The 121,896-nt window shown below is 41.5% G+C and overlaps 3 protein-coding genes, 3 long non-coding RNA genes, 42 other non-coding genes and 1 pseudogene across 62 annotated transcripts in view; 46 read left to right on the top strand and 3 right to left on the bottom strand.

The window, feature by feature from the left end:
* Window positions 1-1,766: 1,766 nt before the first annotated feature.
* sycp3 (synaptonemal complex protein 3) lies at window positions 1,767-13,091 on the bottom strand. 6 transcript variants are annotated; one of them, XM_072703761.1, is made up of 10 exons: window positions 12,928-13,008; window positions 11,783-11,853; window positions 10,129-10,294; window positions 9,968-10,040; window positions 9,142-9,176; window positions 8,883-9,000; window positions 6,108-6,207; window positions 5,890-5,988; window positions 2,237-2,341; window positions 1,767-2,033 (listed from the first exon to the last, which is right to left on the bottom strand). In XM_072703761.1, exons 1-10 carry the CDS (start codon window positions 12,986-12,988, stop codon window positions 1,980-1,982), a joined length of 882 nt encoding a protein of 293 aa, XP_072559862.1. In that variant the 5' UTR covers window positions 12,989-13,008; the 3' UTR covers window positions 1,767-1,979. The 6 variants fall into 6 exon arrangements, with proteins under 6 accessions (XP_072559862.1, XP_072559864.1, XP_023680670.2 ...); XM_072703763.1 differs by lacking the exon at window positions 11,783-11,853 and having other exon boundaries at window positions 12,995-13,091; XM_023824902.2 differs by lacking the exon at window positions 11,783-11,853 and having other exon boundaries at window positions 12,928-13,066.
* Window positions 13,092-25,908: 12,817 nt separating this feature from the next.
* Window positions 25,909-26,125, top strand: LOC111850841 (small nucleolar RNA U3). Its single transcript, XR_002839892.2, has one exon. It is a non-coding gene; the product is annotated as a small nucleolar RNA U3 (small nucleolar RNA).
* Window positions 26,126-27,130: 1,005 nt separating this feature from the next.
* LOC140581377 (small nucleolar RNA U3) lies at window positions 27,131-27,347 on the top strand. Its single transcript, XR_011984460.1, has one exon. It is a non-coding gene; the product is annotated as a small nucleolar RNA U3 (small nucleolar RNA).
* A 1,005-nt stretch (window positions 27,348-28,352) lies between these two features.
* On the top strand, window positions 28,353-28,569 carry LOC140581422 (small nucleolar RNA U3). The gene has a single exon (XR_011984503.1). It is a non-coding gene; the product is annotated as a small nucleolar RNA U3 (small nucleolar RNA).
* A 729-nt stretch (window positions 28,570-29,298) lies between these two features.
* Window positions 29,299-29,515, top strand: LOC140581421 (small nucleolar RNA U3). The gene has a single exon (XR_011984502.1). It is a non-coding gene; the product is annotated as a small nucleolar RNA U3 (small nucleolar RNA).
* A 729-nt stretch (window positions 29,516-30,244) lies between these two features.
* LOC140581420 (small nucleolar RNA U3) lies at window positions 30,245-30,461 on the top strand. Its single transcript, XR_011984501.1, has one exon. It is a non-coding gene; the product is annotated as a small nucleolar RNA U3 (small nucleolar RNA).
* Window positions 30,462-31,190: 729 nt separating this feature from the next.
* LOC140581419 (small nucleolar RNA U3) lies at window positions 31,191-31,407 on the top strand. The gene has a single exon (XR_011984500.1). It is a non-coding gene; the product is annotated as a small nucleolar RNA U3 (small nucleolar RNA).
* A 729-nt stretch (window positions 31,408-32,136) lies between these two features.
* Window positions 32,137-32,353, top strand: LOC140581394 (small nucleolar RNA U3). The gene has a single exon (XR_011984475.1). It is a non-coding gene; the product is annotated as a small nucleolar RNA U3 (small nucleolar RNA).
* A 719-nt stretch (window positions 32,354-33,072) lies between these two features.
* On the top strand, window positions 33,073-33,289 carry LOC140581418 (small nucleolar RNA U3). Its single transcript, XR_011984499.1, has one exon. It is a non-coding gene; the product is annotated as a small nucleolar RNA U3 (small nucleolar RNA).
* Window positions 33,290-34,018: 729 nt separating this feature from the next.
* On the top strand, window positions 34,019-34,235 carry LOC140581417 (small nucleolar RNA U3). Its single transcript, XR_011984498.1, has one exon. It is a non-coding gene; the product is annotated as a small nucleolar RNA U3 (small nucleolar RNA).
* A 729-nt stretch (window positions 34,236-34,964) lies between these two features.
* LOC140581393 (small nucleolar RNA U3) lies at window positions 34,965-35,181 on the top strand. The gene has a single exon (XR_011984474.1). It is a non-coding gene; the product is annotated as a small nucleolar RNA U3 (small nucleolar RNA).
* A 719-nt stretch (window positions 35,182-35,900) lies between these two features.
* On the top strand, window positions 35,901-36,117 carry LOC140581399 (small nucleolar RNA U3). Its single transcript, XR_011984480.1, has one exon. It is a non-coding gene; the product is annotated as a small nucleolar RNA U3 (small nucleolar RNA).
* A 729-nt stretch (window positions 36,118-36,846) lies between these two features.
* On the top strand, window positions 36,847-37,063 carry LOC140581395 (small nucleolar RNA U3). The gene has a single exon (XR_011984476.1). It is a non-coding gene; the product is annotated as a small nucleolar RNA U3 (small nucleolar RNA).
* A 730-nt stretch (window positions 37,064-37,793) lies between these two features.
* On the top strand, window positions 37,794-38,010 carry LOC140581416 (small nucleolar RNA U3). The gene has a single exon (XR_011984497.1). It is a non-coding gene; the product is annotated as a small nucleolar RNA U3 (small nucleolar RNA).
* Window positions 38,011-38,739: 729 nt separating this feature from the next.
* On the top strand, window positions 38,740-38,956 carry LOC140581400 (small nucleolar RNA U3). Its single transcript, XR_011984481.1, has one exon. It is a non-coding gene; the product is annotated as a small nucleolar RNA U3 (small nucleolar RNA).
* A 730-nt stretch (window positions 38,957-39,686) lies between these two features.
* Window positions 39,687-39,903, top strand: LOC140581415 (small nucleolar RNA U3). Its single transcript, XR_011984496.1, has one exon. It is a non-coding gene; the product is annotated as a small nucleolar RNA U3 (small nucleolar RNA).
* A 729-nt stretch (window positions 39,904-40,632) lies between these two features.
* Window positions 40,633-40,849, top strand: LOC140581396 (small nucleolar RNA U3). The gene has a single exon (XR_011984477.1). It is a non-coding gene; the product is annotated as a small nucleolar RNA U3 (small nucleolar RNA).
* A 728-nt stretch (window positions 40,850-41,577) lies between these two features.
* LOC140581414 (small nucleolar RNA U3) lies at window positions 41,578-41,794 on the top strand. The gene has a single exon (XR_011984495.1). It is a non-coding gene; the product is annotated as a small nucleolar RNA U3 (small nucleolar RNA).
* A 729-nt stretch (window positions 41,795-42,523) lies between these two features.
* LOC140581402 (small nucleolar RNA U3) lies at window positions 42,524-42,740 on the top strand. The gene has a single exon (XR_011984483.1). It is a non-coding gene; the product is annotated as a small nucleolar RNA U3 (small nucleolar RNA).
* Window positions 42,741-43,469: 729 nt separating this feature from the next.
* LOC140581423 (small nucleolar RNA U3) lies at window positions 43,470-43,686 on the top strand. Its single transcript, XR_011984504.1, has one exon. It is a non-coding gene; the product is annotated as a small nucleolar RNA U3 (small nucleolar RNA).
* A 729-nt stretch (window positions 43,687-44,415) lies between these two features.
* On the top strand, window positions 44,416-44,632 carry LOC140581413 (small nucleolar RNA U3). Its single transcript, XR_011984494.1, has one exon. It is a non-coding gene; the product is annotated as a small nucleolar RNA U3 (small nucleolar RNA).
* Window positions 44,633-45,358: 726 nt separating this feature from the next.
* Window positions 45,359-45,575, top strand: LOC140581398 (small nucleolar RNA U3). Its single transcript, XR_011984479.1, has one exon. It is a non-coding gene; the product is annotated as a small nucleolar RNA U3 (small nucleolar RNA).
* A 729-nt stretch (window positions 45,576-46,304) lies between these two features.
* LOC140581412 (small nucleolar RNA U3) lies at window positions 46,305-46,521 on the top strand. The gene has a single exon (XR_011984493.1). It is a non-coding gene; the product is annotated as a small nucleolar RNA U3 (small nucleolar RNA).
* A 729-nt stretch (window positions 46,522-47,250) lies between these two features.
* LOC140581411 (small nucleolar RNA U3) lies at window positions 47,251-47,467 on the top strand. The gene has a single exon (XR_011984492.1). It is a non-coding gene; the product is annotated as a small nucleolar RNA U3 (small nucleolar RNA).
* Window positions 47,468-48,197: 730 nt separating this feature from the next.
* LOC140581410 (small nucleolar RNA U3) lies at window positions 48,198-48,414 on the top strand. The gene has a single exon (XR_011984491.1). It is a non-coding gene; the product is annotated as a small nucleolar RNA U3 (small nucleolar RNA).
* A 729-nt stretch (window positions 48,415-49,143) lies between these two features.
* LOC140581392 (small nucleolar RNA U3) lies at window positions 49,144-49,360 on the top strand. The gene has a single exon (XR_011984473.1). It is a non-coding gene; the product is annotated as a small nucleolar RNA U3 (small nucleolar RNA).
* A 728-nt stretch (window positions 49,361-50,088) lies between these two features.
* Window positions 50,089-50,305, top strand: LOC140581379 (small nucleolar RNA U3). The gene has a single exon (XR_011984462.1). It is a non-coding gene; the product is annotated as a small nucleolar RNA U3 (small nucleolar RNA).
* A 730-nt stretch (window positions 50,306-51,035) lies between these two features.
* On the top strand, window positions 51,036-51,252 carry LOC140581409 (small nucleolar RNA U3). The gene has a single exon (XR_011984490.1). It is a non-coding gene; the product is annotated as a small nucleolar RNA U3 (small nucleolar RNA).
* Window positions 51,253-51,595: 343 nt separating this feature from the next.
* On the top strand, window positions 51,596-51,812 carry LOC140581408 (small nucleolar RNA U3). The gene has a single exon (XR_011984489.1). It is a non-coding gene; the product is annotated as a small nucleolar RNA U3 (small nucleolar RNA).
* Window positions 51,813-52,542: 730 nt separating this feature from the next.
* Window positions 52,543-52,759, top strand: LOC140581391 (small nucleolar RNA U3). The gene has a single exon (XR_011984472.1). It is a non-coding gene; the product is annotated as a small nucleolar RNA U3 (small nucleolar RNA).
* Window positions 52,760-53,487: 728 nt separating this feature from the next.
* On the top strand, window positions 53,488-53,704 carry LOC140581378 (small nucleolar RNA U3). The gene has a single exon (XR_011984461.1). It is a non-coding gene; the product is annotated as a small nucleolar RNA U3 (small nucleolar RNA).
* Window positions 53,705-54,434: 730 nt separating this feature from the next.
* Window positions 54,435-54,651, top strand: LOC140581407 (small nucleolar RNA U3). The gene has a single exon (XR_011984488.1). It is a non-coding gene; the product is annotated as a small nucleolar RNA U3 (small nucleolar RNA).
* Window positions 54,652-54,994: 343 nt separating this feature from the next.
* Window positions 54,995-55,211, top strand: LOC140581406 (small nucleolar RNA U3). Its single transcript, XR_011984487.1, has one exon. It is a non-coding gene; the product is annotated as a small nucleolar RNA U3 (small nucleolar RNA).
* A 908-nt stretch (window positions 55,212-56,119) lies between these two features.
* Window positions 56,120-56,336, top strand: LOC140581390 (small nucleolar RNA U3). The gene has a single exon (XR_011984471.1). It is a non-coding gene; the product is annotated as a small nucleolar RNA U3 (small nucleolar RNA).
* A 728-nt stretch (window positions 56,337-57,064) lies between these two features.
* LOC140581405 (small nucleolar RNA U3) lies at window positions 57,065-57,281 on the top strand. The gene has a single exon (XR_011984486.1). It is a non-coding gene; the product is annotated as a small nucleolar RNA U3 (small nucleolar RNA).
* Window positions 57,282-58,010: 729 nt separating this feature from the next.
* On the top strand, window positions 58,011-58,227 carry LOC140581401 (small nucleolar RNA U3). The gene has a single exon (XR_011984482.1). It is a non-coding gene; the product is annotated as a small nucleolar RNA U3 (small nucleolar RNA).
* Window positions 58,228-58,956: 729 nt separating this feature from the next.
* On the top strand, window positions 58,957-59,173 carry LOC140581397 (small nucleolar RNA U3). The gene has a single exon (XR_011984478.1). It is a non-coding gene; the product is annotated as a small nucleolar RNA U3 (small nucleolar RNA).
* Window positions 59,174-59,902: 729 nt separating this feature from the next.
* LOC140581404 (small nucleolar RNA U3) lies at window positions 59,903-60,119 on the top strand. Its single transcript, XR_011984485.1, has one exon. It is a non-coding gene; the product is annotated as a small nucleolar RNA U3 (small nucleolar RNA).
* A 729-nt stretch (window positions 60,120-60,848) lies between these two features.
* On the top strand, window positions 60,849-61,065 carry LOC140581389 (small nucleolar RNA U3). The gene has a single exon (XR_011984470.1). It is a non-coding gene; the product is annotated as a small nucleolar RNA U3 (small nucleolar RNA).
* A 996-nt stretch (window positions 61,066-62,061) lies between these two features.
* On the top strand, window positions 62,062-62,278 carry LOC140581425 (small nucleolar RNA U3). The gene has a single exon (XR_011984506.1). It is a non-coding gene; the product is annotated as a small nucleolar RNA U3 (small nucleolar RNA).
* A 1,952-nt stretch (window positions 62,279-64,230) lies between these two features.
* LOC140581380 (small nucleolar RNA U3) lies at window positions 64,231-64,447 on the top strand. The gene has a single exon (XR_011984463.1). It is a non-coding gene; the product is annotated as a small nucleolar RNA U3 (small nucleolar RNA).
* Window positions 64,448-65,443: 996 nt separating this feature from the next.
* LOC140581424 (small nucleolar RNA U3) lies at window positions 65,444-65,660 on the top strand. Its single transcript, XR_011984505.1, has one exon. It is a non-coding gene; the product is annotated as a small nucleolar RNA U3 (small nucleolar RNA).
* Window positions 65,661-66,389: 729 nt separating this feature from the next.
* LOC140581403 (small nucleolar RNA U3) lies at window positions 66,390-66,606 on the top strand. Its single transcript, XR_011984484.1, has one exon. It is a non-coding gene; the product is annotated as a small nucleolar RNA U3 (small nucleolar RNA).
* Window positions 66,607-67,335: 729 nt separating this feature from the next.
* LOC140581381 (small nucleolar RNA U3) lies at window positions 67,336-67,431 on the top strand (annotated as a pseudogene).
* Window positions 67,432-73,998: 6,567 nt separating this feature from the next.
* On the bottom strand, window positions 73,999-75,209 carry LOC140581246 (uncharacterized). The gene is made up of 4 exons (XR_011984306.1): window positions 75,072-75,209; window positions 74,674-74,731; window positions 74,268-74,395; window positions 73,999-74,121 (listed from the first exon to the last, which is right to left on the bottom strand). It is a non-coding gene; the product is annotated as an uncharacterized lncRNA (long non-coding RNA).
* A 6,688-nt stretch (window positions 75,210-81,897) lies between these two features.
* Window positions 81,898-85,879, top strand: LOC140581323 (speedy protein A-like). 3 transcript variants are annotated; one of them, XM_072703717.1, is made up of 11 exons: window positions 81,898-82,065; window positions 82,712-82,882; window positions 83,081-83,139; window positions 83,226-83,311; window positions 83,467-83,638; window positions 83,912-84,113; window positions 84,490-84,547; window positions 84,826-84,950; window positions 85,097-85,228; window positions 85,419-85,532; window positions 85,657-85,879. In XM_072703717.1, exons 2-9 carry the CDS (start codon window positions 82,714-82,716, stop codon window positions 85,204-85,206), a joined length of 981 nt encoding a protein of 326 aa, XP_072559818.1. In that variant the 5' UTR covers window positions 81,898-82,065; window positions 82,712-82,713; the 3' UTR covers window positions 85,207-85,228; window positions 85,419-85,532; window positions 85,657-85,879. The 3 variants fall into 3 exon arrangements, with proteins under 3 accessions (XP_072559818.1, XP_072559816.1, XP_072559817.1); XM_072703715.1 differs by having other exon boundaries at window positions 84,823-84,950; XM_072703716.1 differs by lacking the exon at window positions 81,898-82,065 and adding an exon at window positions 82,116-82,391 and having other exon boundaries at window positions 84,823-84,950.
* A 7,602-nt stretch (window positions 85,880-93,481) lies between these two features.
* Window positions 93,482-101,865, bottom strand: LOC140581341 (uncharacterized). Of its 3 annotated transcripts, XR_011984421.1 has the most exons (4): window positions 97,298-101,865; window positions 96,969-97,059; window positions 96,756-96,854; window positions 93,482-96,313 (listed from the first exon to the last, which is right to left on the bottom strand). It is a non-coding gene; the product is annotated as an uncharacterized lncRNA (long non-coding RNA). The 3 variants fall into 3 exon arrangements; XR_011984420.1 differs by having other exon boundaries at window positions 93,482-96,316; window positions 96,969-101,865; XR_011984419.1 differs by having other exon boundaries at window positions 96,969-101,865.
* A 2,763-nt stretch (window positions 101,866-104,628) lies between these two features.
* Window positions 104,629-108,334, top strand: LOC140581316 (speedy protein A-like). 4 transcript variants are annotated; one of them, XM_072703654.1, is made up of 10 exons: window positions 104,629-104,809; window positions 105,456-105,626; window positions 105,825-105,883; window positions 105,970-106,055; window positions 106,211-106,382; window positions 106,656-106,851; window positions 107,228-107,285; window positions 107,564-107,688; window positions 107,862-107,923; window positions 108,114-108,334. In XM_072703654.1, exons 2-10 carry the CDS (start codon window positions 105,458-105,460, stop codon window positions 108,165-108,167), a joined length of 981 nt encoding a protein of 326 aa, XP_072559755.1. In that variant the 5' UTR covers window positions 104,629-104,809; window positions 105,456-105,457; the 3' UTR covers window positions 108,168-108,334. The 4 variants fall into 4 exon arrangements, with proteins under 4 accessions (XP_072559755.1, XP_072559752.1, XP_072559754.1 ...); XM_072703651.1 differs by having other exon boundaries at window positions 107,561-107,688; window positions 108,114-108,333; XM_072703653.1 differs by lacking the exon at window positions 104,629-104,809 and adding an exon at window positions 104,821-105,135 and having other exon boundaries at window positions 107,561-107,688.
* Window positions 108,335-116,205: 7,871 nt separating this feature from the next.
* The window catches only part of LOC140581338 (uncharacterized), a 17,611-nt gene continuing 11,920 nt past the window's right edge, over window positions 116,206-121,896 (top strand). For all 3 annotated transcript variants that reach the window (XR_011984416.1, XR_011984415.1, XR_011984414.1), the window contains exons 1-4: window positions 116,206-118,392; window positions 119,231-119,321; window positions 119,436-119,534; window positions 119,799-119,872. This is a non-coding gene — a long non-coding RNA (uncharacterized lncRNA). The remainder of the gene's footprint in view (window positions 118,393-119,230; window positions 119,322-119,435; window positions 119,535-119,798; window positions 119,873-121,896) is intronic.

The following is a 121,896-nucleotide window of genomic DNA, read 5'->3' as shown; positions in this document are numbered from 1 at the left end:
GATTTAGAAACTGAGGAGTCGGAGTCGGAGCATTTATCTACCGACTCCACAGCCCTGGTTTTTCCCCATAGAAATTAATGGCGCGTCCCCACAAAGATATAATTACAAACCTGTGTCTGTGTTCCCAACATTTTTTTTTCTAAAATGAATGCTGTTTGATACTGGGTACTGTATATTTTTTTCTTTGCAATATGGACATTATGCCAAGCAAAGTCCACATCCAATTAATGCACTCTCTAGTCCTTAAGCGTTGTAGCATACTTATGCTGTGGAAAAGAAACAAAAGGAAAAGTTTGAAATGAAAAAGTCACTACATCTACATTTGAAGGATTCATGTTTTAAAATATATAGAATTTGTGGTGTGTGTGTGTGTGTGTATCTATGTGTGTGAAGCATACGGTCTTCTGAAAAAGAAGATACACCTGATTTCAGTTCTATGTTTTACATATCAGGACATAATAAAAAACGATTTTTTTATTGTCAAACCTTCAGTGAGCCTTCTAATAGAGATTCAGAATTATGCTGATCACCTTTACATCTCTTTGATTACATATGTGGGTGTTGTTCATTTTCTTTAAAATTTTAAAGAAATCATCACACTCTTGTTCTACTGTGATCCTTCATGCACAACTTTACATTCCCTTCATTCATCTTCCAACCAACTGTCCAGTAAAAGGACTGAGGTGTTAGTCTGTGCCAGGAAGCAGGATTCCAAATGAGCATTACATGCCATAATCTTGTATTTTTAAGTAGGACTGTATGTTTGAAATATACCTGCATGTCAAGCATTATTTGTACCAATTCTGCTCATTTGTTCCCTCTGCTGGTTGTTTTATGACATAAAAGTGCAATTTTATAAAAGTAATGCATTACAGCGTGCAATAAGATAGCTGCTGTGGTAGCGGAGTGGTATTTTCACTAAATGAAGGCTGCCAAACAGTCCTGCATCTTTCTCTTGCGCTACTCCAGTTCATGAAATGGCAAATATGGTTACTCATATGGAAAATAGCAATTATGGCACAATTCAGTGTAAACTGCAGTTTTGACTAGTATTGAGTAGTAAATGTATCCAAATTTAGCCTGTAATGAACAGATCAAATAAAATGAGCAAAGTGCAACATCCCAAAATAAAATATAACTTATATGTCTCTTTCTGAAAGCCTAATCCAGGATATTTGCAGGTTTTGATTTTAAGTAAAATTTATGTTTTTAGATCCATGGAGGTACTCATCCATGGAGTGGGGGAGTTCTCCTTGATTATACTGTAGTCCTAAACATTTTCCATTGGTTGCTAATTTCAAGCAAATTAATCCCTATTTAGCCTGTTTCCTGAGCTGTAAATTGTGTAACTATTTTCATAAAATTATGAAATCTGAAGTAAAAATGGATGATAGCCAAGTGAAAATGAGAACAGGAAAAACAAAGTAAGAAGTTTCACACATATGTGGGTAAAAAGTCACGTCCAGCCTGTTTCCCTTTAATCCCACAGTGATGCTACTACATATGAGTAATTCTAATAATGTTACTCGATTATATTCAGATTGCATTACTGATATTAACATTAAAATGTTGCTCATTGACCCTGCTATGTTATTTACACCCTTTTTCAGTTGTTTTCAATTCAATGGTATTTATATGTAATCAATGTGCATGTACCATAACTGCTATAATTAGCAGCCTGAAGTCACTGGGTGGAGTTATATGAATTTTGAATAAAACAAAGGCAAGAAATTGAGTGTGCTGAGCACAGATTAGCACAGACATGATTGTTGTGTTATTTACTTTTGAAATTTATTCAACAAATCTTAACTGCACACAAAACATTTTGTGCACCAATTTCTTTGACACAATCAACTATCAAATCTAAGAATCAAACTTTGTAAAATTTAATATATTTTCTCTGAAATTACAAGAGGCCTGAAAGACTACTGCCGATGAAAAGGCAAAATGACCCAGGTCACCTGCACAGCTGTGATTCTTCAGAATATCATTGACTGGAGAGATTTTCGTACAGTTGCCATCTCTTGTTTTTGCTTGAACGGGAGGGAGGAAAAAGAAAATTGAGATGTGAGTCTAGTAAAACTAATAATGTAACACTTCTGTCTCATTTAAATTCAAATCCCCAGACTATGTGCAACATTAAATACATATTACATGGGTTGAATGGCAGAACTGTCTTTTTTACTTTTATGTAGTTCCATATAATGTAAAGTAATTGAATTTGTTAACTGCTTACTGTGTCCATCAAAATCTTCTTCTGCAGCATACGCATTTCATTCTTCAGCTCTGCCTGCGCATCCATCAGGAAGGTTTGATGGCTCTTCTCCATGTCCTCCATGTGCTATACACACAAAGAGATACTATATTACAGAGATGTTCATGAGTCACCAAATTAGACTCCAAGTCAAGTCTGAAGTCTCCATCATGGTTCCAATTTGACATTACTATTTATCAAAAATATAACCGCTCATTTGTTTTTTTTTTTCTGTTAGTAACTGATGCGATTAAATGGGAACCACCACTTGCATAGTACAAAAACTGCTTTTCTCATAGTTCCATGTATACATTTTCAAAGTAATCACTATTTCAAATGGCTTTGAAGCAATAAAGTTTTTGTAAGAACAAAAGTACTTTTCTAATGTAGATTTAAAAACTAATACTTTCTCAAAAATAACATTATGATGAATACATCTGATGAGCAGAACAGGTAAACTTTAATTAGTGTGAAGACTTAAGAACATACTCCAAAGATGGTCCAAACTTGGCAACAACTATGTACACACGCACACATACACATACAAACCTGTACTCATATCTTTGTGAGGCCCACTAATTCATTTCTATGGGCAAAATCCTAATCTGAAAAATAACAACCTTATCCCCTAACCAGCATTAACCTTAACCACAATTAACCAAACAAAATCCAAGTCTTTTGGCCTTTTTAGTTTTTTGATTGCACTCACAGATTTGTATAAAATTTAATTTCTCCTTGTGGTGAACGAAAAAAATAGTCCCCACAACGTTAAAGTAACAGGTTTTATGACATTGTGGGGACATTTAGTCAATGTAATATATACCTGGACTTCCCCCCCCCCACACACACACACACACACACACACACACACCCATGTTGCCATATATATCTAAATGGGGACCTTCCATTCATTTTTATGGGAAAAATCTTAATATTAATCACAACAGCCTGAACCCTTACCCAGCCCTAACATTAACCAATGTAACCAAACAATACAAGACTTTACTTTTGGCATTTTTACTCTTTTGATTGTATTTTGTTTGATTTTTAAATTAGGATATCCAAAATGTCCCCAAATATGAGGACGTTTCAGGTTTGATCACACTCTTGGTTCCCAAATGTGATGTATGCCGCGATCCCCCCGCAACATACATGCAGGTAAATAAATGATTATGCAAGTAACACCGCAAAACTCCATGTTAGAAGGTTAATGTGTGCAGTTGTACTGCTCTTTTAATCACGGGAGAGCAGTCAGTGATATTACTGTTCAATCAAATTATTTGCTGGCGTTATGTTTTTCTTTATTAAAACCATTAAATATGAATGTGTGATGGAAATCCGAATAATGTAAGACATAACACTATACGGCGTAGGCAGGGCACAATGAAAAGGTATGGGCACTTTATAAGTTGTAAGAAAAAACAGCTTCACTTGGAAGGGTATGTCAGAAAAGTTTTTGGGCCATACCTGCTAAATTATGTTTTTGGAACATACCTGCTAAATTGTCAGATTTATGGCAATCTATGCCTACCTGTGTCATTGTATAACAACACAATGTAGGTATATATAATTTATGACACAGGTTAAACAACCCGAAGCAATCTCAAAGCGGTGCCATCTAATGTAAAATAACACTTGGAATATCCTGTGCTTTGTTAGATCAGTGACAAATAGAAAAAGCGTGTTAGAGATTGTTGATACCGCCTGGTGTCACGCTTCTCTAGCTCCAGTTCCTATGCTCGATACACAGCCACACATTATTAAGTGTTTAATGCCTTTTCAGTTTGGGTCAAGGCTCAAGGCTGACTCGCAAACTCGACTCCCCATCTCTGCTATATTACTGTGTGATTGCATCATGCCAACAGATGGCAGTACTAGGCACCACCACATGGTACCCCATGGCCCCCGGCCTATACTCAAAAGTGAGAGCATTAGTAGTGGACGAAAATGAAGGAAAAGGAACTGCTAACTGGATTTATTATTGATCCAAGCCGGCTGTCTTGTTCTGAGCACTTCCTGGCGTTGTCTTTTAAAATGTCTTACAACTGAGCCAACAGCCTCCTCTGACCAGTCTCCCAATCAACTAAACAGGGTTTGTGCCTACAATGGGTGTTCATCTTGTTGGTAAGTAATGCCTGATGTTATCACATCATTATTAGCAGTCAATCCCCACAGTCTGGACCAGAATAAGGACCTGGAAGATGGATGGATACTAAGAGGCAATTTTCAATTATGCTATTGGAAACAAGTCAATATTTTAGGCCAATAAGATGAGTCCTCAGTTATTAAAAACTATAGAAAGATCCCCCTTCCCTTCTTGTACATAATAAAGTACAGTGGTACCTCAGTTCTCGAACTTATTAGAACTGAAATTTCTTAAAAGTCGAACCAACCAGTTCGAAAAAAATGACCTAGAACTCGATCTGAATCTCAGAAGTTAAACCGTGAACACCGACCTACGATAACTTGTACGCGCAGGAAAACGTCTCTCAGCGGAAACAAAGGGTAAAGCTTCAGTCTCAGCCTGGCATTCACTGTGATAGCATCGTGCATGTTTACACTAACTGAATACATATATTTAGACAGTAAAAATACATTTAGACAACGATAGACAGTAACAGTAATTATTATATAGTAAAATACATTTTAAAATAAAGAATATTAATTATTTTAATATTAATAATAAACCATTAATACATTTAATTATAATAATATTGTCGTGCAGAGCGGGGATGGAGCGGAGACCAAGGCGCAGACGTCAGGGTATCGGGGAATACGGGGTTTAATTACAGGTAAATCAGGCAAAACACAGACGGACAATACAGTGACCAAACTGGGGAAACAAACTGAAATGCGGACTAAATACAGAGGACTAATGACAACAACCAGAAGCAGCTGATCACACGGGAATTCCACACGGGGTTAACGAGGGGGCGTGGCACACGGAAGAAGCGGACAATCGGGGCAGGACACATTGTTTGGATACATTTATTTTCTTACTTTAAAATTACTGTTTTGATAAATGTACTTAGATGTGTTTAGTACAGTATATGCTTTTCTTGTTTTGTCTGGTTCATTTTGTGTTTAAATGCTAAAAAAAAACATATTTCGGTGTAATTTTTTGGGGGCGGGAACCAATTAATTGGTTTTCCATTTCTTATGGGGAAAATTTGATCCGGAGTTCTGAACGGATTAAGTTCGAGTTCTGAGGTACCACTGTAATAAGTAAATATGACTCCATCCATCCATTTTCTGTACCCAATTGTTTTATTCAGGGTTGCTGGGCTCTGGAAAATGGATGGATAGATCAATGGTAAATATGACTGCCACTTGGCATCAAAATAAGGATGCAAATAATCAGCTGTAACCTGGAAGTAGTTTCGCTAACAACAGTATGTTCCAAATTATACAAAAGTAAAACATTCCCATGTACCAAGTGATGCCAAACAAAAAAAAATGTATATTGTATATGTGGCATGTGGAAGTGTGGCAGGGAAACATGGTTCAGTCCATAATGTGTCATCAAAACTGAGAGTGGATAGTATAGAATAATAATATACAACATTTATTAATAGGAAGGGCCTTATATTACTTCATATTGCTTGTCCTACTCAAGCTATCAAATTATCCCCCACCTGCAAAAACTGTTCATACAGATGTTTGATGCTCTTAAGCTTCTGACTCTGAATGACCCTGGCCTGCTGAATTATCTTTTGCTGCTGTCTGAACAAATTCTGCCAAGAATATAAAGAGAATGAAACTCTGTTATATCACATTTAGTGCTTGTATTCAGCCCTGTGATCGTATACTGGTTAAGCGGTTGCAGGATGGATACATAGATTGATGGACTCACATCCAGCTTGTCTTCCTGTTCTTTAGATCTATGTGAATCATTCTCCCACTGTTGCAGCAGAGAAGCCACCTGCTGGCAGTGGTCCTGGGTCAGCTTCTGCCTGCAGGATTAAAAGGTAACACAATTATATATGCATGCTAATGTATCACATGTACTGTTTTGGCCTGAATATTAGACAGCCCTATCTTTATAAAGAAAAATACGTTTATTTGACACAAACATACAGTATAAGAAGTTAACCATCTAATCACAGATAATAGTATTACTATAAGTGTATTAAATTTGAAACTAAACATTCCAATAAACTAACTATTTTTTGCGGGGGGGAGAGAGAGAGATAGTCAATATTACAAACCCTACAACCTTAGAGGGCACAGAATGTTTTCAATGCAGCAGACCCGCATACAGAGGTAAGGAGCTCACACTGATATAGCACCACACAACGAATCATTTCAGGGGTGAGAACCTGAGTGCAGCCATGGGGCTGGTGATACCTCAGCACCACACTAGTTGTGATGGAATGGAACAGTGTGAAGCTTTTTCCGGTTGCAGGAGAGCCAAATCAGCCACCAACGCCCAAATTTTCCCTGGAAGTTGGAGGATCTGCTTGCAGGGCCAGATGTAGATTAACGTCATACCCAGGATGAAGCAATTGCAGGTTAAGGGACAAAGTAGAATCAGCCCAGGAATTCACCGGCTTAAAAACCTAGTCTCTAGGCACACATCCCTGCCCTCAGAGCCACCATTCCGCCCACATACAGTGTGGAAAAAAATGGATTGTTGCGAGTGTGTGTCATTTTAATAATGGGCATGAAGGCTCTTTAAAATGAAAGCTGCTCTCATTATTAACACCCACTATTTGTTAATACTGGTAAGAAGACAGATGGGGGAAATTTACATGACACAAACGGTTACACACTAGTGAAACACACACATTCCACAACAAACATTACATAGACATTCACGATTAACATATATACACAAACACACATATCAATTTACACTATCTAAAGATGCGGCCAGTACTGTGCAAATCATATCAATAACTGTATAATTAGTCCAGTAGACCAATCCTGTGACTTCAAATTACGTCACCCAATCACAGATTGTGGGTGGGATTAGAACAAGAGTTCACCTCAGGGACACTAGACAACGTAGCCTTCTTCCACCAGCACAGTGTTGGTTCTGGTAATGAGCTGATGCCTAATTTTATACTGGTTCCATGCTTTTCCACTGTCGATTACCTGGTGCCGTGTCCGAAAAACTGCCTGCAGCACATCACTACAGAATTGGTGTTCTGAAACTGTAAACCCATGACATCGCCATGTGGAAAGGGGCTACGATGCACTGTAAACCAGTGTTTGTTTTGTTTGAATTTAGCATTTGCTGGAAATCATTGGAAAGCTGGAGGAAGTAGGCTACTAGTATGGCGCTAAGTATTAACACATATTAAAAACTAAAAAAAAAAAACTACTGAAACTACAAAAAAGAACTCAAAAAGTTAAAAAGTGTGTGTGTATGCAAATATATATTTTTATTTGTGTTTGTGTGTCTCTGTATATACAGGCAGTTCCATGGTCACGAACACTGTAAGAATGTCGGAACAGCTACTTACGGTTCTTATTTCATGTCAGTTAGTGAAACATTTGTCTTACTGTATAGCACATATTTACTGGACTGTACAGAACCTCTAGCCAACATTATAGCAATGCATTATATTTAACTCAAATATTTTCTCCAAACTGGTTTCATGGAAGTCCATTCATAATACGAGTTGTCCATAAGTCGGATGATCTTAAACTGGGGACTGCCGATGCACATACCTATAAGCTAAAACATTACGATCACCCCCACATGACAACTAATGTTGACTATCATAAAAACAGAGCATGTGAAGGTCTGAGATATATTAGGAGGTAAGCAAACATTTGGTGCTTGTAGCTGACGTGAATTCAGAAAAAATGGGCAGGGGTAACAACCTAAGTAACTCTAATTTCGGCTAAATACTTATGGTCGGGCGACTGAGTCAGAGTGTCTCTTAAACAGAAAGGGGAATGCTCTTGGTAAGCTGTGGTGAATACCTACCAAGAATGGTCTGAGGAGGGAAAAACCACAAACCACCAACAGTATGTTGGGCAGCCAAGACTAATCATCGGAGATGTGAATGAAGGATATCCCGTGTGGTACAAACCAACAGAAGGACTACTGCAGCACAAAGGGCAGATTATTTGGATGATCATCACGGGAGTAATGAGTCACAACACACGGTTGTCACAATACACCTGCTGAGTATGAGGCTGCATAGACACAGTCAGGGTGCCCATGCTAACCGGTATCTGCAATTGAAAGCACCTACAATGGGCACATCAAAACAGGATAATATAGGTGTTAAAGAATAAATCAAATGATCATATAAAACTGTGCATTGTGTTTACTCAAGTTGTCTTTTGTATTATACTAAATTTGTTTGAAGATCAGAAAAACATTTAGTGTCATAAGTAAAAATAGAGGAAATTAGGATCAAATACTTCTTCACAGCAATGTAGGCATACAAACATGTACGTACATACTAACTGATAACCGCTGCCAGGGATAGAATAATAATTTCATACCAGTCCACTCCCTTGCTCCAAACTCCCACAGCTTCAGGGAACTTACCAATCACAGTACAGGCACTGCAGTAAACGTGTGGCCATGCAACCCCTGTACAGACACTGCTTGTACTGTAATTTAGTGGCAGTGTACCGCTTGCATTTGTTGTCTTCCCCTGCTCACCTCTGTTCCTGCTGAGCTTTCCAAAGCTGCTCCAGTTTCTGGGTGCTGCCTTTCAGAGATGTTCTGGTGAAAGCCTCCAGACGCTTCTTCTTAGCCTGAATGGCCTTGCTGATGTCCTCTGTAGGAGACATTTCCAGTGATGCGCTTAGAGCATGTTGTTTTAAATGCACACTAATAACCAGCCGCCAGTACTGTTTAAACCAGAAACAGTAAAGAATAAAACAAGCGGAGATCTAGAAACAGAAAGAATCCTACTTGCCTCCAAACCGCTCCAGCATAGTCTGGACTTCATTCCTAAATGTGCAAAGGATACAGAAGTTTATTTATGTGGCACATTTCATACACAGGGGCAATTAACTAAACAAGAGGAACAATACATTGTAACAGGCAAGTAAATATAATAAAATACCATAAAAATAAAAAGACATAATAACAGGTATACTGTAAACAAGAAAAAGACAACTTAAAATTTCAGGGCACTGCACTATACTGCACTAGATTTTTGAGTTTTGAGGACTCAAACTTTTAAGTTTTGAATAAAACCACCTATTGTTATACCAACTAATTATATTTTTAATATGTATAAAAACTTCACATTTTTAGTAGAATTGCTAACAAATGTGCCAACTGTCAGACTCAAAGTTTTTACACATATGAAAGACAAATCATCTGAAAGACAATAAGTTGGCAAATTTGTTAGGTATTCTTAGCATGTAAAACAAAACAAAAAAAAGTTTTTATACACATTAAAGATAAATTATCTGAACTGAAAATAATCAGTTGGCATAACAATAGGTGGTTTTCTTCAAAACTTAAAAGTCTGAGTTGCCCTAAAAACTCAAAAATCTAGTGCAGTAAGTTACCTTGAAATTTCAAGTTGTCTTTTTCTTTTTTACAGTGTAATTATGGTTAAAATACTGTACAATAAAAAGAATCTAAAAAAGTACATAACTTACAAGAATTTCTACATCTGGGATCAATAGCGTGTATGTTATCTTAATCATGAAAGGGATTGTGCCGTTACATCTGTTCAGCACTGGCTGCTACAGAAAATAGGGTAAGATTGCAGTGATAACGGTGCCGACCCCACAGCCATCTGCATGTCGTCCTCCGCCGATGCGCATCTTTTCTTTCCTTTCTCCACTATCGGGGTCTCCTCTGCAGGATGGGATAAAGGAAAAGGCATCCGTATAAATGCGGCAGGCACAGCCCCAGGTTCGCACGCAGGTGGAGGCTGGCCATGCACCTTCCTTAAGGTCCTCCTCCGAGCCACTCAGGTCACTCTTCACCTCCTCCACGGCGAAATCGAACACCTGGAGTGGGTCAGTCGCTTTCCCGGCGATTTTGCCTGTCTTTTTCTTCCTCGCTGCGGATGCCATGGTGTCTAATTGGGATGAACCACTTGTAATGCACTGTAAAAAAGAAAAAGTTAAGACAACTTAAAATTTCAAGGCGACGTACTGAACTAGATTTTTGAGTTTTGAGGGCAGTCAGTATCTTTCGTATTTATAAAAACTTAAGATTTTTAGTTTTATATACTAAGACTTCCTAACAAAAGTTGTTCCAACCTATTGTCTTTTCTTAAGATTTATTTTTCATATCTGTAAAGACTTCATATCTGTAATTTGAGTTTACCATACTAAGGCTTCACTCAGTGCTCAGGGGTACAAAAACAGGACTGGGCTGGTCTTAAACTGGCAATCTTTGGGTCAGAGGCATGGAGGTTTAACCCACTGAGCTACATGCTGCCTCCTAGGATTAGGATGCTCTGTGAGCTAAGCATCAGCACATGTGGGGGCCCTTGAGCAAGGCCTGTGACCCCCAGCTCCCTAGGCACCGCAACAGGTAGCTGCCCTTCACAGTCAAGTTTGCTGTCATTTCCCACAGGGATCCTCAAAATGTGTCTGCTATTATTTATTACTATCATGTTTAAAATAAACATGCTAACTGAACTGTTTTGTTATCTTCATTTATAATTAGTTGGCACATATTTTGCGGATTTAAATTCTTAGCATGTTTAACTCAAATTTGTAACTTTTTACGCATATGAAAGATAAATCATCTGAACAAAAGAGAATAAGTTGGCACAACTTTAGATGTTTGCAATCCTTAGTATGTAAAACTAAAAATCGTTAGTTTTATAGATATGAAAGATTACCTGAATAAAAAATAATTAGTTGTGACAACTAATTATTTTTTATTCAGGTAATCTTTCATATCTATAAAACTAACGATTTTTAGTTTTACATACTAAGGATTGCAAACATCTAAAGTTGTGCCAACTTATTCTCAATAGTTGGTTTTCTTCAAAACTTTAAAGTTCGAGTCCTCAAAAATCTAGTGAAATTTTAGGTTGGCTTAACTTTGTTTTTTTTTACCGTTTGGGGGTCGAAATTAAGGCTCCGACGTGACATATACTGGCACAACTTTGTTCATGTTATAGTTCTATTATTATTATTATAGTAATAATGATATATGTAATAATACCAAAATTATAATAATAAGCATTATTATTACTATTACTAGCCATAATTATGATTATCGCCTGCTTGAGGGATAGACAGTGGGCAGGCGTTAACTACTTGGCTTATTAAGCAGCGAGTTATATTCCCTCTGACATTTTAACTAACATTTTCCTCTGTTTTAATGTCGCATTTTAACGAGTATTAAAACTTTAAATTATGAAGGTAAATTTTTACTACGCATGTGATACTGTCTGCTTATTCACTTTGGCTAGCAAGTTAAAATGCGTTTCCCTGTTTTCTTACCTCACTGAATACGTGCTTTGTCACTTAAAACTGTTCACATGGGTGATTGTTTCTGAAATACTACGGACTATACTAATAAATAAGTTCACAGGGAGTCAGAGTAAATGGCAAAGCCGATTAACACGTACCGACCTGCTCTTCACTGACCGCGCCGAAACCGTCAGGGCGCGCGCTCACGAGGCTGAAGGCTCCTTCTGGTCCACCTTAAATACCGAATGCAATTACGCGATCGCGCCTGCAGGGGGACGCATTTCACCGAGGATTACCTTCAGAACTTCATTTGATTTTCAATCCGTGTTAACAATTAGCACGCTTCGGCTGAGTTCTTATCACTTTGAGGACACGGCAGTTTCAGTAATAGTACAGTATGTGTGTACTTTATTAGAAAAAGAGACAAATTTAATTGTTTTTCCTGAGTTTTTCCACTCCCAATTCAGCGGCAATTGAGTTTGAGCGTGCTAAGTTAACAGGAATTGAAAGTGAGCAAATCCTATTAAATAGTATATAACTCTATACAGTTAAAATAGACAATATTTTTTGGTTTGCCCAGTGCCTCATTCCTCTTCAAATCAAACACTGTTTGCATCTTTAAGTGAAGCTGATAGTGAGTAATACAATTTACACTATTTAATTAAAAAGGACACTATTACAGTTAGGTCCATATATATTTGGTCACTGACGCAAATTTTATTTTACCTGTTTACTGAAACATATTCAAATAATGAGGCCATTATGAATATCATTCTTTTATTTTTTTGTTTAAATCAACTTTAAACATACTTGGATGCATTCCTAGCTTACAGATGTATATCACCCTCAAGGACAAAATCCCAGTGCAGAGAGCTTACTCCACTGTCCCTAAACCACTGTTTAAAGACATGAAAGGCTGAATTGTCCAATCACATGTCCTCTTATGCTGTCCCAGTGGCTTGCATCCATGAGAAAGACGGCACCCTTTGACTATGCATAGATTATCATCTATTGAATCAAAAGACCATCACTGATCTACTACCTAGAATACAAGACCTGATGGACACACTTAGTGGTAAACAAGAGATGCCGAGACGGCAAAGGCAGACAGGAGCATTGTTAAAATAAGACACGTAATTACAAACAGACAAGACAAAAACAGATGAGTTATGACAGCAACAGCAGCAGCAGCAACGCCAGACACAGGCGCCATCTTGCCAACCAAGATGCCAAGAAAACTTTTACTTTATAACGTTCCCACTCCTAATAGTATAAACCCAACCCTAGTGAGGGAACAGATACTTCACCTTGTCCCAGGACATCCCAGTTTTCCCACTTCAGACAGTATAATCTGTAAAACACAGGCATCCTTACTGGGATAACATCGTTGTCACAGACACCTTTACTGGGCAGATCTTCAGGGATCCAGCATTAATACCACCTTCTATTAAACATGGACTGAAAAATGGAAACAGGGTCCCAGTGAACGTGTCTTTAAAGGTGTAGATGAGTGACATGTCAGCAGGGTTGAAGAAGGACACCTCCCCCTTGTCATAGTCCAGCTGCACTCTGATCCTCTGCGGTTTCCGCTCCAGTCTCAGCCAGGTCCGAGGTGAGGTACCTCCTTTATACTCATCACCATTCCTCAGAAGTACAACCCAGATTCCATCCTCCGGTTTGCATATAATCCCCCCCTTCCTGTTAACAGATCCTTTTGCTACTCCTAGATCCCACTCAGTTTTGTCCTCCACCTCCACCTCCCAGCTGTGTTTTCCTGAGTTAAACCCCTCAGAGCCCAGCACACAAACACAGGGGAAGAATCTCTCTGGACTGTCAGGAAGCTGCTGTTTCACTCCAGTGTTTCTCACGCTGGTAAGATCATCAGACACAGAGAGCCAGGGGGCTGCAGTGTTTGGGTCCAGAGTCACAGGAGCTGCGGGTTGAAGAGGAAGCTGCAATTAATAACCTTTCTCAATACAGTAAAAACCATCAGTATTTTAAGGACATCACTGTGAATAAGACAGCCCTGGAGCGCGGCCACTGCTGGCAGACTTGTTTTTACTTTTATATTCTTGGTCTTGTCATTATTTTCTCAATCACTTTTCTTTTTAATTACATACAACAGCCAAAATCCTTGTAAACTGAGGCAAAAAAATCTACAAGGTGAGAAAAGAGAGGCAGCTGTATTCTTCCTCACTAACAGCTCATTTCCCAGCAAGAAACCAGTATTTCTCTCCTCCCCCCTGGAAAGTGGCTCAGAGCCACCAGCACATGCACTGCAGGATTTAATGACAGTTTTAATCCTAAGGTTGTAAGACTGTTTAGCAGTTATTAATAGCAGTATTAATGCAGTTAATGTCTGTGTTATTTTTGTACTGTAACTCAACCACTATAGTGACAAATATACAGTGTTGGGGAAGCTACTTTTAAATGGTAGCTTTTCCAGCTATAAGCTACTTATGATTAAAAGTAGCTAAGCTAGCCACTGTTTTAATATATTAGCTACACTACAGAGAAAAAGTTGCTAACTACATATAAGCTACAGTTATTATTTGTGCTGTATGATACTCTTAAAGCAAACTAATAAAAAAATGTGACATAAAATGTGACAAATGGATACGAATGTATACTGTACTGTGATCACCGCGAACAGTAGCCTGAGCATGAAATGAATGAATGGGAAAGGTACCCCTGCTCTGCTTTTATTTTTTAATTTTGCATCACAACTTTGCTCCTTCCGTTTGTGAATTGACAGAGAACACATAAGTTGCACCACAATCCATACTATTTTAAGCTATTTTACAAGAAATTTTGAGAAACATAAGTTAAATAAAATGATTGCTGTGTAGTCTTATACTTGCAAATAAGTCTCATAAAGGTAGTGGGGAAATGCTAAAGGAACAACCTAGTTACCAACAGTTTGCATGCATATTTTTCCGTTTTAGTTAAAGACATAAGTTTTTACAGTAGTGATCAAAATTTGAGAACCAGTGACATTTTGTAATTTACAAAGTTACTGTTTATTTGAATTCGCAGTTATCCATAAATTGACGAGATTTGACAGAATACAGCACCTGGCCCAGACAATATTAGTGGCCGTGTTCTACATCATTGCGCAGAGCAGCTGGGGGGCGTGTTTCAGCTCCTGTTTCAAAGATCAGTAGAGAGCTGCACAGTTCCCCAGCTATGGAAGCATTCCACAGTGGCCCCCATCCCCAAGAAGTGCTCAGTCAGGGCTCTGAACGACCTTAGGCCTGTGGCTCTGCACATCGTCAAGGTGACTAAAGCTCTGATGGACCCTCTCCAGTTTGCATATCAGGCAGGTGGAGGGGTTGATGTTGCAAAACTATTCATCATGGACACCATACACAGGCACCTTGAACGTCCTAACACCTCAGCTAGACTTTTTTAGACTGTTTGCTGACTTTTCAACAGCATTCAATACTATGGAGCCACATATCCTTGAAACTATCCTCCCGCTTCCACCTTGATGACCAGCTAGTTCTGTGGATCCTAGATTTTTTAAACAACAGAACATAGGGAGTGCTGGTTAGCAACATCTTCTCCGACCTCTCCTTCTCCTCCACTGGCTCTCCTCAAGGCTGTGTCCTCTCACCCCTACTCTTCATCCTCTACACAGATGACTGCAGGTCTTCCCACCCTGACTGTTATCTGATGAAGTATGCGGATGACACTGTTCTTCTGTCTCTGCTCTGTGGCCCTTCTCACCACCACAACGCAATGCTCCACAAGTTTGTGGAGTGGTGTGACCACGCCTCACTGGAGCTGAACGTGGAGAAGACAAAAGAGATGTTGGTGACCTTTTCCAACAAGCAGAGGGAACTGGCAGCTGGAGACACCAGCACAATCCATGGGAAGACTGTGGAGCTTGTGGAGGAGTACAGATACCTCTTTGATAGTATGCTCAGGTTTGCCTCCAACACTGAGGAGATTCTAAGGAGATGCCAGCAACGGCAGTATCTCCTGAGGAAACTCAGCAGCTTTGGAGTCAGCAAGAACATATTGAGGACATTCTACTACTCCCTATGGGGCGCCATTTGTAAAGTTACGAAACATTTTTGTACTTGCCACTTTTTCAACATTTAGTGCAATTTTCTGACATTTAGCTAGAAGTCAATGGTGTTGTGGATCATCATATTTTTTGCTGTGTAGATTATTTGCACAGTTGTTCATCATATGTAAATATAAATGGTATGTCTATATATAAATATTAAATGTAAATGTCAAATATAAATGTTAAATGTAAATGTAAATATAAAAGTTAAATGTAAATATTAAAGTTAAATGTAAATAGAAATGTTAAATATAAATGTTAAATGTTAACTTATATCTAAATGTTAAATGTAAAAGTTAAATGTAAATATAAATCTAAATGTTAAATGTAAATGTTAAATATAAATATAAATGTTAAATATAAATATAAATGTTAAATATAAATGTTAACTTATATCTAAATGTTAAATGTAAATGTAAATCTAAATGTTAAATGTAAATGTTAAATATAAATGTTAGAGTGTAGACTCTAAATGTTGAGAACATATGCAAATTCGCCACGCCCATCTGCATAGAAATGGGCGGTAACGACCCATCACAGGGAACACTTGCAAGGTCTTCAGCATATAACCAGAACTCAGCTAGCAAGAGCTAAAAATCACTGAGCAGCTCAGCAGAATGTGCCAAACCAGCCCCGTTATAGCTTGTTGGGTTATTAACTGAACGGGTAGAACAAAAAACAGTATATTTTTGCCACAGAAGTGGCAAGTACAAAAATGTTTCGTAACTTTACAAATGGCGCCCCATATACTCCTAAATTGAGAGTGTCATAACATTCTCAATAACCTGCTGGTTCCATGCCGCCACTCTGCATGACAGAGCCCTTCTGCAGAGGACAGTCAAGGTGTGCTCTAAAATAATTGGATCCCCAGTCAGAACTCTGTCCTCCTGTGAGCTGCAAACACTGAGAACAGCACACAGAATCCTACAGGACTCTTCACATGTGCTGTTCCCAGCATTTGAGTGGCTTCCTTCTGGGCGCCGAATCCGCTACCCGGATTGCAGGACTCAAAGGAGAAGAGCCACTTTTGGTCCAAAGGCTATTCAACTTTTGAACTCGAAGCCAGTATTGCCCTCTGCCTCTATGCACTAAACCCCATAAAGGCATAACACATTTCATTCCCCACTACCTATTGACCTCCCCATTTTTGCACCTTATGTTAGTCTGTTAACTTAATTACTTTCAATTGCAATTTTGCACCTTATGTATATATTGAGAACCATTTTATTACTTATTTCTTTATTTTTATTATTATTATTACTTTATTCTGATTTTTTATTTTTATTTATTTGTTCTATTTCTTTAAGTCTGCTTCTGTGTCTGTGCAACACTGCTCTACGTGCCTCAAATTGCCTCTCGGGGACAAATAAAGTTTTTTGATTTGATTTGATTTGATTTGATTTGACTTACGTAAGCTAATACACACAGGGATCGGACAGGGTACACGCAAGACATGGGCAGACACATGCGTGACAATAAGGAAATATAACCATTAACATTAACATTAACAACAACAATACAAGGGCTATTTACAGCTGCACGTATGTGGGACATGCTGGGACATGTGCCCCGCCGGTGCTACAACATGAAAAGCGCTATTTGCAAATGAGTAGGTGATCAGGACTGCTTCTTAACTGAAACACTGGAGTCAATGACTCTTGTTTTTTATTGTCCTTACACAGGAGAATAATATATTTAGTTTTAGTATTTAGTTTCTACCTATATATATTTGAAAAGTACACTGTTCAAGGTTTCCGGGGGTGTTTTTACAGTATGTGTCTACGAGAAATACTTGCAAAGTTTTTAGACGGCTTGGCTACATTTCTGTTTTATCTCTCGGCCAGTATGGCAGAGGGTTATTTTATGACAAAAATAAAATAGTGTGTTAAGGTTTCACAGATTAGTCGCAATATGTCAACACGTACTGACTTGTGTGTCTGTGTGTGTGTGTGTGTGTGTAAACAAGCAGCGTGGTGGTGCAGTGGTTGTCACTGTCACGTCACACCTCTGGGACCTGTGTTTGAGTCTCTGTCAGGGTTCCAAGTGTTGTGTCATGTGTGTGGAGTTTGCATGTTCTTCTTGTATGTCGTCATGGGGTTTCCTCCAGGTACTCTGGTCTCCCCCCACAGTCCAACAACATGCTGAGGCTGATGGGAGTTGCTAAATTGCCCATAGGCGTGAGTGTGCCGTGTGATGGGTTGGCACCCCATCCTGGGTTGTTCCCTGCCTTGCACCAATAGCCTCCAGAATAGGCTTCAGACCCCCTGTGACCCTGAATGGAACAAGCAGTTTCAGAAAATGGATGGATATACTGTATAAATCAAATTTCAACTGAATTGAACTGAATAAGGCACTGCACAGGACTGCCAATAGAGGGAGCTCATTGGGGCCTTGCTGTAGTAGTCTCAATAAAGTCATTGCAAACAGAAGAAATATCGCTGGGTGATATTAGGAGGCTAATTTGGATTAACATGTTAATTAAGAGCAAATATTTGAGCCGTGTAAATTAATTTGTTTGTGAAGAAAAGCAAAACGTTTTGAAGCAGAAAACATTTTAAGTGCCCACATTTTTAAAAAGAATGTCAATAAATTGATGACCATTCTTAAAAAAGTAATAAAGACTAATCGTAGGGTTTCTTTAAACGCCCCGTCCCTTCGCTCTCCAGTACATTTACATTTATTTTTTTAGCAGATGCTTTTGTCCAAAGCAACATACCAGTAAGGAGGATAACACTTCACAGGGATACAGCTGACTGGGAGGTACAGTAGCTAAGATACCAGTGCTGCTAGGCTGAGCTCCCAGTGAGTGACAGTGTAATCCACTCAGAAACTGCTCTCTGCTTTATACAGCTATTTCCGCAGTACCTACTGTACCAGTGCTGCTAGGCTGAGCTCCCAGTGAGTGACAGAATAATCCACTCAGATACTGCTCTCTGCTTTATACAGCCATTTCTCTCAGTACTCACTGTACCCATGCTGCTAGGCTGAGCTCCTAGTGAGTGACAGTATAATCCACTCAGACACTGCTCTCTGCTTTATACAGCCATTTCCCCCAGTACTCACTGTACCAGTGCTGCTAGGCTGAGCTCCCAGTGAGTGACAGTGTAATCCATCCAGACACTGCTCTCTGCTTTATACAGCCATTTCCCCAAGTACTCACTGTACTGCACAATCCCCAGCATCTTCTCCCAGACTCTTAACTTCAGAGACCCCAGGTGTTTGGCCACATCAATCAGTGCCCCTGAATCCAGCTCTGGGTCCTGCAGTGAGCACTGGGCTCTGCAAAGACAGGCAGGAGTGAGTGATGCTGTGGGGTCTGAAGGGAGTCAGACACACAAGAGGAAGGTGACTGAGAGTCTGCAGCATCATTAACTCCACTCAGTCCAGAGGTTCTGCTGACTCCCTGGCTTTGCATGTGTGTGTGTGACACTAAAAATATCCACTTAATTCTTGGGATCATCTAGTCCAGATTTCAGTAGTAATTGAAAATATATAGTTGATAATTATTACATACATTTCTTTGGTGTCCTTGTAGGCCTGAAAAAGAGGAAAATAATATGAAAGTGTATTATGAAAAATATTACATAGATTTCCATGGCAAACCAACAAACAACATAAAGAACAAAATTCCTGGGCAGAAATGCTCAGTGTCACTGAGATGTTTTAACTCCTTATATCTGCTTCAGACACACATTAGGACTGTTTGTCTCAACTAGCAAACACACAGAACAATGCAGGAAAATCATCTCCTACCTTCAAGAAGGAGATGTCCTCAGCTTCCATGGCCTTCTCAATATCCCTGATCTTCTCTGACAGGGTGGAGACCTGTTTGGAGATGTTTTCTATCTTCTCCTTCATCCTCTGGCTCTTCTGCACATTTTCCTTTCTCAGTACAGCCAGTCTGGCCTCCTCTTCCTCTCTCAGGAATTGATGGAGTTTCTCAAATTCCTCCTTTATCCTCTTCTCAGTGTGCTGGGACTGATTCTGACAGTGAGAAATGCTGTTTAAACCTGAAGGTAAATCTCACGCTAGCCAACTGACCAAAGTTGGCAGCCTTGGAAATTTGAAGTTAATTTTCACAGTGAAGTTTTAGTTTCTCAGAATAAATCTCCATACCTTTATATGTTTGGCTGTTTTCTCAGCCTCTTGTTTAACTTTTGTAAACTTCTCTAGCTTTTCCTTTAATGGAGTCAGTGAAGATTTGAGTTCCACCTGAGAAAAAATATACAGACGTGTAATGAGAGATAAATTGTTTACATATTGTTTACAGGTAATTATTCTGAATTAAAACAAAATCTCAGATTTCATATCTTCCTGGAGCCGAGCCCATGAAGTACAGAGTACTGGACGTTGGGTACCGAGGAAGTACAGGGCACTGGGCAAGGGACATCCAAGAAGTAGAAGGCACTGGGTAGGGGTCACCCAGGAAGGGATGTTAGTTCATTAAGAGGCACACACACAGACACGCACACACGCACACATGTTATTGTTCATATCTTTGTGGGGACCGTCCATTCATTTCAATGGGGAAAAACCCTGATCCCAACATTGAAAACCTTAACCCCTACCCAGTCCTAACCTTAACCATAAGTAACCAAACAAAATATAAGACATTTGACATTTTTGGTTTTTTGATTGCAGTCACATTTTTTTATAAAATCGAGTTTCCCCATATGGGGACCGAAAAATAGTCCCCAAAACAGCAAAATAAAAAGTGTTTATCACATTTTTGGGACATTTGGGCCCCACAATGTAATATATAATGATCCACACACACACCATTCAGCATGCTGCATACACATGCACATACCACTCAGCACTCTGTACAGTATATACCCTTTATCTGTTATACACGGCACAATCCCTGTCCTGCTGCTGCTATTGTTTGCACAATTATTTATTTATTGGTATTTACATATCTTCCATTTTTTTGCTCACTTTTGCTGCGAGAATACAGTATCTGTCATAATACTGTATTCATTCAAACTACTTCTGTTATTGCTTTTGTTCTGTAATATTGTATTGTTACTCTCGTGTTTAGTACTCTCTCTCTTTGCTCTCCTTGCACTTGTATAGTTCTGAATTCCTGCACTTGTGAAGTCTTGTGTTGTTTCTGTTTTTGTTCTTTGTTTGGCACCATGGCGATGGAGGAACAATATTTTATTTTATAAACTTGACTTAAAAACTTGATAATAAATAAATATGTTTATTTAACAATGAATACTTTCTGATACACGGCTAATGTCCACAGAAGAATGCAAAAGGCATAGAAAATAAGCAGACCTGTGTTTTGTATATTTTTTGTATAACTCCAACTGTTTTCAGAAAACGGACAGTGACTCATGATCCCTCTTCTCAGTCACCAGTAACACCCAGTACAAAAGCCACTAAACTAACAATAACAGTAAACCTCCACAGAATCCAAGCAAAATTGTTTTACCTATGGATCTTTGTAGCTTATGTTTAAGTGTGAATTTCTGTCATTCCAGATTTGTCCTCGTGATTTTAATGAGCACTTCATTTAGCCCCGTGTTCAATATCAGTGGCTAAGGAAGTATTGCCCACATACATGCTAACATTTCAGGATGAGTTGGCTACCAGCTCACAGCTACAGGTCAATATAACATCCTTGGGAAAAAATGAATGATATAGAAGAGAATACCTTCTTATCCTGTACAGCTTCTTCCACTGGACAGAGCTGGTGGTTTCTGTGTTTCTTTGCAGTCTGACAGACCACACAAAGGAGCTCCTGATCGTCCTCACAAAAGAGTAGAAGTTTCTCTCCATGGAGCCCGCAGCGAGATGCACTCTTGTGTTTTAGATGGTTATCTACAATGTTTTTCAAAACCAGATTTAGAGGAAGATCTGTCATGGAGGACTGTCTCTTGCATACTGGACACTCCTGAGATTTCTTCTCTTCCCAGAAATTCTGCAGACAGTCTCTACAGAAGCTGTGGCTGCACTGCAGGACAACAGGATCCTTAAAGAAGTCTAAGCAAATGGAACAAGATAGCTCCTGCTCGAGAGATGAAGCTTCAACAGCCATTTTACAGATTCAGTAAGTAGGCTACACGTTTTTGCAATTTCACTTTCACTTCTGTGTTAAGACACGCCTCTGGGATAGTTAGACAACAATATCCAATTTAAATTGTATACAAATTGACCTATTTTGGGGGAGATTTAATTTTTTTCTCTCAAGAAACCAACACATTAACTGTAAAGTACTTGCAGCATTCTGTGCTTCAAAAGAAGATCTAATATCTCCATAAAATTTTCTGATCATTAAAATAATGTCACGCCCCAATTGATCTATTTCAATAAATTATAGGTTTATCAGGATATAGTGTTTGTCTCAGGCATAGAGAATAATCTGCCCAGCCTTTAGGAAGAGACTTAGTGGTATAGAATCAGTGTGTTATAAAAATAAATTGTTGCTTTAAATTTGCGACCTGTCTTTGAGAGAATAAAGATATGTAGGCTATCTAGTGAACCACTATGGTACTGTACACTGTTTGATGTGAGTATATTTTTGTGCACCTCAACTAATTTATATTTCACTTGGCAAAGATGTCACCCTGTCTTGACATGGGATCTGATCTATAGAAATCCACCCATCCATCCATTTTCTGTAAACACTAATCCTTTTTTGAAATTTGAACAATTGATAATTGACTGCATGTTCTGTTTATCCAAATAACCCACATAAATATCTCCAGGCACCTTCCAATCCCCCGCCACATTTCAGCTGGTACACATGACAATATAGGTAATAGTGTTGTCAAAAGACCAGGTACTAAGGTACCAAGTCGGTACTAAAAAATTTAAATGTTACGGTACCAGGTTTTCTGAAGTACCGGTGGTACCGAGCATAGGTATACAGATAGGTGCGTATTGTGCAGTTGCGTCTTCTTCGTAAAGCACAGAGACATGGCGACCGGCGGTGCTGCTGATGAGGCGGCTCTGAATCCGCTCGTTGAAAAGAAAGGGGAAAGAGCCACGTGTGGAAGTATTTTGTTTTTGCGGCTGATGACAAGGGCAACATCATTGATCACCAGAAACCCATTTGCAAGCGATGTCATCGAAGTTGTATGTCAAAAGGAGGAAACACATCGAACCTTATAAAAAAGACCGTCACCCAGATTTAATGAAAGAATTCAAGCAGGTAAGTTTTAATTTTATTTTATATTTAGAGCTTTTGTTATAAAAAAAAATATACCCTATATGTTAATTTGAATGTCAGATTGAAATAAACATTGTCATTTGCTTAGTTAATCGTTTGCATAAGCGCGGCTAATGCTAACGCGAGTATCAGAATAAAGTTTCTTTATTAACTGTTTAATGCTCCTATAGCGTTTAAAACAGGACATAATAGCGTACTATTTTTACACACCAGAGGCTTTTAAATGACCTGTGTAGCCAAAATATGTGTGTTAGAGAACAAATGTATGGTTAATGTTTGTATCTTTAAAATCGGTCCATCAGAAAAGCAGTTCTAGGTTATGAAATATGGTTTGCGCAGTTTGATTAAATAAAAGTCCAGTCAGATACAGTCCTGTATAGTTTGGAAAGGCTTTACAATAAGATACCATTTATTTACATGACTTCATATGTTATCTAACATCAAGTTACAGTGAGTGAACATTAATTAATGTGTGTAAATGTTGTTTTATACAAAAACTTGCTCGTTCATGTTTGTACATTGTGCATTAAGTAATGTCAACAGGTACAACTTTTAATTTAACGAAAATATATAAATACATTTTTAAATTAAGAATAATAGTTGCTGTATAACACGTGTTTATTGTTAAGTCATGTTAAATGGAATCTTTCGTAAAGTGTTTTTAATAATACAGTTTCCGTCTGTGTAAAAATGATATCATACACTTAATATAAGTAATCTTATCTAAATTTATTTTCAATGCTCAATTTCTAAATTTTCAATGCTTGTAATTTATTTAGTTATTTAATTACTCAAATGTTTAAAATGCCTTGGTTTTGTTTTATTTATAATAATATTAAAGTATTGTTCAGTCATGGCATATTTTGTTTCATTTATACAAATGTTTAAGTTTATAAATAAGAAGTGTGTTATTCAGTCATGTTTGTTTATTTATTGTTTGTTATTAATAAAAATAGCTTGTTGTTCAATTCATTTTTTTGTGTTTTTTGCTTTGGTACCAAAATTGGTACCGAGAACCGTGGATTTTCACTGGTATTGGTACCGAATACTGAAATTTTGGTACCGTGACAACACTAATAGGTAAGTTGCAACTTTATTGGACTTGGACTCCTCCTCCTCAATCAGTACTATGGCTTTGAATCTTGTCCTTTGACTTGCATTTATGAATGATCTTTCATCAGCATTATTAATTTAAAAGTCTGAGATCAACTGTGACACCCCAGCAATGAGGAAGCTATACAAGAAGTGTCATCTATATTGGCTAAGCAGCACAGTTCCTTAATATCTCCAATTCCTGTTCCACTGGTCTTGTCCAGCTCTTGTCCCTGGTGAATCTGACACGCTTCTGCACAGGCATGTGCCTCCACATCTGAAGATCCAGGTGTTTAGCATCATCTCACAATCCAGCCATCATCATGACGTCCTCTTGGAAAAGAGGGGAGACCCGAACCTGGATCTCAGTCATACTGTTGCAGCTGAAAAAGAGACTGATACCATGTATTCTTCTTAGACCTTATAGTTTAACAGCTCTCTGCATCTGAATGTAGCCTTACTTCAAGCATTCATATGTCTGCGAGACTTTTTTTTCCTCCAAAGAACTCCATTGTCGCATGAATTTCATGATTCATTATTATGGAGTTATTTTGTGAATGTTTTTAGATCAACATGAACCTTATAGGTCCTCCCAGGTAGGTACGATCATCTGTTTCTTGAGGCCGGTGTAAATTTATCGATAGCTGCGGGTGTCGCGCAAGCGGCGTTTCTGTCCACATACCTTGTCTACAAACACCTGCGGTGTGATTATATACGTAGTGTTGTACCTCAGGCCACTAGGGGTCAGTACTGTTACTAGACACAGGAGGATAGACAAGGAGGGAGAAAAAGAAAGTTGTAAAGTGTTTCTCTCGGTCTGAATAAAAAGGAATATAAAATACAATTTAAGACAAAGTTCTTTATTGTTAAGAGAACAAAACATGCAGGGTAATATTATCTAAGGTCAGTAACATTAACTCGGAAAGGACAGTTGCTCCTGAGCTTTGCTCAGTCGCCGGTCGGGGCTGGCAGGACATTTTCCACTTTTTTTCCTGCTCCGGCAGTAACCTGCTTTGAGAGGGTTTTTTGTGGTTTTTTGGCCTCCCTAGAGCAACTTCGCTTTAGTTTAGCTAAAGTTAAATACGCTATATTAATATACTGGGCTGGGATTAAAGGACGGGGTCATAGTGAGTTAGGTAATTATGGGGCCAGCGCAGTGTTGTGTTTGCAAGATGTTTGCCCTTCTGGATGCCTGTGTATTGGACTCACTCATGATCCAGGTTCGTGACCTCGAGGAGCAACTGGCTCTCATCAAAACACAACAATGAGTTAAGGGAGAGAGCTAATACGCCATTTAGGGAGACGGTGTGTACGTTACAAGTGGGGAGGCGGGATAATGATGAACAGGTAGGTCGAGAGAGCTGGGTGAACGTAGATCATATATGTAGAAAAGAGTCGTACACATTTTACAGAGACAGCATCACCTGAACTGACTGTACCTAACAGCTTTCAGGTGCTTCTAGGTTTAGAGCCGGAAGAATCTGGGGAAGCAGAGGAGCCCTTGTCCCAGAAGACACTGCTGAGCGAGATGTCTCTGTAAGCACCCAAGCGAAATCTGGGCAATGGGACACCGGACAATTATCAGACGATGCTGGGCAACAGATAAGATCACATGGTCTCTGTGTGGGACATCCAGCTGAAGGCGAGCTAAAGCTGCCCTAAGCGTGCTCTGAACGGGAGCTGCTACAGAAACTGATATCAAGATAGAGCTCAAACCATCAGAACCACACTCTTAAATGACTGGACTGGGGAAGCAAACGGAAACGCGGACGAAATACAATGGACTAATGACAACAATCAGAAACAGCTGGTAAACATGGGGAATCCATGCAGGATTAACGAGGGGGCAGGACACCAGCTAGCGTTCTTGAAGACCAGAGACACCATGGATGAAAATGCTTCAATCTTCAGAGGAGACTGCGAGCATGAAACTTTTATGTTAAGACTATACTTTCAGGGATCGTTTCTGTAGTTTCTGATTGGAGAAATGCATTTTCAAAGTGTTTGGTCATGCTGGCCGCGATGAGGAAGTGTGGCATTCTCTTCTGAGCATGAAGCAGTTAAAGAACATGGGATCTTTTCCATGGTTCTGTGTCTTTGATGATTGTGCCAGAATCTCTATGGGGAAGCTGGTGGAAGAGAATGCTGTCTGAGTGGTTAGTGTTTTCGCCAACAAATAATGGGTAATTCCAATGTGCTTTTTTTTGGAAATTCTGAATAGACAGCTTCAGAACTTGGTTCTCATTGATTTTTATAAAACAGCTGTTGACTATTCTCTGAAGCAGATCTAAATTAATTTTGGGTGTTTGGTAGGCGCAGGTATGGGTGATGTTATTAAAGTACCTATTGTTTGTTCAACCTTATTTCATTTCTGTCATCTGTCCCATTGCTCGTTAGGGCTGTTATATAATCAGCAATTCTAACACCTGTGGCTGAGACTCTCCATCAACATATCAGCGATACTTGCCGCTACTCAGCCTGGTTACTGGTTTTTGTGGCAGTGGCAATCAATGAGATTAAAAAGACTGAACCATTTTTAATGATTTGACATGTCTTGATTTATCCCCTTTGGTGTCATATTCATTGCTATTGCATGTGTCCAAGTGTCTGAATCTCTGCTTTTCTACTTTTGTCATCTGTCTCATCTAGGTACGCAACGTCAGTGCATGAGTGCGTGTGTGGTTCTACAAATGGACAATTCTGCAGAGTGAGCACGTCAGATTATCTAGTTTTTTTCCCAGTTTAGAACTTTAGTTACCCATGCTTTCAGAAACTTGCCGTGAACAAGTCTGTTGCCTTATAAGAAATAGTTTTAAAAATTGTTTTGAAGGTTAGCTCTGGATCACAATTCTTTTCATTTCAAACATTTTTCCACAGAATATTTTCATTTAAATGATAACCTTGATGTAGAAAGTCTTACTGAATGTGGCATTTGATATGTCTTTCTGAAGTAAATACAAATGTAAGTCCATCCACATAAAATGCGTTTAACGCAGTTTCTTTACGTATATCTCAACTTTCAACAGTGGCTCATTGGGGCCATCCTGCACTATATACTGTACAAAGGAAGATGAAGGCAGGTCACGTTCTTGAAGAACAGAGACACCGTGGATGAAACTGCTTCAATCTTCAGAGGAGTCTGCGAGCATGAAACTTTTATGTTAAGACTATACTTTCAGGGATCGTTTCTGTAGTTTCTGATTGGAGAAATGCATTTTCAAAGTGTTTGGTCATGCTGGCCGCGATGAGGAAGTGTGGCATTCTCTTCTGAGCATGAAGCAGTTAAAGAACATGGGATCTTTTCCATGGTTCTGTGTCTTTGATGATTGTGCCAGAATCTCTATGGGGAAGCTGGTGGAAGAGAATGCTGTCTGAGTGGTTAGTGTTTTCGCCAACAAATAATGGGTAATTCCAATGTGCTTTTTTTTGGAAATTCTGAATAGACAGCTTCAGAACTTGGTTCTCATTGATTTTTATAAAACAGCTGTTGACTATTCTCTGAAGCAGATCTAAATTAATTTTGGGTGTTTGGTAGGCGCAGGTATGGGTGATGTTATTAAAGTACCTATTGTTTGTTCAACCTTATTTCATTTCTGTCATCTGTCCCATTGCTCGTTAGGGCTGTTATATAATCAGCAATTCTAACACCTGTGGCTGAGACTCTCCATCAACATATCAGCGATACTTGCCGCTACTCAGCCTGGTTACTGGTTTTTGTGGCAGTGGCAATCAATGAGATTAAAAAGACTGAACCATTTTTAATGATTTGACATGTCTTGATTTATCCCCTTTGGTGTCATATTCATTGCTATTGCATGTGTCCAAGTGTCTGAATCTCTGCTTTTCTACTTTTGTCATCTGTCTCATCTAGGTACGCAACGTCAGTGCATGAGTGCGTGTGTGGTTCTACAAATGGACAATTCTGCAGAGTGAGCACGTCAGATTATCTAGTTTTTTTCCCAGTTTAGAACTTTAGTTACCCATGCTTTCAGAAACTTGCTGTGAACAAGTCTGTTGCCTTATAAGAAATACTTTTAAAAATTGTTTTGAAGGTTAGCTCTGGATCACAATTCTTTTCATTTCTAACTTTTTTCCACAGAATATTTTCATTTCAAAGATAACCTTGATGTAGAAAGTCTTACTGAATGTGGCATTTGATATATCTTTCTGAAGTAAATACAAATGTAAGTCCATCCACATAAAATGCGTTTAACGCAGTTTCTTTACGTATATCTCAACTTTCAACAGTGGCTCATTGGGGCCATCCTGCACTATATACTGTACAAAGGAAGATGAAGGCAGGTCACGTTCTTGAAGAACAGAGACACCGTGGATGAAACTGCTTCAATCTTCAGAGGAGTCTGCGAGCATGAAACTTTTATGTTAAGACTATACTTTCAGGGATCGTTTCTGTAGTTTCTGACTGGAGAAATGCATTTTGAAAGTGTTTGGTCATGCTGGCCACGATGAGGAAGTGTGGCATTCTCTTCTGAGCATGAAGCAGTTAAAGAACATGGGATCTTTTCCATGGTTCTGTGTCTTTGATGATTGTGCCAGAATCTCTATGGGGAAGCTGGTGGAAGAGAATGCTGTCTGAGTGGTTAGTGTTTTCGCCAACAAATAATGGGTAATTCCAATGTGCTTTTTTTTGGAAATTCTGAATAGACAGCTTCAGAACTTTTTTCTCACTGATTTTTATAAAACAGCTGTTGACTATTCTCTGAAGCAGATCTAAATTAATTTTGGGTGTTTGGTAGGCGCAGGTATGGGTGATGTTATTAAAGTACCTATTGTTTGTTCAACCTTATTTCATTTCTGTCATCTGTCCCATTGCTCGTTAGGGCTGTTATATAATCAGCAATTCTAACACCTGTGGCTGAGACTCTCCATCAACATATCAGCGATACTTGCCGCTACTCAGCCTGGTTACTGGTTCTTGTGGCAGTGGCAATCAATGAGATTAAAAAGACTGAACCATTTTTAATGATTTGACATGTCTTGATTTATCCCCTTTGGTGTCATATTCATTGCTATTGCATGTGTCCAAGTGTCTGAATCTCTGCTTTTCTACTTTTGTCATCTGTCTCATCTAGGTACGCAACGTCAGTGCATGAGTGCGTGTGTGGTTCTACAAATGGACAATTCTGCAGAGTGAGCACGTCAGATTATCTAGTTTTTTTCCCACTTTCAACAGTGGCTCATTGGGGCCATCCTGCACTATATACTGTACAAAGGAAGATGAAGGCAGGTCACGTTCTTGAAGAACAGAGACACCGTGGATGAAACTGCTTCAATCTTCAGAGGAGTCTGCGAGCATGAAACTTTTATGTTAAGACTATACTTTCAGGGATCGTTTCTGTAGTTTCTGACTGGAGAAATGCATTTTGAAAGTGTTTGGTCATGCTGGCCACGATGAGGAAGTGTGGCATTCTCTTCTGAGCATGAAGCAGTTAAAGAACATGGGATCTTTTCCATGGTTCTGTGTCTTTGATGATTGTGCCAGAATCTCTATGGGGAAGCTGGTGGAAGAGAATGCTGTCTGAGTGGTTAGTGTTTTCGCCAACAAATAATGGGTAATTCCAATGTGCTTTTTTTTGGAAATTCTGAATAGACAGCTTCAGAACTTTTTTCTCACTGATTTTTATAAAACAGCTGTTGACTATTCTCTGAAGCAGATCTAAATTAATTTTGGGTGTTTGGTAGGCGCAGGTATGGGTGATGTTATTAAAGTACCTATTGTTTGTTCAACCTTATTTCATTTCTGTCATCTGTCCCATTGCTCGTTAGGGCTGTTATATAATCAGCAATTCTAACACCTGTGGCTGAGACTCTCCATCAACATATCAGCGATACTTGCCGCTACTCAGCCTGGTTACTGGTTCTTGTGGCAGTGGCAATCAATGAGATTAAAAAGACTGAACCATTTTTAATGATTTGACATGTCTTGATTTATCCCCTTTGGTGTCATATTCATTGCTATTGCATGTGTCCAAGTGTCTGAATCTCTGCTTTTCTACTTTTGTCATCTGTCTCATCTAGGTACGCAACGTCAGTGCATGAGTGCGTGTGTGGTTCTACAAATGGACAATTCTGCAGAGTGAGCACGTCAGATTATCTAGTTTTTTTCCCACTTTCAACAGTGGCTCATTGGGGCCATCCTGCACTATATACTGTACAAAGGAAGATGAAGGCAGGTCACGTTCTTGAAGAACAGAGACACCGTGGATGAAACTGCTTCAATCTTCAGAGGAGTCTGCGAGCATGAAACTTTTATGTTAAGACTATACTTTCAGGGATCGTTTCTGTAGTTTCTGACTGGAGAAATGCATTTTGAAAGTGTTTGGTCATGCTGGCCACGATGAGGAAGTGTGGCATTCTCTTCTGAGCATGAAGCAGTTAAAGAACATGGGATCTTTTCCATGGTTCTGTGTCTTTGATGATTGTGCCAGAATCTCTATGGGGAAGCTGGTGGAAGAGAATGCTGTCTGAGTGGTTAGTGTTTTCGCCAACAAATAATGGGTAATTCCAATGTGCTTTTTTTTGGAAATTCTGAATAGACAGCTTCAGAACTTTTTTCTCACTGATTTTTATAAAACAGCTGTTGACTATTCTCTGAAGCAGATCTAAATTAATTTTGGGTGTTTGGTAGGCGCAGGTATGGGTGATGTTATTAAAGTACCTATTGTTTGTTCAACCTTATTTCATTTCTGTCATCTGTCCCATTGCTCGTTAGGGCTGTTATATAATCAGCAATTCTAACACCTGTGGCTGAGACTCTCCATCAACATATCAGCGATACTTGCCGCTACTCAGCCTGGTTACTGGTTCTTGTGGCAGTGGCAATCAATGAGATTAAAAAGACTGAACCATTTTTAATGATTTGACATATCTTGATTTATCCCCTTTGGTGTCATATTCATTGCTATTGCATGTGTCCAAGTGTCTGAATCTCTGCTTTTCTACTTTTGTCATCTGTCTCATCTAGGTACGCAACGTCAGTGCATGAGTGCGTGTGTGGTTCTACAAATGGACAATTCTGCAGAGTGAGCACGTCAGATTATCTAGTTTTTTTCCCACTTTCAACAGTGGCTCATTGGGGCCATCCTGCACTATATACTGTACAAAGGAAGATGAAGGCAGGTCACGTTCTTGAAGAACAGAGACACCGTGGATGAAACTGCTTCAATCTTCAGAGGAGTCTGCGAGCATGAAACTTTTATGTTAAGACTATACTTTCAGGGATCGTTTCTGTAGTTTCTGACTGGAGAAATGCATTTTGAAAGTGTTTGGTCATGCTGGCCACGATGAGGAAGTGTGGCATTCTCTTCTGAGCATGAAGCAGTTAAAGAACATGGGATCTTTTCCATGGTTCTGTGTCTTTGATGATTGTGCCAGAATCTCTATGGGGAAGCTGGTGGAAGAGAATGCTGTCTGAGTGGTTAGTGTTTTCGCCAACAAATAATGGGTAATTCCAATGTGCTATTTTTTGGAAATTCTGAATAGACAGCTTCAGAACTTGGTTCTCACTGATTTTTATAAAACAGCTGTTGACTATTCTCTGAAGCAGATCTAAATTAATTTTGGGTGTTTGGTAGGCACAGGTATGGGTGATGTTATTAAAGTACCTATTGTTTGTTCAACCTTATTTCATTTCTGTCATCTGTCCCATTGCTCGTTAGGGCTGTTATATAATCAGCAATTCTAACACCTGTGGCTGAGACTCTCCATCAACATATCAGCGATACTTGCCGCTACTCAGCCTGGTTACTGGTTCTTGTGGCAGTGGCAATCAATGAGATTAAAAAGACTGAACCATTTTTAATTATTTGACATGTCTTGATTTATCCCCTTTGGTGTCATATTCATTGCTATTGCATGTGTCCAAGTGTCTGAATCTCTGCTTTTCTACTTTTGTCATCTGTCTCATCTAGGTACGCAACGTCAGTGCATGAGTGCGTGTGTGGTTCTACAAATGGACAATTCTGCAGAGTGAGCACGTCAGATTATCTAGTTTTTTTCCCACTTTCAACAGTGGCTCATTGGGGCCATCCTGCACTATATACCGTACAAAGGAAGATGAAGGCAGGTCACGTTCTTGAAGAACAGAGACACCGTGGATGAAACTGCTTCAATCTTCAGAGGAGTCTGCGAGCATGAAGCTTTTATGTTAAGACTATACTTTCAGGGATCGTTTCTGTAGTTTCTGACTGGAGAAATGCATTATGAAAGTGTTTGGTCATGCTGGCCACGATGAGGAAGTATGGCATTCTCTTCTGAGCATGAAGCAGGTAAAGAACATGGGATCTTTTCTATGGTTCTGTGTCTTTGATGATTGTACCAGAATCTCTATGGGGAAGCTGGTGGAAGAGAATGCTGTCTGAGTGGTTAGTGTTTTCGCCAACAAATAATGGGTAATTCCGATGAGCTTTTTTTGGAAATTCTGAATAGACAGCTTCAGAACTTGGTTCTCATTGATTTTAATAAAGCAGCTGTTGACTATTCTCTGAAGCAGATCTAAATTAATTTTGGGTGTTTGGTAGACGCAGGTATGGGTGATGTTATTGAAGTGCCTATTGTTTGTTCAACCTTATTTCATTTCTGTCATCTGTCCCATTGCTCGTTAGGGCTGTTATATAATCAGCAATTCTAACACCTGTGGCTGAGACTCTCCATCAACATATCAGCGATACTTGCCGCTACTCAGCCTGGTTACTGGTTCTTGTGGCAGGGGCAATCAATGAGATTAAAAAGACTGAACCATTTTTAATGATTTGACATGTCTTGATTTATCCCCTTTGGTGTCATATTCATTGCTATTGCATGTGTCCAAGTGTCTGCATCTCTCCTTTTCTACTTTGTCATCTGTCTCATCTAGGTACGCAACGTCAGTGCGTGTGTGGTTCTACAAATGGACAATTCTGCAGAGTGAGCACGTCAGATTATCTAGTTTTTTTCCCACTTTCAACAGTGGCTCATTGGGGCCATCCTGCACTATATACTGTACAAAGGAAGATGAAGGCAGGTCACGTTCTTGAAGAACAGAGACACCGTGGATGAAACTGCTTCAATCTTCAGAGGAGTCTGCGAGCATGAAACTTTTATGTTAAGACTATACTTTCAGGGATCGTTTCTGTAGTTTCTGACTGGAGAAATGCATTTTGAAAGTGTTTGGTCATGCTGGCCACGATGAGGAAGTGTGGCATTCTCTTCTGAGCATGAAGCAGTTAAAGAACATGGGATCTTTTCCATGGTTCTGTGTCTTTGATGATTGTGCCAGAATCTCTATGGGGAAGCTGGTGGAAGAGAATGCTGTCTGAGTGGTTAGTGTTTTCGCCAACAAATAATGGGTAATTCCAATGTGCTTTTTTTTGGAAATTCTGAATAGACAGCTTCAGAACTTTTTTCTCACTGATTTTTATAAAACAGCTGTTGACTATTCTCTGAAGCAGATCTAAATTAATTTTGGGTGTTTGGTAGGCGCAGGTATGGGTGATGTTATTAAAGTACCTATTGTTTGTTCAACCTTATTTCATTTCTGTCATCTGTCCCATTGCTCGTTAGGGCTGTTATATAATCAGCAATTCTAACACCTGTGGCTGAGACTCTCCATCAACATATCAGCGATACTTGCCGCTACTCAGCCTGGTTACTGGTTCTTGTGGCAGTGGCAATCAATGAGATTAAAAAGACTGAACCATTTTTAATGATTTGACATATCTTGATTTATCCCCTTTGGTGTCATATTCATTGCTATTGCATGTGTCCAAGTGTCTGAATCTCTGCTTTTCTACTTTTGTCATCTGTCTCATCTAGGTACGCAACGTCAGTGCATGAGTGCGTGTGTGGTTCTACAAATGGACAATTCTGCAGAGTGAGCACGTCAGATTATCTAGTTTTTTTCCCACTTTCAACAGTGGCTCATTGGGGCCATCCTGCACTATATACTGTACAAAGGAAGATGAAGGCAGGTCACGTTCTTGAAGAACAGAGACACCGTGGATGAAACTGCTTCAATCTTCAGAGGAGTCTGCGAGCATGAAACTTTTATGTTAAGACTATACTTTCAGGGATCGTTTCTGTAGTTTCTGACTGGAGAAATGCATTTTGAAAGTGTTTGGTCATGCTGGCCACGATGAGGAAGTGTGGCATTCTCTTCTGAGCATGAAGCAGTTAAAGAACATGGGATCTTTTCCATGGTTCTGTGTCTTTGATGATTGTGCCAGAATCTCTATGGGGAAGCTGGTGGAAGAGAATGCTGTCTGAGTGGTTAGTGTTTTCGCCAACAAATAATGGGTAATTCCAATGTGCTATTTTTTGGAAATTCTGAATAGACAGCTTCAGAACTTGGTTCTCACTGATTTTTATAAAACAGCTGTTGACTATTCTCTGAAGCAGATCTAAATTAATTTTGGGTGTTTGGTAGGCACAGGTATGGGTGATGTTATTAAAGTACCTATTGTTTGTTCAACCTTATTTCATTTCTGTCATCTGTCCCATTGCTCGTTAGGGCTGTTATATAATCAGCAATTCTAACACCTGTGGCTGAGACTCTCCATCAACATATCAGCGATACTTGCCGCTACTCAGCCTGGTTACTGGTTCTTGTGGCAGTGGCAATCAATGAGATTAAAAAGACTGAACCATTTTTAATTATTTGACATGTCTTGATTTATCCCCTTTGGTGTCATATTCATTGCTATTGCATGTGTCCAAGTGTCTGAATCTCTGCTTTTCTACTTTTGTCATCTGTCTCATCTAGGTACGCAACGTCAGTGCATGAGTGCGTGTGTGGTTCTACAAATGGACAATTCTGCAGAGTGAGCACGTCAGATTATCTAGTTTTTTTCCCACTTTCAACAGTGGCTCATTGGGGCCATCCTGCACTATATACCGTACAAAGGAAGATGAAGGCAGGTCACGTTCTTGAAGAACAGAGACACCGTGGATGAAACTGCTTCAATCTTCAGAGGAGTCTGCGAGCATGAAGCTTTTATGTTAAGACTATACTTTCAGGGATCGTTTCTGTAGTTTCTGACTGGAGAAATGCATTATGAAAGTGTTTGGTCATGCTGGCCACGATGAGGAAGTATGGCATTCTCTTCTGAGCATGAAGCAGGTAAAGAACATGGGATCTTTTCTATGGTTCTGTGTCTTTGATGATTGTACCAGAATCTCTATGGGGAAGCTGGTGGAAGAGAATGCTGTCTGAGTGGTTAGTGTTTTCGCCAACAAATAATGGGTAATTCCGATGAGCTTTTTTTGGAAATTCTGAATAGACAGCTTCAGAACTTGGTTCTCATTGATTTTAATAAAGCAGCTGTTGACTATTCTCTGAAGCAGATCTAAATTAATTTTGGGTGTTTGGTAGACGCAGGTATGGGTGATGTTATTGAAGTGCCTATTGTTTGTTCAACCTTATTTCATTTCTGTCATCTGTCCCATTGCTCGTTAGGGCTGTTATATAATCAGCAATTCTAACACCTGTGGCTGAGACTCTCCATCAACATATCAGCGATACTTGCCGCTACTCAGCCTGGTTACTGGTTCTTGTGGCAGGGGCAATCAATGAGATTAAAAAGACTGAACCATTTTTAATGATTTGACATGTCTTGATTTATCCCCTTTGGTGTCATATTCATTGCTATTGCATGTGTCCAAGTGTCTGCATCTCTCCTTTTCTACTTTGTCATCTGTCTCATCTAGGTACGCAACGTCAGTGCGTGTGTGGTTCTACAAATGGACAATTCTGCAGAGTGAGCACGTCAGATTATCTAGTTTTTTTCCCACTTTCAACAGTGGCTCATTGGGGCCATCCTGCACTATATACTGTACAAAGGAAGATGAAGGCAGGTCACGTTCTTGAAGAACAGAGACACCGTGGATGAAACTGCTTCAATCTTCAGAGGAGTCTGCGAGCATGAAACTTTTATGTTAAGACTATACTTTCAGGGATCGTTTCTGTAGTTTCTGACTGGAGAAATGCATTTTGAAAGTGTTTGGTCATGCTGGCCACGATGAGGAAGTGTGGCATTCTCTTCTGAGCATGAAGCAGTTAAAGAACATGGGATCTTTTCCATGGTTCTGTGTCTTTGATGATTGTACCAGAATCTCTATGGGGAAGCTGGTGGAAGAGAATGCTGTCTGAGTGGTTAGTGTTTTCGCCAACAAATAATGAGTAATTCCAATGTGCTATTTTTTGGAAATTCTGAATAGACAGCTTCAGAACTTTTTTCTCACTGATTTTTATAAAACAGCTGTTGACTATTCTCTGAAGCAGATCTAAATTAATTTTGGGTGTTTGGTAGGCGCAGGTATGGGTGATGTTATTAAAGTACCTATTGTTTGTTCAACCTTATTTCATTTCTGTCATCTGTCCCATTGCTCGTTAGGGCTGTTATATAATCAGCAATTCTAACACCTGTGGCTGAGACTCTCCATCAACATATCAGCGATACTTGCCGCTACTCAGCCTGGTTACTGGTTCTTGTGGCAGTGGCAATCAATGAGATTAAAAAGACTGAACCATTTTTAATGATTTGACATGTCTTGATTTATCCCCTTTGGTGTCATATTCATTGCTATTGCATGTGTCCAAGTGTCTGAATCTCTGCTTTTCTACTTTTGTCATCTGTCTCATCTAGGTACGCAACGTCAGTGCATGAGTGCGTGTGTGGTTCTACAAATGGACAATTCTGCAGAGTGAGCACGTCAGATTATCTAGTTTTTTTCCCACTTTCAACAGTGGCTCATTGGGGCCATCCTGCACTATATACTGTACAAAGGAAGATGAAGGCAGGTCACGTTCTTGAAGAACAGAGACACCGTGGATGAAACTGCTTCAATCTTCAGAGGAGTCTGCGAGCATGAAGCTTTTATGTTAAGACTATACTTTCAGGGATCGTTTCTGTAGTTTCTGACTGGAGAAATGCATTTTGAAAGTGTTTGGTCATGCTGACCACGATGAGGAAGTGTGGCATTCTCTTCTGAGCATGAAGCAGTTAAAGAACATGGGATCTTTTCCATGGTTCTGTGTCTTTGATGATTGTCCCAGAATCTCTATGGGGAAGCTGGTGGAAGAGAATGCTGTCTGAGTGGTTAGTGTTTTTGCCAACAAATAATGAGTAATTCCAATGTGCTATTTTTTGGAAATTCTGAATAGACAGCTTCAGAACTTTTTTCTCACTGATTTTTATAAAACAGCTGTTGACTATTCTCTGAAGCAGATCTAAATTAATTTTGGGTGTTTGGTAGGCGCAGGTATGGGTGATGTTATTAAAGTACCTATTGTTTGTTCAACCTTATTTCATTTCTGTCATCTGTCCCATTGCTCGTTAGGGCTGTTATATAATCAGCAATTCTAACACCTGTGGCTGAGACTCTCCATCAACATATCAGCGATACTTGCCGCTACTCAGCCTGGTTACTGGTTCTTGTGGCAGTGGCAATCAATGAGATTAAAAAGACTGAACCATTTTTAATGATTTGACATGTCTTGATTTATCCCCTTTGGTGTCATATTCATTGCTATTGCATGTGTCCAAGTGTCTGAATCTCTGCTTTTCTACTTTTGTCATCTGTCTCATCTAGGTACGCAACGTCAGTGCATGAGTGCGTGTGTGGTTCTACAAATGGACAATTCTGCAGAGTGAGCACGTCAGATTATCTAGTTTTTTTCCCCACTTTCAACAGTGGCTCATTGGGGCCATCCTGCACTATATACTGTACAAAGGAAGATGAAGGCAGGTCACGTTCTTGAAGAACAGAGACACCGTGGATGAAACTGCTTCAATCTTCAGAGGAGTCTGCGAGCATGAAACTTTTATGTTAAGACTATACTTTCAGGGATCGTTTCTGTAGTTTCTGACTGGAGAAATGCATTTTGAAAGTGTTTGGTCATGCTGGCCACGATGAGGAAGTGTGGCATTCTCTTCTGAGCATGAAGCAGTTAAAGAACATGGGATCTTTTCCATGGTTCTGTGTCTTTGATGATTGTGCCAGAATCTCTATGGGGAAGCTGGTGGAAGAGAATGCTGTCTGAGTGGTTAGTGTTTTCGTCAACAAATAATGAGTAATTCCAATGTGCTATTTTTTGGAAATTCTGAATAGACAGCTTCAGAACTTGGTTCTCACTGATTTTTATAAAACAGCTGTTGACTATTCTCTGAAGCAGATCTAAATTAATTTTGGGTGTTTGGTAGGCACAGGTATGGGTGATGTTATTAAAGTACCTATTGTTTGTTCAACCTTATTTCATTTCTGTCATCTGTCCCATTGCTCGTTAGGGCTGTTATATAATCAGCAATTCTAACACCTGTGGCTGAGACTCTCCATCAACATATCAGCGATACTTGCCGCTACTCAGCCTGGTTACTGGTTCTTGTGGCAGTGGCAATCAATGAGATTAAAAAGACTGAACCATTTTTAATTATTTGACATGTCTTGATTTATCCCCTTTGGTGTCATATTCATTGCTATTGCATGTGTCCAAGTGTCTGAATCTCTGCTTTTCTACTTTTGTCATCTGTCTCATCTAGGTACGCAACGTCAGTGCATGAGTGCGTGTGTGGTTCTACAAATGGACAATTCTGCAGAGTGAGCACGTCAGATTATCTAGTTTTTTTCCCACTTTCAACAGTGGCTCATTGGGGCCATCCTGCACTATATACTGTACAAAGGAAGATGAAGGCAGGTCACGTTCTTGAAGAACAGAGACACCGTGGATGAAACTGCTTCAATCTTCAGAGGAGTCTGCGAGCATGAAGCTTTTATGTTAAGACTATACTTTCAGGGATCGTTTCTGTAGTTTCTGACTGGAGAAATGCATTTTGAAAGTGTTTGGTCATGCTGACCACGATGAGGAAGTGTGGTATTCTCTTCTGAGCATGAAGCAGTTAAAGAACATGGGATCTTTTCCATGGTTCTGTGTCTTTGATGATTGTCCCAGAATCTCTATGGGGAAGCTGGTGGAAGAGAATGCTGTCTGAGTGGTTAGTGTTTTTGCCAACAAATAATGAGTAATTCCAATGTGCTATTTTTTGGAAATTCTGAATAGACAGCTTCAGAACTTTTTTCTCACTGATTTTTATAAAACAGCTGTTGACTATTCTCTGAAGCAGATCTAAATTAATTTTGGGTGTTTGGTAGGCGCAGGTATGGGTGATGTTATTAAAGTACCTATTGTTTGTTCAACCTTATTTCATTTCTGTCATCTGTCCCATTGCTCGTTAGGGCTGTTATATAATCAGCAATTCTAACACCTGTGGCTGAGACTCTCCATCAACATATCAGCGATACTTGCCGCTACTCAGCCTGGTTACTGGTTCTTGTGGCAGTGGCAATCAATGAGATTAAAAAGACTGAACCATTTTTAATGATTTGACATGTCTTGATTTATCCCCTTTGGTGTCATATTCATTGCTATTGCATGTGTCCAAGTGTCTGAATCTCTGCTTTTCTACTTTTGTCATCTGTCTCATCTAGGTACGCAACGTCAGTGCATGAGTGCGTGTGTGGTTCTACAAATGGACAATTCTGCAGAGTGAGCACGTCAGATTATCTAGTTTTTTTCCCCACTTTCAACAGTGGCTCATTGGGGCCATCCTGCACTATATACTGTACAAAGGAAGATGAAGGCAGGTCACGTTCTTGAAGAACAGAGACACCGTGGATGAAACTGCTTCAATCTTCAGAGGAGTCTGCGAGCATGAAACTTTTATGTTAAGACTATACTTTCAGGGATCGTTTCTGTAGTTTCTGACTGGAGAAATGCATTTTGAAAGTGTTTGGTCATGCTGGCCACGATGAGGAAGTGTGGCATTCTCTTCTGAGCATGAAGCAGTTAAAGAACATGGGATCTTTTCCATGGTTCTGTGTCTTTGATGATTGTGCCAGAATCTCTATGGGGAAGCTGGTGGAAGAGAATGCTGTCTGAGTGGTTAGTGTTTTCGTCAACAAATAATGAGTAATTCCAATGTGCTATTTTTTGGAAATTCTGAATAGACAGCTTCAGAACTTGGTTCTCACTGATTTTTATAAAACAGCTGTTGACTATTCTCTGAAGCAGATCTAAATTAATTTTGGGTGTTTGGTAGGCACAGGTATGGGTGATGTTATTAAAGTACCTATTGTTTGTTCAACCTTATTTCATTTCTGTCATCTGTCCCATTGCTCGTTAGGGCTGTTATATAATCAGCAATTCTAACACCTGTGGCTGAGACTCTCCATCAACATATCAGCGATACTTGCCGCTACTCAGCCTGGTTACTGGTTCTTGTGGCAGTGGCAATCAATGAGATTAAAAAGACTGAACCATTTTTAATTATTTGACATGTCTTGATTTATCCCCTTTGGTGTCATATTCATTGCTATTGCATGTGTCCAAGTGTCTGAATCTCTGCTTTTCTACTTTTGTCATCTGTCTCATCTAGGTACGCAACGTCAGTGCATGAGTGCGTGTGTGGTTCTACAAATGGACAATTCTGCAGAGTGAGCACGTCAGATTATCTAGTTTTTTTCCCACTTTCAACAGTGGCTCATTGGGGCCATCCTGCACTATATACTGTACAAAGGAAGATGAAGGCAGGTCACGTTCTTGAAGAACAGAGACACCGTGGATGAAACTGCTTCAATCTTCAGAGGAGTCTGCGAGCATGAAGCTTTTATGTTAAGACTATACTTTCAGGGATCGTTTCTGTAGTTTCTGACTGGAGAAATGCATGATGAAAGTGTTTGGTCATGCTGGCCACGATGAGGAAGTATGGCATTCTCTTCTGAGCATGAAGCAGGTAAAGAACATGGGATCTTTTCTATGGTTCTGTGTCTTTGATGATTGTACCAGAATCTCTATGGGGAAGCTGGTGGAAGAGAATGCTGTCTGAGTGGTTAGTGTTTTCGCCAACAAATAATGGGTAATTCCGATGAGCTTTTTTTGGAAGTTCTGAATAGACAGCTTCAGAACTTGGTTCTCATTGATTTTAATAAAGCAGCTGTTGACTATTCTCTGAAGCAGATCTAAATTAATTTTGGGTGTTTGGTAGACGCAGGTATGGGTGATGTTATTAAAGTACCTATTGTTTGTTCAACCTTATTTCATTTCTGTCATCTGTCCCATTGCTCGTTAGGGCTGTTATATAATCAGCAATTCTAACACCTGTGGCTGAGACTCTCCATCAACATATCAGCGATACTTGCCGCTACTCAGCCTGGTTACTGGTTCTTGTGGCAGTGGCAATCAATAAGATTAAAAAGACTGAACCATTTTTAATGATTTGACATGTCTTGATTTATCCCCTTTGGTGTCATATTCATTGCTATTGCATGTGTCCAAGTGTCTGAATCTCTGCTTTTCTACTTTTGTCATCTGTCTCATCTAGGTACGCAACGTCAGTGCATGAGTGCGTGTGTGGTTCTACAAATGGACAATTCTGCAGAGTGAGCACGTCAGATTATCTAGTTTTTTTCCCACTTTCAACAGTGGCTCATTGGGGCCATCCTGCACTATATACTGTACAAAGGAAGATGAAGGCAGGTCACGTTCTTGAAGAACAGAGACACCGTGGATGAAACTGCTTCAATCTTCAGAGGAGTCTGCGAGCATGAAACTTTTATGTTAAGACTATACTTTCAGGGATCGTTTCTGTAGTTTCTGACTGGAGAAATGCATTTTGAAAGTGTTTGGTCATGCTGGCCACGATGAGGAAGTGTGGCATTCTCTTCTGAGCATGAAGCAGTTAAAGAACATGGGATCTTTTCCATGGTTCTGTGTCTTTGATGATTGTGCCAGAATCTCTATGGGGAAGCTGGTGGAAGAGAATGCTGTCTGAGTGGTTAGTGTTTTCGCCAACAAATAATGAGTAATTCCAATGTACTATTTTTTGGAAATTCTGAATAGAAAGCTTCAGAACTTGGTTCTCACTGATTTTTATAAAACAGCTGTTGACTATTCTCTGAAGCAGATCTAAATTAATTTTGGGTGTTTGGTAGGCACAGGTATGGGTGATGTTATTAAAGTACCTATTGTTTGTTCAACCTTATTTCATTTCTGTCATCTGTCCCATTGCTCGTTAGGGCTGTTATATAATCAGCAATTCTAACACCTGTGGCTGAGACTCTCCATCAACATATCAGCGATACTTGCCGCTACTCAGCCTGGTTACTGGTTCTTGTGGCAGTGGCAATCAATGAGATTAAAAAGACTGAACCATTTTTAATGATTTGACATGTCTTGATTTATCCCCTTTGGTGTCATATTCATTGCTATTGCATGTGTCCAAGTGTCTGAATCTCTGCTTTTCTACTTTTGTCATCTGTCTCATCTAGGTACGCAACGTCAGTGCATGAGTGCGTGTGTGGTTCTACAAATGGACAATTCTGCAGAGTGAGCACGTCAGATTATCTAGTTTTTTTCCCACTTTCAACAGTGGCTCATTGGGGCCATCCTGCACTATATACTGTACAAAGGAAGATGAAGGCAGGTCACGTTCTTGAAGAACAGAGACACCGTGGATGAAACTGCTTCAATCTTCAGAGGAGTCTGCGAGCATGAAACTTTTATGTTAAGACTATACTTTCAGGGATCGTTTCTGTAGTTTCTGACTGGAGAAATGCATTTAGAAAGTGTTTGGTCATGCTGGCCACGATGAGGAAGTGTGGCATTCTCTTCTGAGCATGAAGCAGTTAAAGAACATGGGATCTTTTCCATGGTTCTGTGTCTTTGATGATTGTGCCAGAATCTCTATGGGGAAGCTGGTGGAAGAGAATGCTGTCTGAGTGGTTAGTGTTTTCGCCAACAAATAATGGGTAATTCCAATGTGCTATTTTTTGGAAATTCTGAATAGACAGCTTCAGAACTTGGTTCTCACTGATTTTTATAAAACAGCTGTTGACTATTCTCTGAAGCAGATCTAAATTAATTTTGGGTGTTTGGTAGGCACAGGTATGGGTGATGTTATTAAAGTACCTATTGTTTGTTCAACCTTATTTCATTTCTGTCATCTGTCCCATTGCTCGTTAGGGCTGTTATATAATCAGCAATTCTAACACCTGTGGCTGAGACTCTCCATCAACATATCAGCGATACTTGCCGCTACTCAGCCTGGTTACTGGTTCTTGTGGCAGTGGCAATCAATAAGATTAAAAAGACTGAACCATTTTTAATGATTTGACATGTCTTGATTTATCCCCTTTGGTGTCATATTCATTGCTATTGCATGTGTCCAAGTGTCTGAATCTCTGCTTTTCTACTTTTGTCATCTGTCTCATCTAGGTACGCAACGTCAGTGCATGAGTGCGTGTGTGGTTCTACAAATGGACAATTCTGCAGAGTGAGCACGTCAGATTATCTAGTTTTTTTCCCACTTTCAACAGTGGCTCATTGGGGCCATCCTGCACTATATACTGTACAAAGGAAGATGAAGGCAGGTCACGTTCTTGAAGAACAGAGACACCGTGGATGAAACTGCTTCAATCTTCAGAGGAGTCTGCGAGCATGAAACTTTTATGTTAAGACTATACTTTCAGGAATCGTTTCTGTAGTTTCTGACTGGAGAAATGCATTTTGAAAGTGTTTGGTCATGCTGGCCACGATGAGGAAGTGTGGCATTCTCTTCTGAGCATGAAGCAGTTAAAGAACATGGGATCTTTTCCATGGTTCTGTGTCTTTGATGATTGTGCTAGAATCTCTATGGGGAAGCTGGTGGAAGAGAATGCTGTCTGAGTGGTTAGTGTTTTCGCCAACAAATAATGAGTAATTCCAATGTGCTATTTTTTGGAAATTCTGAATAGACAGCTTCAGAACTTTTTTCTCACTGATTTTTATAAAACAGCTGTTGACTATTCTCTGAAGCAGATCTAAATTAATTTTGGGTGTTTGGTAGGCGCAGGTATGGGTGATGTTATTAAAGTACCTATTGTTTGTTCAACCTTATTTCATTTCTGTCATCTGTCCCATTGCTCGTTAGGGCTGTTATATAATCAGCAATTCTAACAACTGTGGCTGAGACTCTCCATCAACATATCAGCGATACTTGCCGCTACTCAGCCTGGTTACTGGTTCTTGTGGCAGTGGCAATCAATGAGATTAAAAAGACTGAACCATTTTTAATGATTTGACATGTCTTGATTTATCCCCTTTGGTGTCATATTCATTGCTATTGCATGTGTCCAAGTGTCTGAATCTCTGCTTTTCTACTTTTGTCATCTGTCTCATCTAGGTACGCAACGTCAGTGCATGAGTGCGTGTGTGGTTCTACAAATGGACAATTCTGCAGAGTGAGCACGTCAGATTATCTAGTTTTTTTCCCACTTTCAACAGTGGCTCATTGGGGCCATCCTGCACTATATACTGTACAAAGGAAGATGAAGGCAGGTCACGTTCTTGAAGAACAGAGACACCGTGGATGAAACTGCTTCAATCTTCAGAGGAGTCTGCGAGCATGAAACTTTTATGTTAAGACTATACTTTCAGGGATCGTTTCTGTAGTTTCTGACTGGAGAAATGCATTTTGAAAGTGTTTGGTCATGCTGGCCACGATGAGGAAGTGTGGCATTCTCTTCTGAGCATGAAGCAGTTAAAGAACATGGGATCTTTTCCATGGTTCTGTGTCTTTGATGATTGTGCCAGAATCTCTATGGGGAAGCTGGTGGAAGAGAATGCTGTCTGAGTGGTTAGTGTTTTCGCCAACAAATAATGGGTAATTCCAATGTGCTATTTTTTGGAAATTCTGAATAGACAGCTTCAGAACTTGGTTCTCACTGATTTTTATAAAACAGCTGTTGACTATTCTCTGAAGCAGATCTAAATTAATTTTGGGTGTTTGGTAGGCACAGGTATGGGTGATGTTATTAAAGTACCTATTTGTTCAACCTTATTTCATTTCTGTCATCTGTCCCATTGCTCGTTAGGGCTGTTATATAATCAGCAATTCTAACACCTGTGGCTGAGACTCTTCATCAACATATCAGCGATACTTGCCGCTACTCAGCCTGGTTACTGGTTCTTGTGGCAGTGGCAATCAATGAGATTAAAAAGACTGAACCATTTTTAATGATTTGACATGTCTTGATTTATCCCCTTTGGTGTCATATTCATTGCTATTGCATGTGTCCAAGTGTCTGAATCTCTGCTTTTCTACTTTTGTCATCTGTCTCATCTAGGTACGCAACGTCAGTGCATGAGTGCGTGTGTGGTTCTACAAATGGACAATTCTGCAGAGTGAGCACGTCAGATTATCTAGTTTTTTTCCCACTTTCAACAGTGGCTCATTGGGGCCATCCTGCACTATATACTGTACAAAGGAAGATGAAGGCAGGTCACGTTCTTGAAGAACAGAGACACCGTGGATGAAACTGCTTCAATCTTCAGAGGAGTCTGCGAGCATGAAACTTTTATGTTAAGACTATACTTTCAGGAATCGTTTCTGTAGTTTCTGACTGGAGAAATGCATTTTGAAAGTGTTTGGTCATGCTGGCCACGATGAGGAAGTGTGGCATTCTCTTCTGAGCATGAAGCAGTTAAAGAACATGGGATCTTTTCCATGGTTCTGTGTCTTTGATGATTGTGCCAGAATCTCTATGGGGAAGCTGGTGGAAGAGAATGCTGTCTGAGTGGTTAGTGTTTTCGCCAACAAATAATGAGTAATTCCAATGTGCTATTTTTTGGAAATTCTGAATAGACAGCTTCAGAACTTTTTTCTCACTGATTTTTATAAAACAGCTGTTGACTATTCTCTGAAGCAGATCTAAATTAATTTTGGGTGTTTGGTAGGCGCAGGTATGGGTGATGTTATTAAAGTACCTATTGTTTGTTCAACCTTATTTCATTTCTGTCATCTGTCCCATTGCTCGTTAGGGCTGTTATATAATCAGCAATTCTAACAACTGTGGCTGAGACTCTCCATCAACATATCAGCGATACTTGCCGCTACTCAGCCTGGTTACTGGTTCTTGTGGCAGTGGCAATCAATGAGATTAAAAAGACTGAACCATTTTTAATGATTTGACATGTCTTGATTTATCCCCTTTGGTGTCATATTCATTGCTATTGCATGTGTCCAAGTGTCTGAATCTCTGCTTTTCTACTTTTGTCATCTGTCTCATCTAGGTACGCAACGTCAGTGCATGAGTGCGTGTGTGGTTCTACAAATGGACAATTCTGCAGAGTGAGCACGTCAGATTATCTAGTTTTTTTCCCACTTTCAACAGTGGCTCATTGGGGCCATCCTGCACCATATACTGTACAAAGGAAGATGAAGGCAGGTCACGTTCTTGAAGAACAGAGACACCGTGGATGAAACTGCTTCAATCTTCAGAGGAGTCTGCGAGCATGAAACTTTTATGTTAAGACTATACTTTCAGGGATCGTTTCTGTAGTTTCTGACTGGAGAAATGCATTTTGAAAGTGTTTGGTCATGCTGGCCACGATGAGGAAGTGTGGCATTCTCTTCTGAGCATGAAGCAGTTAAAGAACATGGGATCTTTTCCATGGTTCTGTGTCTTTGATGATTGTGCCAGAATCTCTATGGGGAAGCTGGTGGAAGAGAATGCTGTCTGAGTGGTTAGTGTTTTCGCCAACAAATAATGAGTAATTCCAATGTGCTATTTTTTGGAAATTCTGAATAGACAGCTTCAGAACTTTTTTCTCACTGATTTTTATAAAACAGCTGTTGACTATTCTCTGAAGCAGATCTAAATTAATTTTGGGTGTTTGGTAGGCGCAGGTATGGGTGATGTTATTAAAGTACCTATTGTTTGTTCAACCTTATTTCATTTCTGTCATCTGTCCCATTGCTCGTTAGGGCTGTTATATAATCAGCAATTCTAACAACTGTGGCTGAGACTCTCCATCAACATATCAGCGATACTTGCCGCTACTCAGCCTGGTTACTGGTTCTTGTGGCAGTGGCAATCAATGAGATTAAAAAGACTGAACCATTTTTAATGATTTGACATGTCTTGATTTATCCCCTTTGGTGTCATATTCATTGCTATTGCATGTGTCCAAGTGTCTGAATCTCTGCTTTTCTACTTTTGTCATCTGTCTCATCTAGGTACGCAACGTCAGTGCATGAGTGCGTGTGTGGTTCTACAAATGGACAATTCTGCAGAGTGAGCACGTCAGATTATCTAGTTTTTTTCCCACTTTCAACAGTGGCTCATTGGGGCCATCCTGCACTATATACTGTACAAAGGAAGATGAAGGCAGGTCACGTTCTTGAAGAACAGAGACACCGTGGATGAAACTGCTTCAATCTTCAGAGGAGTCTGCGAGCATGAAACTTTTATGTTAAGACTATACTTTCAGGGATCGTTTCTGTAGTTTCTGACTGGAGAAATGCATTTTGAAAGTGTTTGGTCATGCTGGCCACGATGAGGAAGTGTGGCATTCTCTTCTGAGCATGAAGCAGTTAAAGAACATGGGATCTTTTCCATGGTTCTGTGTCTTTGATGATTGTGCCAGAATCTCTATGGGGAAGCTGGTGGAAGAGAATGCTGTCTGAGTGGTTAGTGTTTTCGCCAACAAATAATGAGTAATTCCAATGTGCTATTTTTTGGAAATTCTGAATAGACAGCTTCAGAACTTTTTTCTCACTGATTTTTATAAAACAGCTGTTGACTATTCTCTGAAGCAGATCTAAATTAATTTTGGGTGTTTGGTAGGCGCAGGTATGGGTGATGTTATTAAAGTACCTATTGTTTGTTCAACCTTATTTCATTTCTGTCATCTGTCCCATTGCTCGTTAGGGCTGTTATATAATCAGCAATTCTAACACCTGTGGCTGAGACTCTCCATCAACATATCAGCGATACTTGCCGCTACTCAGCCTGGTTACTGGTTCTTGTGGCAGTGGCAATCAATGAGATTAAAAAGACTGAACCATTTTTAATGATTTGACATGTCTTGATTTATCCCCTTTGGTGTCATATTCATTGCTATTGCATGTGTCCAAGTGTCTGAATCTCTGCTTTTCTACTTTTGTCATCTGTCTCATCTAGGTACGCAACGTCAGTGCATGAGTGCGTGTGTGGTTCTACAAATGGACAATTCTGCAGAGTGAGCACGTCAGATTATCTAGTTTTTTTTCCCACTTTCAACAGTGGCTCATTGGGGCCATCCTGCACTATATACTGTACAAAGGAAGATGAAGGCAGGTCACGTTCTTGAAGAACAGAGACACCGTGGATGAAACTGCTTCAATCTTCAGAGGAGTCTGCGAGCATGAAACTTTTATGTTAAGACTATACTTTCAGGGATCGTTTCTGTAGTTTCTGACTGGAGAAATGCATTTTGAAAGTGTTTGGTCATGCTGGCCACGATGAGGAAGTGTGGCATTCTCTTCTGAGCATGAAGCAGTTAAAGAACATGGGATCTTTTCCATGGTTCTGTGTCTTTGATGATTGTGCCAGAATCTCTATGGGGAAGCTGGTGGAAGAGAATGCTGTCTGAGTGGTTAGTGTTTTCGCCAACAAATAATGAGTAATTCCAATGTGCTATTTTTTGGAAATTCTGAATAGACAGCTTCAGAACTTGGTTCTCACTGATTTTTATAAAACAGCTGTTGACTATTCTCTGAAGCAGATCTAAATTAATTTTGGGTGTTTGGTAGGCACAGGTATGGGTGATGTTATTAAAGTACCTATTGTTTGTTCAACCTTATTTCATTTCTGTCATCTGTCCCATTGCTCGTTAGGGCTGTTATATAATCAGCAATTCTAACACCTGTGGCTGAGACTCTCCATCAACATATCAGCGATACTTGCCGCTACTCAGCCTGGTTACTGGTTCTTGTGGCAGTGGCAATCAATGAGATTAAAAAGACTGAACCATTTTTAATTATTTGACATGTCTTGATTTATCCCCTTTGGTGTCATATTCATTGCTATTGCATGTGTCCAAGTGTCTGAATCTCTGCTTTTCTACTTTTGTCATCTGTCTCATCTAGGTACGCAACGTCAGTGCATGAGTGCGTGTGTGGTTCTACAAATGGACAATTCTGCAGAGTGAGCACGTCAGATTATCTAGTTTTTTTCCCACTTTCAACAGTGGCTCATTGGGGCCATCCTGCACTATATACTGTACAAAGGAAGATGAAGGCAGGTCACGTTCTTGAAGAACAGAGACACCGTGGATGAAACTGCTTCAATCTTCAGAGGAGTCTGCGAGCATGAAGCTTTTATGTTAAGACTATACTTTCAGGGATCGTTTCTGTAGTTTCTGACTGGAGAAATGCATTATGAAAGTGTTTGGTCATGCTGGCCACGATGAGGAAGTATGGCATTCTCTTCTGAGCATGAAGCAGGTAAAGAACATGGGATCTTTTCTATGGTTCTGTGTCTTTGATGATTGTACCAGAATCTCTATGGGGAAGCTGGTGGAAGAGAATGCTGTCTGAGTGGTTAGTGTTTTCGCCAACAAATAATGGGTAATTCCGATGAGCTTTTTTTGGAAGTTCTGAATAGACAGCTTCAGAACTTGGTTCTCATTGATTTTAATAAAGCAGCTGTTGACTATTCTCTGAAGCAGATCTAAATTAATTTTGGGTGTTTGGTAGACGCAGGTATGGGTGATGTTATTAAAGTACCTATTGTTTGTTCAACCTTATTTCATTTCTGTCATCTGTCCCATTGCTCGTTAGGGCTGTTATATAATCAGCAATTCTAACACCTGTGGCTGAGACTCTCCATCAACATATCAGCGATACTTGCCGCTACTCAGCCTGGTTACTGGTTCTTGTGGCAGTGGCAATCAATAAGATTAAAAAGACTGAACCATTTTTAATGATTTGACATGTCTTGATTTATCCCCTTTGGTGTCATATTCATTGCTATTGCATGTGTCCAAGTGTCTGAATCTCTGCTTTTCTACTTTTGTCATCTGTCTCATCTAGGTACGCAACGTCAGTGCATGAGTGCGTGTGTGGTTCTACAAATGGACAATTCTGCAGAGTGAGCACGTCAGATTATCTAGTTTTTTTCCCACTTTCAACAGTGGCTCATTGGGGCCATCCTGCACTATATACTGTACAAAGGAAGATGAAGGCAGGTCACGTTCTTGAAGAACAGAGACACCGTGGATGAAACTGCTTCAATCTTCAGAGGAGTCTGCGAGCATGAAGCTTTTATGTTAAGACTATACTTTCAGGGATCGTTTCTGTAGTTTCTGACTGGAGAAATGCATTTTGAAAGTGTTTGGTCATGCTGGCCACGATGAGGAAGTGTGGCATTCTCTTCTGAGCCTGAAGCAGTTAAAGAACATGGGATCTTTTCCATGGTTCTGTGTCTTTGATGATTGTCCCAGAATCTCTATGGGGAAGCTGGTGGAAGAGAATGCTGTCTGAGTGGTTAGTGTTTTTGCCAACAAATAATGAGTAATTCCAATGTGCTATTTTTTGGAAATTCTGAATAGACAGCTTCAGAACTTTTTTCTCACTGATTTTTATAAAACAGCTGTTGACTATTCTCTGAAGCAGATCTAAATTAATTTTGGGTGTTTGGTAGGCGCAGGTATGGGTGATGTTATTAAAGTACCTATTGTTTGTTCAACCTTATTTCATTTCTGTCATCTGTCCCATTGCTCGTTAGGGCTGTTATATAATCAGCAATTCTAACACCTGTGGCTGAGACTCTCCATCAACATATCAGCGATACTTGCCGCTACTCAGCCTGGTTACTGGTTCTTGTGGCAGTGGCAATCAATGAGATTAAAAAGACTGAACCATTTTTAATGATTTGACATGTCTTGATTTATCCCCTTTGGTGTCATATTCATTGCTATTGCATGTGTCCAAGTGTCTGAATCTCTGCTTTTCTACTTTTGTCATCTGTCTCATCTAGGTACGCAACGTCAGTGCATGAGTGCGTGTGTGGTTCTACAAATGGACAATTCTGCAGAGTGAGCACGTCAGATTATCTAGTTTTTTTTCCCACTTTCAACAGTGGCTCATTGGGGCCATCCTGCACTATATACTGTACAAAGGAAGATGAAGGCAGGTCACGTTCTTGAAGAACAGAGACACCGTGGATGAAACTGCTTCAATCTTCAGAGGAGTCTGCGAGCATGAAACTTTTATGTTAAGACTATACTTTCAGGGATCGTTTCTGTAGTTTCTGACTGGAGAAATGCATTTTGAAAGTGTTTGGTCATGCTGGCCACGATGAGGAAGTGTGGCATTCTCTTCTGAGCATGAAGCAGTTAAAGAACATGGGATCTTTTCCATGGTTCTGTGTCTTTGATGATTGTGCCAGAATCTCTATGGGGAAGCTGGTGGAAGAGAATGCTGTCTGAGTGGTTAGTGTTTTCGCCAACAAATAATGAGTAATTCCAATGTGCTATTTTTTGGAAATTCTGAATAGACAGCTTCAGAACTTTTTTCTCACTGATTTTTATAAAACAGCTGTTGACTATTCTCTGAAGCAGATCTAAATTAATTTTGGGTGTTTGGTAGGCGCAGGTATGGGTGATGTTATTAAAGTACCTATTGTTTGTTCAACCTTATTTCATTTCTGTCATCTGTCCCATTGCTCGTTAGGGCTGTTATATAATCAGGCAGGTCACGTTCTTGAAGAACAGAGACACCGTGGATGAAACTGCTTCAATCTTCAGAGGAGTCTGCGAGCATGAAACTTTTATGTTAAGACTATACTTTCAGGGATCGTTTCTGTAGTTTCTGACTGGAGAAATGCATTTTGAAAGTGTTTGGTCATGCTGGCCACGATGAGGAAGTGTGGCATTCTCTTCTGAGCATGAAGCAGTTAAAGAACATGGGATCTTTTCCATGGTTCTGTGTCTTTGATGATTGTGCCAGAATCTCTATGGGGAAGCTGGTGGAAGAGAATGCTGTCTGAGTGGTTAGTGTTTTCGCCAACAAATAATGAGTAATTCCAATGTGCTATTTTTTTGGAAATTCTGAATAGACAGCTTCAGAACTTGGTTCTCACTGATTTTTATAAAACAGCTGTTGACTATTCTCTGAAGCAGATCTAAATTAATTTTGGGTGTTTGGTAGACGCAGGTATGGGTGATGTTATTAAAGTACCTATTGTTTGTTCAACCTTATTTCATTTCTGTCATCTGTCCCATTGCTCGTTAGGGCTGTTATATAATCAGCAATTCTAACACCTGTGGCTGAGACTCTCCATCAACATATCAGCGATACTTGCCGCTACTCAGCCTGGTTACTGGTTCTTGTGGCAGTGGCAATCAATGAGATTAAAAAGACTGAACCATTTTTAATGATTTGACATGTCTTGATTTATCCCCTTTGGTGTCATATTCATTGCTATTGCATGTGTCCAAGTGTCTGAATCTCTGCTTTTCTACTTTTGTCATCTGTCTCATCTAGGTACGCAACGTCAGTGCATGAGTGCGTGTGTGGTTCTACAAATGGACAATTCTGCAGAGTGAGCACGTCAGATTATCTAGTTTTTTTCCCACTTTCAACAGTGGCTCATTGGGGCCATCCTGCACTATATACTGTACAAAGGAAGATGAAGGCAGGTCACGTTCTTGAAGAACAGAGACACCGTGGATGAAACTGCTTCAATCTTCAGAGGAGTCTGCGAGCATGAAGCTTTTATGTTAAGACTATACTTTCAGGGATCGTTTCTGTAGTTTCTGACTGGAGAAATGCATTATGAAAGTGTTTGGTCATGCTGGCCACGATGAGGAAGTATGGCATTCTCTTCTGAGCATGAAGCAGGTAAAGAACATGGGATCTTTTCTATGGTTCTGTGTCTTTGATGATTGTACCAGAATCTCTATGGGGAAGCTGGTGGAAGAGAATGCTGTCTGAGTGGTTAGTGTTTTCGCCAACAAATAATGGGTAATTCCGATGAGCTTTTTTTGGAAGTTCTGAATAGACAGCTTCAGAACTTGGTTCTCATTGATTTTAATAAAGCAGCTGTTGACTATTCTCTGAAGCAGATCTAAATTAATTTTGGGTGTTTGGTAGGCGCAGGTATGGGTGATGTTATTAAAGTACCTATTGTTTGTTCAACCTTATTTCATTTCTGTCATCTGTCCCATTGCTCGTTAGGGCTGTTATATAATCAGCAATTCTAACACCTGTGGCTGAGACTCTCCATCAACATATCAGCGATACTTGCCGCTACTCAGCCTGGTTACTGGTTCTTGTGGCAGTGGCAATCAATAAGATTAAAAAGACTGAACCATTTTTAATGATTTGACATGTCTTGATTTATCCCCTTTGGTGTCATATTCATTGCTATTGCATGTGTCCAAGTGTCTGAATCTCTGCTTTTCTACTTTTGTCATCTGTCTCATCTAGGTACGCAACGTCAGTGCATGAGTGCGTGTGTGGTTCTACAAATGGACAATTCTGCAGAGTGAGCACGTCAGATTATCTAGTTTTTTTCCCACTTTCAACAGTGGCTCATTGGGGCCATCCTGCACTATATACTGTACAAAGGAAGATGAAGGCAGGTCACGTTCTTGAAGAACAGAGACACCGTGGATGAAACTGCTTCAATCTTCAGAGGAGTCTGCGAGCATGAAGCTTTTATGTTAAGACTATACTTTCAGGGATCGTTTCTGTAGTTTCTGACTGGAGAAATGCATTTTGAAAGTGTTTGGTCATGCTGGCCACGATGAGGAAGTGTGGCATTCTCTTCTGAGCCTGAAGCAGTTAAAGAACATGGGATCTTTTCCATGGTTCTGTGTCTTTGATGATTGTCCCAGAATCTCTATGGGGAAGCTGGTGGAAGAGAATGCTGTCTGAGTGGTTAGTGTTTTTGCCAACAAATAATGAGTAATTCCAATGTGCTATTTTTTGGAAATTCTGAATAGACAGCTTCAGAACTTTTTTCTCACTGATTTTTATAAAACAGCTGTTGACTATTCTCTGAAGCAGATCTAAATTAATTTTGGGTGTTTGGTAGGCGCAGGTATGGGTGATGTTATTAAAGTACCTATTGTTTGTTCAACCTTATTTCATTTCTGTCATCTGTCCCATTGCTCGTTAGGGCTGTTATATAATCAGCAATTCTAACACCTGTGGCTGAGACTCTCCATCAACATATCAGCGATACTTGCCGCTACTCAGCCTGGTTACTGGTTCTTGTGGCAGTGGCAATCAATGAGATTAAAAAGACTGAACCATTTTTAATGATTTGACATGTCTTGATTTATCCCCTTTGGTGTCATATTCATTGCTATTGCATGTGTCCAAGTGTCTGAATCTCTGCTTTTCTACTTTTGTCATCTGTCTCATCTAGGTACGCAACGTCAGTGCATGAGTGCGTGTGTGGTTCTACAAATGGACAATTCTGCAGAGTGAGCACGTCAGATTATCTAGTTTTTTTTCCCACTTTCAACAGTGGCTCATTGGGGCCATCCTGCACTATATACTGTACAAAGGAAGATGAAGGCAGGTCACGTTCTTGAAGAACAGAGACACCGTGGATGAAACTGCTTCAATCTTCAGAGGAGTCTGCGAGCATGAAACTTTTATGTTAAGACTATACTTTCAGGGATCGTTTCTGTAGTTTCTGACTGGAGAAATGCATTTTGAAAGTGTTTGGTCATGCTGGCCACGATGAGGAAGTGTGGCATTCTCTTCTGAGCATGAAGCAGTTAAAGAACATGGGATCTTTTCCATGGTTCTGTGTCTTTGATGATTGTGCCAGAATCTCTATGGGGAAGCTGGTGGAAGAGAATGCTGTCTGAGTGGTTAGTGTTTTCGCCAACAAATAATGAGTAATTCCAATGTGCTATTTTTTGGAAATTCTGAATAGACAGCTTCAGAACTTGGTTCTCACTGATTTTTATAAAACAGCTGTTGACTATTCTCTGAAGCAGATCTAAATTAATTTTGGGTGTTTGGTAGACGCAGGTATGGGTGATGTTATTAAAGTACCTATTGTTTGTTCAACCTTATTTCATTTCTGTCATCTGTCCCATTGCTCGTTAGGGCTGTTATATAATCAGGCAGGTCACGTTCTTGAAGAACAGAGACACCGTGGATGAAACTGCTTCAATCTTCAGAGGAGTCTGCGAGCATGAAACTTTTATGTTAAGACTATACTTTCAGGGATCGTTTCTGTAGTTTCTGACTGGAGAAATGCATTTTGAAAGTGTTTGGTCATGCTGGCCACGATGAGGAAGTGTGGCATTCTCTTCTGAGCATGAAGCAGTTAAAGAACATGGGATCTTTTCCATGGTTCTGTGTCTTTGATGATTGTGCCAGAATCTCTATGGGGAAGCTGGTGGAAGAGAATGCTGTCTGAGTGGTTAGTGTTTTCGCCAACAAATAATGAGTAATTCCAATGTGCTATTTTTTTGGAAATTCTGAATAGACAGCTTCAGAACTTGGTTCTCACTGATTTTTATAAAACAGCTGTTGACTATTCTCTGAAGCAGATCTAAATTAATTTTGGGTGTTTGGTAGACGCAGGTATGGGTGATGTTATTAAAGTACCTATTGTTTGTTCAACCTTATTTCATTTCTGTCATCTGTCCCATTGCTCGTTAGGGCTGTTATATAATCAGCAATTCTAACACCTGTGGCTGAGACTCTCCATCAACATATCAGCGATACTTGCCGCTACTCAGCCTGGTTACTGGTTCTTGTGGCAGTGGCAATCAATGAGATTAAAAAGACTGAACCATTTTTAATGATTTGACATGTCTTGATTTATCCCCTTTGGTGTCATATTCATTGCTATTGCATGTGTCCAAGTGTCTGAATCTCTGCTTTTCTACTTTTGTCATCTGTCTCATCTAGGTACGCAACGTCAGTGCATGAGTGCGTGTGTGGTTCTACAAATGGACAATTCTGCAGAGTGAGCACGTCAGATTATCTAGTTTTTTTCCCACTTTCAACAGTGGCTCATTGGGGCCATCCTGCACTATATACTGTACAAAGGAAGATGAAGGCAGGTCACGTTCTTGAAGAACAGAGACACCGTGGATGAAACTGCTTCAATCTTCAGAGGAGTCTGCGAGCATGAAGCTGCGAGCATGTTAGGAATAGTCTTCCTGATAACGTAGTGCAAGCTGAATCCTTGGGTTCCTTTAAATCAGAGCTAGATAAGATTTTAACAACTCTGAGCTATTAGTTAAGTTCTCCCCAAGCGAGCTCGATGGGCCGAATGGCCTCCTCTCGTTTGTATAGTTCTTATGTTCTTATGTTCTTATGTTAAGACTATACTTTCAGGGATCGTTTCTGTAGTTTCTGACTGGAGAAATGCATTATGAAAGTGTTTGGTCATGCTGGCCACGATGAGGAAGTATGGCATTCTCTTCTGAGCATGAAGCAGGTAAAGAACATGGGATCTTTTCTATGGTTCTGTGTCTTTGATGATTGTACCAGAATCTCTATGGGGAAGCTGGTGGAAGAGAATGCTGTCTGAGTGGTTAGTGTTTTCGCCAACAAATAATGGGTAATTCCGATGAGCTTTTTTTGGAAGTTCTGAATAGACAGCTTCAGAACTTGGTTCTCATTGATTTTAATAAAGCAGCTGTTGACTATTCTCTGAAGCAGATCTAAATTAATTTTGGGTGTTTGGTAGACGCAGGTATGGGTGATGTTATTAAAGTACCTATTGTTTGTTCAACCTTATTTCATTTCTGTCATCTGTCCCATTGCTCGTTAGGGCTGTTATATAATCAGCAATTCTAACACCTGTGGCTGAGACTCTCCATCAACATATCAGCGATACTTGCCGCTACTCAGCCTGGTTACTGGTTCTTGTGGCAGTGGCAATCAATAAGATTAAAAAGACTGAACCATTTTTAATGATTTGACATGTCTTGATTTATCCCCTTTGGTGTCATATTCATTGCTATTGCATGTGTCCAAGTGTCTGAATCTCTGCTTTTCTACTTTTGTCATCTGTCTCATCTAGGTACGCAACGTCAGTGCATGAGTGCGTGTGTGGTTCTACAAATGGACAATTCTGCAGAGTGAGCACGTCAGATTATCTAGTTTTTTTCCCACTTTCAACAGTGGCTCATTGGGGCCATCCTGCACTATATACTGTACAAAGGAAGATGAAGGCAGGTCACGTTCTTGAAGAACAGAGACACCGTGGATGAAACTGCTTCAATCTTCAGAGGAGTCTGCGAGCATGAAACTTTTATGTTAAGACTATACTTTCAGGGATCGTTTCTGTAGTTTCTGACTGGAGAAATGCATTTTGAAAGTGTTTGGTCATGCTGGCCACGATGAGGAAGTGTGGCATTCTCTTCTGAGCATGAAGCAGTTAAAGAACATGGGATCTTTTCCATGGTTCTGTGTCTTTGATGATTGTGCCAGAATCTCTATGGGGAAGCTGGTGGAAGAGAATGCTGTCTGAGTGGTTAGTGTTTTCGCCAACAAATAATGAGTAATTCCAATGTACTATTTTTTGGAAATTCTGAATAGAAAGCTTCAGAACTTGGTTCTCACTGATTTTTATAAAACAGCTGTTGACTATTCTCTGAAGCAGATCTAAATTAATTTTGGGTGTTTGGTAGGCGCAGGTATGGGTGATGTTATTAAAGTACCTATTGTTTGTTCAACCTTATTTCATTTCTGTCATCTGTCCCATTGCTCGTTAGGGCTGTTATATAATCAGCAATTCTAACACCTGTGGCTGAGACTCTCCATCAACATATCAGCGATACTTGCCGCTACTCAGCCTGGTTACTGGTTCTTGTGGCAGTGGCAATCAATGAGATTAAAAAGACTGAACCATTTTTAATGATTTGACATGTCTTGATTTATCCCCTTTGGTGTCATATTCATTGCTATTGCATGTGTCCAAGTGTCTGAATCTCTGCTTTTCTACTTTTGTCATCTGTCTCATCTAGGTACGCAACGTCAGTGCATGAGTGCGTGTGTGGTTCTACAAATGGACAATTCTGCAGAGTGAGCACGTCAGATTATCTAGTTTTTTTCCCACTTTCAACAGTGGCTCATTGGGGCCATCCTGCACTATATACTGTACAAAGGAAGATGAAGGCAGGTCACGTTCTTGCAGAACAGAGACACCGTGGATGAAACTGCTTCAATCTTCAGAGGAGTCTGCGAGCATGAAACTTTTATGTTAAGACTATACTTTCAGGGATCGTTTCTGTAGTTTCTGACTGGAGAAATGCATTTAGAAAGTGTTTGGTCATGCTGGCCACGATGAGGAAGTGTGGCATTCTCTTCTGAGCATGAAGCAGTTAAAGAACATGGGATCTTTTCCATGGTTCTGTGTCTTTGATGATTGTGCCAGAATCTCTATGGGGAAGCTGGTGGAAGAGAATGCTGTCTGAGTGGTTAGTGTTTTCGCCAACAAATAATGGGTAATTCCAATGTGCTATTTTTTGGAAATTCTGAATAGACAGCTTCAGAACTTGGTTCTCACTGATTTTTATAAAACAGCTGTTGACTATTCTCTGAAGCAGATCTAAATTAATTTTGGGTGTTTGGTAGGCGCAGGTATGGGTGATGTTATTAAAGTACCTATTGTTTGTTCAACCTTATTTCATTTCTGTCATCTGTCCCATTGCTCGTTAGGGCTGTTATATAATCAGCAATTCTAACACCTGTGGCTGAGACTCTCCATCAACATATCAGCGATACTTGCCGCTACTCAGCCTGGTTACTGGTTCTTGTGGCAGTGGCAATCAATGAGATTAAAAAGACTGAACCATTTTTAATGAATTGACATGTCTTGATTTATCCCCTTTGGTGTCATATTCATTGCTATTGCATGTGTCCAAGTGTCTGAATCTCTGCTTTTCTACTTTTGTCATCTGTCTCATCTAGGTACGCAACGTCAGTGCATGAGTGCGTGTGTGGTTCTACAAATGGACAATTCTGCAGAGTGAGCACGTCAGATTATCTAGTTTTTTTCCCACTTTCAACAATGGCTCATTGGGGCCATCCTGCACTATATACTGTACAAAGGAAGATGAAGGCAGGTCACGTTCTTGAAGAACAGAGACACCGTGGATGAAACTGCTTCAATCTTCAGAGGAGTCTGCGAGCATGAAACTTTTATGTTAAGACTATACTTTCAGGAATCGTTTCTGTAGTTTCTGACTGGAGAAATGCATTTTGAAAGTGTTTGGTCATGCTGGCCACGATGAGGAAGTGTGGCATTCTCTTCTGAGCATGAAGCAGTTAAAGAACATGGGATCTTTTCCATGGTTCTGTGTCTTTGATGATTGTGCCAGAATCTCTATGGGGAAGCTGGTGGAAGAGAATGCTGTCTGAGTGGTTAGTGTTTTCGCCAACAAATAATGAGTAATTCCAATGTGCTATTTTTTGGAAATTCTGAATAGACAGCTTCAGAACTTTTTTCTCACTGATTTTTATAAAACAGCTGTTGACTATTCTCTGAAGCAGATCTAAATTAATTTTGGGTGTTTGGTAGGCGCAGGTATGGGTGATGTTATTAAAGTACCTATTGTTTGTTCAACCTTATTTCATTTCTGTCATCTGTCCCATTGCTCGTTAGGGCTGTTATATAATCAGCAATTCTAACAACTGTGGCTGAGACTCTCCATCAACATATCAGCGATACTTGCCGCTACTCAGCCTGGTTACTGGTTCTTGTGGCAGTGGCAATCAATGAGATTAAAAAGACTGAACCATTTTTAATGATTTGACATGTCTTGATTTATCCCCTTTGGTGTCATATTCATTGCTATTGCATGTGTCCAAGTGTCTGAATCTCTGCTTTTCTACTTTTGTCATCTGTCTCATCTAGGTACGCAACGTCAGTGCATGAGTGCGTGTGTGGTTCTACAAATGGACAATTCTGCAGAGTGAGCACGTCAGATTATCTAGTTTTTTTCCCACTTTCAACAGTGGCTCATTGGGGCCATCCTGCACTATATACTGTACAAAGGAAGATGAAGGCAGGTCACGTTCTTGAAGAACAGAGACACCGTGGATGAAACTGCTTCAATCTTCAGAGGAGTCTGCGAGCATGAAACTTTTATGTTAAGACTATACTTTCAGGGATCGTTTCTGTAGTTTCTGACTGGAGAAATGCATTTTGAAAGTGTTTGGTCATGCTGGCCACGATGAGGAAGTGTGGCATTCTCTTCTGAGCATGAAGCAGTTAAAGAACATGGGATCTTTTCCATGGTTCTGTGTCTTTGATGATTGTGCCAGAATCTCTATGGGGAAGCTGGTGGAAGAGAATGCTGTCTGAGTGGTTAGTGTTTTCGCCAACAAATAATGAGTAATTCCAATGTGCTATTTTTTGGAAATTCTGAATAGACAGCTTCAGAACTTTTTTCTCACTGATTTTTATAAAACAGCTGTTGACTATTCTCTGAAGCAGATCTAAATTAATTTTGGGTGTTTGGTAGGCGCAGGTATGGGTGATGTTATTAAAGTACCTATTGTTTGTTCAACCTTATTTCATTTCTGTCATCTGTCCCATTGCTCGTTAGGGCTGTTATATAATCAGCAATTCTAACACCTGTGGCTGAGACTCTCCATCAACATATCAGCGATACTTGCCGCTACTCAGCCTGGTTACTGGTTCTTGTGGCAGTGGCAATCAATGAGATTAAAAAGACTGAACCATTTTTAATGATTTGACATGTCTTGATTTATCCCCTTTGGTGTCATATTCATTGCTATTGCATGTGTCCAAGTGTCTGAATCTCTGCTTTTCTACTTTTGTCATCTGTCTCATCTAGGTACGCAACGTCAGTGCATGAGTGCGTGTGTGGTTCTACAAATGGACAATTCTGCAGAGTGAGCACGTCAGATTATCTAGTTTTTTTCCCACTTTCAACAGTGGCTCATTGGGGCCATCCTGCACTATATACTGTACAAAGGAAGATGAAGGCAGGTCACGTTCTTGAAGAACAGAGACACCGTGGATGAAACTGCTTCAATCTTCAGAGGAGTCTGCGAGCATGAAGCTTTTATGTTAAGACTATACTTTCAGGGATCGTTTCTGTAGTTTCTGACTGGAGAAATGCATTATGAAAGTGTTTGGTCATGCTGGCCACGATGAGGAAGTATGGCATTCTCTTCTGAGCATGAAGCAGGTAAAGAACATGGGATCTTTTCTATGGTTCTGTGTCTTTGATGATTGTACCAGAATCTCTATGGGGAAGCTGGTGGAAGAGAATGCTGTCTGAGTGGTTAGTGTTTTCGCCAACAAATAATGGGTAATTCCGATGAGCTTTTTTTGGAAATTCTGAATAGACAGCTTCAGAACTTGGTTCTCATTGATTTTAATAAAGCAGCTGTTGACTATTCTCTGAAGCAGATCTAAATTAATTTTGGGTGTTTGGTAGACGCAGGTATGGGTGATGTTATTGAAGTGCCTATTGTTTGTTCAACCTTATTTCATTTCTGTCATCTGTCCCATTGCTCGTTAGGGCTGTTATATAATCAGCAATTCTAACACCTGTGGCTGAGACTCTCCATCAACATATCAGCGATACTTGCCGCTACTCAGCCTGGTTACTGGTTCTTGTGGCAGGGGCAATCAATGAGATTAAAAAGACTGAACCATTTTTAATGATTTGACATGTCTTGATTTATCCCCTTTGGTGTCATATTCATTGCTATTGCATGTGTCCAAGTGTCTGCATCTCTCCTTTTCTACTTTGTCATCTGTCTCATCTCGGTACGCAACGTCAGTGCGTGTGTGGTTCTCCAAATGGACAATTCTGCAGAGTGAGCACGTCAGATTATCTAGTTTTTTTTCCCAGTTTAGAACTTTAGTTACCCATGCTTTCAGAAACTTGCTGTGAACAAGTCTATTGCCTTATAAGAAATAGTTTTAAAAATTGTTTTGAAGGTTAGCTCTGGATCACAATTCTTTTCATTTCAAACATTTTTCCACAGAATATTTTCATTTAAATGATAACCTTGATGTAGAAAGTCTTACTGAATGTGGCATTTGATATGTCTTTCTGAAGTAAATACAAATGTAAGTCCATCCACATAAAATGCGTTTAACGCAGTTTCTTTACGTATATCTCAACTTTCAACAGTGGCTCATTGGGGCCATCCTGCACTATATACTGTACAAAGGAAGATGAAGGCAGGTCACGTTCTTGAAGAACAGAGACACCGTGGATGAAACTGCTTCAATCTTCAGAGGAGTCTGCGAGCATGAAACTTTTATGTTAAGACTATACTTTCAGGGATCGTTTCTGTAGTTTCTGATTGGAGAAATGCATTTTGAAAGTGTTTGGTCATGCTGGCCACGATGAGGAAGTGTGGCATTCTCTTCTGAGCATGAAGCAGTTAAAGAACATGGGATCTTTTCCATGGTTCTGTGTCTTTGATGATTGTGCCAGAATCTCTATGGGGAAGCTGGTGGAAGAGAATGCTGTCTGAGTGGTTAGTGTTTTTGCCAACAAATAATGAGTAATTCCAATGTGCTATTTTTTGGAAATTCTGAATAGACAGCTTCAGAACTTTTTTCTCACTGATTTTTATAAAACAGCTGTTGACTATTCTCTGAAGCAGATCTAAATTAATTTTTGGTGTTTGGTAGGCGCAGGTATGGGTGATGTTATTAAAGTACCTATTGTTTGTTCAACCTTATTTCATTTCTGTCATCTGTCCCATTGCTCGTTAGGGCTGTTATATAATCAGCAATTCTAACACCTGTGGCTGAGACTCTCCATCAACATATCAGCGATACTTGCCGCTACTCAGCCTGGTTACTGGTTCTTGTGGCAGTGGCAATCAATGAGATTAAAAAGACTGAACCATTTTTAATGATTTGACATGTCTTGATTTATCCCCTTTGGTGTCATATTCATTGCTATTGCATGTGTCCAAGTGTCTGAATCTCTGCTTTTCTACTTTTGTCATCTGTCTCATCTAGGTACGCAACGTCAGTGCATGAGTGCGTGTGTGGTTCTACAAATGGACAATTCTGCAGAGTGAGCACGTCAGATTATCTAGTTTTTTTCCCACTTTCAACAGTGACTCATTGGGGCCATCCTGCACTATACACTCACCTAAAGAATTATTAGGAACACCATACTAATACGGTGTTTGACCCCCTTTCGCCTTCAGAACTGCCTTAATTCTACGTGGCATTGATTCAACAAGGTGCTGAAAGCATTCTTTAGAAATGTTGGCCCATATTGATAGGATAGCATCTTGCAGTTGATGGAGATTTGTGGGATGCACATCCAGGGCACGAAGTTCCCGTTCCACCACATCCCAAAGATGCTCTATTGGGTTGAGATCTGGTGACTGTGGGGGCCATTGTAGTACAGTGAACTCATTGTCATGTTCAAGAAACCAATTTGAAATGATTCGAGCTTTGTGACATGGTGCATTATCCTGCTGGAAGTAGCCATCAGAGGATGGGCACATGGTGGTCATAAAGGGATGGACATGGTCAGAAACAATGCTCAGGTAGGCCGTGGCATTTAAACGATGCCCAATTGGCACTAAGGGGCCTAAAGTGTGCCAAGAAAACATCCCCCACACCATTACACCACCACCACCAGCCTGCACATTGGTAACAAGGCATGATGGATCCATGTTCTCATTCTGTTTACGCCAAATTCTGACTCTACCATTTGAATGTCTCAACAGAAATCGAGACTCAACAGACCAGGCAACATTTTTCCAGTCTTCAACTGTCCAATTTTGGTGAGCTCGTGCAAATTGTAGCCTCTTTTTCCTATTTGTAGTGGAGATGAGTGGTACCCAGTGGGGTCTTCTGCTGTTGTAGCCCATCCGCCTCAAGGTTGTGCGTGTTGTGGCTTCACAAATGCTTTGCTGCATACCTCGGTTGTAACGAGTGGTTATTTCAGTCAAAGTTGCTCTTCTATCAGCTTGAATCAGTCGGCCCATTCTCCTCTGACCTCTAGCATCAACAAGGCATTTTCGCCCACAGGACTGGCGCATACTGGATGTTTTTCCCTTTGCACACTATTCTTTGTAAACCCTCGAAATGGTTGTGCGTGAAAATCCCAGTAACTGAGCAGATTGTGAAATACTCAGACCGGCCCGTCTGGCACCAACAACCATGCCACGCTCAAAATTGCTTAAATCACTTTTCTTTTCCATTCTGACATTCAGTTTGGAGTTCAGGAGATTGTCTTGACCAGGACCACACCCCTAAATGCATTGAAGCAACTGCCATGTGATTGGTTGATTAGATAACTGCATTAATGAGAAATTGAACAGGTGTTCCTAATAATCCTTTAGGTGAGTGTATACTGTACAAAGGAAGATGAAGGCAGGTCACGTTCTTGAAGAACAGAGACACCGTGGATGAAACTGCTTCAATCTTCAGAGGAGTCTGCGAGCATGAAACTTTTATGTTAAGACTATACTTTCAGGGATCGTTTCTGTAGTTTCTGACTGGAGAAATGCATTTTGAAAGTGTTTGGTCATGCTGGCCACGATGAGGAAGTGTGGCATTCTCTTCTGAGCATGAAGCAGTTAAAGAACATGGGATCTTTTCCATGGTTCTGTGTCTTTGATGATTGTGCCAGAATCTCTATGGGGAAGCTGGTGGAAAAGAATGCTGTCTGAGTGGTTAGTGTTTTCGCCAACAAATAATGGGTAATTCCGATGAGCTTTTTTTGGAAATTCTGAATAGACAGCTTCAGAACTTGGTTCTCATTGATTTTAATAAAGCAGCTGTTGACTATTCTCTGAAGCAGATCTAAATTAATTTTGGGTGTTTGGTAGACGCAGGTATGGGTGATGTTATTGAAGTGCCTATTGTTTGTTCAACCTTATTTCATTTCTGTCATCTGTCCCATTGCTCGTTAGGGCTGTTATATAATCAGCAATTCTAACACCTGTGGCTGAGACTCTCCATCAACATATCAGCGATACTTGCCGCTACTCAGCCTGGTTACTGGTTCTTGTGGCAGGGGCAATCAATGAGATTAAAAAGACTGAACCATTTTTAATGATTTGACATGTCTTGATTTATCCCCTTTGGTGTCATATTCATTGCTATTGCATGTGTCCAAGTGTCTGCATCTCTCCTTTTCTACTTTGTCATCTGTCTCATCTCGGTACGCAACGTCAGTGCGTGTGTGGTTCTCCAAATGGACAATTCTGCAGAGTGAGCACGTCAGATTATCTAGTTTTTTTTCCCAGTTTAGAACTTTAGTTACCCATGCTTTCAGAAACTTGCTGTGAACAAGTCTGTTGCCTTATAAGAAATAGTTTTAAAAATTGTTTTGAAGGTTAGCTCTGGATCACAATTCTTTTCATTTCAAACATTTTTCCACAGAATATTTTCATTTAAATGATAACCTTGATATAGAAAGTCTTACTGAATGTGGCATTTGATATGTCTTTCTGAAGTAAATACAAATGTAAGTCCATCCACATAAAATGCGTTTAACGCAGTTTCTTTACGTATATCTCAACTTTCAACAGTGGCTCATTGGGGCCATCCTGCACTATATACTGTACAAAGGAAGATGAAGGCAGGTCACGTTCTTGAAGAACAGAGACACCGTGGATGAAACTGCTTCAATCTTCAGAGGAGTCTGCGAGCATGAAACTTTTATGTTAAGACTATACTTTCAGGGATCGTTTCTGTAGTTTCTGACTGGAGAAATGCATTTTGAAAGTGTTTGGTCATGCTGGCCACGATGAGGAAGTGTGGCATTCTCTTCTGAGCATGAAGCAGTTAAAGAACATGGGATCTTTTCCATGGTTCTGTGTCTTTGATGATTGTGCTAGAATCTCTATGGGGAAGCTGGTGGAAGAGAATGCTGTCTGAGTGGTTAGTGTTTTTGCCAACAAATAATGAGTAATTCCAATGTGCTATTTTTTGGAAATTCTGAATAGACAGCTTCAGAACTTGGTTCTCACTGATTTTTATAAAACAGCTGTTGACTATTCTCTGAAGCAGATCTAAATTAATTTTGGGTGTTTGGTAGGCGCAGGTATGGGTGATGTTATTAAAGTACCTATTGTTTGTTCAACCTTATTTCATTTCTGTCATCTGTCCCATTGCTCGTTAGGGCTGTTATATAATCAGCAATTCTAACACCTGTGGCTGAGACTCTCCATCAACATATCAGCGATACTTGCCGCTACTCAGCCTGGTTACTGGTTCTTGTGGCAGTGGCAATCAATGAGATTAAAAAGACTGAACCATTTTTAATGATTTGACATGTCTTGATTTATCCCCTTTGGTGTCATATTCATTGCTATTGCATGTGTCCAAGTGTCTGAATCTCTGCTTTTCTACTTTTGTCATCTGTCTCATCTAGGTACGCAACGTCAGTGCATGAGTGCGTGTGTGGTTCTACAAATGGACAATTCTGCAGAGTGAGCACATCAGATTATCTAGTTTTTTTCCCACTTTCAACAGTGGCTCATTGGGGCCATCCTGCACTATATACTGTACAAAGGAAGATGAAGGCAGGTCACGTTCTTGAAGAACAGAGACACCGTGGATGAAACTGCTTCAATCTTCAGAGGAGTCTGTGAGCATGAAACTTTTATGTTAAGACTATACTTTCAGGGATCGTTTCTGTAGTTTCTGACTGGAGAAATGCATTTTGAAAGTGTTTGGTCATGCTGGCCACGATGAGGAAGTGTGGCATTCTCTTCTGAGCATGAAGCAGTTAAAGAACATGGGATCTTTTCCATGGTTCTGTGTCTTTGATGATTGTGCCAGAATCTCTATGGGGAAGCTGGTGGAAGAGAATGCTGTCTGAGTGGTTAGTGTTTTCGCCAACAAATAATGGGTAATTCCAATGTGCTATTTTTTGGAAATTCTGAATAGACAGCTTCAGAACTTGGTTCTCACTGATTTTTATAAAACAGCTGTTGACTATTCTCTGAAGCAGATCTAAATTAATTTTGGGTGTTTGGTAGGCGCAGGTATGGGTGATGTTATTAAAGTACCTATTGTTTGTTCAACCTTATTTCATTTCTGTCATCTGTCCCATTGCTCGTTAGGGCTGTTATATAATCAGCAATTCTAACACCTGTGGCTGAGACTCTCCATCAACATATCAGCGATACTTGCCGCTACTCAGCCTGGTTACTGGTTCTTGTGGCAGTGGCAATCAATGAGATTAAAAAGACTGAACCATTTTTAATGATTTGACATGTCTTGATTTATCCCCTTTGGTGTCATATTCATTGCTATTGCATGTGTCCAAGTGTCTGAATCTCTGCTTTTCTACTTTTGTCATCTGTCTCATCTAGGTACGCAACGTCAGTGCATGAGTGCGTGTGTGGTTCTACAAATGGACAATTCTGCAGAGTGAGCACGTCAGATTATCTAGTTTTTTTCCCACTTTCAACAGTGGCTCATTGGGGCCATCCTGCACTATATACTGTACAAAGGAAGATGAAGGCAGGTCACGTTCTTGAAGAACAGAGACACCGTGGATGAAACTGCTTCAATCTTCAGAGGAGTCTGCGAGCATGAAACTTTTATGTTAAGACTATACTTTCAGGAATCGTTTCTGTAGTTTCTGACTGGAGAAATGCATTTTGAAAGTGTTTGGTCATGCTGGCCATGATGAGGAAGTATGGCATTTCTCCAGTCAGGAACTGTCGGTGATTAAAGCCAGGCCTGTCTCAATAGCTGTGAAAATGATCCTCTTTCATGGCCTGTTAGGTGTTGGGCATTTTGCTAGTGATAGAAAGTATGGCTTTGACACCCTTTGAGTGGGAATACTCCTACTGTCAATCAAATATATGATCAACAGCACACTCTGTGGTTATGCACTTTCAAAGTTTTTGTAAGTATATTTTTTTCATATTTTCCCCCAGGAAAATCCCAAGTGTCTTATTTGCAGAATGGATTTGACCACCCACAAGGGGAATGTCAGGGGTTCGGTGCATTGTGGATCGGGTGGCGGCCAAGGGAGGCCCTGGCGGTCCGATCCTCGGCTGACAAAACTGGCTTTCGGGACATGGAATGTCACCTCTCTGGTGGGGAAGGAGCCTGAGCTTGTGCGTGAGGTTGAGAGGTATCGACTAGATATAGTCGGGCTCACCTCAACGCATAGCTTGGGTTCTGGAACCAATCTCCTGGAGAGGGGCTGGACGGTGTTTTACTCTGGAGTTGCGGCGGGTGAGCGACGTCGGGCTGGGGTGGGGCTATTGGTGACCCCACAGCTCGGTGCATTAACACCGGAGTTTACCCCGGTGAACGAGAGGGCTGTTTCCCTGCGCCTTCGGGTCGGGGATAGGTCTCTGACTGTCATCTGCGCTTATGCGCCGAATGTCAGTTCGGAGTACCCGGCCTTCTTGGATTCCCTTAGCGGTATGCTATTTGGCGTGCCGCGGGGGGATTCCATCGTTTTGCTGGGGGACTTCAACGCTCACGTGGGCAATGACAGTGTGACCTGGAAGGGGGTGATTGGGAGGAACGGCCTCCCTGATCTGAATCCGAGTGGTGTTCTGTTATTGGACTTCTGTGCAATGCATGGTTTGTCCATAACGAACACCATGTTCGAGCATAAGGGTGTCCATAAGTGGACATGGTACGAACATGCCCGGGGCTACAGGTCGATGATCGATTTTATAATCATATCAACTGATCTGCGGCCCTCCGACTTGGACACTCGGGTAAAAAGAGGGGCAGAGCTGTCAACTGATCACCACCTGGTGATGAGTTGGCTCAGGTGGCGGGGGAGGAAGCCGGTCAGACCTGGTAGGCCCAAGCGCATAGTGAGGGTCTGCTGGGAACGTCTGGCAGAGGCTCCTGTTCGCTGGAGCTTTAACTCGTGCCTCCGGCAGAATTCCGACTGCATGCCGGGGGAGGTAGGGGACATTGAGTCTGAATGGACACTGTTCCGGACCTCCATTGTGGAAGCGGCCGTACGGAGCTGTGGCTGCAGGGTGGTCGGTGCCTGTCGTGGCGGCAACCCCCGTACCCGATGGTGGACACCAGAGGTGAGGGGGGCCGTGAAGTTGAAGAAGGAGCCAGGCGGAACGCGGCTCGGGCGGTCGCAGAAGCAAAAACCCGAGCGTGGGAGAAGTTCGGTGAGGCCATGGAAAGTGACTTTCGGTCGGCCTCAAAAAGGTTCTGGCAAACCATACGGAGTATCAGGAGGGGGAAGCAGCTCCTGGTTCCTACTATTTATAGTGGGGGTGGGGCTGTTGACCTCACCTGGGGACATCATCCGGAGGTGGAAGGAATACTTTGAGGACCTCCTCAACCCTGCCTCAGATACATCTACGCATACTGCCTTTGAGACATCTGAGGGCACAGAGCCCGAGGGTGCTTGGGGGGGCTTGCCCATCACTGAGGCTGAGGTGGCCGGGGTGGTTAAACAACTCCGTGGTGGCCGGGCCCCGGGGGTGGACGAGATCCGCCCGGAGTACCTGAAGGCTCTAGATGTTGTGGGGCTGTCGTGGCTGACACACCTTCTCAACAGTGCATGGAGGTCAGGGACAGTGCCGCTGGATTGGCAGACCGGGGTGGTGGTCCCCTTATTTAAGAAAGGGGACCGGAGGGTGTGTTCCAACTACAGGGGGATCACACTTCTCAGCCTCCCTGGGAAGGTCTATTCCGAAGTACTGGAGAGGAGGGTGAGATCGATAGTCGAATCTCGGATTCAGGAGGAACAATGCGGTTTTCGTCCTGGTCGTGGAACGCTGGACCAGCTTTACACCCTTGCAGGGGTACTGGAGGGGGCCTGGGAGTTTGCCTATCCAGTCTACATGTGTTTTGTGGATTTGGAAAAGGCTTACGACCGGGTTCCCTGAGGTGCTCTGTGGGGGGTGCTTCGAGAGTATGTGGTCCGGGGTCCACTGTTGTGGGCGATCCGGTCCCTGTATGAACGGAGCAGAAGCTTGGTCCGCATTGCTGGCAATAAGTTGGACGTGTTCCAGGTGCGTGTTGGGCTCCGCCAGGGCTGCCCTTTGTCATCGGTCCTGTTTATCATATTTATGGACAGGATTTCTAGGCGCAGCCAAGGCGTCGAGGGTGTCCAGTTTGGTGACCTCAGGATTGCCTCGCTGCTTTTTGCAGACGATGTCGTTCTGCTGGCTTCATCTGCTGGGGATCTCCAGCAGGCACTGGGGTGGTTCGCAGCCGAGTGCGAAGTGGCAGGGATGAGGATTAGCACCTCCAAGTCCGAGACCATGGTTCTCAGCCGGAAACTGGTGGTTTGCCCTCTTCGGGTTGGGGAAGACGTACTGCCTCAAGTGGAGGAGTTTAAGTATCTCGGGGTCTTGTTCTCGAGTGAGGGTAGGTGAGATCGGGAGCTGGATAGACGGATCGGAGCGGCGTCTGCAGTTCTGCAGGCGCTTAACCGGTCCGTCGTGGCTAAGAAAGAACTGAGCCAAAAAGCCAAGCTCTCGATCTACTGGTCCATCTTTGTCCCTACCCTCACCTATGGTCATGAGCTATGGGTAATGACCGAAAGAATGAGATCGCGAATACAAGCGGCCGAAATGAGGTTTCTCCGCAGGGTGTCTGGACTCTCCCTTAGGGATAGGGTGAGAAGTTCGGATATCCGGGAGGGCCTCAGAGTAGAACCGCTGCTTCTTCACGTCGAAAGGAGCCAGTTGAGGTGGTTTGGACATCTGGTGCGGATGCCTCCTGGGCGGCTACCCGGAGAGGTTTTCTGTGCATGTCCTACAGGGAGGAGGCCCCGGGGCAGGCTCAGGACTCGCTGGAGGGATTATATCTCTCGGCTGGCCTGGGAACGCCTCGGTGTCCCCCCCGAGGAGCTGGTGGGGTTAGCTGGGGAGAGGGAGGTCTGGGTGCCTCTACTGAAGCTGCTACCCCCGCGACCCGAACCCCGGACAAGCGGCAGATGATGGATGGATGGATGGATTTGTCTGAATATAGTGGAGAAACAACCCTGCATAACCTCAGGAGAGCCAGCCTCTACCTCATTGCACATCTATCTAGACAGTTTTTTCAGAGAAATTTGGCTGCAGCATTGGAGTGATGTGACTGTGACCTCAGCAAGCCAGACTAAATGGATGTGAATCATACAGGAGAAGAATATATACATCAGAATCAGCTTTTATTGCCATTCAAAGCACTTGACATGATAAGAACTAAACACAGTTTCTCAGGTCTAAACTATAAATAGATAAAAATACAATACTAGAATAAAATATCTAAACTGGGTAAAAAAACCTCTGAAGTAAAAAAGTAATGTATAATATTGCAAATTGTATGGCAGAACAGCAGCGACTTAATGTGATCAGTGCAAGTTGCAAGGGTAAGTGACAGAGTGACATCAAGGCATGTGACTACAGTGAAAGATGTTCAGTATTTGGGTGGTGGAGCAGTTTAACAGTCTAACTGCAGTCTTAACATTACATCTTAGCAATGAAACACAGTCAGTCTGAAACAGTGAAAAAAAACTTACATGTTACAGTGGTTATGGGGCGTATAATGTTGTAGTAGACCGAATGTAAATATAAACTTTTATGGAGGACTGACACACACACACGGGAAACTCCTGTCTTTTTTACCTTCAAAAAACAAAACTTTATTAACACTTTTCTACATCGGCTTAGCTCACAGCTGTTTCCCTTCGGTCACCAACACAAACTCATTTACATATGTACAGTTGACAACTGAGAGCACATTTTTCATTTATGCTAACAGACTTTCATGTTTTTGTATGAATTAAACATTTTATATTTATAAACCACACTTTTCTGCAAATTAGATTTTGTTAAATATTGTACTATATATTCTGCAAATCGGCTTGCACTATTACAACACACTGCCCTTTCTCCAATCTGTATCTTTCAGCCTGAAGTTATTCTCAGTCACATCAAAATGTTTTGGGGTAGTTAAAGACTTTTTATTTTGCAAATTGGGTAATCTGGGAGAGTTTTTCATCTTCGGCTGTATGATTCATGGGTTCTATGCAGAGATAAATTGGTGATCTTGTTATAGTGCAAGAAAGCAGAGGTAAATTGAATATGAAAGACATTTAAACCCTTTCAATCTCACAGTTTAAACACAATGTGCTGAGACATAATACATAGACAGAAGTCTGTTATACGATGGTTTCATTGCTCCCACCCCCAACGGCTGGATGGAAATCCAGCCACTTTCTTGAGGATGATGGCCAGCACTCGCATGACAGAGCTTGCGGTGTGGACCGTTTGTGCTTTCTTCAGGTCTTCAGGTGGTTCTTCACCAGTGTTTCGTCAATTAACCCACAACACCTCCAGAGGGCTTGACAGCTAACCCCAGCGTCCTGGGGCAGCCCCCTCGGCCCCTCAGGCTCCACAGCCACTGCTCAAGGTGATTCCTCTCTACCTGGTGGGTTGTTCCAGCGCTCACAGCGCTTTAGCCACAGCCACCTACAGTAGATGCGGTCTCAGCTCGTTTAGTGATGTTTGACACTAGACGTCTTCTGTTGAGACCTCTGATGCCAAGCCTGGACAGGGCAGTCCAGAGAGACTGCCCGGGGAATCCTCGGCAGCCTACCTCTACTGGCAAATTCCAAGAACGCCATCCCACCTGTTGACATTTGTGGATGAGGGCCTGGTACTTCCCAAGCTTTCTCTCATGGTCCTCCATCCTCTCCACCCATGGCACAGTAAGCTCAAGAAGAACCACTTGTTTAGTTGCTCTGGACCACAGGACTATATCTGGTCTGAGAGTTATAATCTCCTCTGGAAACTTAAGTTGTTTCCCGGGATCAACCCTCACGTCCCAGTCAGCAGCAGATGTCAAAATTCCTGTGGCCATTGATGTCGTATTAGAGCTCTTCCCTGCCATAACTAACCTAATGAGGCTGATGTATCCAGATGTAACCCCTTTGTCACTAGTGTTATACCCAACCTGGAGTCACACTCATGTAGCTTAAACACACAAGATCCTGGGACTCCAGCTACTGATAGTGAAATGACTGGACTTCCTGTCTGACACCCAAACTTAAAGGGTTTCCTAAGGCACTAGAATTTGAAAAGTAAGTGTGAGTAATAAACTAATGAGATGGGGTAAATGATGTAACTAGAGCGGTGTCTCCACTGAGGAAGTATTTTACCAGGGCCCCTGGCATTAATATATATCCACAGAAATTAGATAATTAAATGTGTAATGACTATGGCTTGTCCTAAATAAAATGGCTCGGCAACAGTATATGGAGACCTAACATACAAACATTTATTTACTCTTTTCCATGAGAGCGTGTGTATATATTTAAAACAAACAAAAGAAAATAAATTATGAAATATAGATTTACTCCCTGTGCACATACAACTAAAATATAACAGTCAAACCCTGTAAGATTTTTCCCAGTACTTCAAAGAATGTTATATGCCGAATGGCAGCAAATACAGTATGTTACAAATGTTTACATTTTATGTAACTAGGCTTTACTCAAACCAAAAACTATCCATTTAACTATACCTCCAGAAACAGTTAGACTAGTAATTATGCTGATCACTATGCAAAACGCACATATTTCTTCCACACAATCCTCATCACATGAACAGAAATGATACCATATTAACCCAACCAAGCTCTTGGAATGCAAAGCTAACCAAGTTGGGGCCCAGTTGCTGCGTTGGTGCACATGTAGTCTGTCAGTGAGTCTATCGCACTAGTTCACACAGGTTGCTTTAACACAGTCCCACATCGCCATCCTTCACAAGTTGCAGTTCCAGGGGCAGATGAGCTGAGACTGGATCACGCAGGGTAAGTTGGATCAGGGCTGCATGACAGACAGAGAGTTAATGCTCAGTATGTGGCCACATGTGGGAGCAACAATAGCTCACACTGAATGTGAGGTCTGTCTGTGTTTTTATTGAAAGCAAGGCAGGTGCTGGCATTCTTACAAGGGGGAGGCGTGGCAACAGGGGACCAATGGGTCTTGGGCCGCTGACTGGCTGAGGTCCCCAGGAAGGCAGACTGAGCCCCGGAACACTGGAGAACCCAGACCAGGAAGCAGGGATCCAGAAATGGGGCTAAAACACAGAAGCCAGGACACTCACAGACAATCCCAAAAACATGACACCTGTTACACAGCGTGCTGCAAAAAAATATCATTATTTACAAATGAGGTTTCCTGGGCAATAACTGAAAGTATCCATTTTTTGTATCACACATTAATAAGTACCAAACAGTTACTGAAAACTTTGTACTTTTGTGCCTCACCTGTATCATAAAAAATTCCCGGCTATATAATGATGCAGCTTGGAACAAGGGCTCCAACGTGAGGTACAAAACCAAAAGGCAGGACCGTCGTTTCTTTGGTGACCTTCCTGACTTTCGGCACGCCTGACCTGCCTGGCATTAGCATATACAGGAAGACAACCGTTAGCATACATTTCATCTGTACGTTTAACTTCCTGTCGTTTTTGCAACCTGCACCTTCAGTCAATTTCATCCACCCATTTTAACCACTTAATATAAAATGTAATATGACATCTTACCCCCAGAGGGAGATCCAAGGTCCTGAGGCTTTCCTCTAGGGTCAGGATGACTTGGACCTTCCAGTGGATCTGGGCAGCAACTGTGGTCCTTCAGCTGTCCATCCCATGTTCGCTTTGAGCCTCTTCTTCTGAGAGAGAAGGATCACCATTAATAGCTAGAAGTTTCTGCTCTTAATTGCACAGATGTCTTGATGTTACCATAATTGGTGCCAAAGACCATCATTTCCAAACAAGGTCTTGTGATTTACAGTTAATGTGCTGGAATAGAATACAGTACATGTGATGCAGGGATGAACAACCACGAAATACCTGAAATACTCAGTATAGCACATCTGTAGGAGTAATGAATTAAAGCACACGATTAGGCTGTGTGTGCAGGTTTTCATTCTACCCAAGAAGAACCTACTCCTCATTGATCTGGACCAGGGCTCCATCCTCTTCTGGTTCTCTGCCTTGTGCACTGGCTGAAAAACGTAGCAGACAACAGTAAATACTGACGCTAAGTGTCTCTCTAGGCCTGCTTGACTGAGCTAAGACTTTGACCTCTATCTCTGCTCTCTGTGTTTCAGTAGGATGTAATAGGCTCATTAATGGCTGAGAGATCCACACAAGACAGTGAACAAGGAACTGGGGGGAAATCTCAATGAATCAATGAATGGATTGCAAAATGTACAATGAATATAAAATTGGACTTTTTAAGAATATTTAAGAAAAGTGCTCAGTGACAACAATTTTTGATGTTATTTTTTCATTACAAAAAAGCAGATTTAAAAGATCATTCACACTGGAACTAATCTAACCCACCAAGCAATGCAAAGAAAGCAGCCATTGTCTGGGACTCCTCCTGCTGCTCCTTGCTGCTGTAGTCCTGTCTGGACGGACCTTGTGGCTCCTGCTGACTGAGGTGCTGGCGCCTGAAGTGCGCGTGCCTCACCATCCCTGCAGCGCGGAGGCAGTGGAGTAACTCCGTTAGGGGGCGCACTGACAAGGTGTTAGCCGACCTGTGTTCTAATGCCGGCTTGGGTTGTAAAGCAGGTGAGTCACGTGGCGCAGCTAACTGGCTAACATCCCCTATTACAAAATGTTTGTATTTAAATAGGATACAAATATTTTGGGGTTTTTTCCGCGCTGATTACTAATACTATGGCTTAGCAAGATACGTAGTAAATCTCGAATTTCGCGCTAATTAAGCTCAACCTTCAGATGAATATTATGACATGACATAAAGAACACATTGTTGAAAGCTTACTTGAACTGCAAGGAGCTTGGTGTGACAGAATGTTTAGCTGTCTTCTTTCTGATGGTCTTCCTTGAAGTACAACAAAAATGACTTACGAAAACTTTGACAGAACTTTATAAGCGGAGTAATTTTTAAATAAAACACCGGATGAAAAGATCAATGACAACTAATATCTGTTTAATAAAACCTTTAAACACTTTACTCTTTACACTGAAGTTTTAAAAAAGAGCAAAATATCGAGGACGGGCACCAGGCAGGCGGTAGGAACCAAACGCGCCCGTTTGTAGAGCTGATCCCAGCGAAGCGAGGCGCTTTCAGTGATGATCACTGTACCTTTTGGTGATCACAGGAAATCCCACCCTACCTTGCCAATCTGTATCTTCTTCTTGTCGATGTTATTTCGCTCAAATGTCGTTCTCTCAATCTCTCCTCAGTGCTCTTTGCCACAGTTGAGGTTCAAATCAATATCCATGGCAACGGCCCGCGACGCGCTTTATATCTTGCGTGTATCATTCAAAAATAAATAATAATAATATTTGTGATCCTGATAGGCTGTTCCCCATATTTCTAACTTTGCTCTCATCGGAGGCGGACGCACTTCTCTCCCTCTCCCTCCCCTTATCTTCCCTGCTTTGCTCCTCTCGTCTCGTCTAGTCTACTGTCTTACTGTCTATACTTGAGAGACTCTCTCAGCCCTGCTCTTCAAAACTAAGGAAATTATGGATTTGATCAACTGGTCTCTCAACGCAATTGACACCATCTTCTCGACGAGAAGCCCAGGTTCAGGGGAACCTGACTGTCCTGCAGGAACATACGCAGCTGGCTACACGATGGATGGATGGGAGAAGTGGAGGGTCGTCTGTCTGGCAGCTCTTTCTGTGGAGGACATCGAAGACATTTACCTATTCGGAACCATGATTACAGGTCTGATGCTGATTGGATTAGGCATTGCCCTGACTTATCGAAAATTGAAGAAAACGGTGACAGCCACTCAAAGCCCAACTAGGCTGGCCGGGATGATTGACGGACTTGGCAGAGCTGTTGGCGCCCAGACTATGGCTATAGATCGCAAACTGGATAACATCACTGTGTCTAATGACCGCAGATTTAATAACATCACCGGGACTATGGACCGCAGATTTGATAACATCACGGAGAGGCTCACGGCTCTGCAAAGGATTTGGATGGCGGAGACCAGCATGGACATTAGAGGAGCTGCGAAATTACAGTTTCTCGCCTGAAAACCCAAACAACCCCATTCTATCTGCTTTTGGCTCCCCCCTAATCAGCACGGGCCTTGGCCAAGGCCTCTGCTGAGCTCAACAACTCCCCCTGAAGAACAAGGCAGTGAGACTCTCTTGCATTCCTCTCCCCCAACCACAAGGACACCCTACCCCCATCCCACGCCTTCGCCGCTTCATACCCCCAGCGTGAACGAGCGGGTCTATGTACAGCGCCGTTTGGCTGCAGGACTGGACGGCTGTTTGTCTATGCTGGACTACCTCCACCTCCCCATTCCCCTCCCCTGTTGCAAGTCTCGAATTTAGTGTTGTGAGATGTGGTGACTATGTGCTTATTGCTGAGGTGTTTTTTTTTCTGTTCCTATATTGTACTCCCTACTGGAGTACAGTCTGGGGGCTGTTTTTTTTATTCACCTCCACTCTCCTCACGTAATCTTGTTTCTCTGAGTTTTCCTGTAGTCCCCTGTCTTCCTGACCTGTCTACCCCCTATAATGTTTGTGTATGTATGGTCGAGTTGATGGCCTGCTTTTCGCTGGTACTTGTGACTAGTGACATGGTGAATTGCAACAGTAATAAAGGAAATCAATCAATCAATCATATTAGTAATGAGTATTGCTTTTCTATATCTTAAATGTAGTTTTACAAATTAAATTCACCTTTTGATAGGTTAATTACATCTAATATTAAAGCAAGTCATTGAGGTTACCCTATGTACACATCGTTTTTGCATTTTAGATATAAAGAGTTTAGATTTTTGATTGACATTTAAATTTATACAGTTTCATCTTATGACTGACGTTTTGAACACAAAATATAAAGTTAGTAGTAAAGTTAATGCCAATCTTGCTATTTGTTGCATAACTTTCAATTTCTGAATAGACTTTAAACTGCTTGTACAGGAGGTAAAAATAATTTTTGTTAATGTGTTGTCTGATGGCGCTGTTATCAGACTCTGTTGTGGTACAGTGGGTGAGGATGCTGTACTTGTGATCAGAAGGTCACCGATTCAAATTCTGTGGCCGGCAGAGAGATTGTCACATAGCGGGAAGAAACATGGGGAAAATCAAAAGGGGCTATTTTAAACAAAACGGCAATTAAGGCGAAAGGAAAAGGAGCACAGGGGGCCAAAAACAGGGTACGCATGATCAGACTGTAACACAGGGCAGACCAGGGAGCACAGGCAGGCAGCAAGAACATAACATAACATCACACACATAAGAATACAATGAGCAGACTGGGGAGCTCAGGATGAGGAGGCGCTTAAATACATCACAGATGAGGGAGTAAACGAGAGGCACCTGGGATCATCCACACTGGGGCTGAAATGAGAGGCAAGGACTGCGGGTGTCACAGAACCCTCCCCCACGCATATACTCCGGGCATGCGAGGTCGGCCGGAGAGGGGATCTGTACTAGGCGGACGGATGAGGGAAACTCACATCAGGGAAAAAACGACAGACCAGATGCTAGAATACAAGAACAGAGGGGGACAGGGACCGGGACCCAGGACAAAAAGATATTTTATTGTCATTGTAAGTACAATGAGATTTAGTTTGGAACGCGCCAGCAGATGCATAGTAAATCTTAGAATTAAATAGGATCCGAGGCATAAAATACTGTATGTGTACGTTGTGTGGTTTCAAAAATTAAAATAAAGTGCAGCAGCTTACAAGGAAGAGAGTAACCATGTTAAAAAATTGATATGCTCATTCACTACTCAGGGATTCATCTTGGGAGAGATGGCCACAGTGTCACAATTCCCACCTTGAAGTGAAAGTGGATGTCAAAGAAACATAAACATATTCTCATAATGCGTCCATGCATTCGGGTATAGCCCATTCAAGTGTCATGTAGCCTAACTTTTCATACAATTTTGACAGCACAGAATCATTAACCTACTTTAACGCATTTATTTATACAACCACATATTTCCCACATTTTGACATCAGTGATAGTCTCTATTTCTTGACGCCAACCCTCCCCATTAATGCGGGCTTGGGACCGGCACCTAGTTGAGCTGGCTAGCTCCCTTAAGTGGCTGGGTTAGGCTAAACTATATACATATTTACAAAGACTACATCCTGAAATATGTAGTCTAACAAAACGCAGTTTAAAGAAGGTAGCCTACCTGGCGAAATCAAACAAATTAAAAGGTCCACGGCTTATAATCGGGCCATATCCAACAAAAAGCAGATTTTAAGAACGTAGCCTACATGGTGAAATTGAATTACTTTCTGGACCAACATACGCAACAGTCGTCAGACGGACGGGGATGTTAGGCAGCCTTTAGATCCTACCCATCATGCACTGCAGTTTTTTTGCAAATCCCTCAAACAGAAAACCATTACATACAAAAGGAACAGCTTAGTTTGACTTCAAAACATTACTATGTATTATATTTTAAGTATGTCGTAGGGATTTTAGTTTATTATTTTTTTATTAAAAATTACACCATTTGCCCACCATACTAAGAATGTATAAAACAAATGAAAGATATATAAAATCGCAAGTCACAAACAACATTCAACTTATGTGCTTTACCTGTCAACAACTTAAGTGAGATTATACAGGTATGATTATGTTTTTATTTAATATACTTTATGTGTAGGATTGGAAAATGAGAGGTTTTACAGCCACTGGATGGTAGTGATCTTGATTTAATTAGCGCCTGGGCTGATACTTGGCAGATGAAATTTAACAGATAAATGTAAGGTAATCCATGCAGGGGGCAGAAATATAAATTACAGATATTTTATGGGTTCCACTGAAATAAGGGTAGCTGATTACGAGAAAGATCTCGGTGTGTATGTTGATGCTTCCATGTCCCACTCTCGCCAGTGTGGGGAAGCAATAAAAAAGGCCAATAGAATGTTGGGTTATATCTCTAGGTGTGTGGAGTTTAAGAAATAAGAACATAAGAAATATACAAACGAGAGGAGGCCATTCGGCCCATCGAGCTCGCTTGGGGAGAACTTAACTAATAGCTCAGAGTTGTTAAAATCTTATCTAGCCCTGATTTAAAGGAACCCAAGGATTCAGCTTGCACTACGTTATCAGGAAGACTATTCCATACTCTGACTACACGCTGTGTAAAGAAATAAGTCAAGTCAAGTTTAAGTCAAGGGAGGTGATGTTACCATTTATATAATTCCTTGGTAAGACCCCACCTTGAATATTGTGTGCAGGTTTGGTCACCATACCTTAAGAAGGACATTGCTGCCAGGTCTATAATATTCTAATGGGTCTGGATGCTATTCAGCCAAATGGCTATTTCAATATTAGTCTAAATACTAGAACTGGTGGCCATAAGTGGAAATTAGCGGGAGAACACTTTAAAACAAATTTGAGGAAGCACTTCTTTACACAGCGTGTAGTTAGAGTATGGAATAGTCTTCCTACTAGTGTAGCGGAAGCTAAAACCCTGGGTTCCTTTAAATCAGAGCTAGATAAGATTTGAACAACTCTGAGCTATTAGTTAAGTTCTCCCCAAACGAGCTTGATGGGCCGAATGGCCTCCTCTCATTTGTAAATTTCTTATGTTCTTATGTTCCTCTGCAGCTACATTAGGTGCTGTATAACAAACCCCGACAATTAGGCCATTTAAGTTTTTAGCATCTAGTTGTATCCATACAGCATCTGTACTTTTATTTTTATCAGTGAGCTCCCTTGCCTGTAAGTTTTCTTTTACGTATACTGCAACACCACCTCCCTTCTTGCCTATCCAATCTCTACGGAACAACGTGTAACCATCCATATTATATTATTCTCCATCATTGTCACTCATTCATGTTTCCATTATTCCTATAATCTCGTAAGTGTCTGATGAAATTAAAGCCTCTAAATCATGAATTTTGTTTCTAATACTGCTAGCGTTTAAATACAGACCACAAAGGGTAGGCCTTTGACAGTGCCCACTTTTAATATTGATTGTGGCTTTCTGTCTCTCTCCACCTATATTCTTAACTAACCAAATTTTAAATATATATTGTGTGTATACATAGTATATGTACATATTTTATACTCGGATTATATTTTATGCCTCGGATCCTATTTAATTCTAAGATTTACTATGCATCTGCTGGCGCATTCCAAACTAAATCTCATTGTACTTACAATGACAATAAAATATCTTTTTGTCCTGGGTCCTGGTCCCTGTCCCCCTCTGGTCTTGTATTCTAGCATCTGGTTTGTCGTTTTTTTCCGCTGGTGTGAGTTTCCCTCATCCGTCCGCCTAGTACAGATCCCCTCTCCGGCCGACCTCGCATGCCCGGAGTACATGCGTGGGGGAGGGTTCTGTGACACCCCGCAGTCCTTGCCTCTCATTTCAGCCCCTGTGTGGATGATCCCAGGTGCCTCTTGTTTACTCCCTCATCTGTTATGTATTTAAGTGCCTCCTCATCCTGAGCTCCCCAGTCTGCTCATTGTATTCTTATGTGTGTGATGTTATGTTATGTTCTTGCTGCCTGCCTGTGCTCCCTGGTCTGCCCTGTGTTACAGTCTGATCATGCGTACCCTGTTTTTGGCCCCCTGTGCTCCTTTTCCTTTCGCCTTAATTGCCGTTTTGTCTAAATAAAGCCCCTTTTGATTTTCCCCATGTTTCTTCCCGCTATGTGACAATCTCTCTGCCGGCCACAGAATTTGAATCCGTGACCTTCTGATCACAAGTACAGCATCCTCACCCACTGTACCACAACCGAGTCTGATAACAGCGCCATCAGGCAACACATTAACAAAAAATCTTTTTACCTCCTGTACAAGCAGTTTAAAGTCTATTCAGAAATTGAAAGTTATGCAACAAATAGCAAGATTGCCATTAACTTTACTACTAACTTTATATTTTGTGTTCAAAACGTCAGTCATAAGATGAAACTGTATAAATTTAAATGTCAATCAAAAATCTAAACTTTTTATATCTAAAATGCAAAAACGACGTGTACATAGGGTAACCACAATGACTTGCTTTAATATTAGATGCAATTAACCTATCAAAAGGTGAATTTAATTAGTAAAACTACATTTAAGATATAGAAAGGCAATACTTATTACTAATATGGGGAACAGCCTATCAGGATCACAAATATTATTATTATTTATTTTTGATATATAGCGCGTCGCGGGCCGTTGCCATGGATACAGTTGCGGGATTCGAACATCACCTGTGGCAAAGAGCACTGAGGAAACATTTACCTGCGCAGAGATTGCGAAAGATTGAGAGAACGACATTTGAGCGAAACAACGACATTTGAGCGAAACAACATCTACAAGAAGAAGATACAGATCAGTGAGGTTGAGCGGGATTCCCTGCGATCACCAAAAGGTACAGTGATCATCTCTGAAAGCGCCTCGCTTCGCTGGGGTCAGCTCTACAAAGTGGGGCGCGTTTGGTTCCTACCGCCTGCCCGGTGCCCGTATTCGTTATTTTGCTCTTTTTAAAAAATGTAAAATATCAGTGTAAAGAGTAAAGTGTTTAAAGGTTTTATTAATGAGAAATTAGATCCTTTCATCCAAATCGAGTGTTTAATACAAAAATTACTCAGTCAAATACTCCGTTTCGTCAAAGTTTTCATGTCATTTTTTTTACTTCAAGACCGTCAGAAAGAAGAAAACTAAACATTCTTTCACAACAAGCTCCTTGCAGTTAAAGTAAGCTTTCAGCAATGTGTTCTTTATGTCATGTCATAATATTCATCTGAAGGTTGAGCTTAATTAGCGCGAAATTCGAGGTTTACTACGTATATTGCTACACCATAGTATTACGTTTAATCAGCGCGGGAAAAAAAACCCAACATATTTGTCTCCAATTTAAATACAAACATTTTGTAATAGGGGATGTTAGCCAGTTAGCTGCACCACGTGACTCACCTGCTTTACAACCCAAGCCGGCATTAGAACACAGGTCGGCTAACACCTTGTCAGTGCGCCCCCTAACGGAGTTACCCCACTGCCTCCGCGCTGCTCCGCAGGGATGGCGAGTTGCACGCACTTCAGGCGCCAGCACCTCATTCAGCAGGAAGCACAAGATCCGTCCAGGCAAGACTGCAGCGGCCCAGAGCAGCAGGAGGAATCCCTGACATGCTGGGGTCCCTCCATCATCGTGGAGCAGCAGGAAATGGCTGCTTTCTTCACACTGCTAGGTGGGTTAGATTAGTTCCAGCGTGAGGAAGAGCTTTAAATTATCTTTTAAATCTGCTTTTATGTAATGAAAATATAACATCAAAATAAAATGCATTTCATTACAAGTACAGTATATGTGCCTGCTTTATGTATACTGGATGAATTCAAATATTGAAAAAAATGTATGTAGTACTAAAATTATTTCATGATGCCCTCAGATGATGATCTGATCCAGGATTTCCTCTGCATGGACTCCTGCTATAAGATGACTGACAAGGTAACTTTAATGCATTGGTTTTGCTACATTAATCACTGTAAGCAAAGCAGAGACGACTTTATCCATCCCTTTGCTCTTCATCTCAGTACCTTCTGGCGATGACCTTCGTCTACTTCAGGAGAGCTCACTTCACTCCTAGTGAGCAGACGAGGATGAACTTCTTCATCGCCCTGTAAGTGACGGCATGCTATGGTGGGCAATATAGATGAATGTTAAAATAATAAGAAAAACAATTTCCTCCATCAGCATGAGGATAAGTCTTGGATGAAACTGTTGGAGGTCAGCCAGCTAATGGATCTTGGAATAGTGAATTCTTCCTCTCCCCAGCTATCTTGCTAACATGATGGAGGAGGAAGAGATGGGAACCAGGTTCGAGATCTTCCCCTGGGCCTTGGGTGAAACCTGGAGAAGTCAGTTTCCCACCTTCCTCAAGAAGAAGGACCAGCTCTGGGCACGGATGGAGTACAGGACTGCTGTCAGCCCCCGCTGCTGTGAGGAGGTACAGTATGTTGTCTGATCTTTAATACAAGTAAATGACATTAATCTTCAGCCACCATGAGGCTTGAAATGTCTCAGAGCAGAGGGAAGGGTTTCTCATCATTAATGACCTTTTCTGTCTTACTGTAACTTAAGCTAAGCTAAGGGCTGTTTGCTCACTGTTGTCTTTGGGGGCAGATACCAAATGACTGTTATCATAAGTGGTGTTTGTTGCTGGTGTCGCAGTGAGTCACGTTCTGCCATCTGATCCCTGTATGTCCGTGTCCCCATGCAGGTGATGGCCATCGTACCCTCCCACTCTCTGTGGAAGCGGGAGCGCCCCGAACATCACAGCGGGGCTCAGCGGCACTACGACAGGGAGGGCCTTCAGCGGCCCCGGGGCCCATCTGCTGCACCCATCGCCTGCACGCTCTGCGACAGGAGGACCATCCAGACCCAGGAACCTTGTGCTTCTGAGCACGCAGGGAGCCCAGAGTGTAAGTATGAGCTCTAAATGCCAGTTTTTCTGTAGTGCATAGCCTGTCAGTTTTTATGCATTGCAACTTGATCCAGTTATTTACTTTTAGATTTACATTAGTCTTCCCAGAATTGTTGTCACTGAGCACTTTTCTTAAATTTTATTAAAAAGTTACATTTTACGTTCATTGTACATTTTGCAATCCATCTATTGGTTCATTGAGATTTTCCCCAGTTCCTTGTTCGCTGTCTTGTGTGGACCTCTCAGCCATTAATGAGCCTATTACATTTTACTGAAACATAGAGAGCAGAGCTACAGGTCAAAGTCTTAGCTCAGTCTAGCAGGCCTAGAGACACTTAGCATCAGTATTTACTGTTGTCTGCTACGTTTTTCAGCCAGCGCACAAGGCGGAGAAGCAGAAGAGGATGGAGCCCTGGTCCGGATCAATGAAGAGTAGGTTCTTCTTGGGTAGAATGAAAACCTGCACACACAGCCTAATCGTGTGCTTTAATTCATTACTCCTACAGATGTGCTATACTGAGTATTTCAGGTATATCGTGGTTGTTCATCCCTGCATCACATGTATTCTATTCCAGCACATTAACTGTAAATCACAATACCTTGTTTGGAAATGATGGTCTTTGGCGCCAATTATGGTAACATCAAGACATCTGTGCAATTAAGAGCAGAAACTTCTAGCTATTAATGGTGATCCTTCTCTCTCTCAGAAGAAGAGGCTCAAAGCGAACATGGGATGGACAGCTGAAGGACCACAGTTGCTGCCCAGATCCACTGGAAGGTCCAAGTCATCCTGACCCTAGAGGAAGGCCTCAGGACCTTGGATTTCCCTCTGGGGGTAAGATGTCATATTAAATTTTATATTAAGTGGTTAAAATGGGTGGATGAAATTGACTGAAGGTGCAGGTTGCAAAAACGACAGGAAGTTAAACGTACAGATGAAATGTATGCTAACGATTGCCTTCCTGTATATGCTAATGCCAGGCAGGTCAGGCGTGCTGCAAGTCAGGAGGGTCACCATGGAAACGACGGTCCAGCCTTTTGGTCTTGCAGCACACGTTGGAGCCCTCGTTCCAGGCTGCATCATTATATAGCCGGGAATATTTTATGATACAGGTGAGGCACAAAAGTACAACGTTTTCAGTAAGAGTTTGATTCTTGTTATTGTGTGATACAAAAAATGGATAGTTTCACTTATTGCCCAGGAAACCTCATTTGTAAATAAAGATATTTTTTTGCAGCACGCTGTGTAACAGGTGTCACGTTTTCGGGTTTCTCTGTGAGTGTCCTGGTTTCTGTGTTGCAGCCCCATTTCTGGATCCCTGCTTCCTGGTCTGGGTTCTCCAGTGTTCCGGGGCTCCGTCTGCCTTCCTGGGGACCTCAGCCAGTCATTGGTCCCCTGTTGCCACGCCTCCCCCTTGTAAGAATGCCAGCACCTGCCTTGCTTTCAATAAAAACACAGACAGACCTCACATTCAGTGTGAGCTATTCTTGCTCCCACATGTGGTCACATACTGAGCATTAACTCTCTGTCTGTCATGCAGCCCTGATCCAACCTGCCCTGCGTGCTCCAGTCGCAGCTCATCAACTCGTCTGCGTAGGATTGACCCTTCTGACTTCCAGACCGTCCAGCTACTCAACTGTGAGTATGCTTCTGTCTATGACAACCTTAACAACCTACCAAGCCCAGATCTTAAGCATAATTTTATTTTTTTAAAGTTACAGTGTAAAGATATTCAATCTCAGTGTGGCCACTCTGATCTCACCCGCCCTTTTTTTTTTTTTAGTTTTTTAATTGTACTCATAGAATTTTATAAAATTGAGTCCTCTCATGGGGGGGGGGGTTCACTTCGTATTGGGCCTTCCTTCAGTCATCCTGCAGTGTCGGGGGGGGGGGGGGTAGTGTGCCGGGACGCTGCGGAGGGCGGCAATCCGTCCTGCCAGGGGGTGGGCTTGGGGGGCTGGGGCCCCTCTGGCGTGTGGGGGCCCTCCGCCTTGGGGGGGGGCGGTGGGCTCCCGGTTGATGGGGCCCTTTGGCCCTTGACCCGCTTGCCTTTTTTTTATATATATACTGTATAGTCACAGTACCAGTGTGGCTGAGTTCAGAGTGGCCACACTGGGATTGAATATCTTTACACTTACACTCAATTTAAAATAAAGTTGTCCTCCGAAGAGGGGGGGTGGTGGTGGGCAAAAAAAAATAAAACAGCTTTTTTCCCCCCAAGTAGTTCTACTATTGAACAGTCTGGCCCCTCCCAGGCTAAGACTGGATTTTCTCTGTTTGCCGGTGGGTCTGGGGTTTTCCCGTCCTTGGTTGCTAGTTGTGGTCCCATCAGGCATGGTGGGGCGGGACTCTTCCGGTCTGCGCCTGGGGGGGGGGGGGGGGGTCCCCTGCTGCTGGGTTGCCTGTGGCGCCCCTGAGCACCCTGGTTGGCCGCCCCTGCCGGCTGTGCGGGGTCGGGGATGGGGACTAATCGGGACCAGTCGTGGTTCTGGTTCCGGTGCGGGGGGGGGTCCACTCCTGGCACGCCCTTATTGCTCCCCTGGGCCCGACACCACATTTCACACAGCACTAGGGCCTTGAGGGGCAGTGGGGAGGTGCGCTGAGACACTGCCCCTCAATTTCTACTTGCATGTTAGACACCACATGACATTAGGGCTGAGGAGGTGGGTTGAGGCAGGTGGGGCTCTGCCGTCTGCCAGCGGGGGGGGGAGGTGCCCGTGCCTCAACTGCTCGCCCGTTTTTTGCACTTTAGTCTTATACACAGTCCATACTACATTAGAGCCTGGGGGTGCAGGGAGGGGGATGAGGAGCTCTGCCATCTGCCAGCGGTGGGGCCCTCGTACCTGAACTGCACCCACTAACTTGAATGCATCGTAGACATAAACACATAACTCTGTCACACACATACATACACACTTTACACTGACATGGGACGGGGAAGCGATGGGGGTTGAAGGGCCCCCCCTAACTCTCTGACCCGCTTGCCTTTTTAAAAAAAATTTTTTTTATATATATAATCATGGTACCAGGGCGGCTGAGTTCAGAGTGGCCACACTGGGATTGAATATCTTTACACTTACACTCAATTTAAAATAAAGTTGTCCTCCGAAGAGGGGGGGTGGTGGTGGGCAAAAAACAAAGAAGAACCAGCTTTTTTCCCCCAAGTAGTTCTACTATTGAACAGTCTGGCCCCTCCCAGGCTAAGCCAGGATTTTCTAAATGAGATAACATTCCCTCTATCTGCACTGGAATCATAACTGCAATAAATCTGTAACTAACAAAAAATCATTGCTGCACATTCACCACTTTACCAAAAATTCATTATACCACATTCAGTGGTTAGCCAAAACCCATTACTGTACAACACTCGTTATATATATATTTCATTGTATTTTTTCTGTCTATGTATTATGTCTCAGCACATTATGTTTAAACTCAGATTGAAAGGGTTTAAATGTCTTTCATATTCAATTTACCTCTGCTTTCTTGCACTTTAACAAAATCACCATTTCATCTCTGCATATAACCCATGAATCATACATCTGAAGATGAAAAACTCTCCCAGATTTCCCAGATTATCCAATTTGCAAAACAAAAAGTCTTTATCTGAATGAGAATAACTTCAGGCTGAAAGATACAGATTGGAGAAATGTAATAGTGCAAGCCGATGTGCAGAATATATAGAGCAGTTTTCTTTGTTTTAGTTTCTGTGTATGTACAATATTTAATAAACAACATAAAATGTTTAATTCATACAAAAACATGAAAGTCCTTTTCACATACTGAAGTAAAAGAAATGAGACTCTTTCATCTCAGTAAGGGAAACAGATTATTTCACTGCACTGATCACTTAAAGTCGCTGCTGTTCTGCCATACAATTATGTGATATTGCACATTATTTTTTTACTTCAGAGGTTTTATATTAGTTAATTTTATTTTTACCCAGTTTAGATATTTTATTCTGGTATTCTATTTTTATCTATTTGTTATTTAGACCTGAGAAACTGTGTTTCGTTCTTATCATGTCAAGTGCTTTGAATGGGAATAAAAGCTGATTCTGATGTATATATTCTTCTCCTGTATTATTCACATCCATTTCGTCTGGCTTACTGAGGTCAGACTCACATCCCTCCAATGCTGCAGCCAAAATTGGCTGAAAACACTGTCTAGATAGATGTGCAATGAGGTAGAGGCTGGCTCTCCTGAGGTTATGCAGGGTCGTTTCTCTACTATATTCAGACAAATCCATTCTGCAAATAAGACACTTGGGATTTTCCTGGGGGAAAATATGAAAAAACTATACTTACAAAGAAATTTGAAAGTGCATAACCACATAGTGTGCTGTTGATCATATATTTGATTGACAGTAGGGATTATCCCACTCCAAGGGTGTCAAAGCCATACTTTCCATCACTAGCAAAATGCCCAACACCTAACAGGCCATGACAGAGGATCATTTCCACAGCTATTGAGACAGGCCTGCCTTTAATCACCGACCAATAAAAAAGCCCCCTCATGGAGGGGCGGGATTCCGAACTCATTTTCCTCATATCCCTGTGGGTAGTGGCCGGATCTTCCAGAGGCTCATGCACTCATTGGTGAGGGCAGTAGCTCATCTCTGCAAATCCAGTAGAGCCTGGGTACAGGGAACAGTGACCAGGGGGTAGATAACACAGCCTGGAGCAGCCCAACCAACATGGTGACAGGGAGGGTTGCATTAACAGGCCCTGTGAATGCCAGCAGAGTCCTACCTCATCGATCCTTCCCTGGCTATAGGGCAGGTCTAACATAATCAGGAAAACAGTGTCCTCCTTATCACTGACGATGATGCCCTCCTGCTCTCTTGAATACATGCATTTAGGCAGCAAAGAAACATTTAAACATTAGTAGACAGTAACAATAAATATTACAGGACAATCAACAGTGGAAGAAAATTCTTTGAGCGAGAACTATTTCTGCTCCCCATGTGAGCCATGCTCGCATGAACTTGGGCCAGCTTCCACATCATCGTGTGGATCTGTCCTGATAGATTAAGGCCCAATCCCAATTCTACCCCTTACCCCTACCCCTCCGTTTGGCGCGTTCACGTGTAGGGGTAGGGGTGTCTCAATTCTCTTTTGATTGGAGGGGTAGGGGTAAGGGGAAGGGCTAGATAGCCCTCGAAACGAAGATTTTTCGGGACCTCACTTCAAGCGAAGGGCTAAGAGAAATTTACAACATGGCTGCCCACTCGAGCAAGCTGACCCATAAATGTTAAGTAATTTTTGCCATTAATAAGGATTTTTATGACATTTTTTCATTACATGTATATTACCATCAATCTTGTGTTTGTGTTTACGGTGATGTTCTGTAAAGAAACGTTTGAAAAAAAATCGCTAAAGTTTGCTTGCGGATAGCACTGATTGCACAATATTAGGAAATATATTTTTATGTCATATAACGTTACCCGGTAACTGACTGCATGTTGTAACGCGTTGTTTTGTTTTGCTTACGGCCATACTGTATGTGTACATGTAAATGAACGGTGCTTACACTATTCGTACTTATTGCAACATGACAACATTTTTGTAAATTATATTCTGTATAGGGACAGCTGAGGAAACCCGAAGGCTCATACGTTTTTGAGGTGAAAACGAACATCTGTTTTTAAAGTCCAAATACGGCGCAAAAAAACTTTGGGAGTGAGTAATCTTTACATGCTACGATGCTGACGGCGACATCTTGGAATTTGTGATAAACATCGGAGCATGTCCTCTGACGTAACGTTAGGAGGTAGTGACAATGGATGATGACGTATAACAGTGTAGTAGTGGTGTCCCATTTCTTAGGGGAAATTTTTTAACCCTACCCCTTTCCACTTCATTTCAAGGGGCAAGGGGAAGGGGTGAGGGGTAGGCAAAGGGGTTTAAAATAGAATTGGGATTGGGCCTAATACTGTAGATACAGAAGAGGCACGATGAAGAGAATACAGTGCAAGGTTAGTACTAACCAGAAAGAACTAGTTAATTAACTAGCTAAATATATATCCCCAATTAACTTCGAAATTTTTGAACATCAGCTGCGTTGATAAGTAAACATATTAAAAAGAAAGTAGATATATTATTATAGGTTTTAATGGAGGGGCTCAAATGCAAGAGGTCTCCACTCAGTGAAGTTGTGAACAACTCTGGCAGTTCCCTGGGTACATTTCCCAAAAGCTCTCATCAGCAACTTACACAGTTGGAATCATGCAACTGAATGAGTCCAACCTGTCACGACATGCAAGCAAGGCACGACCCAAAGGCAGGTTACAGTCTGAATTCCCTGAGATGGGGTGTTGATTGAAGTACACAAGGCAGGTGCACAGCTGTGGACATACCTCCTCATCGTGGCCAGCACGACCAAACACTTTCATAAGGCATTTCTCCAGTCAGAAATGATCCCTGAAAGTATAGTCTTAAGATAGCAGTTTAATGCTCGCAGACTCTTCTGAAGACGGAAGCAGTTTCATCCACGGTGTTTCTGGTCTTCAAGAACGTTAGCTGGCTTCATCTTCCTTTGTATATATTGCTGGATGGCCCCACTGAGCCACTCTTGAAAGTTGAGACATACTGTACTTAAAGAAACTGCATTAAACGGATTTTATGTAAAGTGGCTGGCATTTTTATTACCTTCAGAAAGACATATGAAATACCACATTCTATAAGACTTACTACAAGAAGGTTATCATTTAAATGAAAATATTCTGTAGAAAAAAAGGACACCTTTATTAATAAGGAAGGATGGTACTTTATTTCAGATATGGCACCTGCCCATCTCAAAACCTCCCCCTATGAGAGCCTTAGTGGTTCACCTATGCAGCTCCAAGGGTCCAGCACACAACAGCAAATCAAACCCAGATCCATTCCTCTAGCTGTATGAGATGGGAGATTACAGGGTTCAGCGAGAATTGTAGTGCCAGTAAGACTATACATACAGACAAGACCTCAAAACTTTCACTTATATTGACCAGTTTAATTGTCCAAAAATGTATGCTACAACACATGCCGTAAGCAGCAAATATGAGAAATCTTTTCTATCACATCCATTCTTACAAAAGTAGGACAACACCAAAATGAGTAACTGAGTAAAGGAGATCTCCCCAGGAATAATCACAATCACATGCAAGCAATATTAAATCACTGTCAAATATCTTATATGTGCACCCTTCCCCATATGGGCATACAGGTACAAAATGGGTGGTAAATTTCTGCCCCATCTTAATCTGCACCCTCACCATAAGCCTGGATAAGTTCAATTTACTTAAGAAAATTGAGGAAACAGGTCTCCTTAAAAAAAAGTTAATTTAACTTAAAACTTAACAAGTTGCTTCAACTCTTCAATCTTTTGTAAAAGCTTTTTTCAAGACGAGGGCAGAATACTCTTGGTCGTTTCTGTCTTTGCTCCTTTTCCATCTGTCCCACTCTTGCAAGAGCCCAAGCACATGTCCTGCAGCTCATGACTGCAAGGACACTCTGCTTCCTTTGAACACATTTTTGACTCATTGTAATGAAAATAATTATTTTCTAATCAATATTTTAGCCAAAATAATTTGCTTAGTAGCTGTGTTGATAAGCTAGATGTCACTTGACCCCTACCTAATGGTAATTGAATGGTAATGGAAATTAAACAGGCATGTCCCAAAAGATAAGACTATATTAGTAAATTAGTAAAAATCTATGTTTTATTTAGATTTGAATGAAAAAAATGGCATGTCCAAAATTATTAATGACCTTCTCAATAGTCAATGAAAAAGCCTTTATTGGATTTTACAGCATAAGAACATAAGAAATTTAAAAATGAGAGGAGGCCATCAAGCTTGTTTGGAGAGAACTTAACTAATAGCTCAGAGTTGTTAAAACCTTATCTAGCTCTGATTTAAAGGAACCCAGGGTTTTAGTTTGCACTACACTAGCAGGAAGACTACTCCATACTCTAACTACACGCCGTGTAAAGAAGTGCTTCTGCAAAAAAAATTTAAAATGTTCTCCCACTAATTTCCACGAGTTCTAGTATTTAAACTAATACTGAAATAGCCATTTGGTTGAACAGCATCCAAACCTGTTAGAATCTTATATACCTGGATCATGTCCCCCCTTAGTCTCCTTTACTCGAGGCTAAACAGATTCAGCACAGCTAACCTCTCCTCATAAGACATTCCTCTAAGACCAGGAATCATTCTCGTAGCCCTACGTTGCACCCTTTCCAAGGCAGCAATGTCCTTCTTAAGGTATGGTGACCAAACCTGCACACAATATTCATGGTGGGCTCTCACCAAGGAATTGTATAATCGTAGCATCACTTCCCTTGACCTAAACTCCACACACATAGAGCTATAACCCAACATCCTAGTAGGCCTTTCACAGTGCCCACTTTTAATATTAATTGGGGCTTTCCGTCTTTCTCCACTTATATTCTTAACTAACCAAATTTTAAATATATATTGTGTGTATACCTAGTATGTGTACATATTTTATTCTCGGATTCTATTTTATGCCTTGGATTCTGTTTAATTGTAAGATTTACTATGCATCTGCTGGCGCGTTCCAAACTAAATCTCATTGCACTTACTATGACAATAAAATATCTTTTTGTCCCGGTTCCCGGTCCCTGTCCCCCTCTGGTCTTGTATTCTAGCATCTGGTCTGTCGTTTTTTCCCTGGTGTGAGTTTCCCTCATCCGTCCGCCTAGTACAGATCCCCTCTCCGGCCGACCTCGCATGCCTGGAGTACATGCGTGGGGGAGGGTTCTGTGACACCCGCAGTCCTTGCCTCTCGTTTCAGCCCCTGTGTGGATGATCCCAGGTGCCTCTCGTTTACTCCCTCATCTGTGATGTATTTAAGTGCCTCCTCATCCTGAGCTCTCCAGTCTGCTCATTGTATTCTTATGTGTGTGATGTCATGTTATGTTGTTGCTGCCTGCGCTCTCTGGTCTGCCCTGTGTTACAGTCTGATCATTTTTGGCCCCCTGTGCTCCTTTTCCTTTCGCCTTACCTGCTGTTTTGTCTAAATAAAGCCCCTTTTGATTTTCCCCATCTTTGCCTTTGCTTCCTTTCTTCCCGCTATGTGACAAACTCTCTGCCGACCACAGAATTTGAATCGGTGACCTTCTGATCACGAACACAGCATCCTCACCCATTACCACAACAGAGTCTGATAACAGCGCCATCAGGCAACACATTAGCAAAAAATCTTTTTACCTCCTTTACATGCTGTTTAAAGTCTATTCAGAAATTGAATTTATAAGTTATGCAACAAATAGCAAGACTGTTGTATAATTAATACATCCAAACTCAAACCTAAGTTATAATTCATATAAAATTATTCAGTTTACAGCAAACAGAAACATTTGTTATAGTCAATTTTATTATTTTTAAAAGCTAAGAAGGCATTCACTTAGAGGGCATTAACTTTACTACTAACTTTATATTTTGTGTTCAAAACGTCAGTCATAACATGAAACTGTATAAATATAAATGTCAATCAAAAATCTAAACTCTGTATATCTAAAATGCAAAAACGTTAACGACGTGTACATAGGGTAACCACAATGACTTGCTTTAGTATCAGATGTAATTAATCCATCAAAAAGTGATTTAAATTTTTAAAACTACATTTAAGACGTAGAAAAGCAATACTCATTACTAATATGGGGAACAGCCTATTAGGATCATAAATATTATTATGATTTATTTTTGAATAATACACGCAAGATATATATCGCATCGCGGGCCGTTGCCATGGATACAGTTGCGGGATTCTAACCTGAACTGTGGAAAAGAGCACTGTGAAAACCTTTTCCTGAGAAGACATTGAGAGAAGTTGAGAACGAATTGCATTTCAGCGAAACAACATCTACAAGAAGAAGATACAGATCAGTAAGGTTGGGCGGGATTCCCTGCGATCACCAAAAGGTTCAGTGATCATCTCTGAAAGCGCCTCGCTTTGCTGGGGTCAGCTCTACAAAGTGGGGCGCGTTTGGTTCCTACCGCCTGCCTGGTGCCCGTCTTCAATATTTTGCAAATATTTACAGATAGTTACTAAAGAAAATGCACAGCAAACAAATTTAAAAAAAGGGCTAAGCAGAAATCAATGGTCAAACAGCAAAAGAGTCAAGCACAATAAATCATCAGTCATACAGCAAGTATCAAACAAATCACAAAAGCAAATGGTCTCCTGTTCTTGGCCTGGACAGGCCTTATAAAGGAAGTGATTATAGGACATAGCAGGAAACCCGGCCAATCAAAATAGAGGGGAAGGTGATGTAACACGGGGCAGGGCCAGGAACAGAATGACACACCCCCCCACAGAAACATCCGCCCACTGTATGGAGTAAATTATCCCTGGGGGTCGTAACAAATGGCTGCTTTCTTTGCACTGCTAGGTGGGTTCGATTAGTTCCAGCATGAGGAAGAGCTTTAAATTATCTTTTAAATCTGCTTTTTTGTAATGAAAATACAACATCAAAATAAAATGCATATCATTACAAGAACAGTATATGTGCCTGCTTTATGTGTACTGGACGAATTCAAATACTGGATACAGGTGCCGGCACCTCAGTCAGCAGGAGGCACAAGGTCCGTCCAGACAGGACTACAGCGACACGGAGCAGCAAGAGGAATCCCTGACATGTTGGGGTCCCGCCATCATCATCGAGCAGCAGGAAATGGCTGCTTTCTTCACACTGCTAGGTGGGTTAGATTAGTTCCAGCGTGAATGATCTATTTAAATCTGCTTTTTTGTAATGAAAATATAACATCAAAATAAAGTGCATTTCATTACAAGAACAGTATGTGCCTGCTTTATGTATACTGGACAAATTCAAATATTGAAGAAAAAAAGTATGTAGTACTAATAATATTTCATGATGCCCTCAGATGATGACCTGATCCAGCATTTCCTCTGCATGGACTCCTGCTATAAGATGACTGACCAGGTAACTTTAATGCATTGGTTTTGCTACATTAATCACTGTAAGCAAAGCAGAGACGACTTTATCCATCCCTTTGCTCTTCATCTCAGTACCTTCTGGCGATGACCTTCGTTTACTTCAGGAGAGCTCACTTCACTCCTAGTGAGCAGACGAGGATGAACTTCTTCATCGCCCTGTAAGTGACGGCATGCTATGGTGGGCAATATAGATGAATGTTAAAATAATAAGAAAAACAATTTCCTCCATCAGCATGAGGATAAGTCTTGGATGAAACTGTTGGAGGTCAGCCAGCTAATGGATCTTGGAATAGTGAACTCTTCCGCTCCCCAGGTATCTTGTTAACATGATGGAGGAGGAAGAGATGGGAACCAGGTTCGAGATCTTCCCCTGGGCCTTGGGTGAAACCTGGAGAAGTCAGTTTCCCACCTTCCTCAAGAAGAAGGACCAGCTCTGGGCACGGATGGAGTACAGGACTGCTGTCAGCCCCCGTTGCTGTGAGGAGGTACAGTATGTTGCCTGATCTTTAATACAAGTAAATGACATTAATCTTCAGCCACCATGAGGCTTGAAATGTCTCAGAGCAGAGGGAAGGGTTTCTCATCATTAATGACCTTTTCTGTCTTACTGTAACTTAAGCTAAGCTAAGGGCTGTTTGCTCACTGTTGTCTTTGGGGGCCGATACCAAATGACTGTTATCATAAGTGGTGTTTGTTGCTGGTGTCGCAGTGAGTCACGTTCTGCCATCTGATCCCTGTATGTCCGTGTCCCCATGCAGGTGATGGCCATCGTACCCTCCCACTCTCTGTGGAAGCGGGAGCGCCCCGAACATCACAGCGGGGCGCAGCGGCACTACGGCAGGGAGGGCCTTCAGCGGCCCCGGGGCCCATCTGCTCTACCCATCGCCTGCACGCTCTGCGACAGGAGGACCATCCAGACCCAGGAACCTTGTGCTTCTGAGCACGTAGGGAGCCCAGAGTGTAAGTATGAGCTCTAAATGCCAGTTTTTCTGTAGTGCATAGCTTGTCAGTTTTAATGCACTGCAACTTGATTCAGTTTTTTTCTTTTTAATTTACATTAGTCTTCCCAGAATTGTTGTCACTGAGCACTTTTCTTAAATATTCTTAAAAAGTCCAATTTTATATTCATTGTACATTTTGCAATCCATCCATTGATTCATTGAGATTTCCCCCAGTTTCTTGTTCGCTGTCTTGTGTGGATCTCTCAGCCATTAATGAGCCTTTTACATCCTACTGAAACAGAGAGCAGAGATAGAGGTCAAAGTCTTAGCTCAGTCAAGCAGGCCTAGAGAGACACTTAGCGTCAGTATTTACTGTTGTCTGCTACGTTTTTCAGCCAGTGCACAAGGCAGAGAACCAGAAGAGGATGGAGCCCTGGTCCAGATCAAGGAGGAGTAGGTTCTTCTTGGGTAGAATGAAAACCTGCACACACAGCCTAATCGTGTGCTTTAATTCATTACTCCTACAGATGTGCTGTTAATCATATATTTCATTGACAGCAGGGATTATCCCACTCCAAGGGTGTCAAAGCCAAACTTTCCATCACTAGCAAAATGCCCAACACCTAACAGGCCATGACAGAGGATCATTTCCACAGCTATTGAGACAGGCCTGCCTTTAATCACCGACCAATAAAAAGCCCCCTCATGGAGGGGCGGGATTCCGAACTCACTCATTTTTCTCATATTCCAGTGGGTAGCGGCTGGATCTTGCAGAGCCTCAAGCACTAATTGGTGAGGGCAGTAGCTCATCTCCGCAAATCCAGTAGAGCCTGGGTACAGGGAACAGTGATCGGGGCTAGGTAACACAGCCTGGAGCAGCCCAACCAACATGGTGACAGGGAGGGTTGCATTAACTGGCCCTGTGAACGCCAGCAGAGTCCTACCTCATCGATCCTTCCCTGGCTATAGGGCATGTCTAACATAATCAGGAAAACAGTGTCCTCCTCATCACTGATGATGATGCCCTCCTGCTCTCTTGAATACATGCATTTAGACAGCAAAAAAACATTTAAACATTAGTAGACAGTAACAATAAATAATACAGGACAATCAACAGTGGAAGAAAATTCTTTGAGCGAGAACCAGTTCTGCTCCCCATGTGAGCCATGCTCGCATGAACTTGGGGCAGCTTCCACATCGTCACATGGATCTGTCCACATGAGTGACAACTTCTGCCACTTGACCCGACAGTGCGATGGGCTTATGCTCTCACCCCCCCCAAGCCATGCACTCCAGGCGTGCAAAGCCGGCCAGGGAGGGGACCCAAGGAACCAGACGAGAGGAAGCGCACATGGGGCCAGGACACGGGGCAGGACCACGGACACTGGACAGGGTCGATTACCAGACAAGCAGACTCACAGGACCAAGGACCTAGGGAGACAAAAGGAATTAGGAATAGCACCAGGCAAACAGAACAGGCAACCATTACACCAAAGGGATGACAGCAGACACTAATGAGAACACCCAACAGATGACACCACAGGTCAAGATAGGACATTGAGAGGGACAGAAGCAGGGCGAAGGACTGTAAGGACAACAGACTGGGCAGAAAAAAAGACAGGAACAGGACTGACACATGGAAGGACCACCAGCATAGCAACAGACACATCAGTGCAAACCACAGGGGGAACAGACTAGGGCAAGATGACAGGACAGGGTTAAGACAAGGAGGGAATCGAAACCAGGCAGGTTCAGGGCAAAGCCTGAGGCAGGAGAGGGAGTGAGGTTAGACTGGGGAGTCTGGATGAGCCCAGTTATGAGAGAAATACTAGCAACTTATCAACATTCTACCCACCTGCATTAAGCAGAAATAACCTGAGCAGAGGGACACGGTACGTTGCGTTTCATCTCCAAATCGCTTCTGAGGGAGACGGTGGAAATGTCCCTTTTTACCTGATTCCCCAGAGCAACTGACACGGACGCAACGTTCCGTTCCTCTGTTAATACACTACCAATTTCTTACATAGTTACGTATTTTAAATCTATATCCATACTCTCATATAAATGTATTTATTAAACCCAAAATACCCCTTTGGTCATATTGTGATCATCCATTTCTTAAAGGGTGCGTCACACATGCACCCTGCGGCACGATAGATCAGTTAACTGAGCATTGGACTCCAGAAATAGACAAGATTCATCAAGAGAGTAAAGAGGCACTAGAGGAGAGCAGGTCAGAGAAAGGAAGAAGAAAAAAAATTGCAAATAAAACAAGGATAGGTGACCTCTGCTGATCAGAGCTTTCTGCTGAATGGAATGCATGTTGGATGACTGTTGACACCTGATCTCTATTTGGAAAAAGACTGATCTGCCAATCTTATTCTGTTGCCAGATTTTCCTGACCTAAGCTTCTCACGAAGTAGAGTTGCAAATTTGCATAAAGACCTACACAAGCATGCACAGATGCTGTGTACCTAGATGAGACATCATAAAAAGTGGAAAATGAGAGATGCGGACTTGGACGCATGTAATACCAATGAACATGAAACTTTGTGACTGTGTATCTGATGCAGCAGTCTGAGGCACAGGAACTCCATAAGGTACAGTGCTCTCCCCTTTCTTTTTCACTTTCATGTTTACATCAGACTTCAAATACAACATGGACAGCTATCACCTCCAGAAGGTCTCTGATGATACAGCTATTGTTGGACATATATCACAAGGCAACAATCTGGAATACAGAGAGGTCATCACTAACTTTGTCGAATGGTGTGGATGGAAACACCTGCAGATAAATGCAAATAAGACAAAGGGAATGATGATTGACTTCCGCTGCACTGTGACTTGTCTGTAGTGGTGAACATTCAGGGAATGGATGTAGAGGTTGTGTCACTTTACAAATACCTGGGTGTTCAACATCAATAACAAACTGGACTGGTCACACAATACAGATGCCCTGTACAAGAAGGGCCAAACTCCACCTGCTGAGAAGACTGAGGCCCTTTATTTTGTGCAGGACACTGTTAAGAAATTTTATGACACAGTGGTAGTATCTGCAATATTGTGTGCAGGGGCCTGCTGGGGATGCAGTAGCTGAGAGAGGAACAAGCTGGTCAGCAGTGCTGGCTCTGTCTTGCACTCTACTGAGGAGGTGGGTGAGAAAAGGATGTTCACCAAACTTACATTCATGCTGGACAATCCCTCTCAACCCCTGCACATGACGGTGAGGGTGTCACAAAGCTCCTTCAGCACCAGATTGCTATATCCAGCATGTAAGAAGGAACGCTTCGGCAAATCCTTCGTTCTCTCTGCCAGGGCTGGAGTGGGATCAAAAAATGCCAGGCACATGTCCTGCAGCTCATGACTGCAAGGACACTCTGCTTCCTTTGAACTCATTTTTGACTCATTGTAATAAACATAATTCTTTTCTAATTCTAATTTTTAGCCAAAATAATTTGCTTAGTAGGTGTTGCTAAGCCAGATGTCACTTGAACCCTGCCTAATGGTAATTGAATGGCAATGGGAATTACACAGGCATGTCCCAAAAGATGATAAGACAAAGTACAAGGGGTACAACTGGGGAGGGGGGGATCTATGTTTTATTTAGATTTGAATAAAAAAAATGGCTTGTCCATAATTATTAATGCCCTTCTCAATAGTCAATGAAAAAGCCTTTATTGGCTTTAACAGCATTAGAACATAAGAAATTTACAAATGAGAGGAGGCCCATCAAGGTCATTTGGGGAGAACTTAACTAATAGCTCAGAGTTGTTAAAATCTTATCTAGCTCTGATTTAAAGGATCCAGGGTTTTAGCTTCCGCTACACTAGCAGGAAGACTATTCCATACTCCAACTACACGCTGTGTAAATAAATGCTACCTCAAATTCATTTTAAAATGTTTTCCCGCTAATTTCCACTTATGGCCACGAGTTCTAATATTTAAACTAATATTGAAATAGCCATTTGGCTGAACAGCATCCAGACCCGTTAGAATCTTATATACCTGGACAGGGCTGGACTGGGACCAAAAAATGGCCCCGGCATTTTTTGGTCATGGCGGCCCACTATGATTATTTATACGATATGCGAAAGCACATGACATACCAGAGGATATATGTGTACATTGTGTGATTTCAAAAATTAAAATAAAGTGCAGCAGCTTACAAGGAAGAGAGTAACCATGTTTAAAAATTGATATGCTCTTTCACTACTCAGGGATTCATCTTGGGAGAGATGGCCACAGTGTCACAATTCCCACCTTGAAGTGAAAGTGGATGTCAAAGAAACATAAACATATTCTCATAATGCGTCCATGCATTCGGGTATAGCCCATTTCTAGTGTCATGTAGCCTAACTTTTCATACAATTTTGACAGCACAGAATCATTAACCTACTTTAACGCATTTATTTATACAACCACATATTTCCCACATTTTGACATCAGTGATGCAGTGAAGATAGTCTCTATTTCTTGACGCCAACCCTCCCCATTAATGCGGGCTTGGGACCGGCACCTAGTTGAGCTGGCTAGCTCCCTTAAGTGGCTGGGTTAGGCTAAACTATATACATACAGTAAAACTGGTCTAAGTCGCCGGCTTGTAACTCGTCAATGTGCACAAGTCGACGCTCAAGCAAAAGTCCCGATTTTTCCTAATGATGTTTCCTTTAAAATTCCTTGTGTAAGTCGCCGCTTGTAAGTCGTCAAATTCCCTTAGTCGTCACCTAAATCCCGGTCCCGAACAACACAAATGAATGGATTTTCCTACCTGTAAGTCGACACCCCAATCGCTGCATTCCCGCCGCCTGCTTGTCACCACGGCAATGTAGAAACCGAGTGCGGCGCGGGACAAGATTTGATGGGTGAATGCGGGTGCGGGCGGTAAGGTCCTCATGTATGTGCGGGTTGCGGGAGAATAGAATTAATCGCGGGACTCCCGCAAAATGTAATTATCTTAAAATTAATTTATTAAAAACAAATACTCATTTATCTACTGCACAAAAGCAACAAGAACGACTAAATTAAAATAATAACAATTTACAGGCGAATCGTCTACAGAAACTACAATTGCCGCGCTCTGAGTGCCGGGGGACGTAACCGGACACCCCAAGAAGTAATCAGCCTGGTGCTTGGACGGGATGGCATGTTCTGAAAAGCTCCTCGTTCGTGTCCATGTTCATCATTCCATTTAATTAAACTAAAATAAAACGAAACATATTTGTTTATTTTCCGTTTCTTTTTTATATATACTCAAAAGGGAAGCAAGTGAAACAAATAACAGAGTAGCGGGAAGAAGCGGTAAAAATAAAACTACTTATATGTTTACCTGCGGTATTTTGCGGGCGGGAACCGGGACAAAACTTGAATACTGCGGGCGGGAGCGGGAGCGGGAAAAAATAATATATATTTTTTGCGGGAGCGGGCAGGAGCGTCCCGCGCAGGTCTCTACCATGATGAGTAGAGGTATGGTGTTATATTTACTAGTCGACAAAACGACGAGCTAGACATAAGTCGTCAAAGTGTCGACTTAGGTGTATCTCGTCAATTCTCTAAGTCGTCACTTTTAAGCTGGTCCCGCGAATGTCGACTTAGACCGGTTTTACTGTATTTACAAAGACTACATCCCGAAATATGTAGTCTAACAAAACGCAGTTTAAAGAAGGTAGCCTACCTGGCGAAATTGCAAACAAACAAATTAAAAGGTCCACGGCATATAATCGGGCCATATCCAACAAAAAGCTGTTTTTAAGAACGCAGCCTACATGGTGAAATTGAATTACTTTCTGGACCAACATACGCAACAGTCGTCAGACGGACGAGGACGTTAGGTTTTTAGCCTTTAGACCCTACCCATCATGCACTGCAGTTTTTTTGCAAATCCCCCAAACAGAAAACCATTACATACAAAAGGAACAGCTTAGTTTGACTTCAAAACATTACTATGTATTATATTTTAAGTATGTCGTAGGGATTTTACAGTTTATTATTTTTTTATTAAAAATTACACCATTTGCCCACCATACTAAGAATGTATAAAACTAATGAAAGATATATAAAATCGCAAGTCACACGAGAAATTCAATTTAGGTGCTTTTACCTGTCAACAACTTAAGTGAGATTATACCAGTATAATTATGTTTTTATTTAATATATTTTGTGTGTAGGATTGGAAAATGAGAGGTTTTACAGCCACTAGATGGTAGTGAACTTGATTTAATTAGCGACTGGGCTGATACTTGGCAGATGAAATTTTACAGATAAATGTAAGGTAATCTATGCAGGGAGCAGAAATATAAAGTACAGATATTTTATGGGTTCCACTGAAATAAGGGTAGCTGATTACGAGAAAGATCTCGGTGTGTATGTTGATGCTTCCATGTCCCACTCTCGCCAGTGTGGGGAAGCAATAAAAAAGGCCAATAGAATGTTGGGTTATATCTCTAGGTGTGTGGAGTTTAAGTCAAGGGAGGTGATGTTACATTTATATAATTCCTTGGTAAGACCCCACCTTGAATATTGTGTGCAGGTTTGGTCACCATACCTTAAGAAGGACATTGCTGCCTTGTAAAAGGTGCAATGTAGGGCTACGAGAATGATTCCTGGTCTTTGAGGAATGTCTTATGAGGAGAGGTTAGCTGAGCTGTATCTGTTTAGCCTTGAGCAAAGGAGACTAAGGGGGGACATGATCCAGGTCTATAATATTCTAATGGGTCTGGATGCTGTTCAGCCAAATGGCTATTTCAATATTAGTCTAAATACTAGAACTGGTGGCCATAAGTGGAAATTAGCGGGAGAACACTTTAAAACAAATTTGAGGAAGCACTTCTTTACACAGCGTGTAGTTAGAGTATGGAATAGTCTTCCTACTAGTGTAGCGGAAGCTAAAACCCTGGGTTCCTTTAAATCAGAGCTAGATAAGATTTGAACAACTCTGAGCTATTAGTTAAGTTCTCCCCAAACGAGCTTGATGGGCCGAATGGCCTCCTCTCATTTGTAAATTTCTTATGTTCTTATGTTCCTCTGCAGCTACATTAGGTGCTGTATAACAAACCCCGACAATTAGGCCATTTAAGTTTTTAGCATCTAGTTGTATCCATACAGCATCTGTACTTTTATTTTTATCAGTGAGCTCCCTTGCCTGTAAGTTTTCTTTTACGTATACTGCAACACCACCTCCCTTCTTGCCTATCCAATCTCTACGGAACAACGTGTAACCATCCATATTATATTATTCTCCATCATTGTCACTCATTCATGTTTCCATTATTCCTATAATCTCGTAAGTGTCTGATGAAATTAAAGCCTCTAAATCATGAATTTTGTTTCTAATACTGCTAGCGTTTAAATACAGACCACAAAGGGTAGGCCTTTGACAGTGCCCACTTTTAATATTGATTGTGGCTTTCTGTCTCTCTCCACCTATATTCTTAACTAACCAAATTTTAAATATATATTGTGTGTATACATAGTATATGTACATATTTTATACTCGGATTATATTTTATGCCTCGGATCCTATTTAATTCTAAGATTTACTATGCATCTGCTGGCGCATTCCAAACTAAATCTCATTGTACTTACAATGACAATAAAATATCTTTTTGTCCTGGGTCCCGGTCCCTGTCCCCCTCTGGTCTTGTATTCTAGCATCTGGTTTGTCGTTTTTTTCCGCTGGTGTGAGTTTCCCTCATCCGTCCGCCTAGTATAGATCCCCTCTCTGGCCGATCTCGCATGCCCGGAGTACATGCGTGGGGGAGGGTTCTGTGACACCCCGCAGTCCTTGCCTCTCATTTCAGCCCTTGTGTGGATGATCCCAGGTGCCTCTCGTTTACTCCCTCATCTGTTATGTATTTAAGTGCCTCCTCATCCTGAGCTCCCCAGTCTGCTCATTGTATTCTTATGTGTGTGATGTTATGTTATGTTCTTGCTGCCTGCCTGTGCTCCCTGGTCTGCCCTGTGTTACAGTCTGATCATGCATACCCTGTTTTTGGCCCCCTGTGCTCCTTTTCCTTTCGCCTTAATCGCCGTTTTGTCTAAATAAAGCCCCTTTTGATTTTCCCCATGTTTCTTCCCGCTATGTGACAATCTCTCTGCCGGCCACAGAATTTGAATCCGTGACCTTCTGATCACAAGTACAGCATCCTCACCCACTGTACCACAACCGAGTCTGATAACAGCGCCATCAGGCAACACATTAACAAAAAATCTTTTTACCTCCTGTTCAAGCAGTTTAAAGTCTATTCAGAAATTGAAAGTTATGCAACAAATAGCAAGATTGCCATTAACTTTACTACTAACTTTATATTTTGTGTTCAAAACGTCAGTCATAAGATGAAACTGTATAAATTTAAATGTCAATCAAAAATCTAAACTTTTTATATCTAAAATGCAAAAACGACGTGTACATAGGGTAACCACAATGACTTACTTTAATATTAGATGCAATTAACCTATCAAAAGGTGAATTTAATTAGTAAAACTACATTTAAGATATAGAAAGGCAATACTCATTACTAATATGGGGAACAGCCTATCAGGATCACAAATATTATTATTATTTATTTTTGATATATAGCGCGTCGCGGGCCGTTGCCATGGATACAGTTGCGGGATTCGAACATCACCTGTGGCAAAGAGCACTGAGGAAACATTTACCTGCGCAGAGATTGCGAAAGATTGAGAGAACGACATTTGAGCGAAACAACGACATTTGAGCGAAACAACATCTACAAGAAGAAGATACAGATCAGTGAGGTTGAGCGGGATTCCCTGCGATCACCAAAAGGTACAGTGATCATCTCTGAAAGCGCCTCGCTTCGCTGGGGTCAGCTCTACAAAGTGGGGCGCGTTTGGTTCCTACCGCCTGCCCGGTGCCCGTATTCGTTATTTTGCTCTTTTTAAAAAATGTAAAAAATCAGTGTAAAGAGTAAAGTGTTTAAAGGTTTTATTAATAAGAAATTAGATCCTTTCATCCAAATCGAGTGTTTAATACAAAAATTACTCAGTCAAATACTCCGTTTCGTCAAAGTTTTCATGTCATTTTTTTTACTTCAAGACCGTCAGAAAGAAGAAAACTAAACATTCTTTCACAACAAGCTCCTTGCAGTTAAAGTAAGCTTTCAGCAATGTGTTCTTTATGTCATGTCATAATATTCATCTGAAGGTTGAGCTTAATTAGCGCGAAATTCGAGGTTTACTACGTATATTGCTACACCATAGTATTACGTTTAGTCAGCGCGGGAAAAAAAACCCAACATATTTGTCTCCAATTTAAATACAAACATTTTGTAATAGGGGATGTTAGCCAGTTAGCTGCACCACGTGACTCACCTGCTTTACAACCCAAGCCGGCATTAGAACACAGGTCGGCTAACACCTTGTCAGTGCGCCCCCTAACGGAGTTACCCCACTGCCTCCGCGCTGCTCCGCAGGGATGGCGAGGTGCGCGCACTTCAGGCGCCAGCACCTCATTCAGCAGGAGGCACAAGATCCGTCCAGGCAAGACTGCAGCGGCCCAGAGCAGCAGGAGGAATCCCTGACATGCTGGGGTCCCTCCATCATCGTGGAGCAGCAGGAAATGGCTGCTTTCTTCACACTGCTAGGTGGGTTAGATTAGTTCCAGCGTGAGGAAGAGCTTTAAATTATCTTTTAAATCTGCTTTTATGTAATGAAAATATAACATCAAAATAAAATGCATTTCATTACAAGTACAGTATATGTGCCTGCTTTATGTATACTGGATGAATTCAAATATTGAAAAAAATGTATGTAGTGCTAAAATTATTTCATGATGCCCTCAGATGATGATCTGATCCAGGATTTCCTCTGCATGGACTCCTGCTATAAGATGACTGACAAGGTAACTTTAATGCATTGGTTTTGCTACATTAATCACTGTAAGCAAAGCAGAGACGACTTTATCCATCCCTTTGCTCTTCATCTCAGTACCTTCTGGCGATGACCTTCGTTTACTTCAGGAGAGCTCACTTCACTCCTAGTGAGCAGACGAGGATGAACTTCTTCATCGCCCTGTAAGTGACGGCATGCTATGGTGGGCAATATAGATGAATGTTAAAATAATAAGAAAAACAATTTCCTCCATCAGCATGAGGATAAGTCTTGGATGAAACTGTTGGAGGTCAGCCAGCTAATGGATCTTGGAATAGTGAATTCTTCCTCTCCCCAGCTATCTTGCTAACATGATGGAGGAGGAAGAGATGGGAACCAGGTTCGAGATCTTCCCCTGGGCCTTGGGTGAAACCTGGAGAAGTCAGTTTCCCACCTTCCTCAAGAAGAAGGACCAGCTCTGGGCACGGATGGAGTACAGGACTGCTGTCAGCCCCCGCTGCTGTGAGGAGGTACAGTATGTTGTCTGATCTTTAGTACAAGTAAATGACATTAATCTTCAGCCACCATGAGGCTTGAAATGTCTCAGAGCAGAGGGAAGGGTTTCTCATCATTAATGACCTTTTCTGTCTTACTGTAACTTAAGCTAAGCTAAGGGCTGTTTGCTCACTGTTGTCTTTGGGGGCAGATACCAAATGACTGTTATCATAAGTGGTGTTTGTTGCTGGTGTCGCAGTGAGTCACGTTCTGCCATCTGATCCATGTATGTCCGTGTCCCCATGCAGGTGATGGCCATCGTACCCTCCCACTCTCTGTGGAAGCGGGAGCGCCCCGAACATCACAGCGGGGCTCAGCGGCACTACGGCAGGGAGGGCCTTCAGCGGCCCCGGGGCCCATCTGCTGCACCCATCGCCTGCACGCTCTGCGACAGGAGGACCACCCAGGAACCTTGTGCTTCTGAGCACGCAGGGAGCCCAGAGTGTAAGTATGAGCTCTAAATGCCAGTTTTTCTGTAGTGCATAATCTGTCAGTTTTTATGCACTGCAACTTGATCCAGTTATTTTCTTTTAGATTTACATTAGTCTTCCCAGAATTGTTGTCACTGAGCACTTTTCTTAAATTTTATTAAAAAGTTACATTTTACGTTCATTGTACATTTTGCAATCCGTCTATTGGTTCATTGACATTTTCCCCAGTTCCTTGTTCGCTGTCTTGTGTGGACCTCTCAGCCATTAATGAGCCTATTACATTTTACTGAAACATAGAGAGCAGAGCTACAGGTCAAAGTCTTAGCTCAGTCTAGCAGGCCTAGAGACACTTAGCGTCAGTATTTACTGTTGTCTGCTACGTTTTTCAGCCAGCGCACAAGGCGGAGAAGCAGAAGAGGATGGAGCCCTGGTCCGGATCAATGAAGAGTAGGTTCTTCTTGGGTAGAATGAAAACCTGCACACACAGCCTAATCGTGTGCTTTAATTCATTACTCCTACAGATGTGCTATACTGAGTATTTCAGGTATTTCGTGGTTCTTCATTCCTGCATCACATGTATTCTATTCCAGCACATTAACTGTAAATCACAATACCTTGTTTGGAAATGATGGTCTTTGGCGCCAATTATGGTAACATCAAGACATCTGTGCAATTAAGAGCAGAAACTTCTAGCTATTAATGGTGATCCTTCTCTCTCTCAGAAGAAGAGGCTCAAAAAGAACATGGGATGGACAGCTGAAGGACCACAGTTGCTGCCCAGATCCACTGGAAGGTCCAAGTCATCCTGACCCTAGAGGAAGGCCTCAGGACCTTGGATTTCCCTCTGGGGGTAAGATGTCAATTATTAAATTTTATATTAAGTGGTTAAAATGGGTGGATGAAATTGACTGAAGGTGCAGGTTGCAAAAACGACAGGAAGTTAAATGTACAGATGAAATGTATGCTAACGGTTGTCTTCCTGTATATGCTAATGCCGGACGGTCCACCCTTTTGGTCTTGCAGCACACGTTGGAGCCCTCGTTCCAGGCTGGATCGTCGTGCAGCCGGGATTTTATATGATACAGGTGAGGCACAAAAGTACAACGTTTTCAGTAAGAGTTTGATACTTATTAATGTGCGATACAAAAAATGGATAGTTTCACTTATTGCCCAGGAAACCTCATTTGTAAATAATGATATTTTTTTGCAGCACACTGTGTAACAGGTGTCACGTTTTCGGGTTTCTCTGTGAGTGTCCTGCTTTCTGTTTTGCAGCCCCATTTCTGGATCCCTGCTTCCTGGCCTGGGCTTCCAGCTCCTCAACCGTGAGTATGCTTCTGTCTATGACAACCTTAACCCCAGATCTTAAGCATAATTTTATTTTTTTAAATTAAAGTTACAGTGTAAAGATATTCAGTCTCAGTGTGGCCACTCTGATCTCACTCACCCTAGTTTTTTTTTTTTTAGTTTTTTTAATTGTAGTCATAGATTTTTATAAAATTGAGTCCTCTCCCAGGTAGGGAGGTGCACTTCGTGTTGGGCAGTGTCGGGGGGGTGGGGGGGGGGATGGGCAGTGTGCCGGGACGCTGCGGAGGGTGGCAATCCTTCCTGCCAGGGGGTGGGCTTGGGGGGCTGGGGCCCCTCTGGCGTGTGGGGGCCCTCCGCCGGGGGGGGGGCGGTGGGCTCCCGGTTGATGGGGCCCTTTGGCCCTGGACCCGCTTGCCTTTTTTTATAATATATATAACCACGGTACCAGGGTGGCTTAGTTCAGAGTGGCCACACTGGGATTGAATATCTTTACACTTACACTAAATTTAAAATAAAGTTGTCCTCCGAAGAGGGGGGGTGGTGGTGGGCAAAAAACAAAAAAAAACAGCTTTTTCCCCCAAGTACAGTAGTTCTACTGTTGAACAGTCTGGCCCCTCCCAGGCTAAGACTGGATTTTCTCTGGATTTTCTCTGGGTCTGGGGTTGGTTGCTAGTTGTTGTCCCATCAGGCATGGTGGGGCGGGACTCTTCCGGTCTGCGCCTGGGGGGGGGGGGATCCCTGCTGCCAGGCTGCCTGTGGCGCCCCTGAGCACCCTGGTTGGCCGCCCCTGCCGGCTGTGCGGGGTCGGGGATGGGGACTAATCGGGACCAGTCGTGGTTCTGGTTCCGGTGCGGGGGGGGGTCCACTCCTGGCACGCCCTTATTGCTCCCCTGGGCCCGACACCACATTTCACACAGCACTAGGGCCTTGAGGGGCAGTGGGGAGGTGCGCTGAGACACTGCCCCTCAATTTCTACTTGCATGTTAGACACCACATGACATTAGGGCTGAGGAGGTGGGTTGAGGCAGGTGGGGCTCTGTCGTCTGCCAGCGGGGGGGTGCCCGTGCCTCAACTGCTCGCCCGTTTTTTGCACTTTAGTCTTATACACAGTCCATACTACATTAGAGCCTGGGGGTGCAGGGAGGGGGATGAGGAGCTCTGCCAGCGGTGGGGCCCTCGTACCTGAACTGCACCCACTAATTTTAATGCATCGTAGACATAAACACATAACTCTGTCACACACATACATACACACTTTACACTGACATGGGACGGGGAAGCGATGGGGGCTGAGGGGCCCCCCCTAACTCTCTGTCTCTGGCCCTGCGCGGGTGGGGGTCCAACGCCGGTGGGGGTTAGGGGGGGGGGGGCTCCCGGTTGATGGGGCCTTTTGGCCCTGGACCCGCTTGCCGTTTTAAATTTTTATTTTTTTTTATATATAATCACAGTACCAGGGCAGCTTAGTTCAGAGTGGCCACACTGGGATTGAATATCTTTACACTTACACTCAATTTAAAATAAAGTTGTCCTCCGAAGAGGGGGGGTGGTGGTGGGCAAAAAACAAAGAAGAACCAGCTTTTTTCCCCCAAGTAGTTCTACTATTGAACAGTCTGGCCCCTCCCAGGCTAAGCCAGGATTTTCTAAATGAGATAACATTCCCTCTATCTGCACTGGAATCATAACTGCAATAAATCTGTAACTAACAAAAAATCATTGCTGCACATTCACCACTTTACCAAAAATTCATTATACCACATTCAGTGGTTAGCCAAAACCCATTACTGTACAACACTCGTTATATATATATTTCATTGTATTTTTTCTGTCTATGTATTATGTCTCAGCACATTATGTTTAAACTCAGATTGAAAGGGTAATAGTGCAAGCCGATGTGCAGAATATATAGAGCAGTTTTCTTTGTTTTAGTTTCTGTGTATGTACAATATTTAATAAACAACATAAAATGTTTCATTCATACAAAAACATGAAAGTCCTTTTCACATACTGAAGTAAAAGAAATGAGACTCTTTCATCTCAGTAAGGGAAACAGATTATTTCACTGCACTGATCACTTAAAGTCGCTGCTGTTCTGCCATACAATTATGTGATATTGCACATTATTTTTTTACTTCAGAGGTTTTATATTAGTTCATTTTATTTTTACCCAGTTTAGATATTTTATTCTAGTATTGTATTTTTATCTATTTGTTATTTAGACCTGAGAAACTGTGTTTCGTTCTTATCATGTCAAGTGCTTTGAATGGCAATAAAAGCTGATTCTGATGTATATATTCTTCTCCTGTATTATTCACATCCATTTCGTCTGGCTTACTGAGGTCAGACTCACATCCCTCCAATGCTGCAGCCAAAATTGGCTGAAAACACTGTCTAGATAGATGTGCAATGAGGTAGAGGCTGGCTCTCCTGAGGTTATGCAGGGTCGTTTCTCTACTATATTCAGATAAATCCATTCTGCAAATAAGACACTTGGGATTTTCCTGGGGGAAAATATGAAAAAACTATACTTACAAAGAAATTTGAAAGTGCATAACCACATAGTGTGCTGTTGATCATATATTTGATTGACAGCAGGGATTATCCCACTCCAAGGGTGTCAAAGCCATACTTTCCATCACTAGCAAAATGCCCAACACCTAACAGGCCATGACAGAGGATCATTTCCACAGCTATTGAGACAGGCCTGCCTTTAATCACCGACCAATAAAAAGCCCCCTCATGGAGGGGCGGGATTCCAAACTCACTCATTTTTCTCATATTCCTGTGGGTAGTGGCCGGATCTTCCAGAGGCTCATGCACTCATTGGTGAGGGCAGTAGCTCATCTCCGCAAATCCAGTAGAGCCTGGGTACAGGGAACAGTGATCGGGGCTAGATAACACAGCCTGGAACAGCCCAACCAACATGGTGACAGGGAGGGTTGCATTAACTGGCCCTGTGAATGCCAGCAGAGTCCTACCTCATCGATCCTTCTCTGGCTATAGGGCAGGTCTAACATAATCAGGAAAACAGTGTCCTCCTCATCACTGATGATGATGCCCTCCTGCTCTCTTGAATACATGCATTTAGACAGCAAAAAAACATTTAAACATTAGTAGACAGTAACAATAAATAATACAGGACAATCAACAGTGGAAGAAAATTCTTTGAGCGAGAACCAGTTCTGCTCCCCATGTGAGCCATGCTCACATGAACTTGGGCCAGCTTCCACATCGTCGTGTGGATCTGCCCTGATAGATTAATACTGTAGATACAGAAGAGGCACGATGAAGAGAATACAGTGCAAGGTTAGTACTAACCAGAAAGACCTAGTTAATTAACTAGCTAAATATATATCCCCAATTAACTTCGAAATTTTTGAACATCAGCTGCGGTAGATAAGTAAACATATTAAAAAGAAAGTAGATATATTATTATAGGCTTTAATGGAGGGGCTCAGATGCAAGAGGTCTCCACTCAGTGAAGTTGTGAACAACTCTGGCAGTTCCCTGGGTACATTTCCCAATAGCTCTCATCAGCAACTTACACAGTTGGAATCATGCAACTGAATGAGTCCAACCTGTCACGACATGCAAGCAAGGCACGACCCAAAGGCAGGTTACAGTCTGAATTCCCTGAGATGGGGTGTTGATTGAAGTACACAAGGCAGGTGCACAGCTGTGGACATACCTCCTCATCGTGGCCAGCATGACCAAACACTTTCATAAGGCATTTCTCCAGTCAGAAATGATCCCTGAAAGTATAGTCTTAAGATAGCAGTTTAATGCTCGCAGACTCTTCTGAAGACGGAAGCAGTTTCATCCACGGTGTCTCTGGTCTTCAAGAACGTTAGCTGGCTTCATCTTCCTTTGTATATATTGCTGGATGGCCCCACTGAGCCACTCTTGAAAGTTGAGACATACTGTACTTAAAGAAACTGCATTAAACGGATTTTATGTAAAGTGGCTGGCATTTTTATTACCTTCAGAAAGACATATGAAATACCACATTCTATAAGACTTACTACAAGAAGGTTATCATTTAAATGAAAATATTCTGTAGAAAAAAAGGACACCTTTATTAATAAGGAAGGATGGTACTTTATTTCAGATATGGCACCTGCCCATCTCAAAACCTCCCCCTATGAGAGCCTTAGTGGTTCACCTATGCAGCTCCAAGGGTCCAGCACACAACAGCAAATCAAACCCAGATCCATTCCTCTAGCTGTATGAGATGGGAGATTACAGGGTTCAGCGAGAATTGTAGTTCCAGTAAGACTATACATACAGACAAGACCTCAAAACTTTCACTTATATTGACCAGTTTAATTGTCCAAAAATGTATGCTACAACACATGCCGTAAGCAGCAAATATGAGAAATCTTTTCTATCACATCCATTCTTACAAAAGTAGGACAACACCAAAATGAGTAACTGAGTAAAGGAGATCTCCCCAGGAATAATCACAATCACATGCAAGCAATATTAAATCACTGTCAAATATCTTATATGTGCACCCTTCCCCATATGGGCATACAGGTACAAAATGGGTGGTAAATTTCTGCCCCATCTTAATCTGCACCCTCACCATAAGCCTGGATAAGTTCAATTTACTTAAGAAAATTGAGGAAACAGGTCTCCTTAAAAAAAAGTTAATTTAACTTAAAACTTAACAAGTTGCTTCAACTCTTCAATCTTTTGTAAAAGCTTTTCTCAAGACGAGGGCAGAATACTCTTGGTCGTTTCTGTCTTTGCTCCTTTTCCATCTGTCCCACTCTCGCAAGAGCCCAAGCACATGTCCTGCAGCTCATGACTGCAAGGACACTCTGCTTCCTTTGAACACATTTTTGACTCATTGTAATGAAAATAATTCTTTTCTAATCAATATTTTAGCCAAAATAATTTGCTTAGTAGGTGTGTTGATAAGCTAGATGTCACTTGACCCCTTCCTAATGGTAATTGAATGGTAATGGAAATTAAACAGGCATGTCCCAAAAGATGATAAGACAAAGTACAAGGGGTACAATTGGGGGGAAAAAATCTATGTTTTATTTAGATTTGAATGAAATGTCCAAAATTATTAATGCCCTTCTCAATAGTCAATGAAAAAGCCTTTATTGGATTTTACAGCATAAGAACATAAGAAATTTACAAATGAGAGGAGGCCATCAAGCTTGTTTGGAGAGAACTTAACTAATAGCTCAGAGTTGTTAAAAGCTTATCTAGCTCTGATTTAAAGTAACCCAGGGTTTTAGCTTGCACTACACTAGCAGGAAGACTATTCCATACTCTAAGTACACGCCGTGTAAAGAAGTGCTTCTGCAAAAAAAATGTAAAATGTTCTCCCACTAATTTCCACGAGTTGTAGTATTTAAACTAATACTGAAATAGCCATTTGGCTGAACAGCATCCAAACCCATTATAATATTATAGACCTGGATCATGTCCCCCCAAGGCTAAACAGATTCAGCTCAGCTAACCTCTCCTCATAAGACATTCCTCTAAGACCAGGAATCATTCTCGTAGCCCTACATTGCACCTTTTACAAGGCAGCAACGTCCTTCTTAAGGTATGGTGACCAAACCTGCACACAATATTCAAGGTGGGGTCTTACCAAGGAATTATATAAATGTAACATCACCTCCCTTGACTTAAACTCCACAAACCTAGAGATATAACCCAACATTCTATTGGCCTTTTTATTGCTTCCCCACACTGGTGAGAGTGGGACATGGAAGCATCAACATACTCTCCAAGATCTTTCTCGTAATCAGCTACCTTTATTTCAGTAGAACCCATAAAATATCTGTAATTTATATTTCTGCTCCCTGCATGGATTACCTTACATTTATCTGTGTTAAATTTCATCTGCCAAGTATCAGCCCAGTCCCTAATTAAATCAAGATCACTACCGTCTAGTGGCTCTAAACTCTCTAATTTTCCAATCCTACACACAAAAAATACTAAATACACACAAAATTATACGAATAAAATCTCACTTAAGCTCTTGAAAATTAAAGCTTGTAACTTGCATTTTACATGTGACTTGCTAATTTATATATCCCTCATTTGTTTTATACATTCTTATTATGGAGGGCATATGGTGTAATTTGTAATAAAAAAAATATATAAACTGTAAAATCCCTACGACATACTTAAAATATAATACATAGTAATGTTTTGAAGTCAAACTAAGATGTTCCTTTTGTATGTAATGGTTTTCTGTTTGAGGGATTTGCAAAAAAACTGCAGTGCATGATGGGTAGGATCTAAAGGCTGCCTAACGTCCTCGTCCGTCTGACGACTGTTGCGTATGTTGGTCCAGAAAGTAATTCAATTTCACCATGTAGGCTGCGTTCTTAAAAACAGCTTTTTGTTGGATATGGCCCGATTATAAGCCGTGGACCTTTTAATTTGTTTGTTTGCAATTTCGCCAGGTAGGCTACCTTATTTAAACTGCGTTTTGTTAGACTACATATTTCGGGATGTAGTCTTTGTAAATATGTATATAGTTTAGCCTAACCCAGCCACTTAAGGGAGCTAGCCAGCTCAACTAGGTGCCGGTCCCAAGCCCGCATTAATGGGGAGGGTTGGCGTCAAGAAATAGAGACTATCTTCACTGCATCACTGATGTCAAAATGTGGGAAATATGTGGTTGTATAAATAAATGCGTTAAAGTAGGTTAATGATTCTGTGCTGTCAAAATTGTATGAAAAGTTAGGCTACATGACACTTGAATGGGCTATACCCGAATGCATGGACGCATTATGAGAATATGTTTATGTTTCTTTGACATCCACTTTCACTTCAAGGTGGGAATTGTGACACTGTGGCCATCTCTCCCAAGATGAATCCCTGAGTAGTGAAAGAGCATATCAATTTTTTAACATGGTTACTCTCTTCCTTGTAAGCTGCTGCACTTTATTTTAATTTTTGAAATCACACAATGTACACATATATCCTCTGGTATGTCATGTGCTTTCGCATATTGTATAAATAATCATAGTGGGCCGCCATGACCAAAAAATGCCGGGGCCATTTTTTGGTCCCAGTCCAGCCCTGTCCAGGTATATAAGATTCTAACGGGTCTGGATGCTGTTCAGCCAAATGGCTATTTCAATATTAGTTTAAATATTAGAACTCGTGGCCATAAGTGGAAATTAGCGGGAGAACATTTTAAAATGAATTTGAGGTAGCATTTATTTACACATCGTGTAGTTGGAGTATGGAATAGTCTTCCTGCTAGTGTAGCGGAAGCTAAAACCCTGGATCCTTTAAATCAGAGCTAGATAAGATTTTAACAACTCTGAGCTATTAGTTAAGTTCTCCCCAAATGACCTTGATGGGCCTCCTCTCATTTATAAATTTCTTATGTTCTAATGCTGTTAAAGCCAATAAAGGCTTTTTCATTGACTATTGAGAAGGGCATTAATAGTTATGGACAAGCCATTTTTTTTATTCAAATCTAAATAAAACATAGATCCCCCCCTCCCCAGTTGTACCCCTTGTACTTTGTCTTATCATCTTTTGGGACATGCCTGTGTAATTCCCATTACCATTCAGTTACCATTAGGCAGGGTTCAAGTGACATCTGGCTTAGCAACACCTACTAGGCAAATTATTTTGGCTAAAAATTAGAATTAGAAAAGAATTATGTTTATTATAATGAGTCAAAAATGAGTTCAAAGGAAGCAGAGTGTCCTTGCAGTCATGAGCTGCAGGACATGTGCCTGGCATTTTTTGGTCCCACTCCAGCCCTGGCAGAGAGAACGAAGGATATGCCGAAGCGTTCCTTCTTACATGCTGGATGTAGCAATCTGGGGCTGAAGGAGCTTTGTGACACCCTCACCGTCATGTGCAGGGGTTGAGAGGGATTGTCCAGCATGGATGTAAGTTTGGTGAACATCCTCCTCTCACCCACCTCCTCAGTAGAGTGCAAGACAGAGCCAGCACTGCTGACCTGCTTGTTCCTCTCTCAGCTACTGCATCCCCAGCAGGCCCCTGCACACAATATTGCAGATACTACCACTGTGTCATAAAATTTCTTAACAGTGACCTGCACAAAATAAAGGGCCTCAGTCTTCTCAGCAGGTGGAGTTTGGCCCTTCTTGTACAGGGCATCTGTATTGTGTGACCAGTCCAGTTTGTTATTGATGTTGAACACCCAGGTATTTGTAAAGTGACACAACCTCTACATCCATTCCCTGAATGTTCACCACTACAGACAAGTCACAGTGCAGCGGAAGTCAATCATCATTCCCTTTGTCTTATTTGCATTTATCTGCAGGTGTTTCCATCCACACCATTCGACAAAGTTAGTGATGACCTCTCTGTATTCCAGATTGTTGCCTTGTGATATATGTCCAACAATAGCTGTATCATCAGAGACCTTCTGGAGGTGATAGCTGTCCATGTTGTATTTGAAGTCTGATGTAAACATGAAAGTGAAAAAGAAAGGGGAGAGCACTGTACCTTATGGAGTTCCTGTGCCTCAGACTGCTGCATCAGATACACAGTCACAAAGTTTCATGTTCATTGGTATTACATGCGTCCAAGTCCGCATCTCTCATTTTCCACTTTTTATGATGTCTCATCTAGGTACACAGCATCTGTGCATGCTTGTGTAGGTCTTTATGCAAATTTGCAACTCTACTTCGTGAGAAGCTTAGGTCAGGAAAATCTGGCAACAGAATAAGATTGGCAGATCAGTCTTTTTCCAAATAGAGATCAGGTGTCAACAGTCATCCAACATGCATTCCATTCAGCAGAAAGCTCTGATCAGCAGAGGTCACCTATCCTTGTTTTTTTTTGCAATTTTTTTTCTTCTTCCTTTCTCTGACCTGCTCTCCTCTAGTGCCTCTTTACTCTCTTGATGAATCTTGTCTATTTCTGGAGTCCAATGCTCAGTTAACTGATCTATCGTGCCGCAGGGTGCATGTGTGACGCACCCTTTAAGAAATGGATGATCACAATATGACCAAAGGGGTATTTTGGGTTCAATAAATACATTTATGTGAGAGTATGGATATAGATTTAAAATACGTAACTATGTAAGAAATTGGTAGTGTATTAACAGAGGAACGGAACGTTGCGTCCGTGTCAGTTGCTCTGGGGAATCAGGTAAAAAGGGACATTTCCACCATCTCCCTCAGAAGCGATTTGGAGACGAAACGCAACGTACCGTGTCCATCTGCTCAGGTTATTTCTGCTTAATGCAGGTGGGTAGAATGTTGATAAGTTGCTAGTATTTCTCTCATAACTGGGCTCATCCAGACCCCCCAGTCTAACCTCACTCCCTCTCCTGCCTCAGGCTTTGCCCTGAACCTGCCTGGTTTCGATTCCCTCCTTGTCTTCACCCTGTCCTGTCATCTTTCCCTAGTGTGTTCCCCCTGTGGTTTGCACTGATGTCTCTGTTGCTATGCTGGCGGTCCTTCCATGTGTCAGTCCTGTTCCTGTCTTTTTTTCTGCCCAGTCTGTTGTCCTTACAGTCCTTCGCCCTGCTTCTGTCCCTCTCAATGTCCTATCTTGACCTGTGGTGTCATCTGTTGGGTGTTCTCATTAGTGTCTGCTGTCATCCCTTTGGTGTAATGGTTGCCTGTTCTGTTTGCCTGGTGCTATTCCTAATTCCTTTTGTCTCCCTACAGTAGGTCCTTGGTCCTGTGAGTCTGCTTGTCTGGTAATCGACCCTGTCCAGTGTCCGTGGTCCTGCCCCGTGTCCTGGCCCCATGTGCGCTTCCTCTCGTCTGGTTCCTTGGGTCCCCTCCCTGGCCAGCTTTGCACGCCTGGAGTGCATGGCTTGGGGGGTGGGGGGGGTGGTACTGTACTGTCACGTCCAGCCCTGTCCTGCTTGTGAGATCCATGGGTTCCCCTCGGCCATAGCTTCTAATCTGCAGCACCTGGAGCTTGTTAGTCTTACCTGCCCTCTTGTTTACCAGTCACAGCTGCCTTGTGTTTTCTCCTTTGTTAGTCATGTATATTAGTGTCTTTTAGTCCTGTGCTCTCTGTTTGGTCACCTCTTGCATCTGAGCCCCTCCATTAAAGCTTATAATAATATATCTACTTTCTTCTTAATATGTTTACTCATCAACACAGCTGATTTTCAATCATTTTAAAGTTAATTGGGGATATATAATTAACTAGTTCTTTCTGGTTACTATTAACTTTACACTGTCTTCTCTTCATTGTGCCTCTTCTGTATCTACAGTATTAGTCTATCAGGACAGCTTGCTGACCGGGATCCGCTATAGGAGAGGTAAGAAATTGTTTTTTGTTTTTTGTATATGGAATTTGGAATATGGGATTTTGATACATATATTTAGGCGACCTTCAGTTTATCATATCTTGGTGGCTAACTCCAGCTCTGTTTTGGGATTCTGAAATTGCACCAGCGTGCTCTGCTTGCTGCACTGTCCTCTGTTGACTGGTTGCATTAATGTCAGATCACAATAAGGGTAGGTTACAATATCTTGGCTGTCAAGTATCCAAATAGCTAGAAATAAACATTGATTTTGTGGATTAATTAATATAGTTTAGATGTTGCCTGTTACGGTGGCTTAAAAATGGCGGCAGTTAACTTATTCAGTTTTTGCATGTTTGTCAAAGTCTGAGACGTCTGTATTCCTGCATGTGCAGGGATTTAATGGCCAGGCACTCTGATACAGATGCAGAGATGAGTGGAACAATTGGGGACATTGGCTTCAAGAGGTGGAGGAATCCCACACCCCAGTGGCACTGTACCATGCATGTCTGCTGAATGAAAGTGTACTCGTGACAGCTCCAGTGACGGTCACCAGTCCCTGAGGCACCAGTGCCACTGGCTTCGCTGTCTGTTCTGAATTCTGATGACACCCTATGATGAGAGCATAAGCCCATCGCACTGTCGGGTCAAGTGGCAGAAGTTGTCACTCGTGGACAGATCCATGTGACGATGTGGAAGCTGCCCCAAGTTCATGCGAGCATGGCTCACATGGGGAGCAGAACTGGTTCTCGCTCAAAGAATTTTCTTCCACTGTTGATTGTCCTGTATTATTTATTGTTGCTGTCTACTAATGTATAAATGTTTTTTTGCTGTCTAAATGCATGTATTCAAGAGAGCAGGAGGGCATCATCATCAGTGATGAGGAGGACACTGTTTTCCTGATTATGTTAGACCTGCCCTATAGCCAGAGAAGGATCGATGAGGTAGGACTTTGCTGGCGTTCACAGGACCTGTTAATGCAACCCTCCCTGTCACCATGTTGGTTGGGCTGTTCCAGGCTGTGTTATCTAGCCCCGATCACTGTTCCCTGTACCCAGGCTCTACTGGATTTGCAGACATGAGCTACTGCCCTCACCAATGAGTGCTTGAGGCTCTGGAAGATCCAGCCACTACCCATAGGAATATGAGAAATATGAGTGAGTTCGGAATCCCGCCCCTCCATGAGGGGGCTTTTTATTGGTCGGTGATTAAAGGCAGGCCTGTCTCAATAGCTGTGGAAATGATCCTCTGTCATGGCCTGTTAGGTTTTGGGCATTTTGCTAGTGATGGAAAGTTTGGCTTTGACACCCTTGGAGTGGGATAATCCCTACTGTCAATCAAATATATGATCAACAGCACACTATGTGGTTATGCACTTTCAAATTTCTTTGTAAGTATAGTTTTTTCATATTTTCCCCCAGGAAAATCCCAAGTGTCTTATTTGCAGAATGGATTTGTCTGAATATAGTGGAGAAACAACCCTGCATAACCTCAGGTGAGCCAGCCTCTACCTCATTGCACATCTCTGTAGACAGTGTTTTCAGCCAAATTTGGCTGCAGCATTGGAGGGATGTGAGTCTGACCTCAGCAAGCCAGACTAAATGGATGTGAATCATACAGGAGAAGAATATATACATCAGAATCAGCTTTTATTGCCATTCAAAGCACTTGACATGATAAGAACGAAACACAGTTTCTCAGGTCTAAACTCCAGATAAAAATACAGTACTAGAATAAAATATCTGAACTGGGTAAAAATAGAATGAACTAAGATAAAGCAACGACTTAATGTGATCAGTGCAAGTAGCAAGGGTAAGTGACAGAGTGACATCAAGGCATGTTACTACAGTGCAAGATGTTCAGTATTTGGGTGGTGGAGCAGTTTAACAGTCTGACTGCAGTCTGAACATTACATCTTAGCAATGAAACACAGTCAGTCTGAAACAGTGAAATAAACTGTTTTCCTTACTGAGATAAAAGTTTAGTCTGAAACGGACTTTGTTAGCAGAAATACATGCAACAGCCGTTATGACGTGTAAAATGTTATACTAGACCTAATATGTAAACTTTTATGGAGGATTGACACACACACATGGGAAACTGCTGTATCTTTTACCTTCAAAAAACAAAACTTTATTAACACTTCTCAATGTCGGCTTAGCTGACAGCTGCCTCCCTTCGGTCATCAACACAAACTCATTTACATATGTACAGTTGACAATTGAGAGCACATTTTTCATTTATGCTAACAGACTTTCATGTTTTTGTATGAATTAAACATTTTATGTTTATAAACCAAACTTTTTTCCAAATTAAATTTTCTTAAATATTGTAAATATTATTGGAAATAAAACAAAGAAAACAGCTCTATATATTCTGCAAATCGGCTTGCACTATTACAACACACTGCCCTTTCCCCAATTTGTATCTTTCAGGCTGAAGTTATTCTCATTCACATCAAAATGAGAGACTTTTTATTTTGCAAATTGGGTAATTAGGAAATCTGGGAGAGTTTTTCATCTTCAGCTGTATGATTCATGGGTTATATGCAGAGATGAAATGGTGATCTTGTTATAGTGCAAGAAAGCAGAGGTAAATTGAATATGAAAGACATTTAAACCCTTTCAATCTGACAGTTTAAACAGAATGTGTAATACATAGACAGAATGATACAATGAAACATATACACTCACCTAAAGGATTATTAGGAATACCTGTTCAATTTCTCATTAATGCAATTATCTAATCAACCAATCACATGGCAGTTGCTTCAATGCATTTAGGTCCTGGTCAAGACAATCTCCTGAACTCCAAACTGAATGTCAGAATGGGAAAGAAAGGTGATTTAAGCAATTTTGAGCGTGGCATGGTTGTTGGTGCCAGACGGGCCGGTCTGAATATTTCACAATCTGCTCAGTTACTAGGATTTTCACGCACAACCATTTCTAGGGTTTACAAAGAATGGTGTGCAAAGGGAAAAACATCCAGTATGCGGCAGTCCTGTGGGCGAAAATGCCTTGTTGATGCTAGAGGTCAGAGGAGAATGGTCCGACTGATTCAAGCTGATAGAAGAGCAACTTTGGCTGAAATAACCACTCGTTACAACTGAGGTATGCAGCAAAGCATTTGTGAAGCCACAACACGCACAACCTTGAGGCGGATGGGCTACAACAGCAGAAGACCCCACCGGGTACCACTCATCTCCACTACAAATAGGAAAAAGAGGCTATAATTTGCACGAGCTCACCAAAATTGGACAGTTGAAGACTGGAAAAATGTTGCCTGGTCTGATGAGTCTCGATTTCTGTTGAGACATTCAAATGGTAGAGTCAGAATTTGGCGTAAACAGAATGAGAACATGGATCCATCATGCCTTGTTACCACTGTGCAGGCTGCTGGTGGTGGTGTAATGGTGTGGGGGATGTTTTCTTGGCATACTTTAGGCCCCTTAGTGCCAATTGGGCATCGTTTAAATGCCACGGCCTACCTGAGCATTGTTTCTGGCCATGTCCATCCCTT

This window comes from Paramormyrops kingsleyae, chromosome 20 (genome assembly GCF_048594095.1).
Source record: "Paramormyrops kingsleyae isolate MSU_618 chromosome 20, PKINGS_0.4, whole genome shotgun sequence".
Taxonomy (NCBI): domain Eukaryota; kingdom Metazoa; phylum Chordata; class Actinopteri; order Osteoglossiformes; family Mormyridae; genus Paramormyrops; species Paramormyrops kingsleyae.
This window is presented reverse-complemented; position numbering and strand designations above follow the sequence as displayed.

What these genes read in the sequence shown, in the direction of transcription:
- sycp3 (XM_072703761.1), bottom strand. Translation starts at nt 12,988, where the DNA reads ATGCCTGTGTTTTACAGATTATACTGTCTGAAGTGGGAAAACTGGGAT. An exon ending in AAAGCTCAGCAGGAACAGAG is followed by an intron (nt 6,208 to 8,882) that starts GTGAGCAGGGGA and finishes TTAATCCTGCAG; the next exon opens with GCAGAAGCTGACCCAGGACC. An exon ending in AACAGGAAGACAAGCTGGAT is followed by an intron (nt 5,989 to 6,107) that starts GTGAGTCCATCA and finishes TATTCTTGGCAG; the next exon opens with AATTTGTTCAGACAGCAGCA.
- LOC140581323 (XM_072703715.1), top strand. Translation starts at nt 82,714, where the DNA reads ATGGCGAGTTGCACGCACTTCAGGCGCCAGCACCTCATTCAGCAGGAA. An exon ending in CTGGTCCGGATCAATGAAGA is followed by an intron (nt 84,548 to 84,822) that starts GTAGGTTCTTCT and finishes TCTCTCTCTCAG; the next exon opens with AAGAAGAGGCTCAAAGCGAA. An exon ending in CCTTGGATTTCCCTCTGGGG is followed by an intron (nt 84,951 to 85,096) that starts GTAAGATGTCAT and finishes TGCTAATGCCAG; the next exon opens with GCAGGTCAGGCGTGCTGCAA.
- LOC140581316 (XM_072703653.1), top strand. Translation starts at nt 105,458, where the DNA reads ATGGCGAGGTGCGCGCACTTCAGGCGCCAGCACCTCATTCAGCAGGAG. An exon ending in GCCCCCGCTGCTGTGAGGAG is followed by an intron (nt 106,383 to 106,655) that starts GTACAGTATGTT and finishes GTCCCCATGCAG; the next exon opens with GTGATGGCCATCGTACCCTC. An exon ending in GCACGCAGGGAGCCCAGAGT is followed by an intron (nt 106,852 to 107,227) that starts GTAAGTATGAGC and finishes TACGTTTTTCAG; the next exon opens with CCAGCGCACAAGGCGGAGAA.